At 49.1% G+C, this 136,798-nt stretch overlaps 3 protein-coding genes across 7 annotated transcripts; 2 read left to right on the top strand and 1 right to left on the bottom strand.

The window, feature by feature from the left end:
- The first annotated feature begins 1,991 nt into the window (after positions 1 to 1,991).
- ETV7 (ETS variant transcription factor 7) lies at positions 1,992 to 25,763 on the top strand. Of its 4 annotated transcripts, XM_045543610.1 has the most exons (8): positions 2,051 to 2,297; positions 3,771 to 3,906; positions 15,621 to 15,785; positions 17,323 to 17,454; positions 19,603 to 19,833; positions 21,485 to 21,627; positions 23,432 to 23,532; positions 23,629 to 25,763. In XM_045543610.1, the coding sequence occupies exons 1-8, from the start codon at positions 2,292 to 2,294 to the stop codon at positions 23,729 to 23,731; spliced, it is 1,017 nt and encodes a 338-aa protein (XP_045399566.1). In that variant the 5' UTR covers positions 2,051 to 2,291; the 3' UTR covers positions 23,732 to 25,763. The 4 variants fall into 4 exon arrangements, with proteins under 4 accessions (XP_045399564.1, XP_045399566.1, XP_045399565.1 ...); XM_045543608.1 differs by lacking the exon at positions 15,621 to 15,785 and having other exon boundaries at positions 1,992 to 2,297; positions 21,485 to 21,645; XM_045543609.1 differs by lacking the exon at positions 15,621 to 15,785.
- Positions 25,764 to 53,145: 27,382 nt separating this feature from the next.
- On the top strand, positions 53,146 to 66,299 carry BNIP5 (BCL2 interacting protein 5). Of its 2 annotated transcripts, XM_045543605.1 has the most exons (12): positions 53,146 to 53,337; positions 53,425 to 54,038; positions 54,950 to 55,069; positions 56,447 to 56,511; positions 56,765 to 57,002; positions 58,043 to 58,174; positions 59,249 to 59,310; positions 59,607 to 59,838; positions 60,611 to 60,742; positions 61,663 to 61,727; positions 63,262 to 63,516; positions 65,160 to 66,299. In XM_045543605.1, exons 1-12 carry the CDS (start codon positions 53,252 to 53,254, stop codon positions 65,193 to 65,195), a joined length of 2,037 nt encoding a protein of 678 aa, XP_045399561.1. In that variant the 5' UTR covers positions 53,146 to 53,251; the 3' UTR covers positions 65,196 to 66,299. The 2 variants fall into 2 exon arrangements, with proteins under 2 accessions (XP_045399561.1, XP_045399560.1); XM_045543604.1 differs by lacking the exons at positions 60,611 to 60,742; positions 61,663 to 61,727; positions 63,262 to 63,516; positions 65,160 to 66,299 and having other exon boundaries at positions 59,610 to 60,087.
- Positions 66,300 to 74,310: 8,011 nt separating this feature from the next.
- Positions 74,311 to 111,699, bottom strand: PNPLA1 (patatin like phospholipase domain containing 1). Its single transcript, XM_045542202.1, is given in 9 exon segments — positions 74,311 to 74,341; positions 74,343 to 74,438; positions 75,609 to 75,684; positions 78,366 to 78,950; positions 86,888 to 86,948; positions 87,867 to 88,076; positions 89,104 to 89,169; positions 90,573 to 90,805; positions 111,396 to 111,699. Coding segments are annotated over 9 exon segments (1,563 nt in total). The 5' UTR covers positions 111,601 to 111,699.
- Between the last annotated feature and the right edge of the window lie 25,099 nt (positions 111,700 to 136,798).

Raw genomic sequence — 136,798 nt, 5'->3', positions numbered from 1 at the left:
TTCACGCGTATACCCTAGCACTCTGGGAGGCCAAGGTGGGAGAATGGCTTGAGGTCAGGAGTTCAAGACCAGCCTGAGCAACATGGCAAGACCCCCATCTACCAAAAATAGAAAAGTTAGCCAGGCAAGTTAGTGTAGGCCTGTAGTCCCAGCTACTTGGGAGGCTGAGGCAGAAGGATCACTAGAGCCCAGGAGAGGTTGCAGTGAGCTATGATGATGCCACTACACTCTAGCTGGGGTGACAGAGTGAGACTCTCAAAAAAATAAAAACATAATAGGGTTTATAGTGAAAACCCTGTCTCTTATTTTCTACTCTGAATTCCAGTTATGTTTATGGTTTGTTATGTATCCTTCCAGAGTTTGTATAAATAATATACACACATATATATATATCATGTAATACTATTCTGTACCTTGATTTTTTTTTTTTTTTTTGCTTAGCATGGTGATCAGGCACTATTCTAGGTGCTTTACAAATGTTAACTCATTTACTCTATAACAATCTTAGGAGATAGGTGTTATTATTAGCTTTATTTTACCATTAAGAAAACTGAGGCAGCAGTACTGGCTCACACCTGTAATCCTAGCACTCTGGGAGGCGGAGGCAGGAGGATCGCTTGAGTCCAGGAGTTTGAGGTTGCTGTGAGCTAGGCTGACGCCATGGCACTGGCCCAGGCAATGGAGTGAGACTCTCTCACAAAACAAAAAAAAAACTGAAACAGTAGTTAATTTAGAGAGGCAGTAGAGAGGTTAACTAACTTGCTCAAGGGCACACAGGCAGTGAATGACGTGGTTCGGATTCCAACCCTGGCAGCTATCCTGAATCCGTATTCTTAGCTGCTATGCTGTACTGCCTCTTGGAGAACTTGCTATGGTCCACAGAGTGTCATCAGATTCTCCACAGTATCCATTTCTGTTAAAATGGATATACCACAATTTAGTTCATTAGCCCCCTTATATGAACACCTGAGTTATTTCTAATCATTTGCTGTTATAAACCATGATAAAATAAATTACCGTGTATATTGTGGATATTTGTTGAGTAAACATCTCATAGTAGAATTTCTAGGTCAAGGCTAAATGCATTTGTATTAATAACTTGGCTAGATCCTGCCATAATACCTTCCATGAGTACTTTGAACTCCCAGTGTAATGCCTGTTCCCTTCAGCCTCTCCAGCAGATTATGTTATTAAATTTCTAATTTGTTGCCAAATTTATGGGTAAAAAATGATAACTCAGAAAAACTTTAATTTGCAGATTTTAAATAATGAATTAGTCTGAGCATCTTCTTCTGTGTTCAGGGGCCATTTGGCATTTTGTTTTAAGTGGACTGTTTATTCATATCCTTTGCTCATTTTTCTGTTGAGTTGCTGGCCTCGTTCTTGTTCTTGTTGGTTTCTTATTGCTGGCCTCAAGCTTATGATATGCTAGTACTAAACCTTCTTTATAACAGCATCTACACCCTCATATTTTCAGCAGAACGTTTTGAAGGCTTTTTCCTTCCTTGTTTTTGGCGTGTGTTGGTTTGCTTTTGTGTTTACAACCTCTCTCGGCTTCCCCTCAAGGCATAGGGAGCTGAGGCAGGTGGACACAGTGATGGGTGAGCCGGCACCACCCTGGAGCAGCCAGAGGCCTGGGAGAGGTGTCAATAGGAACCTCAGCCAGGAGGAGAACCACAGCCTCTCACCGTGGCGTTACCGACGGGGGCTGTGGGGGTTCCCTAAGGGGAGAGGTACCTGGTGCACGAAAACCGCCTAAGCGGCCCCCTCCCATCCATCTGCGGAGACGCACAGGGGCGACCTGAAGTTGCCAGGACCAGCGGTTCCCTGGGCTTCTCAGATCCCGCAGAATCCCACCTCTGTCCCCACTGGAGCCACGATCAGTCTGCCCTAGGGGCTGTCCACCTGCGGGAAGTGGCCAGCAGGCTCCACACCTCCCGGGCGGGCGAGTGGGCGTCGCTCGGCGGCGTCGCTCCCGCAGGGGTAGCCCCTGCCCTCCCGCTAGCCCGCGTGGGCAGGAGTGGAAGCCGGATCCTGCTCTTTCGTTTTCGTTTCCGGGAAGGATAGCGATTACCCTAGCGCATCGCGCGCCTGCTCGCCTGGGGACCCGAGCGCACACGCTCTGGCGCTTCTCGAAAGAGATTTCCTCCCTCGCAACCTACCAGTTCTCGGGGCCAAGTTAGGGGTTTGAGGGAGGAGGTCTCAGGGAGCGCAAGCCTAGGGCCCCAGCAGCTTCAGCCAGGGGAGCGCTCACGACAGAAAGCCGGGTGGCTCCCTCCCCTCCACCTGGAATGCAGGTAAGAGCCTGGAGGCTGAACATGCAGCGCGCACGCGGAACCACCTGCACCCCATCCTTTCTCCACGACCTCAATTTCCAAATCCATTTTATCAGACTTTTTCCTGGCTGGAATCTCACTTTCCATCACATTCCTAAACCTCACCATCCATCCCTCACCAACCTCCCTGTCTATCTCTAGACACTGGTCACCACCCTCCCCCCGCCCCACGTTACATACGATTTGGAAGGCGTCATGCTCGTCACCTCTACACCAACCAGATGTGAGGTCCATGGAGGTTCCTGCACAAGTCAGGTCCTCACAGCTGGCAAACGCACTCGTGCTGTGACTCCCTCCCCCTTAGCGCTTTTCCCTAGGAGCCTCAGAACTGCCCCGTAGAGCTGGAACCAGTCCCAGCCCCAAGGCCTTTCTACACTCCCCTCTCTCCAAGGTCCGTACCGTGTATCAGACCCCTTCCTGGCAGAGGCATGACCCTCAGCAGCTCCCCGGCTGGCATTTCCCAGGCAGTTACAGCCCCGGAATTCCCCGTTCCTCTTACGTGGAGGACAGAGAAGTAGACAAGGAGCCTCCTGCAAGTCCTAGGGAAGTCCTTGGCCTTGAGCCCCTTCTCCAGCAAGGAAAAGCCCCCTTCCCCCACCAGGTGGCAACCTCTGAGGCTTGGTTACCTGGGGAACAGCACCAACTGGGGCAGGAGGGAGGGGCCAGCCAGAAATGAAGTGAGAACTACCCCAAAAGGTGTTGAATCCCCTTTTGGCAGCCAAGCCTTCTGGAGTTCACTTTGCTGGCTCTAGCTCCAAAAATCTTTCACTGCAGATTTCTGTCCTCAGACCCAGAGAGATGAATGTAAGCTCTTGAAGATACTAGAATGAAAAAACGACTCTTGCTAGAAGGGGTTTCACTTTTCCTTTCCTCCGTGTGGCAGCCTGTGGCCAGGTATGCGACCCAAGGAGCCTCCTGTTTCTACAAAATCCTGCCACTTTTTAAATTCTCTAACGAACCAAATCACTTTGGGGTCTATGCTGCTTGTAAAACTGTAAAGAGACAGACTTCCCTTGCCAAGACCTTGGGGTTCAGAAATTTATACTTTCTTTTTCTCTTTTGAAAATAGTATTTATTTGTTTGTTTCTGATTTAAGGCCTTTTTATCCTGAGTTCTCTTATCAAGTTTCCAGTGAGTAGTCAGTCCTAGGCCTTCAGATTTCAATCTTTTGAGTCAAGCCTTGGCAGGGGATCACTCTGGTAGAGTTAGGCACATGCATGGAAAGCTTGAATCAAAAGGATGAAATTTATCAAGTATCTACTCTGTACAAAATATTGATGGTACCACGTTGAAGACATACATGGTTCCTACTTTAAGATTGATGCAGTCTTTTGGTAGAGATGAACAAGACTCTTTCCCTTCCAAAAAAAATTCTTAATACATTTAAAGATGGCTGAGTTGCTCTTTCTTGACTGTCCTGGTTTTTTCTCCTAGGAGGGAGCATTGGCTGGTTCTCCTGTAAGCCCCATGGCAGCCATGCCACCCCGAGGCACCCAAGTCCAAGCCAGATGTGAAGCTCAATTGCACCTGCTGGATGAGGGGGGGATCTGCAAGCTGCCAGGACGACTCCGTAAGTAGATGGGAGGAGAAAAGCTGATTTTTTAAAATTAATTTTTAATTGAAAATTATACATTATAATTGTATATATTTATGGGGTACAAAGTAATATTATGATATGTGTATACAACGTGGAATGATTGCATCAAGCTAATTAACATAGCCATCACCTTAAATACATATCATTTATTCTTCCTAACTGCAACTCTGTACTCTTTGACCAACATCTCCCAGTCTCCCCACCCCTCAGTCTCTGATTACCACTATTCTACTCTCTGCTGCTATGAGTTCTGTTGTATTAGATTCCACTCATAAGTGAGAACATGTGGTATTTGTCCATTGGTGCCTGGCTTATTTCACTTAGCATAATATCCTCCAGATTCATCCATGTTGTTGCAAATAGAAAAGCTAATTTTATAAACATAAACATGATGTGCAGACTCCTGTTATCTAAGGAATTACTTTCTCTCTGTTTGCTATATCTTTGCTAGGTTTTCTTTAACTTTCCTTGGTGAGGAAGTCAGAGAAGGTGCACAGCTGACATGGCCAAGGGTGAGGGGCAGACAGTTTCCTCATTGGTAAGATGAGGGTTGGGATCAAATGAGCCACTGGGTCTCTTGCAGCCTAAAGACAAAGAGTTGGAGACATTGCCAGTGAGGAAACCAGATGAGACTAAACAGTGTGTGTTTATTATGTATGTAGTTGTCTGTATGTAGAACCCTCTTTTAAATAATTATGTTTAATTTTTATGGTTACAAAATTAGCATGTGCTTATTGTCAGCAATTTGGAAATGACAAAGAAGCATAAGAAAAATATATGGAATCGCCAAGTCTACCCAGAGATAACCATGGGAACATACGGGCCATCTCTTCATTTCCTTTTCCTAAGTAGAGCTCTTACCTGAGGAAACTCACAAGCATGGAGCAGGCTGATTAATGTATTTATGCCTGTGTTTCAAATGGCAAAGCTGAGAGGCAGAAAAGCTAAGTGACATGCTCAAGGTCACACAGGCTCTTGATGGATGCTAAAGCCAGACCTTGGTCCTGCTGGTCACTTCTAAGAGATTTATTAATAGAAGTGCACTTCCCGCGCCATGAAATCAGCAGATGGACAGCTGGCTGGCTGGGGTCTCTGATCTGGGTGGGAGTCTTGGGGCAGCTGGGGGCAGGCACATCTGAGCTGGATTGTGAAGCCTCCGGGACACTTCCTTCCCAGCTGGCCCAGTGGCTGGAACCCTGCTCTACTGATTTCACTCCCTTCTGACTTCCTGGCCACAACCTGCTTATTGAGCCACTGACAGGACTGAGCTGAGGGTTGAGCAGAAGGTGCTCAAAGGCCTACAACCTCTGCCGTCCACAGCCTGACGTCCTTTTAATGGGGAACATGCCCGTCTTTCCACAGTTGGAGGGAAGTTGGGACTGACACTTCAGCCTCGCCCAGGAGCAGGCTCTGGAGGGAGAGGAGCATAGAGGAGGCCCTGGTGCCACAGGGCAGTGGCGGAGGGAAGTGGCAACTCCACTTTGGGAGAGGTCTGGGGAGCTCTACAAGGACTGTCTGTTGCTTCAATCTGTCCCACTCACCAAGTCCTAGAATGTCCAGCTGGTGGAGGCCTTTATTGTTGCATCAAATAACTCTTTTGTATTCCATATTAGGAAAGCAAGGCCCAGGAGACTGTGTTCTGCCCAAGGTCATGTAACCTTCAGTTTCTTCCCTTCCACACGGGCTGGCTCAAGGTTACTGGGTGAGAGGGTACAGGAGAAGTGAGGATTTAGAAAGTTTAGTCGTCACCTTGGAAAATACAAATCTGCAAACCTTTTAATTTTTTGAAGAGTGCATTTTGTTTGTTTGTTTGTTTCTTTTTTTTTTTGAGACAGAGTCTCACTCTGTTGCCCGGGCTAGAGTGCCATGGTGTCAGCCTAGCTCACAGCAACCTCAAACTCTTGGGCTCAAGCCATCCTCCTGTCTCAGCTTCCCGAGTAGCTGGGACTACAGGCATGCGCCACCATGCCCAGCTAATTTTTTCTATATATATTTTTAGTTGGCCAGATAATTTCTATTTTTAGTAGAGATAGGGTCTTGCTCTTGCTCAGGCTGGTCTCGGACTCCTGAGCTCAAGTGATCCTCCCACCTCGGCCTCCCAGAGTGCTAGGATTACAGGTGTGAGCCACCCGGCCTGCATTTTCTTTTGTTTATGTGTTTGTCATGGGGACCCAGATGTGTGTTCACTGGGACCTGGCGGGGGGGAGTTTGAGGTTGAAGGTAAGCCTAGAAGGTGAGCGTGGTGTCAGATCTGGGACTAGGAGTGGGAAAGAATTGATAAGACTGTAGAAGGTGAAGATCAGGTACCCGCCATGATTGCACTTTCAGATACTTTGAGAAAAGACTTATGGAGTTCTTGTTTTCTCTGAACCTTGGTTATAAAACAAACAAACAAAAAAGTACCACCTAATATGATTTTACGATACACACCTATCTATTAACTAAAGACACAAGGATAGAAATTTTAGCACTTCTAAGAAACAATTCCTAAGAATGAAGTTCAAACACACGATCTATAACTCTCCTCGGAGCACTGCGAAGTCATATTTCCATAAGGCCAAACTTCTCAAGCTCAGAAGCTCACTAAATATTTGTTGAATGAGTGAATGGACCGCTAGAGGTCTTCATCAAGGACATGAGGACCTCCAACCAATGCAGGACCCGTCCAGTGGGCCCCTCTGAGATGGTCACCAGGTCTTCCTGCACACTTCTAGTGACAGGAATCCCTCCCTCTTAGGGCAGCCTGTTCCCTGGCTGTATGACTCGGGTACAAGTCGCGGTGGCCTATTTTCTCCCAGGTTAGAACCCCCGAGGTAGTAATCCTATTGCCTCGGATTACATTTCCCCAGAAGCAGACCCTGAAATACTGCGGAGGGGTGGGGAAGAAAAACGGAGAAGAAAAGGAATTCCAAAAAATGTTCTCTCGGGCCAGTCAGCACTGCAGGCGACTGGAGCTCAAGCCCAGTGAGGCTTTCTGGGGACAGTGTAGAGCGGAGCTGAGTCACCCCAACCCAGGGGTAAGGAGGCTGGGCTTTCTCCACTTACTTCCCATCCGTGATGGGGGAGTCTCCTTCCGGGGCTGTTGATTCTCCAGCATTTCCAAGTTACCCTCTATGCTGGCGGAGGGGTCCTGCAGCCAGAAAAACGCCCCAGGGCAGAGTCAGCTGCCGGCATTAAGTAGCCTTCAGAGTGTAGCCCTGAGAGCCAGGGGCTGGGGGTGGGGCCCCAAGAGCATCTTCTCTATCTCCCTTTAGACCCCATGACTCATGATTATTGGAACTTCTGGAAGTATTCAGACAACACAGTGCCCTTAGTAAATATCTAACAGTCTCAAAAGACAAAGTACACTAAATGACTCATTTTCCTGTCAACAACATCCCAAATAAGCAAACTGCTGATGCCAAATGAGGGTGTGACTTTTCAGTTGGCTCGGGTGGTACCAACCTCCTGTTCCCACAGTCCTGGAAATAGGATCTCCATCTCTGGGCATCTCTCTGGCATTTATTCCCAGTCGCCTACCCCATTCCCTCCTTCTCCTCCAGGCTCCATTCTAATAGTCAGGACCCATCGGCCTCAGCAGGAAGTGAACAAACAAAACAAATTCTGCCTAGCTCCTGTGGGTTGGCGCTACATGGAGCACACAACCTGTTTGCCTGTAGAGCTCTCTTTTCTGTGTTTATTTGCCTGACAAAGATGTGCTGTAGAGTAGTGGCAAGGCCACCCTGAGGACAATTGTGTTGTGGCCAGTGACAGGAGATGGGCTGGGGTGGAGGAGTGGGATCTGGGAGGCTCTGGCAGGGTGTCCACGAGATTCACAACTACACTTCCTGCAAGAAAGTGGGGACAGAAGGAGGATCTCACTCCCCATCCCTGGTCTGTGGCCAGGAGGGTCTGCCCAAGGCTGGGGTGGGTCAGGAGCTATGAAGGGACACAGCTGTAGGGCAGGGACAGCTGTCAGGGCAGGCCCTAGGACTGTGTGGTCCTGCGGAGGTCACAGAGAAGTGCGTCTGGGAAGTGATGAACCCTCCAGGGGCAACTTGGGGGAATTTTGAGAGGAGGCAGTTTAGAGATGGTCACCACCACTCAGTGACACCACCCCATTCAATGACAGAGAAATTGAGACTCAGTGAGGGCCAGAGAGTTATCTGTGACACTAATGACCAGACTGGGCCTCAAACCCAGTACTCTTAGTTTCTGGTCCTGAGTCTCTTGGTTGTTCCCTGGAGCTGGTTTCCCTGGGAAGAGGTTGTGAACTTCCCACTTCGGATGCTGAGGAATTGAGACATCTTGTGTTTGAAGTTAGTGCCTTTCAAAGCTCCTAGTTGTACATAAGCCTTGGGAAGAGACATACAGCACCACCTCCTGTATTCCGAGTCACAGGGAGAGGGGTGACACCTCTCTGCAACTCCCTGGAGTGTAACGCAAGAGGAAAGGGCCTCTGGGGAGCTCGAACAGATTTTAGATGCTGTGGCAAGTTCACATCCTTCGCTTGTAAGAGAATTCCCGGGCACTTAACTGAATGGAGCAGCTCTGATAGGTGTGGCTTCCTGGTATCCTAGACCAGGGCTTCTCAGATTTTAATGTGCACTTGAATCTCCTGGAGACCTTGTTGAAATGCAGATCTGACTCAGTAGGTCTGGAGCGGACTGAGAGTTGGCATTTCTGGTAAACTCAGGGTGATGCTGCTGCCGCTGGCTTGAGGACTACACTTTATTTTCAAAATGCTGGTCAAGAATCACCAAGGAAGTGAAATCAACTTAGTGGATCAAGGTAAATATTTTTAAAAAATGAAATAGAACATATCAGAGTCCATGGTAAATAGTAAAGGCAATTGTGATTTCATGAACCCTTGGTTTAGGCTATTTATATACATGTGGGTGGGGCGGGTTATACAATGTGCTTGTTTACCTTGGGCAGAGGTCAAGGTAGTGTGAGAAATGTTACCCTAGATCGTGGCACATTAGAAGCAGGAAATGAGATGGACGCACGCATATGAGAGAGGGGTGGGGTGGAGTGGGGAGGATGGGGATTTGAAGTGAATGTTCTGGAAGTTGTTAGTATTGACAGTGATGTCATCACCTGACAATGAACAGGAATATGGCAAACAGTGGACAGATGGGAAATTCCAAAAACTATTAATTTAGGGAAAGAGAACCTCCCTCTTCCCTAAACGCAGGGCCCAGGGCTAGACCATGTGCATTTTTGTGCAAATTGAAAAGACTCCTCATTTGGAAAGAAGGCAAGCAAAGCCCTGGCTGGATTTTCCCTCCACTCTCTCATTCCTCCCCTCAGTCGGTGCCTTTGTGCAGGACACGACACAGCTGTATGCACTGGCCCTGCCCCCACGGTCTGGGGATGCCCATAAAGCTCAGTGTGCTCACCAAGAAAGGACTGTAAGCTGGGACAACGGGGCCAAGCACTGGGGTGACAGATTGGAGGGGTCTCTGAAGACATGGTAACGCAATAAACTGAGAGCAGTGATGAGTGACAAGCCGTAGGCATCATGGCAGAGTAACAGGCTAGTCCCTCTGTTTTCAGGCTGGGCTTCACCAATGAGGATGCTGACAACCATATTAAAGGCCATTTGCTGAGCTTGCACTGTTGTATTGTGCATGTTGTATTTCTTGTCTGATTGAATATACTCAATAGGGCTCAGAAGTAGCTTCTTTTATTATCCCTGCCTTACAGATGTGAAAACTGGGCCTTGGAATGAGGTGAATGATCTTGTCCAGTCACCAACAGTAAAATGGTGGAGTTGAATCTTGAACCTGCATCCCTCAGACCCCACAGCTGTCGTTTATTCTGAGCAACAGCTTCCAGCACATCAGGTGACGATAGCTCCCAGTTTTAGGGTACTGGCCAAGCACTTTAACTGTTTCCTGCATTCTTCCTGCAAGGGGACCCTACAAGGTAGACAGAAGCCAGCTGTTTGTTCTGATTCGGTTGCTGAAGGCTAGTCCAGCTCTGTTGCTCCTGGAGGTCACCAGACCTAGTAAACCACAGGGGTGTCGTGGGAAATAGCTTGATCAGGTGGGGAGGGGCAGCTTGAGGGGTCTTGAAACCAGGACAGAGAGGTTTTGACTTGATGGGCTTGCTAATTTGATTTCTTGAGCAAGAGAGTGAAAGGGGTGCTGTGGGAAGAGAGGTCTGGTCGGGGTGGGGTGGGGAGCTGAAGAGGGGGCTGGCCAGGAGGCCTGGGGGAGCCCCACACTGATTTCCACAGCTCACTTATTTAGGCAATTCGTATTTATTGAGCATCTGTTCTGTGCCAGGCAGTGCTGTAGGTGCCAGAGAGACAACAGTGACGAGACAGGCAAAGTCTGCACCTCCTGGAGCTGACGTTTTAGTCGTTTTAGTCGGGAAGCAGTGACTATGTACAGGAGCACCACGGGCCCTGGAGGGCCATGCGGCTGAGCAGGCAGAGAAGAACCCCTGCAGTCAGCCCTGCTGGGGCGATGGGGGAGGCACCAAGCTCTCCAGCTGTGTCGGCAGCTCCTCTGGCCGACCAGCTGGGGGCTCTGTCTAGATCTGTCCCGGGAGCTGGAAATCCCTGGTGAGCAGGCCACCAAGCAGGGAGAGTAAGATGGTATCTGGCTGGAGTCTCGAGAGACAAAGACGGCTAATGGGAAGGAACTGCAAATGCAGTGGATTATGCTGAGAGAGGAAGAGGCCGTGGGCTGGTCTGCTGGCGAAGCCCCGGAATTTAACTTGGTTAGATTGTTAAGGGAGGTCAGTTAGGCTCATCCTGGCGACTAGGTCAGGGAGACTTCTTGGGAGTAATCGACACCTTAGGTAATACTTGCCGGCATGTGTGCTGGCCCCTGTGCATTTTGCACGTGTTGCCTCATCTGACACGCAGAGCTCCATTTATCTCGGAAAGCACGTACCACATGCCAGACACTTCTCTTTAAACTGGTTATCCCCAGCATCCGTGTGACAGCTCTGTGTGGCTGGTACAGTCTTGTCATCATCCCCATTTTATAGATGAGGAAACTTAGGCATAGTCTTAAGTCACAGTTTACAGCTGCTCCAGCACCATCATCTGTGCTTTTGATGCTGTCATTGTTTTTACTTTTACTTTTTTGGGGGGTATAACTTACATACAGTCAAGTGGACAGATATCAAGTGTGCAGCTCCGTGAGTTTTATGTGTACACCTGTGTAGCCACCACCCAGACCGAGGTGTAGAACATTTCCAACGCCCCAGAAGTGTCCCTTGTGCCTCTTCCCAGTCAATTCCTATCCAAAAGGTGACCACTATTCTGACTCTTATCCCCAGATTAGCATGTTTGTTCGTGATCATAGTTTTATGTCTGGCTTTTTCCTCCTCGACATAGTGTCTTTGAGCTTTATCCACCTGTCATGTCTAGCAGTGTGTGTACTTTCTGGCTTCCCTGAGCAGCAGCCTGTTGCATGGAAATACCACAGTGTGTCCATTCTCCAGCTGATGGACGTTTAGGATGTTTCTGGTTCTTTTCTTTTATGAACAAAGCCCCTGTGGACGTTCAGATGCACGTTGTGGGTGGAGGTGTTCACCAGCTCTTGGGTCTCTACCTGGGAGTGGCAGTGCTGGGTGGCATGTGGCCCAGGCTCCTGACCGCTGTTGCACACTGACCCTCAAACAGCAGGGGAGCCCACCAGAGAGGCGGTATTATTGCCCCATTTCACAGAGGGGAGATTGAGGCTTAGACAGGGTGGGTGGCTTATCTGAGGTGACTTGGTGCTATGGTTTGAATGTCCCCTTCAAAACTCATGTTGAAACTTAATCCCCAGTGTCACAGTATTGAGACGTGGAGCCTTTAAGAGGTGATTGGGTCAGGAGGGCTCCGCCCACATGAATGGGTTATTCAGAGATGAATGGATTAATGGGTCGATGGATTAGTGGGTTATCACTGGAGGGGAACTGGTGGCCTTATAAGAAGAGAAGAGACCTGAGCTAGCGCTTGAGCACGCTCAGCCCCTGGCGGTGAGATGCCCTGCACTGCCTTGGGACTCCGCAGAGTCCCCACCAGCAAGAAGGATCTCGCTAGATGCAGCCCCTCAACCTTGGACTTCTCAGTCCCCATAAGTGTGAGAAATAAATTCCTCTTCTTGATAAATTCTCCAGTTTCAGGTATTCTGTTATAAGCAACAGAAAATGGACTAAGACACTTGGTTAGCAAAGGGCTGAGCTGGAACCTGGACCTTGAGCTTGGGGATTTGGTCCAGCACTAGGTGGCTGATCTGTGAGTGGCAGTGCTACAGGTGTGAGGGCCTTTTAGCCACTGCTAGGTCTGACTGAGACCCTGGTGGCCGACCCACTGCTCGGGACCTGGTCATGTGGTGGGGACTCAAGTCCATTGGGAAGCCCTTGGACATGAGTATTCTTTGAAAACATGGTGAACAAAAAGGTCCCTCTTCCTTATTGTTGTACTGGAGGTGCTGATGGCAACGGGATGAAAGGTGAAGCTGGAGTGAGCACGGGGTAATCAAAGAGAGTGGTGACAGGCCTGAAGTTTCCAGGTGCTACTGCAGGCTGTGTGTGACCTCATGGTTCCTTGGAGACATCTTGGTAAGTCCCCTGCCCATGTCTCTGGACCTGGGGAGCAGGACTGTATCTGTGGTTGATGGTGTCTGCCAAGTGCAGGGTTTCCCCTCTCAGTGTAATTTTAATGTTTTCAGGAAGGTGTAACAGCCAGATGGGTGTGTAATCCACCTCCACCCTCCAGCCAAACCCAGGAAAACATACCCCTCTGACTCAGAAATCATAATTTTGAGTTTTTAGGCTGACAGCATCAAGTATAGTGGACCAGGGAACTGTGCAAAAAATGTGAATTCAGGTAACATGCAATTGGCAGTTGCCCCCCAGCCCCAGAAGCCCTGGCAGGCTGTGGAGGACTGACATTGACCATCATGCGATCTCTGCATTTTACACTTTTCAGCTTTTTATGCCTCATTTATGTATCACCAGACTGATACCCCCATGGAGACTCTAAATTCCTATTTTCAATAGCAAGGCATCTTTTTCCCAGCACTCCTGCTGTTAAAATGATAGCTCATTCTTTCCTGATTGTGTCTGTCCCTGACCATAGAGGTGACGCGTCCTGTCTCTTGTTTATTGATGAATTTGCTCTACCACAGGGTTCTCACCTGGCGGCAATTTTGCCCCCTGCCCCCAGGGACATTTGGCCGTGTCTGGAGACATTTTTGGTTGTTAGAACTGGGCTGGCATGGAGTGGGTAGAGACCAGGGGTGCTGCTAAACATCCCACGATGCACAGGACAGCCCCTACAGCAAAGAATGATCAGGCCCAGAGTGTCACTAGTGCCAAGGTTGAGAAATCCTGCTCCACTCTGAATGATTGGTAAGATTTTTTTGTCTTTAAAAAAAATCAATTTAAGATGCTCTTGCCCTATGATAGGCATTAGCCTTTTATCTCTCATCTGCATTGCAACTATTTCCCCGAAACCTATCCCTTTTAGTTTTGTTTATGGTATCTTTTGTCACACGCATAAAAAATTAGTGTAGTCAAATGTGTCTCTTTCATTTTGATTACAGCCTCTGAGTTTCCTGTCGTGGTTGAGGTGTTCCCTACCCTTGTTAATGCATATTATTTTCTGTTTCTACTGCTATTAAGACTTACATTGTTCTATTCTCTAATACAACATTTAATAGAACCCATAACAGAGGGTGGGGGTGTGGGGGTGGCATTTAATCTACCTGGAAGTGATTTTTGTGAATGGTGGGAGGGGAGGGTCTAAATATATTTTTTTCCAGGTGGAGGGCCAGTTGTGTTTTTACCATGTCTTAGCACTGAATTAAAATCCCACCTCTGTCCTGCATCAGCTGTGCACACACGCACGCGAGTTGGACATCACTTATTCCTGGGCTCCATCTTCTTGTCCAGGTCCTCCGTCCCTCCCTCCGGCCTGTTTTCCAGTCAGGCCTGAGCTTAAGACCAGTAGATCTGACTTACACGGCACTAAGGTCACTTCTCACCTCTGTTCTTTTTTTCCCCTCTAAATAATCTTTGGGGCAATTTCAGACATTTATTCTTCCCTCTTATTCATTCTTGAGTCCCCAAATAGAAGTAAGGGAAACCTCTCCTAACTTGTGCTCTGACTAGGATTGTCATTAGGCACTGGTTGTGGGGTCCCTCCCTGCTGCCACACGCGCCCCATGCCGTGTCCTGGCAGTGACATAGTGCCTGGCAAGTGGCTGGTGCTCATTAGGTATTGGCTGAGTGAATAAACAAGTGAATGATGCAGACCTTTTTTTAAAAAAACATTAATTTGGCCGGGCGCGGTGGCTCACGCCTGTAATCCTAGCACTCTGGGAGGCTGAGGAGGGAGGATTGCTTGAGGTCAGGAGTTCGAAACCAGCCTGAGCAAGAGCGAGACCCCGTCTCTACTAAAAATAGAAAGAAATTATATGGACAGCTAAAAACATATATAGAAAAATTAACTGGGCATGGTGGCGCATGCCTGTAGTCCCAGCTACTCGGGAGGCTGAGGCAGGAGGATTGTTTGAGCCCAGGAGTCTGAGGTTGCTGTGAGCTAGGCTGATGCCATGGCACTCTAGCCTGGGCAACAGAGTGAGATTCTGTCTAAAAAAACCAAAACACAAAAAAACATTAATTTTATTTCGTGTGTTGTTTTGAGTAGAGGGCAGTCAGAGGTTGGTTTAGCCTTTGTCATTGCCAGGGTGTGGCCTTGGACAGTTGCTTCTCTCCTCTGCTTCAGCTTTCTTACTTGTAAAACTGAACCCGGTGAGATCTGAGTCTTTATACCAATGCAGTCATAAAATTTAATTTTAAATATGTTTTTAAATTCAGGAAGGTGCCCACAAAGGCAAATATGCCAAGGGTCCATGAAAGTCATGATGTGGCCCCGTTAAACACAGCCCAAATCAGTGATGTAAATAACTGGCATTAGGAGCACAGTAGGCCCAGGCAGAGTGGAAATGTGGGGAGAATAAAGCAGCCACTTGCCCGGGGATTGCCAGAAATAAGGGTGCACAGACTGGAGACGGGTGCAGGAGACTGCCTGTCTTCTGGGATGTTCCAGAGGAAACCCAGCTCTGAGCTGGCACCATGGAGCAGAGAGACCTGGGCTCCAGGCCTGGCTGTACCTCCTGCTACCTGCGTGACTGTGGGCTAATCACTTAGCCTCCGGGAGCCTCACTTCCTCCTCTGGGAAACAGTAGCAATAACACCCCATTCATAGGACAGTCATCCAACACGTGTTGATTAGGCACCTGCTGTATTCCAGGCACTGTTCTAGGTGCTGAATACACACGACAGTGCACCCCAGCACACCCAGTCCAGTGCCTGGCACATAGTAGCTCCTAATTAAACATTTGTTGAACGAATGATTGGAAAACAGGTCGGAGGGAGGGAGTACCAACAATAAATAAGTGGATACATATTATGTATGTGTGCATGTACATATAATGATAAACATGAACATATATCAAATGTGAAATGTAATTACAAAGAAAGTAAGGTACCAGGAACGGAAAGAATGGGACACAGTGGTAGAGCAGATGATGGGGCTCGGGGAGCAGGACAGGAGAGCATCTGCTCAGAGAGCTCTCAGGGCAAGCAGGGCCTGACACAGGACTGATGACCGATGGACGGGGAGAGGTCCCGGTCCTACCGAGTGCCCTCTCCCTCCACCTCCCCCCAGCCCCTGTCCTTGCCGCTTGCAGGCATCCAGCCTGCGCTCTGGAGCAGGGAGGACGTGCTGCACTGGCTGCGCTGGGCGGAGCAGGAGTACTCCCTGCAGCGCACCCGGGAGCACAGCTTCCAGATGAACGGCCGCGCCCTCTGCATCCTCACCAAGGACGACTTCCGGCACCGCGCCCCGGGTTCAGGTCAGGGAAACTCACTGGCCTCCCTGGGAGGCCAGAGGGACCCAGGGAGGGAGACCGAGGGGGTCTTCCTTAGGGAACTGTGCTCACATCCCAGCACTGCAGGTGCCCCTCTGTCCTTAAATGTCTGCCTGGTGGTTCCCAGCGGGGCGGGCCTTGGCGAAGGAGGCGGTTTGGCCGCTTGTTTCGGAGCTGCAGGGGCCTGTCCTCTCTCCCTCTCCCCTCCCCTTGCCGCGGCCCTTGTCTCCTCTTCCATTTCCGCCCTCCTGCCTCCCTCGCCCCCTACATCTGTCGATATTAAAACAACCGCCACCACCAGGGAAAGGTCCAAAATTCATTCACACTGAGGTATAAGTGACTGATAACAGCAAAAGCCTTCACCCTCAACGTGAGTTTGTAACCAGAAACTAGGTCTGGTCTGAGGTCAAGGGAACGAATGTCCTGTGACGGTGTTTCCGCAGCACGGAGCTTGGCCGGGAGAGCAGTGGGGGGCGGGGGGCAGCACAGCCCTTCGGAGTCTCTGGAATCACCTCGGATGCTCTCTGCACCTGTATTCAGGAGGCGCTTCATGTCTGTGCGCGTCTGGTATCTTTTCCTTAAAAATACACTCATGTTTTGTTTGTAGCCCGTCTTTTGGCCAAGCAAGCCCATGGCATTTGTGGCAAAGAGATTTTCTCAAATATTCTGTTCACTCCTTTTCTCCTACCAAGCCCACAGCCAGTCTCATGTCACATCCCAAGTCCTGTCACCCACTTTCCCCCGTGAGCCTCTGCCAGTGGCTGTTGGGACTTTAGTCCCTTTAGTCCTCGGATTTAAGAGCTCTGGGGCATGGTGGGGGCGGGCAGGGACACACAGACAAGGCTTCAGGCTCCCAGCACAGCTGTGACAGTCCTACACCCAGGCGACCCTGGGGAGCAGGTGAGCTTGGGGCTGGTCCCCGTCACGCCTGTGTCTGTCTTTCCTGCTCCCCACAAGCACCTCTGGTCCTTGAGTGCCCACCACCTACACCTTACCCCGCTGGCTGCCCGGGACCCCCAGGCTGGCTCTGGGCCCATGGATCCCCCTCTTTCCTGCCCTACCGTCAGCACCTTAGCCCAAAGGTGCGACCATGGACAGGGCTCGATCCCGCCTTGTAGGAAGAGACTAGGACTGTTTTGCTCCTTAGAAAGCCGGGGCAGCCTTTTAATAAAGCTTGGGAATCCCACGAGCCTTAGAAGAACTGTTGCTGCCCCCAGGAACATGAGGTACAGTTGTACAGTTTGTGCACTGCACACAGGCCCTCAGCCAGGGGTGTGTGTGGGCTGCTTCTGCAAGCTGTGCCCTGGAGGCGGCTGCATCCGGGGCAGGAAGGGATGGCTTTCTAATATGCATCCACCAGGGGGCGACACGGGCCCAGCCGGTCCCCAGCCCCCGGCCTCCTGCAGCTGCAGCAGGAGCCTGACCTCCACCGGCACAGGCTTGAGAGGTAGGTGACCGCACAGAGCGGTGACCTCCCCTCCCGGCCTGCTCAGCGTCCGGCCCTCCCATCCGCCCACCCCAGGTGACGTCCTGTACGAGCTGCTCCAGTACATCCAGACCCAGCGGCGGGCCCTGGTGTGTGGGCCCTTTTTTGGAGGGGCCTTCAGGCAGAAGATGCTCACCCAGCACCCCGCCGGGCCCCTGGAAGGGGAAGGTGAGGAAGCTCTTCGTGGAGCTCTGAGCCCCTCAGATGAGCCTCACTGGGCGGGCAGGGCTTGCTCCGGGTGGAGGGAGGAAAGAGACCGGCGTGGGCTCTGCCCTCCCGGCCTGGGCACTCCTGGCAGCCCTGCCTGCCGCAGCCCTCCCATCTCCCCCCACTGCTCTGCTGTCCTCTCCAGCAAAGCGTTGTCTGTATCGGGCCTCAGTTTCCTCTCCTGATCTCTCCATGGAAACCGTTCCTGTCAGGGTCCCAGGGACCTGAACATGGGGATGTCCGTGTCCACGCTCAGTCGTTATTCACTGTGACCTCTCATAGCCTTTGACCCAGTGGGTCACCCCTTTCCCCCAAACTCTGTCTCCCCTTGGCTTCCAGGACACCCCACTCACCTGGGTCTCCTCTGCCCGCCTGGTCTTCCCTTCTCCATCTCCTTTTCTGGTTTCTCCTCTTCTCCCCACTGCTAAATGCCGAGGCACCCCAGGGTCAAGGGCCTCTCATGTTCTCTATCTGCACTCAGAGCCCGGGTGTTAGACACCATGAGGGGCCAATAATTCCCATACATGCCTCGACCTCCAAATTCCACACGTGCACGCTGCGCACTGCCTGTCTCACGCCTCCACTGGGATGGCCCCGACAGCCCTAACCCAAACGTCCCCTCCTCTCCCAGGCCCCCCACCCCAGCAAACCCCAGCTCCATTCTTCCAGTTGCTCAAACCAAGACACTAGACATCATCTTTTTTTTTTTTTTTTTTTTTGAGACAGTCTCACTCTGTTGCCCGGGCTAGAGTGCCATGGCGTCAGCCTAGCTCACAGCAACCTCAAACTCCTGGGCTCAAGCGATCCTCCTGCCTCAGCCTCCCGAGTAGCTGGGACTACAGGCATGCGCCACCATGCCCGGCTAATTTTTTCTATATATATTTTTAGCTGTCCAGCTAATTTCTTTCTATTTTTAGTAGAGATGGGGTCTCGCTCTTGCTCAGGCTGGTCTCGAACTCCTGAGCTCAAACGATCTGCCCACCTCAGCCTCCCAGAGTGCTAGGATTACAGGCATGAGCCACCCCACCTGGCCTAGACATCATCTTTGATTCCTCTCTTTCTCCCCACCCTCATCCCAACTGTCCACAAATCCTTGTCAGCTCTATCTTCAAATTCATCCAGAATCCAGCCTCTTCCAGTCCTCCACTGCGGCCCCCACTCCCGCCCCATCGCCTCTGCAGAACCTCCGCACTGGTCTGCTCACCTCTGCTCTTGACCTCCTGTGGTCTGTTCTCAACAGAGCGGCCAGGTCAAGTCACTCCGCTGCTCAGAGTCCTCCAGTGGCTCCCTTCTCACTCGGAGCCACAGCCACAGTCCTTACAATGACATCCTGCCCCTGCCCTCCTCTCCCACCTCTCTCCCCCTTGCTCATGCCGATCCAGCCAGCCAGGACTCCTGGTTCATGGAGCAAGCCTGAGACACTCCTGCCTCAGGGCCTTTGCACTTGCTGTTCCCGCTGCCTGGCATTCTCCCCTCTGCTCTAGATACCCACGTAGCTCACGCCTTGCCTCCTGCAGGTCCCTGTTCAAATGTGACCATGTGAGTGAGGCCGGACGGACCTCTCTAAAATTGCAGCCCTGCGCCTTTCACCATCTCTCTATCTGCCTTATGGCATTTTATTTTTTTCTCCCCATATTATATACTGTTTCTATTTCTTGTTTTATTTTAATCGTCTACCCACCCACTAGAATATAAGTTCCCCAAGGGCAGGGGTTTTTTTTGGGCTCAATGAACTGTCCTCAAGATTCTTAGAACAATGCCTGGTTCATAGAAGTTTCTCAATAAATATGTATTGGGCAAATACAGGAGACACTGGATACAGGGCACCTGGGTTCTAGACCCAGCTCTGTCACCTCTGGCTTTGCAACCAGTTTCACGGATGAGGAAACAGGCTTGGGAGGTTAAGTTACTTGTCTAGGGGCCACAGTTGGCACCTGGGCTGCTGGCCCTCACGCCCTGCCCTCCACTCCCTCCCTGACCTTCTAACCAGGGGCTGGGTGGAGGCAGAGCATTAGGGGTGCTGCCCCACGGGGCCCCAGGCTCGCCATTAAGGGGCTGGGGTGGGGGAGGCTTGGGGCCCACAGAATCAACGTGCTCATCCGCTTGCAGAGGGGACTGGGCCCTTTCGGGCGGGCCACCGAAGGGGCCTCCTACAGCAGCCACCACACCCAGGGCTTGCCAGCTCCTTCAGCCACCTGGATGCCCCGGGCCTGGCCAGGTTGCCCCTTGGCAGGGAGGAGTCCCTCAGCTTATCTCACTGTGCGGAGCTCGGCTGCAAGACCGAGGGGGTCTTCTCCTTCCCCACGATGCCACAGGCCCCCATGGACGGCAGGATCGCCAGTGAGTAGGAGGCTGTTTCTGGGGGAGGGGAAGGTGGGTGAGGCCAAGTCCCAGAGGGGTCATGGGTGATAAGGACCAGGGTTGTTTTGCCTGGATGACAGGGGGTTTGTACTGGGGGGCTGGGGGGTGAATGGGCTGCCCGTTTCACAGATAAGGAAACCAAGGCACAGAGAGGTTAAGTAACTTCCCCAAGATCACCCAGCACTGGTGGAGTTGGGTTGTGAACGAGGGCAGTCTGGCTCCAGAGCCTGAGCTCCAACCAAATAATACACTTCCACTTTGCATTCATTCTTGAAGGATTGATTAACAGATGGGCAACCAGACAGACTGACAGAACAGCTGCCCAACTTTCTGAAGCATGTTTTCTAGCCATGGTGGGGCCACCACAGAGGGGGCAGGAGCCTGGCATCCGGGTTGGAAATAACTGAAGGTCACTAAAAACACAGTTATTGGCCCAACACATAAGAATGATAAATACTTGAGGTGATGGATACCCTAAAAACCCTGACTTGACCATGACACATTCTGTGCATGTAACCAAATGTCACTTATACCCCATAAATATGTACAAGTAGGCCGGGCGCGGTGGCTCACGCTTTTAATCCTAGCACTCTGGGAGGCTGAGGTGGGAGGATCGCTCGAGGTCAGGAGTTCGAGACCAGCCTGAGCAAGAGCGAGACCCCGTCTCTACTAAAAATAGAAAGAAATGATTTGGACAGCTAAAAATATATATAGAAAAAAATTAGCCGGGCATGGTGGCGCATGCCTGTAGTCCCAGCTACTCGGGAGGCTGAGGCAGGAGGATCGCTTAAGCCCAGGAGTTTGAGGTTGCTGTGAGCTAGGCTGACGCCACGGCACTCACTGTAGCCTGGGCAACACAGCGAGACTGTCTCAAAAAATATATATATATGTACAAGTATTATGTATCAGTTAAAAACACAATTATTGGATCTGTTTAATTGTAATGCTGGCATTCTTGGAGCACTTACCGTACACCAGGCACTGCACTAAGGGTTTTGGCCTGCTGTGTTCTAATCCTCATACCACCCCGGCGAGGAAACTGTGGCTCAGAAGAGGCCAGGTGACTTGCCTGGGAGGGCCCAGGCGGCAGGCCCAGGCAGTGGCAGTTAAGACCACAGTTGCTCCCAGATCCCGCTGCCACCTGCCCTGCATGATGGCACGTTCACTGTTCCTGAGCCTCCCCTTTAGGGGCTCGGGAGGATGGGTGTTATAAGGATTAGACGTCAAGGGGCTGAGCGGCTGGGCGGGGGCAGAGAAGGACCTGGAGTCCGAGGCCCGGCCACCGACCCCGGGGCCCCCTGCCTGCTCTGTCACAAAGGAGCCTGGCTTTGCTGGGCTCGACTCCCCACCTGCCTCATACTTAGGGGCTTGGCCACTGCAGACACATCTGGACCTCTCCGACCCCATTTCCTCACCTCTTCCTGGGATAAAGGTAGCCACTTCCTAGAGTTGTGTCCACTGAATTAGACAGTGAAGGAGACCCCATAATTGGCTATTTCTGCTAGTACCATCATCTTCATCACCCTGCTGGTGCTCCCAGGGCCCTGGCCTCAAGGTTCCTGAGGCCACCTTTCTAACACCTGTCCTTATAGTTCCAATAAGGCTGCTGCACCCCTGTGCTAAATTGCAGACTGCCGGCTACTGTGGGATTACGTGTATCAGCTGCTCCTGGACACCAGGTATGAGCCCTACATCAGGTGGGAAGACAAGGACGCCAAGATCTTTCGAGTTGTGGATCCAAATGGGCTCGCCAGACTCTGGGGAAACCACAAGGTGAACCTCAGTCAGCAGGTGAAATGGCTGCAACATTTCCAGAAGAAAATAGAGGAGGGGGTCAGAGTGGACCCCTCAGTGCTAGAAGACAGTCCTCAACCGATGGGGCCTTCACCAGTAGCCCCAGAAGTGCCAGGATCATTTCATTTTGGGAGATACTCAGGGACAGGCAGTTACCTCCTATGGGTGGGGAATGTCCCTGAAACTCAACAATTGTGCCTTCTGATTGCTTAATCTTACCTTTGCTTAACATTTGAGGCTTTCAAAGCATGTTTACATGAATTGCACAGTGAATGCTGTGGGTGGTTGGGCCCGATGAGGAAGCTGGGACAGAAACCCGGGTCTCAGGCCCCACGGGAGCATCAGATGTCACAGCCAGAAAGGCCTGGGAGTGGCTGAGGCCGCATCCCATGATGGAGAATGACGACACCTACACAGGTGTCTGTGAGGTGATCTTAGGTGGTTGACCCCAAATTCTCATAATTAAGTATTTATTTTTGAATTAAGATTTAAAAATGTGACTACTATTCCTATTTCATGATTTATAGTAGTAATGTAAAGAATGTGTCCTTTTTAAAATATAAAGAAGTTTAACTAAAAAAAAAATGGATCTTTTAAAGAAAACTATTAACAATAATGGTAATCGGCAATTTATAGTGATTCCTAAAATGCAGTTGTGTCTGATTGCCAGGCACCGGTCTGAGCGCTTTAGCTGCGTTAACTCATTTAATGCTTGAACCACCTTGTGAGGTGAGTGTTATTGGATGCAGAAACTGAGGCACAGCGAGGGTTAACGACTTGCCCCGGAGTATACTCCCCTCCCCGGGCCAAGAGACTTGGACCCAGGCTGTGTGGCCCATGCTCCACTGTATTATGTTGCTCTTAGCATTGCTGGTGGCCAAAAGGATGCAAACAGCAGCAGTTCTGGTTACTTGTCTGGTCCAATCCCCATAGAACACAGGGAGGGAGATGCCCAGCGAGCAGCAATTCCATTTAATGAACTCATACTATGTGCCAAGCACTGTGCTAAGTGGCTTCATGGATTAGCTAATTCAATCCTCACAAGCAACATGTGAGACAGATGCTGTCCTTCTCCTTATATAGCCGGGAAAACAGACTCAGAGAGGTAAGGACAGTTGTCCAAGGTCACACAGCTGCCAAGTGGTGGAGCTGGGGCTTAATGCCGAACCCCAGGCTCTTTGCTCTGACCCTGCACTGCCTACACTCCACAGACAGGAAGAAAGACTAAAAGCTAAAAATATATATAGAAAAAAATTAGCTGGGCATGGTGGCACATGCCTGTAGTCCCAGCTACTCGGGAGGCTGAGGCAGGAGGATCGCTTAAGCCCAGGAGTTTGAGGTTGCTGTGAGCTAGGCTGACGCCACGGCACTCACTGTAGCCCGGGCAACACAGCGAGACTCTGTCTCAAAAAAGTCACACAGCTGGTGGCAAGGCCATCCGTGCCACTGCACCATGGTATCTCTCTGATTGCATTCCCCACAAATGTGTACACTTGTTTGTTACTGCTTGTGACATTTGCTATTTGAAAGTGACATACAGTTCACTCCCGCCCCACAGTCTCAGCTGGGTAGGTGAGAAAACATCCTGTTATTTCTTCCCCAATCTTCCCCTCCCTTTCCCCTTCCAAACTCTAGCAAGCGCTTATAAACCCTCACAGAACCCTGGGCAGAGGGGCGTAAGAAGCCACCTGGTCTGACCTGCTCCCTTCCAGGTGTGGAAAACGAGGCCTGGAAGAAGCAGGGTGTGGAGTGGGGGTCTGATGTGGGCCGCTTTGCGTTCCAGAACCGGGTGAACATGACCTACGAGAAGATGTCCCGTGCCCTGCGCCACTATTATAAGCTGAACATCATTAAGAAGGAGCCGGGGCAGAAACTCCTGTTCAGGTGAGCAGCCTAGGGGCTGAGGTGAAAAGGGGAAGCAGGGCTGGGGTTGGGTGGGCTGGGGCAGGGGCTGATTCTCAGTTACGCCCTGAATTCCAGATTTCTAAAGACTCCGGGAAGGATGGTCCAGGACAAGGACAGCTGCTTGGAACGGCTGGAGAGCCAGGAGTTCAAGGACGAGATGCCAGAAGTCTCTCTGTGAAGGGCAGGAGGACTCCCATGAAGACAGTCTCCTTCCTCCTACCCGGGCAGTAGGGATCCCCAGCGGGGCTTTGTACCCATGGGACCGCAGCTGTCGTCTTGGGCCTCAGAGCTGCCTGGGGACCTGGGAGGGCTGGGACGCCTCACATCCAGGACAGTGGAGGTAGAGGGTCATCCTTTGGGTAGAATGCCCTACCCCTTGGGACCTGCCCACCTCCGAGAGGAAGCCAGGCGTGGACAGGGCATCCAGCCCAACACCTTCAGTTTGCAGAAGAAGGGAGTGGAGTGGGAGTGGGAAGGGAGTGGGCCTCAGATTTCCTCATCTGTAAAAGGGGCTCCTAATAACCCACCCTCGGGGGCTGCTGCGTGAAGTGGGAGAAAGGTCAGTGCTCTGTCAGCCTTTGGAACAATAACAACATCTGTCGCTGATGTTGCTCAAGTGCTTGCTACATGCTGGGCCTTGTGCTGAGGGCCTCGCACATGTTTTATCGCACTTAGTTCACACACCAACCCCCTCAGGTTTAAAGACAAAGAAACTGAGGCAGAGGCTCGCAGAGCTGGCGTGTCCCTCCAAAACACAGCGCAGTGACCTGTTTTCCTTCAGCGCCTCTGAACGTATCCGGGCAATCCTCAGATGGAGGCGCTGGCCCGCGCTCTCAGGCTTCACTTCTGCGCTCCTGTCCCTGCATCTGCCGTGTGACCTTGGGCAAGATGCTCTTCCTCTCTGGAGCCTCAGGCTTCTCTTCTGTAAAATGGGGATGCTCCTCCTGACCTGGCCTCACAGGGTTGCCGGGAAGCCCCAGTAAGGCGGTATTCGCGCGGTGCATGTACACGCCTGCTCTGCGGTAGCCAAGAACACTGCAAACCAAAAGCACCTGCGTCCCGTGGGTTCAGCTCCCTCCCCTGCCCCCCAACCCCAGCACCAAGTGGGGCCTGTGCCCTTGCAATCCCCCAGGGAAGGACGGGGCAGAAAGAGCAGGGAGTGTTTTCACTGACTCGAAAACAGAACTTGGATGCACATCTTCTTCCTCGGAAGGAGGAAGCACCTCTGCCCCCACCCTCTGCAGGTCAGGAAACCCCCGTCTCCGTGGAGCCTGCGCTGGCCTGAGTCCCTGCACAGGAGAAGTTGACAAGGATTCTTGGACTTTGGGACGCAAAGCTGTGACAGCTTATGAGCAGGCAAACTCCTGGCTTGGTCCTGGCTGGGGCCACAGTACACACCCGAAGGGGCCAGGCAGGTGGCTTTGGAAACAAGGTTCGGTAGGAAAATGCCCGGCCCTTTCACTTTCCCTCTGAGACTCCCATCTCCTGACCTTGCTCCAGGGTGAATCTGTGCGCCAGAGCTTTTCCCATCACCTCCTCACCCCGGAACTGCACAGCTGGCCTGGGGGGACTGCTGAAATCCACTTGTCCAGGCCCTCATCCATAGATCCGGGCACTGCGGCCAGAGGAAGTGACTTGCCCAAGATCACACAGCCCAGCCCAGCCTGGCCTCCGGGCTGCTGATGTGCCCTCATTTCTTCTTGTCTCATCGTCCTCGTGGGTCCAAGATAAAGAGGTTTAACGACAGGTTGGATTCTTAGGCCACTTCTTCCAGTTACAACAGTGGCATTTACTTGCTAGTGTGTCAATGGCCGTCTACAGCTGCTCTCCCAGGGGCTATGCCTTACCCCCGGGTGATGGATCTCACCCAGCGCTGGGACCGTCAGGGCCAGGAGTGGGCGTCTGGGAGGGCAGGCGTGGGCAGGTCCACCAGGCACATCAGGGCCTTGTCTGGGGACGGCCCCCCGCATGCCAGGAATAGACGGATTCATTTGGGCCTTCCTTCCACAAGCACCAGTTGAGCACCTGCTCTGTACGTGGCACCAGGTGATGCTCCAAGTTTACATACATTTTTCACACTGAGTCCTGAAAAATGGAAGGTCCCTGAAAACTGCATATGTCAAAACAGACTTTCTCATAAAGAATTTTTTTTTGAGACAGTCTCGCTCTATCACCCTGAGTAGGGTGTGTCATCATAGCTCACAGTGACCTCAAACTCCTGGGTTCAGCAATCCTCCTGCCTCAGCTTCCCAAGTAGCTGGGACTACAGGTGCACACTACAACACCCAGCTAATTTTTAAATTTTTAGTAGACACGGGGTCTCATTCTTGCTCAGGCTGGTCTCCTGCCTCGGCCTCCCAGAGTGGTAGGATTACAGGTGTAAGCCATCATGCACAGCCAAGAATTTTATTTTATTTTTTTGAGACACGATCTCATTCTGTCACCCAGACTGAAGTAGCACCATCATAGCTCACTGCAGCCTCCAACTCCTAGGCTCAAGTGAGCCTCCCAACTTGGCCTCCCAAGTAGCTGGGACTACAGTTGCAGGCCACCATGCCCAGCTATTTTTTAAATATTTTGTAGAGAAAGAATCTCAATATATTGCCCAGGCTGGTCTTGAACTCCTGGCTTATGCAATCTTCCCACCTTGGCCTCTCAAAGCGCTAAGATTATGGCCAAGAGCCACTGCACCTGGCCACAAAGAATTTCAAAAAGCAGAAGATACATTCTAATGGTTTGAAAAAGTAGCCAGGCATGTCTTTTTTTATTTCCTTATTTTTTCCAGATTATATTAGTGTCAATAATAAATAGTTTATGAAACAACTGACTATATTAAGAGGTTCATTAATGAAACAAATGATACGAACCACTGTCTTGGTCCCACCAAGCCATTTACTGCATCAACCCATGAGCACGAGCTCTAGCCTCCACCATCTCTGTTGTGTTGATTCTTGCCAACAAAGCCTCCTTCCCTCTCAAGGAAGTTCCTGATCTAGCACTTTCTTTAATCCTGGTGGCTCTGCTGTGTCTTGGGCTTTTTCTGCAGGAAGCCTGGGCTGATGCAGGTGACGCATTGTCTTTCTCTCAGAGGACCCTAGTGGCGACAGCCTTCCTTGGCTTCTTCCTCTGGTCCTTCCCCATGACATGAATCCACATTTCTACTCAAGTGTTCTCACGAGAGTTCTATAGAGACACATCCCTTTACCGGGCCAGGTCCTGTGCCTCCGAAGTGCCCGGCATCTGGTGGCAAATGGGCAGGGCCGTGGGCCCAGGAGCCCTGTCGAAGGCTGGTGCTGGGGCCCCCTGTGGGCCTGGTCGCTCAGTGGGACCTCTGAACTGAGCCGCCGCTGGGACATCTCCAAGATTTGGGTGAGGAGTTTAAAGTGGGTTGTTCTGAAATTAGAATATGCAAATCAGAAATATTTAAGAAATATTTTCATCATGATCTTAATTTTTAAAATTCTGAAATCCTTGTGAGTTAATTGCTCATACATGGGGGGTGGGGGAGATGGCGGCAAGGGTACAAAGGGAATAAGGGCCTGGCCTTGGGAAGTTCGCACAGAAGAGGGGGAAGACGTGGGCAGACCATGGCAGTCCCCAGGGAGAGCTGCGGTGGGCAGTGTGCCTGCTGGGGACAGCGGGGGACCACGCGGTGCTGGAGGCGCCAGGGAGAGTGTCCCTCAGGAGAATCATGCAGGCTTCCGCTCTCTGTTGCCCTTCCCTTCTGGAGGGCTGCGGTGTGGAGGCGCACGGGGGCCGCGGGCCTTCTGACCCTTGAGGGCTCGGAGAACGCAGGGACAACCGGGCTCCGCAAGGCCCGGGCGTGGGCGTCTCTCCGCGGAGAGGCCTGCAGTTTAGAACCATGTCCACTAGGCGGCGCAAAGCCCCTTCGTGTTGGTGCTGGGGCCGTCGGCGCTCTGTCACCGGGATGCTGCGTACTTGACACCCAGCCTGCTCGGAGACCTCCGGCGACGCGGCGCTCACACTTCCCGGGGCCAGAGTGAGTAGCGGCGGTGAGGTGGAACTGAGGGGCACCAAGGAGCCACGTGCCCAATGGTAGCGTCACCCTTCCTCTCCCAACGTGCAGAACCTGGTTTCTGAAACTGCTGGCATCCCAGTCTCTAGGTCAGGAAAAACCTCTTATTGCCTTTTCTTACGATCACTTTATCCTTGAGTAGTTTACCGAACTTCTGAGCAGGGGCCTGGGTGAGACCTCTTACGGGTCTGGGACATATGCCCTCCCCCCACACGTGTAGCCCTGGTTGGGAACTGAGGGGACCAAGGCTTCCCTAACTTCCTAGTGGCTTTAGTGAAGCCTCAGTTTCTCCTTCTGTAAAATGAAAGACAGCATGGTCTGTCCTGCTTGCCCCTGAAGTTGTTGAGAAATTTCAAATGAAATGATATATTCACTTATTTAACAAATATTTCTTGAGTACCTACCATATGCTAGTCACTGTTCTAGAAACTGGGGAGTATAGTGGTGACCAAACAGGTAAGTAAACAAGTCAATGCAGAATGATGCATACTATGAAGGAAAATAAAATGGAGTCAGGGGAGGGAGACAACCTTAAATTGAGCTGTCAGGATGTAAAAAGCGTATGAAAGTAGGAGCAAGTCGTCTTCACCTACATCAGTTTCTCCCCTGTAGTCTGTCTGTCCCCTTTCTGTCTGGCCTGCAGGTCCCACCACGAAAGGTGGACATTGTAGTTAGATGCCACTGTGAGTGATCAAATGCAATCCTAACAGGTATGAATAACAGACAGAAAGGCTGGGAGGAGAAGACCAGCTTGGCCCAGAGCTGCCCCCTCTGTCCCTGCCCTTGCCTGTGGGGGAGCCATAAGCCAAGACCACCGGATCGCAAAGTCTCCGGAACACACTTCAGCTCCCGGGTCAGGCTTATCTAAACCTCCCAACCCAAGGACGCACCGTGTATTGGCAGAAGTGCTCTGGCTGGAAAGCCCTGGAGTTCTTAAATACGGCTCTTGAAATCCCAGGAATTCTGAGCAGGAAGAGATTTCCTCTCAGTACCATGATCACACTCCAGCCAGCGACAAGCTTAGGTCCTCAACCTGTGGTGCAGGGTTGGGGGCGCACATCAGATCCTCAGGCTATGGCTGATTGGGGGTGGCCAGACGTGGCATGCGAATCTCCAGAGAGCTTCGGAAGCACCTGACAAGGGCTCTTTCCTCCCCACCCGCCCCCACGCACATCAGTGAGCCAACCCAGTTCTGGGGAAGGGGGAACCGAAGGTCAGAGATTCCAAGGAGAGCTCGAGGGTCCAGGATCCCAGTTTTCATTCAGAGCCCCTTTCAAACTCTGGAATAGACCACGCCAACCTAGCCCTCTACAAACTCGAAAGTGATTGGCAGTGAAGAACATGTTTTGCTGCCTGACTAGTGACTAATTCACCAACTTATGTCTTGGTTGGACTCAAAAAGAGAAAAGGACCTTTGACAAAGCAAGAGACCTGAACTAGAGGCAGCAGCAGAAGATCCCTAGTGAACTAACAGAAGCAGAAGCTTGCCAGCTCAACCACATCTTTATTTTGAGCAAGATGAAATGCCTTTCTTTCTTTCTTTTTTTTTTTTGTTTTTGAGACAGAGTCTTGCTCAGTTGCCTGGGCTAGAGTGCTGTGGCATCAGCCTAGCTCACAGCAACCTCCAACTCCTGGGCTCAAGTGATCCTCCTGCCTCAGCCTCCTGAGTAACTGGGACTATAGGCATGTGCCACCATGCTCTGCTAATTTTTCTTCTATTTTTTATAGAGATGAGGTCCTGCTATGTTGCCCAGGCTGGTCTTGAACTCCTGGCCTCAAGTGATCCTCCTGCCTCAACGTCCCAAAGTGTTGGGATTATAGGGGTGAGCTACTGTGCCTGCCCACTTCTCTATGCTTTTTTTTTTTTTTTTTTTTTTTTGAGACAGAGTCTCACTTTGTTGCTCGGGCTAGAGTGAGTGCCGTGGCATCAGCCTAGCTCACAGCAACCTCAAACTCCTGGGCTTAAGCGATCCTACTGCCTCAGCCTCCTGAGTAGCTGGGACTACAGGCATGCGCCACCATGCCCGGCTAATTTTTTGCTATATATATTTTTAGTTGACCAGATAATTTCTTTCTATTTTTTTAGTAGAGACGGGGTCTCACTCAGGCTGGTCTCGAACTCCTGACCTCGAGCGATCCACCCGCCTCAGCCTCCCAGAGTGCTAGGATTACAGGCGTGAGCCACCGTGCCCGGCCTCTATGCTTTTTTTTTTTTTTTTTTTTGCTTTTCTGCATGTGCTGTTCGTTTGCGTGACCTTAGGCAATTCCTCTTCACTGGTGCCCAGTTTCCTCATCTGTAAAACAAATGGCTGGATACCAAGAAATCTGTTCAACTGACAGTCAGTAGCCCCTCCAGTAAATAGATAGTATCTTGGTTGCCCTGAGATACCTGCCTCCCTACGCATGGACTCAGACATAGGTTTCTCCTTCTCACTCCAAAAAAGAGGTGATCCATAATCCACTGCCTGCCACGTATCTTCCCCCAACTCCCCATCAGAACCTCTCCACCCTGGGTCCAGCCCTTTAAGGCCTCTCTGTGTTACGGCTCAGTATTTTGGCGTAATGTTGGTTTAATGGGTGGTAATGGGGTCCCTCAAATTTCCCTCGATAGCACATCTATACTCGAAACATGAATCTTCAAAGGACAATGCCTTAACCCCCAAGAGATATTGGCAATGAGGTAACACAGGTCTCTGCTCAGCAACCCTCATGCCATCCTCCTGGTAACAACATGATTTTGCCTCTGGGAGCGACTCCTCTGTCCTGCCCTTGACAGTGAGGATGAGTCCTGACACCCAGGCTGGGTCACTAAGAGAAGCTCATTCCCATGACCAGCAACTGGTCCATGGTACATTACCCAGGCCATCTGGAGTCCTTCCCTGGGATTTTTCTAACTGGCTCTGGCTGGGAAGTGAGCCCAAGCTGGTGGTGGCTGTGCCATCTGCCATAAGGGGACACCAGAGAGGCAGGAGGGTGACTTTAAGTCCCAGCAGGCTCTGGCCTGCACTTCCAATCCTGGGGCTCTGGGAGCTGTCCTGATCCCCGCGGATCTCCTTTCAATTCTGTAGCTTTTTAATAAATCTCCTTTTTTCTTAAGTTGGTTGGAGTTGGGATTTCTGTCCTGGACAATTAAGAAAGTTCTATTTTTTGAAGAGGAGGTGCGGTTTTTACCCAAAGGATCGTTTGGCACCCTTCAAGTTCACTCCGAGGGCTGGCACTTCTCTCCTTCCCAGGAGGTGAGTTCCTGTATCTAGGGGTCCTTTGTCAGGGTGGCTGCATGGGAACGAGGGAGATTTAACTGGGTGCTATCGAATATTCCTGGTAACAGTCACTGATCCTGTTGTGGGCAGTCTCCTCCTGCAGGGGTCAAAGGCCTGGTATTTGGATATGGTTCTATTTTTCTCTCAAACTCATATGTCAAGAGTTTATGAGCATCAGTGTAACATACCATACTAATAAGATGAAAGACAAAACCCACATGATCATCTCAATAGGCACAGAAAAAGCATTTGACAAAATCCAAATGCTCTTGTGATAAAAATAATCAGCAAACCAAGATAAGAAGAGAACTTCCTCAACATAATCAAGCCCATCTACGAAAACCCTACAGCTACCGTCTTACTTAATGGCGAAAGACTAGATGCTTCCTCCCTAATATCAGGAGGTCCTAGCCGGGGAAACGAGGCAATAAAAAGTAATATGCATCCAGGTTGGAAAGGAAGAAGTAAAACTATCTCTGTTTAGAGATGACTTGATATTGTATATTAAAAATTCTAAGGAATCCACAAAAGATTAGAATTAATAAACGAGTTCAGTAAGGTTGCAGGATACAAGATCACTCTACAAAAAAAAGTCAATTGTATTTCTATACATTAACAACGAACAATCTGAAAATGAAATTTAAAAATATTCTATTACATAGCATCAACAAGAATAAAATACTTAAGAATAAACTTAAAGAAGGTATAACACATATATTCTGAAAACTGTAATGCATTGTTGAAAGAAATCAAAGAAGACCTAAATAAATGGGCAGACATCCCATGTTCTTGGATTGTGAGACTTAATATTGTTCAGATAGCAACACTCCCTAAATTGATCTGCATATTCAGTGCAATCCCTCTAAAAATTCCAACTGCTTTTGCAAAAATGGACAAGCCCATCCTAATATTCATATAAAATTGAAGTGACCCCGAATAGCCAAAACAACCTTGAAAAGAAAAGCAAAGTGGAGAATCCACATTTCCTGATTTCAAAACTTACTACAAAGCTATAGTAAAAACAGTATGATACTAACAAAAGGATACAGATCAATGGTATAGAATTGAGATTCCTGAAATAAACACAAACATCTATGGCAATTGATTTTTGACAAGTGCCAAGACCATTCAATAGGGAAAGAATAGTTTCTTCAACAAATGGTGTTGGGAAAACAGGGTATCCATACTGAAAAGAATAAAATTGTACCCTTACCTCACACCATATATAAAAATTAATTCAAAATATAACAAAGACATAAATGTAAGAGCTAAAACTATAAAACTCTTAGAAGAAAACATAGTAGTAAATGTTTATGACCTTGGATTAGGCAACCATTTCTTAAATATAACCCCAAAAGCACAAACAAAAAAAGAAAAAATAGGTGAATTTTACCAAAATTAAAAACTTGTGGCTAGGCGCGGTGGCTCACGCCTGTAATCCTAGTACTCTAGGAGGCCGAGGTGGGTGGATTGCTCGAGGTCAGGAGTTCGAGACCAGCCTCAGCAAGAGCGAGACCCTGTCTCTACTAAAAAAAAAAAAAATAGAAATTATCTGGCTAACTAAAATATATATATAGAAAAAAAAATTAGCTGGGCATGGTGGCGCATGACTGTAGTCCCAGCTACTGGGGAGGCTGAAGCAGTAGGATCGCTTAAGCCCAGGAGTTTGAGGTTGCTGTGAGCTAGGCTGACGCCATGGCACTCACTCTAGCCCGGGCAACAGAGCGAGACTCTGTCTCAAAAAAAAACAAAACAAACAAACAAAAAAAATTAAAAACTTGTGTGCCTCAGAGGACACCATCAAGAAAGTGAAAAGATAACCCACAGAATGGGCGAAAGTATCTCCAAATCATATATCTCATAAGGGACTTGTATCTAGGACTTATAAAGAACTCTTATAACTCAACGCTAAAGACACAAATAACCCAATTTAAAAATGGGCAAGGACACAAATGGGCATTCCTCCAAAAATAGCCAATAAGCACATGAAAAGATGCTAACATCATAAATCATTAGGGAAATGTGGCTCAAACTACAATGAGATACTACTTCACACCCACTAGGATGGCTAGAATAAAAAAAGATGGACAATAACAAGTATTGGAGAGGATGTGGAGAGATTGGAACCCTCACACATTGCTGGTGGGAATGTAAACTGGTCCGGCTGCTGTAGAAAACAGTTTCACAGCTTCTCAAAAAGCTAAAATAGAGTTAGCATATGAACTAGCAATCCTACTCCTAAGTATATATACCCAAGAAAATTGAAAATATACATCCACACAAAAATTTGTACACAAATGTTCATAGCAGCATTATTCATAATAGGCAAAAGTAAACAAAAACCCAAAAACCCAAATGGCCATCAACTGCTGAATGGATAAACAAAACGTGATATAGCCACACAATGGAATATCATTCAGTCATACAAAGGAATAAGGCCAGGCACAGTGACTCATACCTGTAATCCCAGCATTTTGGGAGGCCAAAGCTGGAGGATCACTTAAGGCCAGGAGTTTGAGACTAGCCTGGGCAACATAGTGAGACCCCATCTCTACAAAAACAAAATAAAATAAGAAAAATGATCTGGGAGTGGTAGCATGTGCCTGTAGTTCTAGCTACTCAGGAGGCTGAGGCAGGAACATTGTTTGAGCCCAGGAGTTCAAGGCTGCAGTGAGCTATGATTGGGTCACTGAACTCCAGCCTGGGCGACAGATGGAAAAAAAAAGGAATAAAGTTTTAATACATGCTGTAACATGGAACATGGATGAACTTTGAAAACATTTTGCTGAGTGTAAGAATCCAGACACAAAACACAAAAGGCCACATTCTGTATGATTCCATTTGTATGAAATGTCCAGAATAGACAGACACAGGATTAATGGCTGCCTGGGGTTGGGGGAGGAGGGAATGGGGAGCGACTGCTAATGGGTATGGGATTTCCTTCCAGGGTGATGAAAATGTTGTGGAGTAGACAGTGGGGATTGATACACAGCTCTGTGAATAGACTAAAACCCACTGAACTGTACACTTTTAAAGAGTGAATTTTATGGCTTGTGAATTAGTCTCAATAAAGCTCTTATTTTTAAAACAAAACAAAACAAAACAAATCTCTGAGCAAACAGAGCCTCTATATGGAATGGCAGCTTCTCCAGAGAGGGCAGCAGGTCAGGGGCACTTCCCTAGACCTGGAAGAATGGGATGTAGCCTAAGGACTAAGAACCCAGGCTTTGAATCCTGAATGGTTGTGGGTTTGAATTCTGCATCCATGTCTTACGAGCTGTGGAATGTTGGAAAATTGACTCAATCTCTCTGAGCCTCTCATCTGTAAAATGAGAATAATTCCGACTTTTTGGGGTTCTTATGAGGATCAACTGCTTGATAGCTTGCACTATTCACTAAATGATAGGTATTTTAATTATTATTTTATTATTACCAAGGAAAGAGGTCTTCAGAAGGCAACTTTGACCTTGAACTAAGGGTGGAAAGAACAGGCCCAGCTTAAATAAGTAGACAAATAGATTTTAGGTGCTAGCTTGGGCCAGAAGGATTGGGAGGACCCTCTCCAGGCACGGCAGGTGGTCCCTGTGGTTCAGGGAGGTGACTGGTGGCAGGTAGAGTACAGACACTCAGGCTCCCACTCGTGTTGCCAGGTCTGTGATTAGGACTAGACACTGTGGCATTCGGGTTTTCTGCCGGGAGACAAATGGGGTAAGTTATCATCACACTTTGTTGCCACAACTCTCTCCCTCACTCCCGGGAATTCTGCACTCGGGTGGACCGCGGCTGCCGACCGGGGCGACATCTCAGTGGGGCTGAATGTTTTCTGCTCGTCAATATTTGATTCTTGTGGAATAACAAATGATTTTTATTTCATTCTTTGTGTACGTCTCAAACTGTCTACAGGTACAAGGTACCTGATTAAAGTGCTACTAGGAAAACCATAGTCAGCACGATTCACGACCGTGTTGACCTTTGTCTAGGCTTCTTTCCCTCCTACCTCGCATGGCTCGGGCAAGATAAAGAGTGTTTGCGGGCCGTTCAGCTGGAGGAAACGAAACCACGCCTGCTATTTTTAGCAGACAAGGAATCAGACCCTTGCAAAGTCATCGGAAGGGTCGGAGGAGCGAGTTCCAGCTGGGGCTCCAGGAAAGAGCCGGAACACGCCCGTGTGGCTTGTGGCAGACAGCGGGGAGCCAGGCCGCCCACGGGGCCGGCACAGGCTGAAAGGACGCGGCTTCTCCCTGACCTTGCTTGTTCCAGCCGCAGCCGGACCCACAGGGAAATGCCCCCATCCCCCTCCTCCCCGATGCTCGGCGGGGCAGACAGACAGCTGTCAGATCCAGCCCCCACTGAAACTCGGGCGCCGAGCTGGGACATGTCTTCTCGCTTGGCGGCCTCGGAGGGGCGGGAAGGGGCCCTCGAAGGAGGCTGGGCCGGAGGCGAATGGCCGATCCACCGGGCCGCCTGCTTCCGTCGAGATTGAACACTCACTCTGGTTCAACACTTCCTGGAGATAACTGACAATCCTTTTATTTATGTCTGTGTAAAAATCATATTTGCGGCGTGAAATGGCTTTTTCCTGTGTGTGGCGTGTGGACGCCGGCGCCCTGGAGGGCTGGAGAAGTGGCTTCCCGGGGCCTCGAACCCGGGCCGGCGCCGTCCGGCGATGCTGGCGCGAGCGGCCCCCGGTCCTGCGGGAGGCGAGAACGGCCCGTGCGCGGCGGGAACAAAGCGCTTCCAGCACTCGCTTGGGCGTAATGAGCACTTCCGGGAGGAAACAATAGAACTTGTAACGGGAATTTTTTTTCAGTAAAGAATTAGCTGCGCAGGAACAAACTCAGAGGCCAAGAAGCATTTGAGAAGATGTTTCACTTCACTAATAAATAAAGGCAAATTAAAACAAGAGTGGCTCGCCCGGGGGACAGCAGTTAGGCTCAACAGCGCCCCCAGGAGGCGAGAGTGGGAGGGAGCAGTCCCGCTGTTGCCGTAGCTGCAGGTAGAGAGGTCAAACTTTTGGAAGGAAACTTAGCAGGGCCACCAAGATTTTCCGTGTGTCTCCCCGGTGACCCAGACATTCTATTTATGAGAACACACCTCTCAGAAATGTTCTCACATGCACACAAAGATTTATTGATAGGGATGTTCTTTGAAGCACTGGTTATGGCTACAGAACGTGGGGGGAAACCAAATGGCTAGCAATGGAGTTTGGGTAATAAACACACTGGAACACTCTGCAGCTAGTGTGAGGAGATCTGTGAGAACTGGCGGGGAAGGGACCAGGGAGGCTCCTGCAGGTGCAGGGCTTGGGTCTCTGGGCCATTCGCCAAGTGGCGATGCCACCCTTGTCTGTGAACATTTGGAATTGGTAAAACCATCATGTAGAGACCATGCACAGCAAGGCGTAGTCAGTTTTGTTTCGTAAGATAAGTTCTATAAATTATTTCAAGAAATTAGACTAAAAGCATGGAATATTCTCTAGCCTTCATGTCTTCCATACGTCACGAGATTTTTATTTACCTCTCGGTGCCCCAAGCGAGGAAGGAGACGTCGGACTTGGACGTCTTAATTGTCAACTGTCTGGGGTTTATAGAGGGAGGGCGTCGCCTCGGGGAGGGAGGTGGTGACCTCACTGGGGACAAGCTGATTTGGGTCCACCTCCTCATCCTCTTCCCCCATCCCTGCCAGCCTAGGTGGGAGTGGGAGCAGGGGCTGCAGTTTCCACTCCTGCTTTGGAAGTTTCCAGGAGAAATGGCATCAGGTGCAGGCCAAGAAGCCCGTGTGGGTAAAATGCAGCCATTCCTTGCTGTTACCTCGTGTGGCAGGTGCAAGGACTTGGCTGACACCACCCTCCTGAGTACTGATGACCTCTTGGCGTTCTGAACCTTTTTGCCCACTAAGGTTAAAAAAAGAAACTATTCAGATTTGGGAGGGAGAAGGGAGTCTCCCCTGCTCTGTGGCCAAAAGCTCCCTTAAGACAACGTTTACTGGGGGAGCCACCAGCCACCATCACCACCCCAAAAACAACAACAACAAAACCCAAAAACCAAAATAAAAAAAGGAAAAATAAAAAAGAGCGAGTTATGAAACCGTATCTATTGAATGTTTCCAACTATCCACATAATGCATGATGCTACGTGCCTGGACCAGCTTATTCAAAGGTCGCCTGCGGGCACCTGCTGCCTCCACCCTCACACGGCTGCTTCCCCGTGTGTCTCTGTGAATTGCAAACCTCCTCCTGCCTTTCTTATATAAGGACACCTGTCATTGGATTTAAGACTCACTGCAAATCCAGGACAATCTCATCTTGAGATCCTTAACTTAATTACATCTGCAAAGACCCTTTTCCCAAATGCAGTCACATTCACAAGCTCTGGGCACTAGGACTTGCCCATACCCTTTTGAGGCCATTGTTTAGCCCACTACAGAGGGGGACCCGACATAGCCGAGGACAGTTGCTGCTGTCCTTGCCCTTCAAGCTACCGCAGTTAGTCATGGTGGCTGTGGAGTGGTGGTTGCTAATCTCTCCTGGACTAATCATTCGCATAACTTCATATCTGTAAAAGAGGCCCCAGCTCCTGAGGCCTAAATTGCATCCTTTCAGCCAGTTCGTACCTGGCTGGAGGGTGGCGCAGTGGGGCCATTTGCAGAAGAAACTGAGGTGCTCAATGGAAGGAGACACAGACAGGCATTTGGGGCGGATGGTTGGCTCGTGAAGACAAGGGCCTTCTGGAGCACCTCCCCTCCTCTCTGCTTGTAGTCACCCCCAGGCCTGTGCTGGCTGGGAGACCACCCCACTCCCCAAGGGGGAGGGCTTGATTTGGATTTGTTCAGTGTCCGGAGAGCTGGAACCACTGCTTGGCACCCGCTTTATGACAGGGAAGGCCTGGCCGTGCAGCTGGGGCTTCTCCGTGAAACTACAGAGGCCGGGGCAGCATCTGAAGCCCTCTGAGGACGGGAAGAAGCTCTCCATGGGGCACAGTGGCCTGGCAGCTGTCACTATGGGACATACTCCAAAAACCCTCCCCTCAAATCCCCTTTGACAAAATGCCTGTCTGTGTAATTTACCTGGTTGGGGGCCAAGCCAGGGAAACTCTGTTAACTAATTTTCAAAAACTGGGTATAGAAATAATATACATTGGCCATGGAACATTTGGAACACTTGGCAAAGAATACAAAATATAATAAATAAAAATCACCTGCAATTCTATTCCAAATAAAAATCATTTAAAATATTTAGGTGATTATATTCAATTTTAAAGAACATGTGTATATGTTTTAATATCATTCATATGATGTTATTTAGTAACACATACAATTTTATATCCTGATGTATCTATTTAACATCATGTCACAGCATATATCCATGGAAGTAAACTGTGTATGTGAGGTGCAATTATACATTAACAGTGAAGTTAAACATTTTTTATGTGTTTGTTATTTTCAAAATTTAAATTTATTTTTGAGTCCTTTGTAAAATAAGAAGAGTAACCTTTGGCCCATACTATTTGTTGCAAATAATTGTTCCTAGCTTAGTTGTTTGTCTTTTAACTTTTTATAGTGTTTTTGTATGAGCAAGTTTATAATTTTGACTTGGTCAAATCTATCATTCTTTCCTTATGTGATTCCTCTCATTATTGCTTTTATTTTTAGAAAGTCTTTCACTCAAATTTAATTATTTGCTCATTTTTTTACAGTTTTTAAAAACTGTGACAACATTACTTTTACATGTAATGCTTTAATTCATCAGGAAATTGTTCTCTGGGCACGGTATAAAGTGTGGATCTAAACTGATCCTCTCCCACCCTCTAGCCAATTTCTCTGATACCATTTGATGCCTGATGTACCTCTTCTTATTGGTTTGTGAGCTTGTTTTCTCATGCATGAAATTCTTGTATTATTTGAAATGGTTTCAGAGCTATCTATTTTTTTCCCCATTGATTTTCCCATTAACTGTTGTTCATACAGCATTTTTACTTCCTTAGCTTTATAATACATTTAATATATAGCAGAGAAAGTGGTGTCCCTTCCTCAGCCCAATTACTTATTTTCCAAAATTCTTTTAGTAATCTTACTTGTTAATTTTCCAGATGAAATACAGCCAGGGAAATTTCATCCATTTCTAAATTCTAATTGTGTTAAATTCTACTAGAATTTCAATTGGAAGAGTGGTAAGCTATGAATTAACCAGGAAGGAATTGAAATTTTTTTTCATAAGTTTTCCATTTCCATTTTTCAATGTGGATTTTTAAAATATTTACTCAAATATTCTTTTACATCTCTTGTAGATGTCACACATTTGTTTTTAGGGGTATTTGGTATGTTTTTAAATTGCTATGGTGGATGGACTATTTTCTGCTGCTACACTTTCTAGCTGGTTACATATTAAAAGAAATAAATAGAAAATATTAGTAAATAATAGTAAGTGGAAACTTTTGAATTTTTAATGTATATTTCTTTTGCAGGCAGGCTCTTTTGTGTTATTAATTCTAAAAGTTTTAAGTTGATCCCAATTTTCTGGATGTGCAATTGTATTTTTGCAAGTGATGGTAATTTTTCCTTTATCTTTATTTCTACTTCTACCTCTGTCTAGCTATGTATATTTTTTAATTGTGGTAAGAACAGATAACATGAGATCTACCCCCTTAGCAAACTTCTAACTGTACAGGACAGTATTGTTAATGATGAGCACAATTTTGTACAGCAGATCTCTAGAACTTACTCATCTTGCACAGCTGAAACTGTGTATCTATTTTTATTTATTTATTATTTATTTATTTAATTATTTTTTTGAGACAGAGTCTTGCTCTGTTGCCAGGGCTAGAGTGCTGTGGCGTCAGCCTAGCTCACAGCAACCTCAAACTCCTGGGTTCAAGCAATCCTTCTGCCTCAGCCTCTTGAGTAGCTGGGACTACAGGCATGCACTACCATGCCCAGCTATTTTTTTCTATATATTTTTAGTTGTCCAGCTAATTTCTTTCTATTTTTTAGTAGAGACGGGGTCTCGCTCTTGCTCAGGCTAGTCTTGAACTCCTGAGCTCAAACGATCCTCCTGCCTCAGCCTCCCAGAGTGTTAGGATTACAGACGTGAGCCACCACACCCGGCCAAAACTGTGTATCTGTTGAAGAGCACCTTCCTATTTCCCCCTCTCGTATCCCCTGGCAGCCACCATTGTACTTTCTGTTTCTATGAGCCTATTTTACCTACCTCATGAAAGTGAAATCACTAAGTATTTGTCCTTCTGTGTCTTGCTTATTTCATCTAGTTCTCAAGGTTTACCTATGTTGTCACACGTGGCAGGATTTCCTTCTTTTTCATGGATGAATAACATTACATTGTGTGTATACAAGACATTTTCTTTATCTATCTGTCTATCAATGGACATTTAGGTTGTTTCTACATCTTGGCTGTTGTGAATAATCCTGCAATGAATATGGCAGTGCAGTTATCTCTTTGAGATCCTGATTTTGATTTTTTCTGCTAAATATCCAGAAATAGGATTGCTAATCCATGTAATAATTCTATTTTTAATTTTTTGAGAAACTTCCATACTGTTTTCCATGTGACTGCACCATTTTACATGCCCATCTACCTAGGAATCTTTTATTTCTGTTTCATGTCTTACTGTGTTGGTCAGCAATTCCAAAAACAATATTAACTAATTATGAGATAATTGACTTTCTCTTTTCCATAGGAATGCCTCTGGTGTTTCACTGTTGGGTATGATGTTTGTAAATTTAAAAGATTTATTGTTTTCTTATTTGCTTTTGTTTTGTTTTTGAGTTTTTTCGGAACCTCTGGTGCAGTTCATTATGCAACATCATTGGCCTAAGCAAGGCCCCCTCTTGTATGTGCCATGTGTGTTTATCCCATGTCTTCCTCTCCCAAAGTAACCCTTCTTATGCATTTAATGTGTATCTTTCTGTGTGTGTTCTTACAATCAGGGCATCGTTGTTTTGCATGTTTGTATGTTTAGTTTACACAAATGTTACTGGGTGCATCTCATTCTGTTTCTTACCTTTTTTTCACTAAACACGCTATTTTTAGGATACTTCCAAATTGCTATATGTTCGCCCAATTGGATGCCTCCAACATGTACATAATTCTCCAGGGTGCACATCCACTACATTTTCTCTATCCTTCTCCTAGGATCTTTCAACTCCCTGCAACCGCAGACTGTGCTGCTGTGGACACACTTGTACAAGTGCCCTTCAGAAGCTGGATAAGAATTTCTTTGGAACATGTATCTAGGAGTGGCATTGCTGGATCCTGAAAATACATACACCAATTTTGACTAATATGACTAATAGTGCCTGACTGTTTTCCAGAATGGCTGCACTGCTTTTTATACCCACCCTCCAAAACCAGTGCATGGAAGGTCCTATGTCCCCATGGATGACCTGGCCAACATGTTATAGCCATACATGAAACCTAGTTTTTTAAAAAACTGGCATTACAGGAAATCCACCCTCACTCCCACTCCCTAGGGGCAGCCAGTCTCAGTTAATTTGTTTTCAGTCTTTCCAGTGATTACTTTCATTAATCTAAATAATATTTTGCATATTATTTAAGATAAATCATTTTATCATGGAAAAGAAATGTTCTTCTATGCCTAGTTTTTAGAATTTCCATCAAGATTGCATATAGAAATTGTCAAGCATTTTTGTTTGAACCTATTGATGTGGGTCTAGGTAGTGATAGTTTCCTAATCTTAAATTAATGTTCATTTAGATTTCCTAAAATATAGTCTTTTGGATTGTGGATGGCTAAATCATTTAATGCGCTTTCAAGTTTACTGCTTGCTCTTAAGAAATACTGTGTAGTGCTGCTTTAAGTGATCCTGCTGCATCCCTGAGAATGACCTGGAAAACTCAAAGCATTTGACTCTCAGTATTAATCAGGGTCAGCAAACTGGCCTGTCACCTGTTTTTGTATGTCCCCAAAGCCTTTAAGAATGTTTTTTCATTTTTAGATGGTTGAAAAAAAAATTTTTTTTTTTGAGACAAGGTCTTGCTCTGCCACCCAGGCTGGAGTACAGTGGCACTGACACGGGAAAGTGCCTTTCAGGGCTGGGAGCCTCTCGAGGTCCAGGTGGGTCATTAGCTTCACGCAAGAAAGAATTCAGGAGCGAGCTAACAGCATAAAGTGAAAGTGAGAGTTATGCAGAAACTATAGAAAGCCTACTCCACAGAGCAGAGGCTGTTCTCCCTGCAGAAGAGAACCAGCCTCCTGGTTCCTGTTGCCTTTCTATTTGAGCTGCGGCTTAATTATAGGCTAAGCAAGGGGAGGAATATTCATGGCAGGGTTGGTGTTTCACCATCTGGGTTCTAACGGGTTGGAACTTGCCCTGCGTCCATCCTGGTTTTTTGTTTGTTTGTTTGGTTGGTTTTTTTTTTTTTTACTCTGATTTAAAGTCACAAAATCCATTGTGTTTTGATCAGGGTAATGTGAAACTTTGATTTGAGACTTCCTGACTCAGTCAGGCAATGCCCAGAGCAATGCCCAACGCAGTGCCCAAAGCAGTACCTGCCAGTTCCTTATCTCAGCATGATCACAGCTCACAGCTCACTGCAGCCTCAAACTCCTGGGCTCAAGTGATTCTCCTGCCTCAGCCTCCTGAGTAGCTGACACTATGGGTGTGTGCTACCTCGCCCAGCTAATTTTTATCTTATTTTATTTTATTTTTTGTAGAGATGGGGTCTTGCTATATTGCCCAGGCTGGTCTTGAATGAACTCCTGGCCTCAAGTGATCCTCCTGCCTCATCCTCCCAAAGTGCTGGGATTACAAGCATGAGCCACAGCACCCTGACCCATTTTTTTTTTAAAGAATAATATTTCATGACATGTAAAATTTATATGAAACTCAAATTTCAGTGCCCATAAATAGAGTTTTATTGGAACACAGCCATACTCACTTGTTTAAGTATTATCTATGGCTGCTTTCTTGCTCTAACCACAGAGTTGAGTAGTTGCAACAGAGATCAGATTGTCTGCAAAGCTGAAAATGCTGTCTGGTTGCAGAAGAGCTTGGCCAACCCCTGTTACCAATAATTCAGTCGACAAAAGTTTATGGAGAACCTACTGGTGGAGAACAAGCTGTTCTGGTCGCCATGAACATTTACTATTCTGCTAGGGGGACAGTCACAGCACAGGGTGACAAGTGCTAGGATGGAGCAGCACAGGGGACTCTGAGCCACACTGGGGAGGGGAGGGACGGCTCCTCGGAGACAGTGGTGTCTGAGCTGAGACCTAGAAAGTGAGAAGGAGCTGGCCAGATGGAGAGGGGTTGGGGGAGGTTGGAGGTGGCAGGAAAAACGTTCTGGGCAAGTAGAACATCATGTCCCATGGCCAGAGGGATCAGGGATTGCTGGAAAAAATGGGAAATGTTGCACTATCATTTGGGACATAGGCTTATTTGTAGTTAGATAAGTTAATTTGCATATGAATAAATAATTGGCTATTTACAGCTCAGGGATATCAGCAAGGAAAGCGGAAGGTTAAATTATTCATTTCCTCATTCATTCTTTCAATGAGCATTGACTGAGCACCTTCTTTTTTTTGAGGCAGGCTAGAGTGCCGTGGCGTCAGCTGAGCTCACAGCAACCTCAAACTCCTGGGCTCAAGCAATCCTCCTGCCTCAGCCTCCCGAGTAGCTGGGCCTATAGGCATGCACCACCATTGCCTGGCTAATTTTTCTATTTTTAGTAGATACAGGGTCTCGCTCTTGCTCAGGCTGGTCTCGAACTCCTGAGCTCAGGTCATCCTTCCTCCTCAGCTTCCCAGAGTATTAGGATTACAGCCATGAGCCACCGTGCCCAGCCAGGTTGAGCACCTTCTGAGCGCTGAGCACAAGACTAGGTTCTGAGGATACAGAGGAAAACAGGAGGATGCCTGTCCCGAAGCTGCTCACAGTCTAGTGAGAAAAGCAGACAGATAGAAAAATAATTCTGCAAGTACGAAGAGCGTCCGCTCTGCCATGTTTGAGGAAGGCTACTCCATTCCCAGCCCTCCTCCCCCGTGGCACCTGGTCATTTTCCCAGCTCCCTTGCGGCTGGGACTGGACCCACAGCTCCGTGTTGGCCAATGAGACATAGCAGAGATCTGCTGAGCAATGTCTGGTAAAACTCTTCAGATTAAAGGCGATGCCACAAATGACACCATCACTTTCCCCCTCTTGCCTGCTCTTGAATGGGATTGCGGTGGTGGCACAGTGGGGTCTGTGGCAGCCGTCTTGGGATTGTGAGGCGGTGAGCATCTGCACAAACTGGTCCTCGATGGCACCGCTGAGCTGCTGCGTCAAGCCTGGAACTACCCTCCTTCGGGGACTCCAAATTACGATGTCATTACAAGTTGTTATTGCCTAAGCCAGTCATTCTCAGTTGGGGGTGATTCTGCCCTCCTGGGGACATTTGGTGGGAGGGGTACTACTGTCATCAGGTGAATAGGTCGGGGATGATGCTAAGCGTTCCACCATACACAGGATGTGCCCCTGTGTCATGGTTTGAAGACTGACTGGCAGGTTTTAATCTGCCATTCACTAGCAGTATCATTTAAACATTTTATTTTATCGTTTTGAACCTCAATTTACTGATCTGTAAGGTAACAATATATTCTTTATAAACATCACTGTGGGGGTAAACACCAATAATGTATTGTCCAAGTTCTTAGTGTGGGCCACTTTGTCGCTGTGAGGATGCCCACGGCAGGGGGCAGCTGGCTTGCCCTGCAGCTCTGTCCAGTGCCAAAGCCGTGGCTTTTCCCCTCCATCAGGAAGGTCACCTGAGTTGCCCACTTGCAGCGGGGACCCAGGAACAACTGAGAGAGGGGAGATTCTGGGGGCCGCTGGAAGCCATTGGAGGGACAGGAAGAGTCACGAAGCCGGGCAGCCTGGAGGCGATTCAGGCACGAGACTTGAATCGATTGTTTTAGACGGCAACCGAAACAATATTCTGAGACTACTTTCGAGCCAGGGACTTTGGTCCTCGGTCCTGACAGGGATTGGCAGAGGGTAACGTCACAGTTTTCTGATACCACTCGCTGGGGGGAGGAGGAAGTGCCAGGAGGCTCCGTGGGTTGGATCCCAAAACCCCGGTGGGGGCTGGACCTCGAGCTGGCAGGTGCCAGGCAGAGGCGGGCCCTGCAGGGAAGGTGAGTTCGCCAGTGCCAGCCTGCTCTTTGCTCTGGAATTTCCATCTGTAAACGGTTTTGCCAGGATGGGGACAGGTTTCTGGGAAGCAGGTTCCACACGCAGAGAGGTTTGAATGTCCCTAGTGAAAAGTCTTCTCTTAGATTTGTCACTCAGAACTGCACACCCAGGGCTCCTGGGACAGGGGCCCTCTCTTCACCCCTCTCCACCTGATACCTTCCTTTTCACTCCAGGCCAAGCTTATCTTCTGTGTCCCGTGTTGTGTACCCGGGCCACACAGGAGGGCAAATAGTCTTTCCAAACAAATACACAGACTCTCAGGGAAAACAGTTCTCACCATTTTGTGAATGTGCCACTCTTTATTCATTTTCCTGTTACTGAATTTGAGTAGTTTTAAGTTTTTGAGTGTTTGCCTCTTACAAACAGCACGGAGATAAACACTCGTAAGCATTGTGTGAGCAGAACCCGTGTTTGCCTTTCTGCTGTGCGTGGGACTAGGAGTGGGACCGCCGGGTAGTGGGTAGGGATGTGTCGGCAGAGAGCGCCACCCAATTTTTCAAAGCACTTGTACCACTTTCCACTCCTACCAGCAGCATGTGAGAGTTCCGGTTGCCTTGTACCCTCTGACGCTTGGCATTGTCCATCTGAGAAGCAAAACTCCAGCGACACACGGCAGTGTGGCTGCATCTCGCAAACACGGAGTGAAAACGGACGGACATGCAGGAAAGCACGCGATCGGATTCCCGTCTACATGCAGCCCAGACACGGGCAAAACCAGTCCATTGTTGTCAGCTGTCAGGTGGTGGCAGTTGTGAGGGGACCAAGGAGGCCTCTGGGGCACCAGGAATGTTCTGTTTCCTGATCTGGGTGCTGGTTACATGGATTTGTTCCCTTTGTGGAAATTCATCAGGCTGTATACTTAATGATCGGTGCACTTTTCTATACATTATACTTAAAAATTTCAGAAAGTGTTCTCTCTCCATCTCCCACTCTCCCTCCCTCTGCCATCTTCCCTCCCGGCACTTGGCTGGGAACTGTCCTCATCAGAGGCCCCTTCGTGGCTGTGTGACTGGGACAGTTGCACAGGGCCTGCACTCAGAAAGGCCCAGCACTTGGTTTAACGCTCTGCTGTCTTGAGATTCTTAATACTTTTTGAACAAGGGACCTCTGTTTTCATTTCGCACAGGTGCCGATACACGACGCAGCCGGCCCAGCCATCGGGACAGGCAGCTGCCAGAGTCTCTCCCCAGATCCGGCCCAGGATGGGGTCTTTGGCGGGCCCCGAGGACAGGGCGAGGCTGCCCCTGCGGCCCCCTGACAGGACAAGGTGTGGAACGGCCACAGCAGCGTGAGGGTTCTCCCTCCTGGAAGCGCACGGCCTGAGGACGGGAGCGCTGGGTCCTGGGCCGCAGCCCCTCAGTGTCCCGCCTGCTCCTGCCCCTGCCCTTCCCTCTGCTGTGTGTGCGTGAGACAAAATATGCATGACATAAATTCACTGTTTTAACCATTTTTAAGTATACACTCATTCATAGTGCTGTACAGCCACCTCCGCCATTCAGCCATCTCCAGAACTGTTTCATCCTCCAGGACGGAAGCTCTGTGCCCACTAAACACCAACTTCCCGTCCCCTCCACTTGCTTTTATAATTGTTTCTGTGTGTTTCTCTCTTCCCAACTCCTCTGTGGACCCCACGAGGGCCAGGCTGGGCTGGGCCTACTCCCCTCTGGGTGAGAGAGAACATGTGCAGCACACACAGGGCCTGGAGGAAGCGCTTAGCCAGACCCGGTTTCAAGAAGTAAGTGAAAAACTCTTGCTTGGAGGATGGGTTACCTCTTGGGCTAATAAGTTCTCTAAATTTAGTGCTGAGACAGTGCCTAGCACACAGCTGGGTCTAAAACCTGTCTGTTGACTACATGAATGAAGCATTAATAACTCTGCTACCAATACTAAAACACTGGCCCTTTATCAAACACTCACCGAGGGCCAGGCACTGTGAATACACAGAAGGAACTTAGGAAAGTGTCTGGCACTCAACACATTTTCTTCCTGACTTTCTAAGGATTACCCCACTTGGTCCTACAGTTGCCCTCTGAGGTGACTGTTCCTTTCTAAGTGAGAAGCAAGCTCAGGGACATCGCATCCCCTGCCCGGAGTCCCACAGCTGGTGACAGCTCCAGCAGGGGCAACCCCAGCTGCTTCCGTAGTTGTTGTTCAATGTCTCTCTACCTTAATGAACCAAAATGGGATTTCTAACATTGCTTGCTTGCATTTAAACAAAACTAGTTTTTCTTTTCTGATTATAAACACGTATGTACTCTCTGTAACAAAAAATCAGGCACTATAGAAAGCGGAAGTCTGGTTTTTTGAAGACTTCTTAGAATGTTCTCCCCAGATCTACGGCAACTCTGCTCAGGGGCAGCAGGACCTGGAAAACACGGCCCATTTCGGCTCTTCCTTCCAGGTCAGGAAGTGCGTGTGTTCCATCGGGAGCTTCTTTCTAGATCCTTCCGTCCACATGGGTCTGTCAGGGAGAACTGAGGGAGGGTGTGGGGCTGATAAAACTCCTTCCCCCAACCTGCTTTTCCCATAAAGGCTTGTTTTCAATTCCACAGACTGGCCTCCCCCAGCCAGGCCTGAGGTTTTTTCTGAGCTTGGTTTCTTGTTGGGGTTTGGGTGCAATAAGGAAGTTGTCAGGTGAAACTGTGTTTTTCCAGGGTTGCTGAGCTGAGCGTCCTATCAGCGGCAGAGGTGAAGCGTAGCAGGTGAAGGCCAGGGGGCCGGCCCTTGGCAGCCGGATTGGCTGTTTGTGAGCTCAGCTCTGGGAGATACAGTATATATGACCATATATATATGTGACCAAAGCATCTTCTGAGACAATCTGAAAATTGCCAGCAGCAAATAGCAGCATCTGCTCCCTGGGAGAGCTGGACCTAAGCCCTCATCAGACACAACTTCCAGCCCACAGGGAGCTGTGCCCAACACAGAGCCCCCTGCTCTGGGGGTCCCAGCCCAGTGTGGCCCAGGACAGCAGCGACTTCTGCGGTCTGAGGTTGGTTGAACAATACCCTCTCCCTTGGGCTCTGGGGTAGTGGGTAAGGTATCTTGGGGTCCTAAGAGGAGAATAGTCCTAGGAGTCAGATCCTGAGTCCAGTCCCAATTCCTGCTGGGCCCACCCTGGGCCTCAGTTTCCTTATTTCTAAAAAGATGGAGCCGGGTTCAATGACATGATCTCAACTATGTGTTACTCGAAGAGCTCTGCACTAACTTGGTCTTAAAAGCTCTGTACTCAAGTCCCGATTCTGCTTATTAGCTGCCACCCTGAGCAAGGAACTTCACTTCCTTGGGCCTCAGTTTCCTCATCTGTAGAAGGGGGGCAGCGTTACATACCTCACCTGCTAGTTTCCCTAAGGATGTTGTGGAGGTTGAGTTATAGACTTTAAGTGAAGGTACATAGTAGAGGGACCCTCCAGGAAAACAGGAGGTGTTATTATTACCGTATTTGGGTGAAAGTTCTGTGATTTTCCAGGTCTTTGGAAGTTAGTCCACAGACAGGGAGATCTTATGAAAAGAACTCTGGTGGCCTACTGCTCTCTCTGATGAGGATTTAAGGGGTGGGGGGAGTACAAGCCATTGCCCTGCCCCACTCCGCCTGCAGTGTTGCACTGCCCGTGGTCCTGCGTGGAGGACAGGATGCGGTGGGGGTGGGGCACAGGTGTCTATATCTGGGTGCACGTGGACGAGGGACTCTGAGCACAGGTCACAGCAAGGATGTGTGCGAATGTGAAATAGCATTCTCCGTCAGCGTGCAACAGCAGATTTGCTCCCCGCTAAGTCCTGGTGTGCACGCGTGTGTGTATCGGTGTGTATCGGTGCTTACATGAGGCCATTTGGTGTAGGAGAGAGAAGATAGGATTTAGAATCTGGAGACGTGGGTTAGAATCTCCACCCTCTGCTTCTGGCCATGGGCCTTGGGCAAGTCTCTTAATGGTTCAGAGCCTCAGTCCCCCACTGCTGGCCCACGGCCAAGAGTAAATGGCAAAATGTAAACGAAAGGGCTCTCCGGGTGCCCTGTGGCAGCATAAAGGTGAGCTGGTTTGTGTTTGCACATATCTGTGCACGAGTGTGCTCCTGTGACCCATGGGTGTCTGTGGTGTCGACTGTGGGTCCACACGTGTGTGCCACACGCACACTGTCCCTCTGAGCACTGGCGTGGGTGTGTAGCACGTGGCTCTTTGCTAAACACCTGTTGTGTGAAGTGCAGGGGTGCAGAAGGGGAGTGCAAAATACCTTTATGAAATGGCACCAGAGCAGTGACAGAATAACTGGCCAGATGACTAAATTTGAGAACAGTATGTAGACGAGGTTAGTGTGCAATTTAGAAAATAAGCCAAACACAATTAGCTGGGTGTGGTGGCATGTGCCATGTGCCTGTAGTCCCAGCTACTCAGGAGGCTGAGGCGGGAGGATCGCTTGAGGTCAGGAGTTGGCGGTTCCAATGAGATGACGCCACTGCACTCTAGCCTGAGTGACAGAGCGAAACTCTGTCTCAAAAGAAAAAAAAAAAGTGAGTAAATAAAAGAGAAAATAAACCAAACTCAGCAGTAGCATGCTTGGGAAAAATAGGCAAACTTCCTGCTCCAGGGTCAGCTGTGTGCTTTCTCTGGGCGGCTGTTGTTGTTAGACACGTCACTGGTGTATGTCATGACTTACCAGAAGTCCTGTGATCTTCAGATCACTCAAGTATTTCTGAGCTCATTTGGACTTTGCTCTGAAATCCACTCTCCGCCAAGGCAATAAACAAGTTTACAAGAGCAGCTGGATTTCCATGCAATGACCCCATGGCTGTCTTGGGGTTACTGGCCTGGGAGCATGACCTGGGCAGGGTGGGGTTCCCCCACAATCCGGCCAAATGTAGGTGAACACCTTGGGCACAAAACAAGAAAAAAGGAGGAAAGGAAAAGAAAGACTTGCTTTGATGAATTTTAGATAAACAGAATTTTATGCTTGGAAAAAGTCTTGAGCGATTCAGTTTTGGCACCTATAGAGTGAGGGAGGTTGTTAATATTAAAACACAATCTTCTAGCCGGGCGTGGTGGCTCATGCCTGTAATCCTAGCACTCTGGGAGGCCGAGGTGGGTGGATCGCTCGAGGTCAGGAGTTCGAGACGAGACCAGCCTGAACAAGAGCTAGACCCCGTCTCTACTAAAAATAGAAACAAATTAGCTGGCCAACTAAAATATATACAGAAAAAATTAGCCGGGCATGGTGGCGCATGCCTGTAGTCCCAGCTACTCGGGAGGCTGAGGCAGGAGGATCACTTAAGCCCAGGAGGTTGAGGTTGCTGTGAGCTAGGCTGACGCCACGGCACTCACTCTAGCCGGGCAACAGAGTGAGACTCTGTCTCAAAAAAAAAAACAAAAAAAAAGCAAAAAACCCCCACAATCTTCTCAGGGTGTAGCGACTCTAAGAATCTGAGGACACAACATCCAGAGGTTCTTCAGGTGTCTCCCTTGGGGTGGGTGGGGTTGCCCACCCTGGCCAGCAGCTAGCTCCACCTTTGGAGCATTAAGGAGGAGGAGCAGTCAGAGAGGGAGGGGAGAGATGGGCCGCCCAGAGAGGACACACTTACAGAAGAAGGAAGTGGATACAGTCTCAAACACTACAGCACTTTAGGGAGGACGAGGAATGGAAAGAGATCACTGGATTTGGAATTGGGCGCCTTGGGAGATCCTGGAATCCTCTTCACTGGGGACCCTTTAGGACAGCTAAGGCTGCCCGTCCCCCAGCCCCTGCCTGCCCCCGCACCGCAGCAGCGGCTGTGCGGCTCTGTCCTGAGTGTGTCCCACCTCCCTGTGGGCTAGGGCAGTGGTTATTCCAGGCAGGGGGTGGCCAAATCAAGCCCACTTTTTTGAGAAAACATCAAGAAGGAAAACATTTTGCTGGTGGAATTGTGTTTGTGTTCTGATTAGAAGTAGCAGTGCATCCTCTGAATGCAGTGAGAGGATACTGCAACTGTCAGCATGGCGAGAACCGTTTCCATGGCAATGACAGCTTCTTAAAAGATCACTCTGCCTCTCTTCCCACCAGCTGGGTAAGGATGCTCTGGTCCTCTGCGCTCGGTCTCCTGGAGCTACGTTAGTGCAGGAGGAAGAGGGGCTGAGCTGAACAGGAGTGTCTTGTGTGTTCGGCTGGTTTTGTGGTTTTGTTATTGAGCAGCTTCTCTGCCAACCACATCCAATTTGCCCTGACCTAGGAACATAAGAAAAAAGTAGAGAGAACCCTGAAGCTGTTTATGTTTCTGGCTCAGCTTACTTTGATCTTAAAATCAGAGAGACCTTCCACTTAAGTTTATCTTCTCCTAAGACCGTGTGGTACTAGAGAGAGAGCAGACGCAGCGGAGCGGGGCATTCCTGTCCTCACCACCTACGTACGTCCCCACTTCTGCCATTCGAAGGGGACCAGAATGTTCTCTTTGGGAACACACACTGAGTCTTGTTCACGATTACATCCCTAGCACCAAGCGTGATTTCTGGGGCATAGTGCGTGCTTATTAAATGTTTGTTGAAAGAAATAAATGAGAACAAACGCAAATATTTCCCTCTATGGTTTGTTCTCCTTAGCCTACCCCCTACCCTATTTCAGAAGCACAACCAGCCTCTGAGGCTTCAGGAACATTAGTGAATTTCCATATGAGGCACATGCACCTATTGCTAAGAGTTTCTGTGTAGCCCAGATGTTCCTTTTAAGGAACATTAAACAACAAACAAAGCCTTTCAAATTGCCTGCCTCCTCCCTGGTCCGATCCCTCATTTCCTCCAAGGTCGTCTGTGTGTGGACGCCCAGCTGTGCTGGTGGTACGCAGCGGCCTTTGGTCTTGGCGACCTGGGGCTGCAACATCGCCCAGTCCTTCCTCCCCCCATGGGTGCCGAGGGAGGGAAGGCGCCCTGAATGTCACTGTCACCTTCAAGTCTTTCTTTGTGTCCCTGTGTCTTTTCTTCTATGTATCTTCTTCACATTGCCATAGATTTCAGACATATGAAATGGTAATTATAGATTCTTATTTCTGCCTCTAAGCTGAACACAGCAATAGATACATTTTAGAGTAACTGAATTGGTTGGTGAAGGCAGGAGATAAGATGGAAATATATAATTAACATCCCATGCCTCTACATAACACGTAGTCAATGCGTGCTAAACCTATAATGACAAATTGGAGTAGGCAACCCATGGTCCCAAGCTTGGTAAGAATCTCTGGGAACGCAGGGTTGGGATTCAAAGCCACCTTTTATTTTTCTTTTACCATCCACCAACGGGCAAAGGGTTTCTGACAATTTCGGCAAAACTGGAAAGCCCCGAGAGTTTCTGATTAAAGACACACAGATTGAGTGCCCTGCCCGCACCCAGGCCTGCTTACCATGCTGCCCGGGGAGGCGGTTCCTTCCTTCCCACGAGCAGCCGCTCCACTCGGGCTGGAGAACGCAAGGGCCGACTCACTGCGAGTTAACTACACATCCAAACGTACCTTAGGTACTGTACAGTGTATCTGTGCTATGCATCTATTCGTTGATTTAATAAGTACTTAGTGCCAGCGACGTGCCAGACACTGTTCTGGGCACTGAGGACACCAGGCCTAGCAAAATAGACAAAGGGGACTTTTAATAAAATTTTTGTTGTAAAAGCCCCCACTGCTGCTGAGGGGGAGAGTAAGGAGAGCACGAGGAGAGCAGGGAGACCGCTAAGGACGCGGTGGGAAGGGTCCTGGTGAAGGAGGGAGGGGCGGAGCTGCGGCCAGCAGGGGAGAGGAAGGGGTCAGGCGCGACTCCATGGTTGTGGCCTGAGCAGCCGGAAGAAGAGAGCTGCCGTTTACAGAGCTGCCTCGTAAAATATTCGTGACAGCCTGCCACAGAGACAGGGCAGGTCTCAGGCATGTTTCAGGTGGGGACGAGGGTCCTGAAAAGGTGTGTGAGCTGCCCCAAGTCCCCAGGCCAGGGAGGGGCAGGATTGGCCTCTGGCTCCAGCCGCATTCGTTTCCCGTTGCTGCTGAAACAAAATGCCACAAGTCAGTGGCTCTGGAGCAACACGAATTGATTATCTTACAGTTCTGGAGGTCAGAAGTCCAAAATCAGTCTCAGTGGACTAAACCAAGGTGCGGGCAGGGCTGTGTCCCTTCCAGAGGCTCTAGAGGTGCCACTGACCGGCTGTGAGATCTGGGCACCATCCCCCTGGGGTTCAGTGGTGCTCTCTGTAAAACGGGGACCATGACACCTCCGTACCCTGGGGTGGTTGAGGAACTTAGACAACAGCTCAGCACAAGAGGTTGCCCTGATTCACGTGAACGGGCAGGGTGAGCGGCCCACTGGTCAGCACTGTTGGCCAATGCTGGCAGTTTCCGGCAGGCCTGTCCTAAGGGAACCGTTTGTTTTCATTATAGCCCAATGGAGAATCCGAGGCGCCCCAGGAAGCCGGCGGCAGACAGGAGAACCAAGTCTCTGGACAGGCCGCAAGCCCCCCGGAAAGACTCAGAGGCACGGGACTGCCAGCGACGTTCCCCGCCTGCTGTCTCCTCCAGGAAGGCGCTTCGCCAGACGGCCGGTGATGGGGCCAGAGGTCCCGAGAGCCTGGCTCCGTCTGCGGAGGCGCAGGGCACTGGGGCTGCAGCCCTCACTTTGGAGGAGGCCAGCGAGTTTCTCTCCCCGCAGCAGAGGCCCCCGCAAGACGCCAAGAAGGACAAGGGCCAGAGGCGGGCCCAGCAGGGGTGGCTGAAGACGGTGCTGAACTTGCTCCTGGGGACGGGCCCTGAGGAGCCCCGGGAAGGGACCAGCAGGAGGTCGAAGGGGAGGGAGGGCCTCCCGCAGCCCACGGAGCCCCCGCAGGCCCCGGGGGAACCAGCCCTCAGGAAGAGAGCCCAGGACAGGAAGGCCACCCGCAGGAAGCATGGTCGGAAGAGACAGGTTGCTGAGGAAACCGAGGAGGCTGACGCTGAGGCGGCCGGAGGCCCAGAGGCAGGGCTGTCCCCGGAGGCGGACCCGGGCCCAGCCCTCGGGGGTGAGCAGACCTGCCTGTTCCTGCGGGAACCCCACTGCCCCACCCCAAGGGCCAGAGTGTGCTAAGCTTGCTCCACACACCTCTCAGCTGCGGGGACAGTGTCACGGCGTCACTGTGACCCTTCTCTGAGGTAGAACAGCCCCATAGCTGACAGCTCCAGGCTAAACTGCCTGAGGTTCCAGCATCACTAGCTGTGTGGCCTGGGGCTGGCAGCGTCCCTCTCTGAGCCTCCATCTTCTTCCTGGATAAAATGAAGATTAAACAGTTTCTCGTGGGAAGGCCGTGGCCCACAGGGAAGTGCTCAGCGCCTGGTCGCTGCTGTGAAGCCCTCTGGCATGAGCAGCACAGACCCAGGAGACGTGGAAGGCAGGGAGCAGGTTGGGGGGAGTCCTACCCGCCCCCACCGGCCCACACGTGCTGCTAGGGTGCTGGATCTAGGCCTTGGTTCTAGACTTGGCTCCATCGGAAATAAACTTGCCTTGTGAACTTGAGCTTGAGCTGTCCCTGCTGGAACGTTGGGCTCCTCGTTCGTAAATGAGGGAACTCCTCCCCAGGGGCCTTCCTATTCGGCCCCGGGACCCTGGAGCTGGGCGCCACCTGGCCCCTGCAGGGAGGTGGAGCTCTGTGCTGAGCACTCAAAACCCACTGTGCTTTGGAGGGGGAGAAGGGACCTGAGAAAACCCAGGATGAGGGATCGGGGACCGAGAGGGGCACCTGGGTTGATGCAGCCTCTTTTCAAATAAAAGCCTTGGTGGGTTCCTCATTTTTTGGTAAGCCTAGAGCTGGCTATAGCAGAGCCTGTTGTGCTGTGAATTGTGTTGTTTTCTCATGTTGATTAACAAAGTTAGAAGAATGTCGCTGACACCCCCACGCACACACCCACACACCCACTACTTTCCTCTGCTTTCCAGGAGGCGAGGGTTCTGGTCCCCACCAGTCCTTGCTCGCTGAGGAGGGTGGTGCTGCTGCCTCGGACATTTCTCCCCAAGCCGCCGGTCACCAGCAAGAAGAGGAGGTCAAAAAGCCTGACCGTGAGTGAGAATCTCTAGTGTCTTTTTGTCCCTGGCCGGGGTGGCTGTCACCAGATGAGATGGAGCGCTCTGAATGATGACTGAGACCTTGGCTGGTGGCTCTCAAAATATGTGCACTGATCTTTCTTCTGGTACTTCTGGCCACGTTTGCTTATTTTAGTGTCTCCCAGAAGGGAGTCTGAGGAATTGGGAAGGCTGCCGGCAAATGCTCCTGCCTTGTGTGTTAATGGGGATGGGACTGTTTTTTAGTCTTTTAAAATTTATTTTAGCTGGGTGCGGTGGCACATGCCTATAGTCCTGGCTACTCTGGAGGCTGAGGCGGGAGGATTGCTTGAGCCCAGGAGTTCAAGGCCAGCCTGGGCAACATAGCAAGACCCTATCTCTAAAAAACAAAGAGAGAGAGAGACAGAGAGAGAGAGAGAATAATACCATATTCATCTAATTCCCTGTAAAAAAAAAGATGGGTAGATTTTAAAAGATATGAAATGGAGGAGCTATGCATCTGTCAAAGAATAACTAAAAGGTATTTAGTTAGTTATTCTGCAGGCTGTTCAGTTATTTTACAGCTACTCATTTTCCCACATGAGAGGGAATCAGCTGGTAGACCAAGCCCGGGAGCACAAGCAGACAGTGTATACGTGAGAGGGAGGAAGGGAGGGGACCGTGCAGACAGCCTGGGAGCGGGGTCTGTCTGCATTTCTTTGCACGTAGACGGATCAGCGGGCAACAGGCAGAGGACAGTCTGAGCACGTTGTCCTTGAGTAGGTCAAAGGAAACCGTTTCTGCTGTTTGTGGCTTCTCTGTGACGACTGGGGAGTGTGGCAGGCTCTCTCCTTGTCACGCCTGCTGATGTCCTTCTGTCCTCCACCTTAGCTCGGCCGCGTATCCACCCTTTTCCCCAGTGGAATTTTGCAGGTTGAAAGATCAGCACTGGCCTTGCAAAGTGTCTCCAAGCCCAGTCCCTTATCTGATGTCCTGACAGCTTTCTGAGGGAGGGAGGACAAGGATTATGATCCACATTTCACAGGGAAAGGGATGAAGGCCCAGAGAGGTTAAGAGACTTACCCAAGTTCACACAGCTTACTGAACACAAAGTGGACGTTCACGGATCTGTGAAGTTCAAAGGAAAGAGTGGAGCACAAGTTGAATGCCTGAAGGGCTGACCTGAAGTTTCCTACATGAAATGGCATGCTTTGACTTAGTGCCCTTCCCGTGCGGACCTTCTGACCCTTCTGCAGAAGGGCCTGCCCCTGGGATGTGGTGCTTCCCCCCCTTGCCTGGCCTAAGGAGCTGTTTTAAGAGGAGCCCAAGACAGTCGTTTAAAAGCGTTATCAGGGCATTTAGAAAGAGTAACTGGGTACATCTGCTTTCTTCCAGAGGATGCCATCATCAAGATGATAGTGGAATTGCTCAAAAGAGCGGGAGACCAGTGGCAAGAAGAGGTGAGGAGCAAACTGCCTGTGCAGATCCCCAGGGCTCATGCCTTTTCCTCCCCTGCCAAGCCCCCCCTGTCCTTGCGGTCCTGGCTCCTGTCCCGCCCCTCCCTGAAGCCTCCTGCTGCTGCTCCCAGAGCTCAGCCCTCCCCTTGCCGGGGGCTGCCCTGCAGCTTGGCGGCCTCTTCGGTCGCTGCCAGGGGAGCTTTCCCCTCTCCTCAAGGTCAGGGGCCTGACTCAGCTTCTCTCCTCTCCCCCACAGCACTTTCAAGAGATGGCCCTGCACAGCCCAGCGCCAGCCCCTAGGAAGAAATCCCAAGAGAAAAAGTCCAGCCCCAAGAGAGCCTTTTGTCTTAAGAAACACAGCTCTGAAGAGCCCAAGAAGGCAGGGGCTGCAGATGTTCCCAGCCCGGAGGCCCGGCCACCCAAGAGACCCAGCTTTCTGCCCCTGGCCCTGTGTGTCGGTGGTGGCCATCGGCCTTCCATCTCCAGCAGCCTTGGTGAGCCGGCCCCACAGTTGCTATAGCAACCCTGCAGCTGCCTCCTGCTCTGGAACCTTCCCCGGGGCTGGAATTGGCCGCTTTAAAGGCTGCAGCCCAGTCTGACTTTTGCACCCGGCCCTGGGTGGTGAGAGGAGGGCCCGGGAGGAGAGGAGGCAAGCCGGCAGGTCCCTCCACACACAGCCTCACTGAGATCCGGGCAGCCCAGCTACGCCCGTGACGGAGATCGTGTTCAGGGCTCCCCCAGCCGTCCTCATCTCTCGGCACCTTCTGCCACACGCTGGCGAGGATGGTAGCGTGTGTGGGAAGGAACAGGAACCAGGAGGCAGGAGCCCTGGGTTCTGAGCTGATTTCCGTGTCATTCCCCATCTCTGCGCCTCAGTTTCCTCACCGACAAGATAAGATACTTCCCTACTGTGTACCTGTATCTCAGTCAGTCCTCAGAGCTATCTTATGAAATACAGTTATTATCCCCACTTTACAGATGAGGGAACGGAGGCTTCGGGAGGTGAAACAATATGCTCAAGGTCACACGGCCCATCGGTGATGGAGCCGGGGCTGGAGGGAGAAAGGATCAGATAGTTTCCTCCTGGGTGTCAGGGAGGAGCAGCCTAATCGGGCGTCCTGGCCAGGGGCATTTACATTTTGATGCTTAACACTAAAGAGTGGGTCTCCAGTGGTGGAATTTGAGGCCACACGGGGAGATATTTTCATGTAGGGGGATTCTGACCATGATCCGTTACTTCATGCAGGGCATCCGGCATCTGCCGTTCAACCTGTGGATCAAGCCAGAATGTTGCAGGGTGGGGGCACCAAGGGAGGGAGGAGAGGACAGCAAAGCCCAGGAAAGCCGGTTCTATGGAAATAGGAAGGGATAAGGGAGCTTGGTCTGGACCAGTAAGTCGGAGACACGGCCTGGCCTAGCCGCTCACTTCCAGCCCGCCGCGGCCTTAGCGTGATCCAGCCACGGGGCCCATGTTAGAGCCTGTGCCAGCTTCTCAGACTGACATAGCCCCCCCACCGTTTCATTTGCTTCTCAGGCTTGGAAGAACCTGAAGCCCAAGGGGCCCTGCCTACAGACGGCGGGGGTCCCAGTCCCTTTGAACTTTCCACCCACCCAGGAAGCCAGGGACCCGAAGAGGAGTCGCAGCTGGACAGAGCCTCGGAATACAGTCAGTGTCCCTCTCCTCTCCTCAGAGACCCCTGGGAAAACGTCGGGTGTGACTCTCCAGTTGCAGAAGAGAAACTGAGCCAGAGACAGGCAGTGACCTGCCCAGACCCCATTCTGAGTCCAGCAGGCTGGGGAGGCCACGCCAGGCTGCCTGTTACACGCGCTGTCTGAGTCTCAGTACATGTCAACAGTGACAGCACTGGCCTCCTTGGGGCAGCGTGAGGCTGTGAGGAACACGCTGGCCCACGGCAAGAGCTGGTGTGATCTTTAGGACCTGGGCTTGAATCTGGGCTCTGACCCCATCAAGCTGTGTGAACTTGGGCAAGTTACTTCATCTCTGGTCTCAGTTTCCTCATCTGCAAAATGGGGATAATAATAGTACCCACTTCCTAGAATTGTTGGTGGTTCTAAATGAATGAATGGCTATACAGCGTTTAGAGCAGGACCTGTTAGCAGCTAATAACATGTTAGCTGACACTTGTCATTATTCTTGTTGTTAGGTGGCCCAGCTTGGGGACAGAGCTTCAGGAGAAGTAAAGAGGGTAGGAAGAGGGGCGGGGGCCACAGGAGAGAAGCTCAGCACATGGTAGCTGCCACCACTATTATTATTATTTTACCATAGGCAGAGCCAGGCCTAGAATCAATCATGTAATCTTGTCAGTTCTTCGTGTCTGAAAATACTTTTAACGATTGTTGCTTCCCCGCCCCTATTCTGCCCCATTTGCTTTTTATCGACAACGTGCCTTGAAAGGGAAGCGGGAAGGGCCCTGCTCTACCTGGAGGGAGAGAGGTGCCGCAGGAGGGACCTAGGGGCGCAGGCCTCCGCTGGAGCCTGGGGCCCCGCGTCTGTGTGTGGGCCCTGGTAGGTGAACAGATAAGTGAACACGTGTCCCAGGAAACCAGCTCTGCCCTCAGGACCCCCTGACAGCGCATCGGCACCCTCGAGGGGCCGGGGTGTGTAGCCCTGGTCAGGACCTGTGAGAATCTCCCAGAGAGCCGCCTTAGGAAATGAAGATTGACCACAGGAGGGCTTTTCTAAGCACCGGAGTGTAAGCAGGCACTTTGATCTTTTTAGGAGAATTCATCCAGAAGATCACTGCCCTACTCCAGGATGCAGAGGAACAAGGGGGAGAGAAGGTAAGGAAGATGTTGCCTGTGTAACCTTGACCTCACTATGGAACCCCCAACCCTGCCTGGCAGGATAACTTCCCGCCCCTCCCCCGATTCTGTGTCTTGCCAAACCCGGCCCAGGCCCTCGTCCTCCCTGGAGCCGCCCAGCCAGCTCCAGACCACGCTCCTTTCCCCTGCTTGGCATCCATCGCTCTCCGCCCTGGGCCACACCCGCCAGCCCACAGCGGGTCTCTTTGCCCAGCTCACCTGCAGTGTCCTCAAGGTCAGGAGTCCTGACTCAGTTTCTCTCATCTCCTCCACAGCAGCCTCAAGTCCAGGAGGTGGACGTGGCTGTAGAAAACCCAGCCCCACTCTGCAGGAGGAAATTCCAGGAGAAAAAGTCCAGCCTCAAGAGAGGCTTTTCCCACAGAAAACACAACTCCAAGGAGCCCAAGAAAGCAGGGGCTGCCAGCCCGGAGGCCCAGCGGCACAAGAGGCCCAGCTATCTGCCCCTGTGTGTGGGTGGCCATCGGCCCTCCGTCTCTAGCAGCCTTGGTACGCAGGCCTGGTGTTGCCGTGGTAACGGAGGCTTCTTCCAGGGCAGGGGTGGCTGCTGTGTGGCGTGTCCCTGTTGCTTTCTGCTCTGAGCAGAGTGGGGAGGCATGGGGAGGCAGGCAGATGTGAGGGGCCGGTTGCCAGTAGGACCCCCCACTCATAACACATGCCCCCCCCAACATGCACTTAAAAACAACTGTGGCGTGAGATCAGAGCATCCGAGCGTCAGAATCACCTGGAACCCTAAGAGAAAACAGTAGACTGGAGTGTGAAGTAGGCTCTGGCCCGGGCCTGTTTTTTCACTCCACCAAAGCTGAGGCCCCTGCTATACAGTAACTGCCCTGACATTCACCGAGTGCCTACTGCACGCCACTGTCAACTGTTGTCTCATTTAGCCAGCTCACAGCCCTGTGAGGGCAGTCTCATCACTCCCATCTGACAGATGGGAAAAGTGAGGTTCAGACAGGCTAAGTGGCTTGGAAAGCCTCGAAGAGTTAAACGGGAAGGGCGTTCCCTTGGCGAGGCCCGTGGGCGTACTTGTGCCCACTCCCAGACGGTGAGGAGGCAGAGGAGCTGGTGGAGAAGGCCATGACAGCACCGTAGCACTGTGCCCGCCTCTGAGGCAGAGCTGGGCGGGAGCTCACCGAGGAGCCTGGAAGCCAGGAGCCCTCTCGTGCTCGTGCGTGAACAGCGTCTTCTCAGGACCTGGGATCGGCTTGTGCATGTGGATTTGCACCTGGTGCAAAACACACCAACTCTTTTCTGCCCTCAGATGCAGAAGGTCTCGAGTTGCAGGAGCCCTCACCTGCAGAAGGGGGGCCAGCTGGGCTCTCAGAAGCACCTTCCCAGGCCAGAAGCCACAAGCCAGAAGGGGGACCTCAGCCGGACAGAGCATGCGAATCCAGTTAGTACTGCCCCTGCTCTCACTGGGACAGCTTCTTGGGGCTTCTCTTCTGCGTGGATTTCACAGGCTGAGCAGGGAATGGTTCTGGGGAGGGAATTGGGAAGGGCAAATACCCCAGGAGACTCTAGAGCAGGGCAGAGGGCAGAGGCTTGGCCTTTAACCTGGGGCTGCTGGGGCAGAGCTGCAGTGGAGCCTCCTCCAGAGGACGCCTGTCTATCCCGCATTCTGTGGGAGGTAGCTGACACCCCCATTAGTTTGCCTGGATATTCCGTATAAAATTCCTGGCCTGCACTGGGTCTGTAGCCAGCGGTGTGCTGGCAAACAGGCTCTCTGTGGGGAAGCCCTGCTGTGTAGCATCTGCACGTTTCCATGCTATAAATATTTCTACCTTGGCCAATTTCAAGCTGCCAAGAGTTCATAACAACTGGTTCACAAATTTCATGAATATTACAACGAACGTAGTAGGAGCCAGTCCCAGCACATCACTGCTTATAACCCAGGCCGATGGGTGCGTTCCCGCTGCATCGGCAGCCTTGGGTTTTCCCCTCCTGGCATTTTGATTAGCTGCTTCTAGTCCAAACTCCCATTTCTGACCACAGGACCCCACGGTAGCCTGGGTAAGGGACGCTGGGGCGGCCTCGGTTTCCCACCTGTCAAATGGAACTGAATATGGTTACAGGAGAGGCTCGCAAGCCTGAGTCCTTCTAGTTCTATAAAGCAAATGCAAACCAAGCTCTCACGCTCCCACTTTAGTTCAAGGGAAGATTTTTTTTGGTCCTGTCATAACTAATCTGTGTGCTGAGGTTTAGAGATAAAAGACTGTCTTTCACTGATAGATGTGTTGTCGCGGCACTTTGTTGTTGAAAGGGGACTAGGCGTCACCTGGTCACCATTGCTCCGTCCTTCTTTATCTCCCTTAGAGGAGCTCATCATCCAGGAGCTGGTGGCGCTTCTCCAGGAGGTGGACGGCCAGCTGGGGCGGCAGGTGAGCACCACGCAGTCCCCCGGGCCAACTGCAGGGCCTCGCTGCCCCCAGCTGAGACCTGGGTTCAGTCCCCAGTCTGCATCTCTGGGCACCTTTGGCCGTGTCCCTTAACCTCTCTGAGCCTCGGTTTCCTCTTTTGCAAAAAAGAGGGATGATTATCTACTTGACCAAGCTTCGTGCATATGTAGAAAGTTCCAGCCACGTAGCAGATGGGGTAACAGATAGTTTAAAATAACGTAGTGCTCATGGCGGTCCCTCTGCCAGCCAGGACCCCCCCCTATCCAGATCCACCATTGAAGTTCAGCTCTTGCCCCCTTCCCTGGAGGCCTCCTCAGCCCACGCCTGGCCACCAGCCTGGCTGACCCGTCCTTGGCTGTCTCGCTGTCGACTCTCCGTCTTGGGCACACACTTCAGCATTTCTATGGTCTCCAATTCTTCCAAGCTTGTTGATTTTCCTCCCCTGCTAGATAGCCTGTAACAAAAGATTCCCTGCCCTTGAAAACCAGTCTCCTTGGAGAGGCAAACACAGATCACATGTGAAGGGCAGGTTGTAGATGAGTCATCAGGGTGGCTGACGCTGTTGGCACCTCACCTTACCGCCAGAGTGCACACCGGCCCGCTCCCAACTGCCAGCACCTGCATCCTTTTGCCTGTGGACCCAGAGCCGCTTCCTGTCCATGTGGTAGGCAGAACTAACACCCACACTGCCCCAAGCGCAGCCTTCCACCTGCGGCTGAAGGGAGCTGGTGTACGAAGACCCCCCGCTCCCTCGCCCTTGGGAGACATAACTGAGCAGCGTGTGCTGTGCTGGGTCCCGGCTTGCTCTGTGGGTTAAGCTCCAATTGCTGCACTGAATGGGCTGCTGTGTCACCCGTGTCCCAGCTCTCCAGTCCTCCCTCAGTGCTCCCCGGGCTCACCTAACAAATAAACTAGCCACGCCCAGCTCCTTGTGTCCAGGTCTGCCCTGGGGTAAAACAACCCAACACATTTAGGTGTTAAGAGGACAGAGCTTACTGCAGGAACCCTAGAGTGGGAACCAAAATTTATCTCACATCTGCTCTGCACTAAAGATTTTACACCAACTATCTCACTTAATTCCCCCCAACAATCTGGGGGTGGGGGGATATTATTACTCCATTTTACAGATGACCAAACAGAGGCTCAGAGAGGCCACACAGCTAGTAAATGATACTTAAGCACCCAGATTCGCCACTGTCATAAAATTTAAATAAAGTAAGGTTATATATGAAATAGGGGCTGGCTGAGGGAGAAGAGAAGGCTCTGGGGCTGTTTGGTTCCGAATTACCTGAGTCTAAAGGCCTGCACTTTCTCCCTCCGCACCCCGACTTTGTCCTGCTGCTCTGAGCGGGACCTTGAAGGGCAGATTCTGGGAGGCTGGGGTGGGGGGCAGATGGTAGAGGAACTTAACAAGGGGCGCTCATCCCAGGGACACGGAGGTGCCAGCCTGGCTGCGTGGAGCTGGGGGAGGGGTACTGCCTGCAGCACTAACGGCCTGCCTTCTTTCTGCTTCCAGATCAGACGACACCCCAGCTTTAAGAGATTTTTTTACGAGTTCTCAGAATCCTCCCTCAGCAAGCTGGTAGCCACCCTGCGCAGCCGGGTGGCCCACTCCTCTGAGCTGGACAGGAGCCTCGCCAAGAGACCCTACCAGTTTGGCTTTGGCTTGACTAACAAATTTGCCGGCCACAAGAGCCACGCCATGTCTATCCTCATGGGCTTAAGAAGCCACTACAGTTGCACCGAGTTCCCATACAGGGAGTCCCAGCCGGTGAGAGAGGGCGGGAAGGGCAGTGGCAGTGTGGCACCAGTGACCACGGGCTCACAGTCGGCCTCCAGGGGGATCTACTTACTGTCCTCTCCCCTCCCCTGCTTAGTTCAGAACTTTCCAAGTTCTGCTCAAATGCCACTTCCTCCTCGATGAGACCTTCTGAGACAATTTTATACCACAATGACTTTTTTCTTTTCCCAAACCTCACTGATTTTACCCCATTATTACCATCATTTTATCTGGCTCTGGTCTCCAATCATGTGTACATCCTCACACTTTTTGAGATCAGTGTGGTACATTGGGCCGGCCACTATCTTAGCTTGCCTTGTTATTATTTCACGGGTTCTGCTGCTCGGCTTCCCAATTCTAGGCTGTCATAAAATTTAACTAACAAAGTAAGGTTCTATATCCAGTAGGGGGTGGCTGAGGTAGACCAGAAGGCTCCAGGGGGTGTGGTCCTGGAAGGCCGCCAGGAGGCCACCACTCCCTGACCTTGCCTTGCTGATTGAGAACAGCCTCCCCCCTGCCAGCACCGCACTGCTCTGATCGGTTCCGTGCTATTCCTGATCATCCTCCCTCCCCTAAGGCTTTGAGATACTCTATTTAGAGATGATATCTGCCACTAATTTTTTAAAAATTCTGAGCTTTGATGTTTTCTGATGGACTCTGATGAACAGATTTCCCCATCCTTCTCTAACTCACTTAAGATAACCTGCTTACAAACATGTGGCCCAGATCTATAGTGTAGAAGCTACTGAGTGGAGGTGTGGCTTTACAGGAAGGAAATATCCTGTTTGCTGGTGTTGGATAAACAGGACCAGGACTCTGCATCTGAGTGGTCCCCTGGGAAACCAGACCCTTTTTGCAGTGAAGTTACTATCACCAAAGTACTTCTGTCTTCCTCTCCTGCAGTTACCTTTAGAAGCCTCTCGAGACTTCTTTGAGAAGTCTCGCAAGAAAATTGGTCTATCTCAGGACAGTTTTGCCTTGTCACTCAAATGCGCTGCTCTGCCGTGGCTTGTTTTCCTGGCGGGAGCTTCTCATGACCACAGACCTCTCTTTTCACCTCCTCACTGTCTTTTCCCCAAGAATGGGGATGTTCCGGGTAATTTGCCCTCCCGGGTGGGGTAGGTAATAGCTTCCAGAGTGATCTGACTTCTTTGTGAAAGGCATTATACAAACAGTTGCCCTGACTGCATGTCTGGTTTTACTAACCATTCATTCATGCATTTATTCACCCAGTCAGTAGATACTGACAGCCTCCTTAGCTATGCAAAGTGCAGTGAGGGCTTGTGCAACCTTCTGCTTTCAAAGACTTCATCTGTTAATGGGAAAGACAACTGTTTACTGATGACAAAATTAAACAGCAATCAAATGCCAAAAGACTGGTAGCTGAGGCCAAAAAAGCGAGTTGGTCCTGGGAGCCTTCTGGGAGGTGACAGGCACTGATTTTGACCTTTGAGGCGAGGAGGCCATCTGGGGAGGAGGGATTGGGAGAGCGATGTCAGCAGGAGGCGCTGCAGGAACAGAGGTGCGGGCTACTGTGGGGTGTTGAGGGGATAATGGGACGTCTGTTGTTACCAGAGTGGGACCCACAAATAACTGGGCTGTGGCTAACACCTATGTTCTTTTTCTCCTCCCAGAACATCACAAGTCCTGAGAGTCAAAGTCCAGATTGAAAGCTGTGCCTCGTGCTAGATTTCCCTTGGACTGGCCAGACAATTGGCAGTCTTAGCCAGGAGACCCTGAAGATGCTCCGTGATGTCCCAATCCCATGCTTCACAAAGATGACTGAAGACAAGAGCAGACAGCTACTCTGTGTCCACACACCATCGTCTGAGAAAGCACAAGCACTTTCCCACGGGGCGAGATGCAGAGGCCGTGGTGGGGGAAATCTTGCACCAGACTGGGAGTCCCCCTGCCTCAAACCTCCTGCAGGACCCTGAACATGTCCCCTCTCCTCTCTAGACCCTGGATTCTAGACTGTCATTCAGAAGGCCTACTGACAGTTTTCCAGATGTTTTAAAAATAATTTTTTGTTTAATCTCTAACCAGAACATCCACACACTAACAGTTGTGCATCTATGTGCAACACATCATTTATTCAGTTGGTCAACAGTGTTTAATGCTCATATGGATTTATAGATGCCTCCCAGGAGCTCTGCAGGCCCCAGTTAGGAAAGACCTATAAATTGAGGACTCCTGGTCTCTCAGAATCCTTCTAACTCTGTGTGCTATAATTCTATGACCAGAGAAATGAAGCTGATACCTTTTACCTCTCCCAGCTCGTGGAGTTTGCTGAGTCAGTGAGAAAATGGATGTGAAGAATTCCAAAAATTACAGCGTGCCATGTCCATGTATGTTATTATTCTTATTATAGCTAGATCTAGATGGTTTTCAGGAAGTAGAGGATGGCTTCAAGCTGGACTGCCATGGATGGCTGCATAGATGTGCACTGCTCAAGAGCATCATACCCCAGGGGTTGCTATTCACATCCTAGGCATTGTAGATTTCTAGATGTATGATGACAATGTTCCAGCTGATGGCAGTAAAGTGTCTTGAGAAAAGGGCCCTTTTTTGTATTTGCACAAAGGTGAGATGTAGGGTGCTAGAGGCTCTGCCTTCTACGCAGCTGAACAGTTTCAACAGCTTGATTCAGGTGGGCAATTTGCCACATTCCATATCTACAAGCAGGCCCAACTGCAAACAGACGTCCAGCTCCCTTGGACTTTGCCTGGAACATGTGGTCATAGGGGAGAGGATGTCACAACCTGAGTGGCAAACTAAATCATGTTACCCACGGTGGATACGGTGTTGCCGTGTGGACCCTGTGGTAGGTGTTGTGGGGTAGCACTGAGGGGGAGAAGCCAAGGGTAGAGAGGCCACTTAGATGGGACTGGCCTCAAACATGAGACAAAGTTTTAGGAAGCTCAACTAAGCATATGCTGAAAGTCATTTAGGTTTTATTGCTGCTTCTGAGGAGTAGGGGAGAGGTGAGTTATTTATGGGTTTATTTTAGGCGGTGTTCAGGAACACAGCACCAAAATCTGAAGAATTGGAATAAGTTTGGAAATGAAGGTCAGGAACCTTTTATACAGTTTTCTTATTTGGAATGATGTTCTTTAAGCCGTGTGAGTATTTGCTATGAGTTCCCGATGCTGGCATCTGACTCTCATTTTTGTACTTGTATTATTTGAGCAAATAAAGAAATTGACTCGCACAAAGCTGTGATCTGGATTATTCACCATGGAGGCAAGACAGATATCCACCTGACACATGTCTGGCACTCTGGTGCCTGCAAGGCTGTGGGGGTCAGCCTCCTTGTCCCTGCCTGGGGCTCTCTCTGGATCCTCTCCAGGACGGGACACCTGGAGCTGGGACCCAGAGAGTGCCACCTCACCAAGGCAGTGAAGGAAAGTGTCCTGAGCTGGCTATCAAGAGACCTGGGTTTTAGTCCAGCTGCCCCTAGGCTGGGTGACCTGGGGGACAAGATACTCTCCAGAATTGACATTTTACAATGCTGTGACTGTCAAGGTGACAGTTCATTATACGTCTGGGAAAATCTGGACCAGTCCTGATTCTGTATCATCTCTTACTAGTCCCTAAACTCTGGTGACCAAATTCTGTCACTTCGAACCAGGGTAAAAATTGTCAGAATGCAGCACTGGGTTTTTGGTCCATGAAATGTGTTCTCCATGGAAAGACATCAAAGGCATCCTTCCCCTCTCTCGCATAACACATGAATGCCCATTCCCCAACCCTGGCAGGCTCACTGTGCTGCTCGGAGGGGAGCAGAAGAAGGTGGCATTATCATCCTCCTCTACAGACAAGGAAACCCAGGCTCAGAGTAGTGAAGTGCCTTTTTCAAGATCACACAGCCAGCTTCAGAAAGAACCAGGCCAGGACTCAGCTCTGTGAACTCCAGTTTTAGCACCCTCTCCCTTATTGTCTAATTCAGTGGTCCCCAACCTTGTTGGCACCAGGGACCATTTTCATGGAAGACAATTTTTCCATGGACGAGGAAGAGAGGAGATGGTTTCAGTATGATTCAAGTACATTACATTTACTGTGTACTTTATTTCTATTATTATTACATTGTAACCTTATACAATTCACCGTAGGTTGGGCAGCCCTGGCCTAATCCATTAGTTCATTTATTCAACCAATATTTATTGAGCACTCACTATGTACCAGCAGGATGCGAACTCTATGGAATATACAAATGCAAAAGACACGGCCCCTGCCCTCAGGACACTCACGGACCCCACTGGTTATGGAGCTTTTGCCCCAATAGGAGTATGGGGAGTGGGACACCGTGTGAGGGGGCTGTGTAAGGTGGGCCCCCTCAACTCCCACCACAGATGTTTTTATGAGAATACTGAAGTGCATAGGAGATCCCGTGGCTTTGTAAGGTTTTTAAAAGGTGGGCAAGTGACATCAGGGCATAATTAACCTAAATGTCCTCCCTCTGGGAAGTCAGGAGCCAAAGTGGGTGAGTCAGAGCTAATGGGGTCAGAACCGGTTGAGCCGGAGGTGTTAGGAGGTGTTAGCCCGGTTCCAGGGAGGGCTGGGCCCCGGCCGGCTATTCAGATATGCTTGTTTGGAAGGCGAGATGGCACCATGGCCTTGCCCTTGGCACTCGGAGACCCTCCAGTTTCAAAGCACAGCGGCTGGCACGTTCAAAACGACCCATTAGTGTTGATTAAAAAGAGAGAGAGAGAAAGAAAGGAGAAAGGAACTAATTTAGGGTTGCCGGATTTAGCAAATACAAATACCAGAGACCCAGTTAAATTTGAATTTCAGATAAACAATAAATAATTGCAACATTGGCAGCCTACTTCTACTAAATAATTATTCATTGTTTATCTGAAATTCAAATTTAACAAGATGTCCTGTATTTTATCTGGCAACTCTGAAACTAATGTAAAAATTCTTTTATTAATAATTACCTCAAAAGGAGAAAAAGAGAAAGTGACTGAAGTGAGGGAGAATATGCAATGGCATTTACTGATAGTGTAGCAGAACTGACATTGAGGGGCCTGGGCTTTGAGTTGTAACAATAATTGTTATTAAGCTGGAGTCCGCCCTGGGTACCAGGAAGTGGGCAAGGGAGAGACCCTCCTTCCCGCTGTCCCGCGCCTCAGGCCTCTGCGAACGCGGACACCAGTCCTGGACGAGGGGTGGCGGCCAGCTGGGCCACTCGGTCAACCCTGTCCCGCCACACAGACCTCGGGCGGCTTCCCTGCTTCCCTCCCGTGGCTGGTCCGGGCCGGGGTGGGCAAAGGATGCCAGACGCCCGGGACTTGGCTCCTTCTCGGCCGTGCAGAGGTGCATTTTGTTCCCTGAACCAGCCCCGTCTGCTGACCACCCCCACCCCAGGGGTCACATCTGCAGGGGCGTCCCCCACCCATCCTCCCGGGCTTGGGTTCCTGAGGCCCAAGGGCAGCCCAGGCTTCCTCACTGGCCAGGCTGGGGCGGGAGGTTGTTTGCTCTTGGGGGTGGGGGGCAGTCATTTTTTTCTGGACAGTCTGGAAAATGTGAGTCTGAAGGAATGTTTCTCACGGAACGTTTTCAGGGAGCCACAAACAGCAGACTCTGCCCTCAGGTGTGTGGGCGGGGAGAAGGGACATGTGGCCTGCATTTCCTCTATGTCCCTCTGCAACCACACCTGGTGCAAGAAGTCGGGGCAGCCTGTCCCAGCGCAGCGCACCACAGAATCCCAGGCGGGCTGTTAACGCTCCCGCTGTCCCTGCTGCCAGACGGGCTCCATCAGGCGAGTCCAGTGGCCAGCTGAGGGGGTCCGGTGCTTCCAAGTCAACCTTTACTTCACTGGGGGACTTCAAAACAAAGCAGGGCCGGGCGCTGCGGCTCACGCCTGTAATCCTGGCACTCTGGGAGGCCGAGGCGGGAGAATTGCTTGAGGTCAGGAGTTCGAGACCAGCCTGAGCAAGAGTGAGACCCCGTCTCTAGTAAAAATAAAAAAAAAATTAGCCGAGCATGGTGACTCGAGACTGTAGTCCCAGCTACTCGGGAGGCTGAGGCAGGAGGATCGTTTGAGCCCAGGAGTCTGAGGTTGCTGTGAGCTAGGCTGACGCCACTGCACTCTAGCCCAGGTGACAGAGCGAGACTCTTTCTCAAAAACAAGAACAACAAGAACAAAAACAAAGCAGAAGTAGAAGAGCTTGGTTTCCTGACACCACAGGAAACAGGGAAACTGTGTCCTTGGCTCCGTCCTGCTGGACCCCCAAGAGTTTCGCGCTGTGGGCTGGGTCCTGGGCAGACTAGGAAGGATCTGGCCCATCTGCAAGAAGCAAACTCAGGCCGAGGTTGGGAGCAAGGCCCATCAGCACCGGTCAGCGTTGACGTCCATCAGTCTGTCCAGAGCAGGGCAGTGGAAGGGTGGGAAGGATCACAGGGAAGTAGAGGCTGTTTGCAAGGAGACCCTCTGCACCATCAGGACTGGCAGTGGGTGTCGCCCCGGCCCCCGAAAGGCCTGGGGTCGGGGGAGGGTATCTGAGAGCAGTAGGGAGCAGGCTCAGCCTCGGGGTGCTCAGCTTCTCTCCTGGGCCAGCTCGGCTTTCCCCGTTTGGCTCACAGCTTCCTAGGAAAAGGACATAGATTCATCATTTCTGAGGCCCTTAACCTAGGACTTCCCTCACCTTAGTTCCACTGAGGACACCCCTTACAGCTTCAAAAGAGTGGCCATAAATTTTTGTTAGTTCAGAGCTTCTTCAGTTTCAGAATTGCAGATAAGGGATGATGGGCCTGTGACGCTCCAGCTTGGTGAGCAAGTGGTGGGGACAGCCACCTCCGGTTCGTTTGCTGGTGAAAGTGTTGCCATGTTAAGCACTATAATCCCCTTGAGGACAATTTGGCAGCATGCATCAAAACTTTTCTCTCACATACCTTGTGACTGAGAAATCCCAGTTCTAGAAATATATGCCAAGGGGACCACTGGCTGTGTGTACAAGGATGTGTTTATGGGAATATTTATTTATTTATTCTAATGCAGTGACGAGGTCTCGCGATGTTGCCCAGGCTGGAGGGCAGTGGCTATTCACAGACAGGAATTGTGCACTGCAGCCTCGAACTCCTGGCCCCAAGTGATCCTCCTGCTTTAGCCTCTAGAGTAGCTGGGACTACAGGCACATGCCATCACACCCCGCGATGGGATATTTGTCATAGCAATATTGATAATAGCAAAAAATTGGAAGCAACCTAAATGTCCATGAGTAGAGGACAGATGAAATCAATACGTTAATAGTATATCTACAGCAATGGAATATGGATCCGTTACAAACTTAATACATCTATATGTGCCATGGAAAGAAGTTATGATATACTATTTAGTTAAAAAGCAGGCTACAAAACAGCATGTAGTATATGATACCATTTTCATAAAAAAGTTTTTAAAACAGATGTCTGCGTAAGTTTGGAAAATATGGATGGGTATTCACCAAAATATTAATATCTGAGTGTTGGGGTTTCTGGCAATTTTTGTTTTCTATTTATGCCTTCTAGATTTTAGGACTTTTTTTTTTGTAATGAGCACGTGTTGGTTTTAAATCCAGAAAAAGCAATAAAATTGTTCATCCTATTAAAAGTGCATGTATAAAACAAAAATATATGGAGAACGTCTCTTTTTAGTGATACTTATACTGGGCTAATGTAGGAATTACACTGTCCAGAATCACAAGCAGGTGACTTCCTTGTGTCCTTCCTCCATGCATTCAAAGACCCTGTCTCTCTGCTCCTTTCTCTCAGTGCCCCAGGCTTGCGAGCTGCCCCAGAACCCCCCAGATGTCCCACACAGGCCTGGACACTAGTCTTTGTCACCCAGGATTACACCGTATGCTTGCACATTCAGCTTCTCGTTTAAGCCCCGAATAGCCATGGCATGAGGGCAGGGTAGATGTCATGGAGAGAAATTGAGACTCCTATTACGTGAGTTGCCCGAATGGAAAAACCAGGGCTGACCCTGTGACTTCTGACTCCTGCTCCAGTGCTCCTACCACCCTGGGAGGCTGTGTCACTTAGTGATAACATTATGCACCGGTGACAGACAACCTGGATTGGGATCCTGGCTCTGCAACCTACTAACTGTGTAACTTTGGGCATGTTTCTTAACCTCTCTGTGCCACAGTGCTGGGAATGTAACAAGTACTATGTAAGTTTTAGCTGTCATTATTACATCCACATTTCAATGAGGGAAATTCCATAGAAATTCAAAGGAGGAGCTCTCTCAGGGTGGAAATTTGGGGAGTCTGAAAGACTTGGTAGCAATTAGGAGAATTTAGGGGCAGGATGGGCCTCCTCCTTTCCCACTTGTAGCCTGTAGGTAGTCTCTTAACTTCTCAGTCTGTCTCTCTACTTTGAGAGCAGTGACACAGTGCAGAGTCAGATGGCCACTGAGCTTTCGTTGCAGGGGAGACAAGGCCAGCAGAGGAACGCTGGGCTGATATGTCCAGCCATGCTCCCGGACAAGAGCAAGTCTGGCATCGCTACTGGTCCTGGCATGAAAGGGGCTGGAGCAGACCTGCCCTCACCCTGCAGCCCGAGCAGAGCCATCCCAGCCAACTCAAACTCATGATTTCATGAGAGAAATAGATGTTTTGTTGTTGTAACCTGCTGGGATTTGGCGGGTTGTCTGTTATGCAGTGTTATTATAGCAGCAATAACTGACTAATACAACCTGCATCAAAGTATGAATTTGAAACTCTGACTTAAAAACACCACTGCTTCATCTATGGAACATCTACCCTTTAGCTTTTATTCTAGCCTCTCTCCTCTTGTTGGCAGGGATATCAGCTGGGGACCGGGAGTTCGCATGGGACCAGCCTGTGGATGTGACAGTGTCTCTTGTGATTGTAGTTTGGGAGGAAATGAGCAGATTTCTCCTCTTTCTGGATCACTCTCCCTTCTATGTCCCTAATATCTTTCAGATTCTCCTTTCTACCCCTTGCCCTGGCCTTTGAAGCTCAAAGCCGGGACTTGCTTAAGATCATCAATTGGTGATGGAGGAGTCTCATCACCTGTTCTATAAAGGAGCAGGCAGACGACCACCTGCGTGGTGCAAGGGGTGTGACCCACTGGCAACAGTGCTTCCCGTAGCTTACGAATGCTGTCTTGTTTGTCTTCCCCACAGCCTGCTTCTTTATAAAGCACCTTTATTCCTAGACGGGTCATCAGTGAAGGTAGCTCTGGCTGCATCGCACAGTTCCCACTGCCCTGCCGTGGTGGGAAGAGAACTGGCCCTGGAATCAAGGGACCCGAGTCGGGGCCTGGCTCCCAGATAGCGCTCCTAGCCCCATGGAGGCTCCCCACACCTGCCGCAGGCTGCCTAACTTCCCAAGGACGAACTTGACCCTGAGCTCCCAGAGACAGACATAGGGAGACTCAAAGGTCAAGGGAAGTCCTGGGGCTGGAGACCAAGGAACGGAGTGAGAATAATCCCAGGCTGGGATTACTGATCCCATGACCTCTGGGACTCCCAGCTGCCCACCTGCACCCTCCCTGCCCACCTTCAGTCCAGAAAGGTCGCGTGGGTTTGCCCCACTTCCGGCAGCAGCTCTGGGAAGCTCTCCCCACCATATGCTTCCCCCCCACCATGTACACACTTGCCCAGATTCAGGGTGGGCCTTTGGCCACCAGGCTGAGCCTCTGACCCTCATATATCTGATAAATCCCTGTGTCTACCAAGAACCCTCACTGGGGACAAGAGTAACCAGGAGGGATGTTGCTTAGAATGATCAGAGATTTCTCTGACCAACAAAGACTTGAAGCAAATTAAAAAGCAGTGTGGGCCTGTTCCTTTCAGGGAACACTTTCATAACCCAGTGAAATAACTATGGATGGCACCCAGCCTGGTTTGTGTCTGACATGGCATTTTGAATATACAGACACATGTGCCTTTAATGAAAATACTATGGTTCAGTAAAAAAATAAAATGTGTGGTGGCCCACGCCTGTAATCCTGGCACTTTGGGAGGCCGACATAGGAAGATCACCTGAGACTATGAGTTCAAGGCTGCAGTGAGCTATGATCGTGCCACTGCACTACAGTCTGGGTGACAGGAGACTCTGTCTCCAAAAAATAAAAAAATTAAAAATAAATAAATAAGACTTGGTTTAGATAGGGTTCAAAGTCCAGCAAATTAGTAGGTTTTATTCTTCCCTTTTGTCTAAAATAAAGATTTGGGGTCAAATGTTGAAAGTATCATCTTTGATATTGCCAGAGCCCAGGAGAGTGTTTGGCACTTAGTAGGTGCTCAATAAATGTTGACTAATCAATGACAATGTAATATAGTCTAAAGGCTATAAGAAGCAGGCCTGCATCGATTAGAGCTCTTAGCTGTACGTTGGCACCAGCTGGGAGGTGTACATGTGGAGGGTCACGTAGGCACTCACACGTCTAGTTTGGCTTTTAACAGAGACTATTCAGAAGCCAAGCAGGAGCTAGTTAACCTCTGGGAGTTGTGTAACCACAACATCTGCTTATTACTGAGTGCTATCACACATTCTGTGCTCTGGGAGGCAATGGACGCAGTTGATCGCGTTAGACTCTCACCTTATGAGCTGGCATCATCTCCACTTTACAGATCTGGAAATCAAGTCTCAGAGAGACCAAGTGTCCTAACCATGATCACTAAAACAAGACCGGCAGAGCAGGGACGTTGTGTTGGGCGTGTCTGACTCCAAAGCCCAAGCTCCCCTCCCCCTCTGCTCCTTGCAATCTCCTGGCACATAGTTCCCGAAACCGCTCCTCCCTGTGGGATGTAAGAAACATTAGTCATGCTCACTGCACTCTGCTGCTTGGCTTTTTGGATCTCAGGTCTTGGGAAGCCTTTTCTGGTGCCACTTGTCTTTTGCATGTTCTTCCTGAAGAGCTTATTCACCCAGTTTGAGTCTTCAGCTGGGCTCTCCCTGGGCAAAGAGAAGAAGAAGATGGTTTGTTATTGGCCTGTCCTGGGAGCTCCAATACCAGGCCCTGCTCAGCTCAGAAGGTACACACACCCAAGCGTGGCTCTCAACTCTGAGCATCACAGTTCCTGGCAAACTTTTTTTTTTTTTTTAATAATCAATGAATATTTATCTAAGTATTATGACATCACCCCAACCAGTCAACTGAAACTCAAGCTTTTATACAGTTATATATAAATACAAAAAAGTTTAAATCATAGGAACAAAATGCATAGTTTATGCCTAAGCTCTAAGTTATTAAATTTATACAAGCTCTTTCAAAAAGTTTTATAGTTAAAATTATACTTAATGCGGGAAGCAGGTAAATTTTAATATGTTTGACTTGCTAAGTGCCAATGTCAAAAGTAAGAATGCCTCAGGCCCTGCCCTCCAGAGACACCCAGCCACTGCCAGAGCAGCCCGAGGGCAGGGAGGGGTGAGGTTCAGGGTGGGGTTGGGGTGAGAAACCCCCTTGACCCGCCCTCTGATCTGCAGGGCCTTCCTCCGGCTGATCCAACTGGCCTTCGGCCAGCAGGGGAGCTTGGGAAATGCGGCCCCCAAATACAGATCCTCAGGCCCTCTAGGACTTATTGCAAAGGTGACAACAGAGTATATGTTACACAGCCCAGACAACTGACATGCATTATAAACAAGATTTTCTGGGGACAATCTACAACATAGGACTATTATAAGGTCCTCATCATGCTGACAGAAAATAATTTGGACCAAGGGGGGCTTTTGATAGAGTCCCTCAATTCACACCATCAGGAGCTACCTAAGGCTGGGGTGTGGGATGCCTGCCAGCCCTCTTGGACTGTGGCATCACTAGAGAGTGAAATATAAATTGGGGGTGTTTGCACATTCACTCCCTGCACTCAAAGGAGCGTCCCGGTGTGCACAGGAGGGAGCTGCAGAGAGCAACACTGCAGACGCGGACAGGCTCTGTCATTCCCCACGCATCGCCCTCACTGGGCAAGAGGAAGGGGGTGGTTTGTGAGACGTAAAGGGGTGCACCGTACTAGGAAAGGATCCCAGGGTTCCCGGGGCAGCTAAAGAGATGGAAAACATTCCCTAGCCTGGCCCCGATCCCCTGCCCAAAGGAAAGAACATGTTTCCAATGAAGGAGAAACTCACATGGAAGACTCGCTGGTGGCTCCCCTCGCGTGACGTGGAGGTGCGGGGCCACTCTGACTTGCAGAGGCAAGGGGAGCTAGAGCCGAAAGTGACATGCGGGAGCCGTGAGTGAAATGAGGGCAAACTTGGTCATTTTGAAACAACAATAGTTAGTAAGCTAGCACGTTTCAAAACAGTCAAGAACTCTCCTGCTCTCAGATTCTCATACTTCCAGCCATAATCATGTTACTGGGTTTGACAAAGGCGCAGCCCAGAGCATCTGGGAAGGGCTGATGGTGACCCTGGATGCCCAGTGACAGACGACTCCCTCACAAGGCAGCGTGCTAGGGATGCTGTCGGGAAGATCCCCTAAAGGGATCCGAACTTCCCATCACACGCTTTATGTCATGCTTTTTTCCTTTCTCTTGGAATAAAGAATATGAATAATTTTATGACCGTGGTTCTTAACTAAGCTCTTTGCATGTTTTCAATGAGTATGGGGGTACATGATATATGAATGTTACTATGTAATGATGTCATGTATGTAAATAAAGTAATATAAAATATATTTAGATTTTTCCACCTGGAATTCTTGTTAGGAACCTGCTTGGTGTCCCTAGTTCTCCCAAATCTGTTTGTAGTGAGGCTTGTCTCCTTGTTTATGGATTTTCCTAGGGCTTTTTACAATTCTCCTGTCCCCCACTAAGTCTGGGCAGACTCTGCTCTGCCCAGCTCCCACAGATGGAGGTCGCTGCTGAGGCTCAGCTGGGTCCCATAAGAGGGTTTCTCAACCTTAGTGCATACTACTGACGTTAAGGGTTAGATAACTCTTCACTGTGGGGCTGTTCTGCGCATTATAGGATATTTAGCAGTATCCCTGGCCTCTGTCCACTAGGTGACAACCAAAAATGTCTACAGGTATCACTAAATGTGTCCTGGGTGGGTGTGTGTGCAAATCACTCCAAGGTGAGAACCACTGGGGATATGCACCCTCTGCCCACCCCTGGCATGAAGAATATCAACTCAGGTCCAGGATTGCCCAGGCACCTGAAGATGCCCACCTTTATGCACAGGTGTAAATAACTTTAAACAAATGCATTGCATTTAACAGGACATAAGAAAGCATATAAAACATTTTGACCAATTTTCTGACTCTTAATATCCTGATATTTTTGTCTCACTGTAATTAAAAGAACCAAAGTAAATCAATTCCAGAGGAAGGGGGTCACCCCTGACTTGGGGCAGATGCCCGGAGGAGGAGACCTTGCTGTGATGTTTATCATAATAACAATGGAAGTTTGGCTGATGGGCTGTGAGGACTCTGCAACCTGGCTTCAGTCCATCGTTTGGCTCCGTCTCCTCTGTCCCCATCCGTGGTGGTCACACACATGTCCTCTTCACACACATGAGTGTACCTTGTGCTTTCCTACCCTGCACCTGAGCCTCGTGAATGAACAAACTCGGGAATGCTCTTTCTACTCCATCCCATCCAATCCCACAAATCACGATTGTCTAGATCCTGCCCATTTTAACTCACCTGTCACCTCCAAGAAGCCTTTCATATTCCCCCAGAAAGAAGTGATCTTATTCTCTACAAATGCTCTCCAACACCATGTTTTTATTAATTATATATAATAGTACTTAATACTTCTTATATTTTTGAGGTTAATATCCATGTCATCTCCTCTGCTAGAGGTTTCCTGAGAGTAAGGACAGTTGAAATGTGTCCATCTCTGCAACCTCTATAGAAGCCCTTCTCAAACTATCTGTAGTGAGGAACCCGTTTTCTTGAAAAAATTTATTTGCAATTCTTAACAGACTAGCACTTTTGTGAAATACAGTGCAAAAAATGATTAGTAAAAACATGGTCAAACTCTTGGATGTCGTGGCTGTATCTTAGTGCCGTAAACGTTTCTAAATGCTTACTCTCAGTCTCTGCTCTCATTCCATCCTGAGCTGGGCACAAGCAGTTCCGGGGCTGACTGGTCTGCAGACGGCTCTTTGAGCAGCACTGCCCGGCGCAGCGGCTTTCACAGTAAGACTCTACTGCAACAGTGGTTCCCAAATGTGAGCAGGCAAAAAATCCCCCGGAGGGCTTGTAAAAAGACAGCTGGGCCAAGCCCCCAAAGTTTGTGATTTAGTAAACAGGGCCTCAGAATTGTCATTTCTAACAAGTTCCCAGGTGATGCTTTTGTTGCATAGGAGGGACCACACTTTGAGAAACATGACGCCAAGGGAATGAACACTTGTCAACTACACTGCTCCCTTGTGGTGGCAGCCTGTCCTCTACCAGGCAGAGCCGCTGAAACTAACCTCAGTCTGCCCCCTACAGCAGTGATTATCAACCACGGTGGGTTTTTTGTTTGTTTGTTTGTTTGTTTTTATTTTTATTATTTTTTTGAGACAGAGTCTTGCTCTGTTGCCCAGGCTAGAGTGCTGTGGTGTCAGCCTAGCTCACAGCAACCTCAAACTCCTGGGCTTAAGCGATCCTCCTGCCTCAGCCTCCCCAGTAGCTGGGATGACAGGCATGTGCCACCATGCCCAGCTAATTTTTTTTCTATATATATCTTTTTAGTTGTCCAGATAATTTCTTTCTATTTTTTAGTAGAGACGGGGTCTCGCTCTTGTTCAGGCTGGTCTCGAACTCCTGACCTCAGCCTCCCAGAATGCTAGGATTACAGGCATGAGCCAACGCGCCTGGCCCAGCCACAGTGTTGTTGCACACTTGCCAGGGGGCTCCAGACATGAAGACAGCCTGAGAAGACAGAATGTTCTTACCTTGGGGCTGTTCTGGGCCCGGTTCCTCCACAGGTGGCTGTGCAGGTGACGCTGGAGGTGCCCTCACAGCTGAAGGCCCCAGGGATGGCCTGGGTGATGTGGCCGCCTGGGAGGGTGGGGGTCTGGGTGTTGATCCAGATGATTGTACCCACTGCTCAGGTGACACAGGTGACAACCCAGGTGGTGTGATGGGCCGTGGTGAGCCAGGAGGTGAGTGCGTAGCTGGGAGTGATCCCGGCTGCCAGTCAGCTGGAGAATGTGGCAGGGATGAGGCCAGAGGCCATGCAGGTGACTGCTCAGATGAAGAGACAGGTGGTGAAACAGGTGACTCCACAGGCCACTCACATGTGGGTGCAGGTGCCTGCACAGGTGGGGACACAGGTGGAACATGGCCACCCCTTCCATCCCCTTTGGGAGCCCACTGCTTGTGAAGTTGTGCAGATCCTTCCAGACAGGCCTGCTTCGTTTGGAGGCTCGGTTGACTGTGTTCGGGGCACTCATTGCCAAGGGCGAGTTCTATCTGGCAGTACACTTCCACCCGGGGAAAAATCACTCTCTTGGAGGGAGAATTAAGGTAGGCAGCATCTAGGAGAAACAACACATGGGGTCACAGGTGGCATTATTGACCCCTGTATCAGCATGGCGTTGCAAAAACTGCTTTCCCAAGTTGTTTTCTGAAACAGGATTAGTGCTTTGCAATGGCTTTTCTTTACTTGAATTTGTAGTGAGTAAAAACAACTGTGATGGTTCCTGGGCCCTTGGAGCTAGTGTGGGGAAGCAGGCATTGCCCCCCCAAATAATCTAAAGTCTCAACTGAGGCAAGTGCTAGGAAAGAGAGGAATGTGGTATAGGAGGGAGGGAAGCTTCCCTGAGGGAGTGACAGTGAGCTCTGAAGGGCAAGTGGTCCGGGATGGCCCGGGCAGGACAGGGAGGAGGACTTCAGCAGCGGGAACAAAACCCACAATGGTCATAGGGCTTGAGGATGAACTAGGAGGCGGGGCCTAAGAGGTCAGAGGTCATTGTGGCTGGAGCAAGAGTGGGGGCCGGGGTCTGCGGTGGAACAGGGAGCTGAGGAGGCTGCAGGGGCCAGGCTGCATAAGGGCTGGTAGGCAGCAGTAAGGATCCTTGATTTCCATGGACAGCATTTCGTGGCATGACCTTTAGGCAGGGGAGGTGATGAGCTGACTGGTCTTGAGAAGGACACTGTGGCTGTGCAGACTGACTGAGAGGGGCAAGAGGGGATCCAGGCAAACCTGCCAGGGTGCTGCTGGGTGGTGTTTGGGGCTCGCGCCTGGAAGAACATAGAAAGAAGTAGTAGATTCTGTTTAGGAGATAAAATAAATGAAAATTGATGATGGACTGACTGGGGAGTGGGAGGGGAAGGTCGTGACTTGCATGACGCATGGATGCTGGTGCCGTTTGCTGAGGGGGTAACCGTGGAAGGGGCCTGGGTCTGGGAGGAGTGGGAGAGCACAGACTACCAGTTTGTTTTGGGACACGTTGAGTTTAAGGGACCTGTGAGATGTTCGAGGAGAGAGGACAGTGGGAAGTTGGGTTCGGATCTCAGGAGAGAGACCATCAGGGTTAGAGATGTGTAGCTGGGAGCACCGCACATGGGTGCTGACGGTAGCCAGGCTGGCGGCTGCGGAGGAGCTTGCCTAGGGAGGAAATGCAGAGCGAGGAGGGAAGGAGCCAGGATTGAGTCAGGAGAGGGTGAGAGCAGAAGGCAGGGCAAGTTTTCTAAAATAGGCAAGAATTGGGCAGGTTTAAAAGTTGCTGGTAAGGATGGGGAGGAGTTGAGAGGGGGAGGTTGGATATGTGAGAGGAAGAGAACTGTGTCTCAGGGTTAGGGTCTGAAGGGAGGGGTGGGCTTTGGGCAGGGAGAGGGATGCTTCCTCAGTGTGCTGGGAGGGAGGGGACAGGAAGAGGTGAGTCTGTGTACATGGTAGCAGGGAACTTCCCTCTGACGGTTTTGATTTTTTCTGTGAAGCAGGAGTTTGTACTACTGCCCCTTTCAAGGAGAACCATAACTGATCAGCAGCATGAATTAGCCTTAAATTTAACAGAACAACTCATGAATACTCCAAAAAGAAAATATATTACTATATTACTCAATTGCTTTGAATGAATCAATGATGCTACTGACTTGGTGCAGGTTTAATACTTCATTTGAGTCATAACAGAAGATTTTCTTTGCTATGAAGAGTTACTCACTTTGGGCACTCTTGCAAACAGAACACAGGGAATAGATATAACAACTTTCAAGATAAGTGTCATGAAGTTGGATTGAATTTGGTAAATTTAGTGAGTGTACATACAGGCGGTGCACCTTCCATGACAGGAAAACATGGAGGATTTATTGCACAGATTAAAAAAAAGCATTAACAGATCCAGATGCTCTCATTCCTTTTCATTGTATCTTGCATCAGCAAAATCTCTGTGCTAAAGCTACTATTTTAAGTGACACTTGGCAACAAGTTATAAGTATTGTTAACTATATTCATGCAAACGCAACACTGCATCTTCAGTTTCATAACATGCTAAAGTTGAGGGATAAGGTATTCAGTGTGGATTTGCTGTATCATTCTAAAGTACATTGGCTATTGCAGGGACAGGTGTTAGCCAAAGTTTTATCTCTGCAAGAACAGACAGTTAAATTTTATGAAGAACAGAATCAGCAATGTGAATTATTTAAAGAAGATTTCTATAGGAATGCAGAATATCTGTATGATATCTTGTAAAATCAAAACAACGTGCATATTTCTTTGCAAGGTAAAACAAAGTCTATATATGATATGTGGCAAAAATCTAAGAATTTCATAAAAAGCTATCTTTTTTCATTTTTTAATTTTTTTTATTTTTTATTATTATTTATTTTTTGAGACAGAGTCTTACTCTGTTGCCCAGGCTAGAGTGCTGTGGCATCAGCCTAGCTCACAGCAACCTCAAACTCCTGGGCTTAAGCGATCCTCCTGCCTCAGCCTCCCAAGTAGCTGGGACTACAGGCATGTGTCACCATGCCCAGCTATTTTTTTCTGTAGATATTTTTAGTTGTCCATATAATTTCTTTCTATTTTTAGTAGAGACAGGGTCTCACTCTTGCTCAGGCTGGTCTCGAACTCCTGAGCTCAAACGATCCACCACCTACCTTGGCCTCCCAGAGTGCTAGGATTACAGGTGTGAGCCACCGCACCCAGCCTGTAAAAAGCTATCTTTTTTTAAAACACTTCTTTGAAAGGAAATTTCAGATGAACATTTTCCCCAGTTAGCAAAGGTCATTGATGAGCAGGATGATATATGTGAATCATTTGAAGAATACGTAGCTGTTATAGACCTATTAATTGGAGAATGCAATAAAAGGTTCACTGACTTTGAGATCATGACATCACACTCAAATTAGCATTTCAGCCTCACCTCGCTGATATCACCAAGGCACCTAAAGAACTACAGGTGGAATTGAATGAGCTCTCAGTAGGTGACATTTTAAAGTCATTGTTTGGTGCTAAGAAAGATTCAATTGCAATATGGAAAAATGCAGTAGAATACACAAGCCTTCAGCAACATGCCTGAAAAATGCTTTCTTGCTTTTCAACCACTTATTGCTGTGAATCTACATTCTCCTACCTAACCCAAATCAAGATGTCCTTACGGTCACAAATGACTGATACCCATCTAGAAGATCAGCTGAAACTGCGGACCTCCATGATAAATATTCAAATGCGTCGACAAAAAGCAGACACAACAAAGTCATTAAAAGGTTAGTTACCTTTAAAATTAACAAATAGTTTTCACTTTTTTAAATTATTAAGTACACAGTAGTTAGATTTTTACAAAATAATATACATTTTTAAGCATATCTAATTGAAGTTTCTTGAATGCAGCCTTATTTGATTATAGCTGAATTAATGAGGCCTTCCAACATGAAAAGGTTCCCCGTCCCTGATCTAGACTATATAAAATCTTTTACATAAGAAAACAAGCAATTCAATTTTTAAAAGGGATAAAAGAGCCAGCTGAAAGGGCTTTCAGTGCCTACAGCTGGAACAATTTGAGAAACAAAGTAAATAAAGTAGTACTGAATAATAACCCAAAGTATAAAATAACTATCTGGCCAGGTGCAGTGGCTCACGCCTGTAATCCTAACACTTTGGGAGGCTGAGGCAGGAGGATTACTTGAGGTCAATAGTTTGCCACCAGCATGGGCAACATCGTGAGACCTCATTTCTACAAAATTTTTTTAAAAAATTAGCCAAATGCAGTGTTGCACACCTGTAGTTCCAGCTACTCAGGAGGCTGAGGAAGAAGGATCACTTGAACCCAGGAGTTTGAGGTTGCAGTGAGCTATGATTGTGCCACTGCACTCCAGCCTGGGTGACAGAGTGAGATCCTGTCTTAAAAAAAAAAAAAAAACTATCCAGGAGTCCATACTGATATAAACAAATGATATAATAGGTAAACAAATCAGGGAGAAGAGAGAAACCTCCCGTGCAGAAGAATTCCAAAGAATTTATGTAGATAGTTGGCCCCTAAGGAAGTGAAGCGTAACTCCCTACTCCTTAAGTGTGGACTGCATGTAGTGACTTCCTCCCCAAGACTATGGTAGGGATGGAGGGAGAAGAGAGTAACTTCGCAATGGAGAAACCTGACAAATGCCCTCAGTCAGGTGATCAAGGTCCTCATCAACAGGGATAAGTCATGTTGATGGCATGTGCCCTTGATATGATGTGATGAGAATGGCACTTTATCCCTGTGACCTTCCTCCCAGACACCCATAACCCCAGGCTAATCATGAGAAAAACATCAGACAAACCCCAATTGAGGGATGTTCTACAAAATACCTGACCAGGAGTCAAATCTGTCAGGGTCATCAAAAACAAGAAAAGTCTGAGAAACTGTCATGACCAGTGTCTTCTGAGGAGACAGGACAACTAAGTGTAATGTGGTTTGACTTGACCATGTGTGGCTTAATAAATAAATAAATAAATAAATAAATAAATAAATAAATAAATAAAATGTAATGTGTCTGGATGAGATCTTGGACAGGAAAAGGACATTAGGTAAAAACTAAGAAAAGCTGAATAAACCATGGCCTTTTATTAATAATAATATATCAATATTGGTTCATTAATTGTAACAAATGTACCATACTATGTACCATATTATATATGTACCATACTATAACATCTAACAAATGTGAGACATTAATAATAGGGGAAACTGAGTGTGGAGTACATGGAAATGCCCTGACCTGAACTGTTTTTGTAATTTTTCCATAAATCTAAAACTGTTCTAAAAAACTAACCTTATTAAAGGTCTGGGGGGACATGGGCAAAAAAGTGGAAAGACACTTCACCAAAGAAGATATATGGATGGCAAATATGCAAATGAAAACATGGTCACCATCATTAGTCCTTAGGGAAATGCAGATTAAAACCTCTAAAGATACTACCACACACCTATTAGAATGGCTAAAATTAAAAAGACTGAGCATACTAAGTGTTGGTGAGAATTTGGAGAAACTGGAACTCTCATCCACTGCTGATGGGAATGTAAAATGGTGCAACCACTTTGGAAAACAATTTGGCAGTTTCTTAAAAATTCAAATATATATTCTGGTTATATATTCAAAAGAATTGAAAATAGGATCTCAAAGAGATATGTACACGCCCATGTTTATTGCAGCATTATTCACAATAGCCAAGGGTGGAAGCCACACAAGTGTCCTTCGATGGATGGGTGGATGGATAAAGAAACTGTAACCTGTACATACAGTGGAACATTATTCAGACTTAAAAAGGAAGAAAATACTTTCAAATGCTATAACATGGATGAACCTTGAGGACATTATGCTAAGTGAAATAAGCTAGTCACAAAAAATACTATGTAATTCTACTTATATTAGGTATCTAAAGTAATCAAACATAGAAATAGAAAGTAGAATGAGGGTTGCCAGGGCTGGGGGTGGGGGGGAAGAAAAGCTTGTTGACCAATGGGTCTAGAGTTTCAGTTTTGCAAGATGAAAAAGTTCTAGAGATCTGTTGCACAACAATATGAATATAGTTAACACTACTGAACTGTGCACTTAAAAATGGTTAAGATGGTAAATTTTACGGTATGTGTTTTTTAAATATTTATGTACATATGTTAAACATACACATACCATACAATCCACTCATTCCACCTCTGGGTGTTTACCAAGAGAAATGACAGCATGTGTCCATACAAACACTTACGCATGAGTGTTCCTAGCAGCTTTATTCCAAATCTGGAAACAACAGGTGAGTGGGTAAACGAGCTATGGTATATTCCTACAATGCCATGGAATGAAAAAAGGAATGAACTATGTATACATGCAATAACATGAATGAGTCTTAGACTAATTATGCAGAGTGCAAAAGTTCAGACAAAAAAGAGTTCACACTGTAAGTTTCTATTTATCAAAAACTTCAGAAAATGCTGCCTAATCTATGATGACAGAAAGCAGATCAGGGATTGCTTGGGAATAGGGGTGAAGGAAGGTGGGAGGGATCATAAAAAGGCATGATGGAATTTGGGGATGATGGAGGCTTACTGTCTTGATTATCATAATGGTGTCACACGGGTGAGAGCGAGAGAGGGAGAGAGGGAGAGAAAGAGAGAGAGAAAATTTATCAAATTGTGAGGAGGAGGAAAGGAAGGAGGGAAGAGACAAAGGAGGGAAGGAGGAGGGAGGGAGGAAGGTCTGGCCGGGTATGCCTGGATTGGATGCCCGGTGGATGTTTTAGACACAGCATCTTCTGAGCTCCAACCTCAGTGGACACCCCCGTTCACACACTGTGGGGAACGGGGGTTTCCAAGCATGCCAACTTGCAGCGCCCTTCCCTTTGGCAGAAGGCTGCTGCCAGGGGAGGCCAAGTGTGGAGAGGGTGGCTTGCCTGGCCGCAGGAATAATTAGGTGAATGCGAGGCCTCGGGAGGGAGGAGGAAGAGGATGTGAGAATGTGAGTTGAGGAGGTGAGAGTGACACCTTTTGGGGGTGCAGCTTCCTGCTGGAGATGCCCCCCATCCAAAAGGCAGACAGGTGCCGATGGACTCCCGTTTCTGTTCCCTGATGGCAGGTGGGGACCAGTGTGGCTCTGGGCACCACCCACAGTTTCTGGGTATGTGTCAGTAGTTCCTGTGCACATGTGATGCAGGAGGAAAATCCAGCCTATCAAATCCAAGAGGATTTAGGTGGTAGAAGTGGAACCTGCGCTTTACGCGCATAACAAAACTCTGCGGTGGGTTCCACGGTTAGCCCCCTTTTACAGATGAGGAAACTGAGGCCCCAGGCTACCGATTACCAGCTGTAGTGGGTAGATGTTAGGAACTAAGATCTAAACCCTTTTTTGTAGATTAGGAAACCAAGACTCAGAAAGAAGGAATTTTCCTAAGGTTGCAGCACCGGGGGCGGGTGGGGTCCAGGGCCTCTTGCTCCGGAGCCCACGTTCTCCCCACGTTCGCCCCACCCCGCTGCCTGGCTCTCCTCCCCCAGCCCACTCTCCGGGAGAAGGACAGGGAGAAAGTAAAGGGACAGGATAAGGGGAGTTTGGGAAAGCAAGAAGCAACTTTGCAGAAGAAAAGAAAGTAAACATATCCTAGGAAGAACGATCTCATTCAACCCCTTCATCTCACCACGAAAGTATTGTTTAAACCTATGCACACAAAAAAGGTCACCACAGCCTTGCCTCTAATAGGGAACATCTGGAAACTCAGAGAACAATTGAGCCAAGCCTGCCGCACGCTGCGGCGGAACGTCGCACGACTGCGGACGGGCCCGTCCCGTGGACCACGTGGCCGCGTGGAGAAAGCTTCAGGTAGAGCATTAGGAAAGCACTCTTTGATCCAATAATCCCCTGTTCTGAAAATGCGTTCGAAGGAATTAATTCTCAATATGGCAAATTGAGAATTTGTTCATTTCTCTTAGCGAAGATGCTTGCCACGGCCTAACGCAGCGGGCGCATCCAGCGCCGCCACCCGCACCTTCCCTCCCGCCGGTAACGCGCAGGGACGCACCTTTCCAACCCGCGCAGGGCCGGGGCTCTGCTCTCTGATTGGTTGATCAATGTCACTCAACGTCTTACACGATATAAACTAGGCACAGCTAGTTCTACGTGAGCAGTATGGTTTTATTGGAAAGAGAATAAAGTAGAAGAGAGTGACATAACATGAAAATGGAATTCTCCAGGAAGATTTGAACTATATACTTCCCAAACATAGTTTTTAAATCCATAAATACATGTGCACGAATACGCTAGACACTGTGCGGTTAGCTGACCCCGAAGCCCCCTTTCCACGGAGATCCTGATTTCTGGCCCCAGTGGCGTGTCCTGGACAATGTGGGCTGTCGGGTCCCCACCCCCGTTTCCAGCCCTCCCGGGTGAAGGGTGTCTCCACGTCACAGGCCGGGGCGGGGGGGGGGGTGCCCCTCTACTCAGACCTTCTGCTTCCTGTCCTGCCCTACCCCCCAACACTTCCCGTCCCGGGGCCCTCCTGGGTACTTACTCAGCCGCCTCAAGTACAGGACCGTGTCGTCGTAGCCTCGGTAGTAGTAATTGTGCAGGATCTGAGGGTGGGGCGCCAGGAAAATACGGCTGCAGCTACTTTCACTGCTCTTGAACTTTATTTGATGGGTTTTGCAAAACGTCCCATCCAGTCAGTGTCCCCTCCCTCACTATCTGCTAAGAAGAACTGGGCAGCAATTCCTGGTCCCATGTCCCAGGAGAGCTGCATTAATGAGTCACACCATCCCCAGCTGGTCCGCAGCCGCCCCTGGGCGGGAGAGGGTGAGATGTTACGGCGGAACCAGAGAAGGCGCATTCAGGCCATGGGAAGAGCCCGTTTTGGAGTCTGTGCTCAGATCTGGGCTCTGCGGATGTAACCTCTCCCAGCCTCAATTTCTTCACCTGTAGAATGGGGGCAGTAATAGCACCTATCGCAGAGGATGCGAGAGGATTACATGAGATATTGCCTAGGATGCCTTTTCTGTAAAGGGTCAGACACAAAGTATTTGGGACTTTGCTGGCCACATACAGTCTCTGACGTATGTTCTTCTATTTCTTCTTCTTCTTCTTTTTTTTTTTTACAACTCTTTAAAAATGGAAAACCCATCCTTAGCTCACAGGCTGCACAAAAACAAGCCATAGGCTCGATGTGGCCCGTGGCTACAGTATGCTGACCCTTGCTTTGGTACATTGACTGTCAGGGTAGAAGGCTTCAGTTAACATCTATCAGTGGTTCTGACACCAACACATTTAACAGGGGAGGAAATTGAGGCTGGGAGAGCATAGGGGACTTACTGAAGGCCATACAGCTAGCTAGCAGCACGGCCAAGATGCTGGTCTAGGAGGAGGTGTAAGGGATTGTTTGAGGGGAGGAGACACAGATGGAACTTGAGTGGGGCCAACTGGCTCCCTGATCCCAGCCCCAGGCCCTGTCACCTTCCCCCGATTCCCCTGTCTCCTAGGCCCCTCCTGCCTCTCACCACCAGGTCCGGTGGGAACAGTGCTTGGGTCATCCTGGCCACGTTCTCCAGGGAGAACTGGAAGGAGCAGTTGAACATGCGGAAGTCGTTGAAGATGGCGGGACAGTCCCGGGGGCAGATGTCCTGCTGCCCGCTAAAGGTGGAGATGGTGATGGAGTCGGTCCAGAAGGAGCAGGGCTGCATGCCCGTGAAGCCCCCATCGATGTACCTCTGTGAGGGGTGGAGTGCAAAATGCTCATTTGGGGTCAGAGATCTCATCCCCACTTAGGGAGCACATCAAGGGGCAGCAGGGACAGAAGACCCTTCAGCATGAGCCTTGAGACTGGGGTTCTGGTGGGTGAGTGGTGTGCCCAAGGCCACTTGGTGAGTCCACACTGGCCTCTGGACTCCCAGCCCAGTGCTCTGTTCCTGCACTGCGCCCCCCCCCCCAGCATCTTAATGGTGTTGAGAGTGGGGCTCCTGGGCTCTGTGAGGGGGACCACGCTTCCCTGCCACAGCCTCACTGCGTGTCCACCCTCAGGGCCCTTCCCTTCCTGGGGCCTCCACATCCTCACCTAAAAACGAAGGACAACAAACACCAAGGCTCTAACTCTTGGGGTGCCTGAGGATTGTCCACATGCAATGTGGGCTCCATCTACTACGTGAATGCTAGTCTCTGGGCCATATTCTCTCTGTGTATGAAAGGAGGAGAGGCCTGGATTAGACCCTCACTACTCTGAGTGTGGCCCGTGGGCCCGCAGCACTGGCGTGACCTGATGCTGGTTAGAGGTGCACAATCTCAGCCCCTCCCCAGACCGGCTGGGTCAGCATCTGGATTATTTCACAGCCCCCCGAGAGATTCCTGGGCCATGAAAGTCTGTGAGGCACTGGCCTAGAAGGTCTCAGACATCCTCATCCTTTGAGACTCCGGGTCCCAGCGCTCAGGGCCAGTGTTCTACACTGTCTATCAAGTCTGGGAGCATCAGACAAGCGTGGGGAGCCTTGATGTGCCGAGCTCGGTGATGGGTTGGTGGGGCTAGAGAGAAGCCCAACCAGCTGGGGAAGTTCATCTTAAAGCCTCCCAAATCCAGCCACATTGGGAATTCTGAATTTAAAAAAAAAAAGAAGAACTTTCTAACTCTGGGGCCTCCCACTGCATTCTGAGACCACCCCTCAGCCCTCCCCCAGATGTGGGTTACAGGGACCCCGAGGTGCCCCAGGATCCCAACTCCCCCCCTCACCACGAGGGAGCACTCACCACGCCGCGGTAGGTGGGGGGGATGAGGCCACAGTACACCGGGATGAAGCAGCTGCAGTACAGCGCCTGTGGGAGGGGACAGGCCTGAGAGGTGGAGGCCGCTGGGCGGGGACAACTCACCTGTCCGCCCCAGACCACCCACCAGCAGCCTGGACCTCCTGAAACCCATGGTGAAGGCACCGCCCTGAGGAGCAGAGCCCTGAGTTCAATTCCCTACTTGGTCAGTCTGGGCCTGACGCCAGAACTTGAAAGGGGGAAGGTGGTCCCAATGTCTCCGGGGTCACTTTTGATGGCAAATTTTTATGAAACCAATGGGACTCAACGGCCATTAGTGTGTGTTGGTCCCAGGCCAGGCCTGGGAATGTCAAAGAGGGGGAGGAAGCAAGGAGGCGACAGTATAGTGGGGTGACAGGTGCTTTGATGGAGGTGACATGGGCACTGTGGCCCCAGGGTGGGGTGGGGCAGGAGTGCCCATTCTGCAGAGGAGAAGCAGGGGAGAGGGAGGGAGGGGATGCAGGCAGAGGGTGCCCCGAGGCCCGGTGTGTATGAGGTGTGCTATGGTGGCCTGGTGGCAGTGGGCTGTGCGGGGGGAGAGGGCTGGGGAGAGAAAACTGCCACAGTCAGAGATGACATCAGAAGGCGGGAGGGTGTGAGGAGGCGGATCTGAATATCAGGGTGCTAATGAACTTCAGGGGCCATGAGCCATGTGGAGGGGGTCCGTGCCCACCGCCTGTTCGTCTTCCGCCCCCAGGACCATGGCCAGGCCAGTGTGGGATGTGGGAATGGGTGGCAAAGGGCCTGTATTTGGAGGAGAGGAGGAGAGTGGAAATATGGGATGGAGGTCGATGCAGTTTAACCTCTTTGTCCTGAAAGGAAATTGGGCCTGTCCATGGCACTCTCCAGCAACGGTATTATGATGCATAGATAAAACTTATAGAATGAGCTTAGAACAAGAACAGTGTACTGTTGGGTTGGTATGCACTTTTCTAAACAATAACTGATTTAGTGATAGATAATTCAATCCTTTAACAAGGGCCACTGAAAGAGAGGGGGCAGAAGGGCCCATGTCGCCTGACTGTCCCCCCAAACTGGGAGTAATTCAGGGAGGACTCACTGCAACCCAGGCTGGGAGGCCCTAAAGGAGGCATGGTCCTCTCTGGGTCGCACCCGGGCCTCTGAGAAGCTTCAGGATTAGCACAGAGGGCCGGGCAGGACACAGGCAAAAGCAGGGGCTGAGCTCTGGGGACTCTGGGTGTTGAGGTGCTGAGGACAGTGACCAAGCCTGCTTTGTCCTGGGCTTCTCTGTGCCCGTCTCATCTAACTGCGCCCTGCACAGAGAGATGCGGAGCACGAAGGAAGGGGAGGACTAGGGAACGACGGCAGACAGACGGCGCACCCCGCGCTGTCTTGAGAGAGCAGGTGCAGCCCCCAGCCGCCCCCAGCCTCCCTCCCCAGGCCCAGCGCCTCACCTCGATGAGCTCTTCCTTGGACGTGTACTCTGAAACCACAACATTCTCTCCATCCGTGAAGCGGGTGAGGGTCACGTGGAGCTTCCCCGTGGTGGCCTTGTAGGAGTCATCCGGCAGGACCTGGTACAGAAACTTCCTCATCATCTTCACCATATTGCAGGACGGAGAAAAGGGCCCCAGGAAGGATTTCCTCACCTCGGACACGCCCAGGTTGAGGACCCTGAGGTACTCATCTGCGGAGGAAGCAGAGAGGAGCGGGTGGTCGGTGGCATCCGGGGGCCAGTGGGCCTAGGGTGATTTTGCCATCTCATCCTGCACCCGACAAATGGGAAAACCTAGAATTCTGAGGCCTGCAAGGTCCCAGCAGTCAGCCTGCCATTTTGCAGAGGGGGAAAGCGCAGGGCTGAAGAATGAAGTCAGTGGCCCCAGAGAGCCCACAGCCGGGTGTGGCAGAGCTGGACACCCTGACTCTCTGTCCAGGAGTGGCTGCATGACAGAAATTTTCACATCAACGGCTAAAGGAACACTTTCCCACCCCGAGATAGCTTTCCTTCCTGGAAGCCCGCCGCCAGACCACACTTTCGTGGGCCCTCTCTGAGATTCCTATTAAAACACTGAGACAGTTGAAAGTCTTTACCAAATGACACCCTGGGACACTTGCTTAGCACTGAGTCTGTGGGCAGGGAGGGGGTGTTGGCCTTGAGGCAGGTGAATTGCCAGGAGGGCGTGAACTTTGAAGCCATTATGTCATCTTTCCTTCATGGCCCCTGGCACAAGGCTGAGAGGGGGATGGCCCTGAAGGAGCACACGCAGGCTCGCACATGCCAGGCGCTCCGTGGGCAGATGTGCTGTTCCAGGGTGGCAGAGAGGGCGTAACCTTCCCCACCCCAAGTCCCCAGAATGCCACCAGGGAAGTCTGGGTTGCAAGCTTAATGAAAAGTGCTAACTTGCTTAATTCTTACAACAATACTGTGAGGTAGGTATTTCGATCTTCATTTTACTGATAGGGAAACTGAGGCTCAGAGAGGTAATATAACTTGCCCAGGGTCAGCCAGTGAGTAAGCGGACAAAGTAGGATTTTAACCGAGGATGTGAGACCCCAGAACCCAGGCTCCTTTGACTACACTAAGCCTAAGCTGCTTCCAGAGCCGAGCCTGCCTCTGCTTTTTGCTGACCACTGCTCATTCCTACCCTGTGCAAGCCCCCTGGGAAATCTGGAGTGGAAATAGCTCTGTAAAGGAATGCTACATTTTTAAACCAAATATCTAATTGTAAAACATCCTATATGGAAGAACTTTCTTACAGTGAGTGCCAGGTAGCACCGGCTACCTGGGAAGTTGTGCAGTTGTGAGCTCTCTGCTGCGGGAGGTAACCAAGCAGAGGCTGCACAGGTATCTCTGTTGGAGAGCTTATCAAAGGGATTCCCATGTGGGTGGTAAGGGCTAAGATTCCTTCCTGCTTTGAGATTTTGGGATTCTCACCGGCGCCTCACAGTTTACCTCGGAGTCATCACCATGTACCTTCCTCTCTTATTTATAAAGAGAGCAGCCGAGGCACCGAGAGGTTAAGCGATTTATCCAAAATCACACACAGAAATCTGGAGACAAATCAAAACTAGGGATGCTCTACTCCTCTTGTGCTTTACAGTTCACAGATTAGTGCACACCAGTCTTAGAGGTGCACAAGATAAGGAGCTTCAGCACCATTTTACAGATGTGGACACTGAGGCAGAGAAAAAGCTAAGTGTCTTGCCTGAGGTCACACAGCCAGGCAGTGATCTTTCTGACTCCAAATCCCACCTTTTCTCCCTGGGTGTTGGACTCATCCCAGGGATGAAGAGGCTGAGTGAGCCAGGCTGCCATGGTGACAGCCTTTTCTTGCCAACATTCAGAATCACCCTGGGTGTGTGTAGTATGTAGTAGGACAGACCTGAGCAACACAGCATCTTCTCTGTCACCCTCTTAGAGGGCAGGGTGCTCCTGGCAGGGGGGAAGGCCCTGCAGTTTTAGCGCAGTTGGCTTTACCATGTGCTGACATGGACACACATGTCATGTTTTCCTTCAGGTTATGAAGCATTTGGATGCCAAGGTGTTGGGTCACTGAGGTCTCACCCATAAGACCAACTGGGCTGGGGAGTCTAACCAGGGTGGGGACACACTGCTTTTGGAATTCTTAATGAGCAGCTTAATGCTCCATGTGGGTCAGTGGCTTTTCCCACAATGCCTTGCAGCCAGGGGCACATGATCCAGCTTGCCCGAGCACTCCTGGACTCCCAGCAGGAGGCACCACTGGATAGATGCAAGGAAATTTGTTCTTACCACATAGATCACACATGCTCATTGTGGGGAAAAAATTTCTTTAATGTAGATAAGCAAAAAGGAAAAAAAAAATAAAGTGTCTTATAATCCCACCACCCAGAAACTAACACTGGTCTATCTTCCTAGATTATATATTTCATTTTTATTCTTACTTATAGGGAATCATACTATATACACTATTTATAACTTGCTTTTTTCACCTAATGTATCATGAGTGTCTTTCCAGTTCAATAAATATCCATTTATACCCCAATTTTAAAAGCAGCATGGAAAGCTATTGTGAAGTTATACCATTATTATTGATCAGGTCCCCAGTAGGGGTTGGCTATTTAGTTTGTTTCCTTTTTTGTTTGTTCTTTTGCTTTTCTAAATAACGGTGCCATGAACAGTCTCATGCTATATTCTTTGCCCATGTCCTTAATTATTTTCCTTAGGATAAATTCCTAGAAGTGAGAATGCTAGGTCAAAGGTATGCATATTAAAGCCTTGTAATGCTTATTTTAACTGCGGCTTTGGTATAGCATTCATTTACAGTCAATTCTCAGTTATTCAGGAGTGGGGGTGGGTGACAGAGACAAAGCAGTGGACAAGATAATGGAAACAGTATTGACATTTCCAGTGTACTCACATCTGAAAATGGTGCTATCTGGGAATTAGCAATGCTCTCGCCAGTCATGTAGCCGGGGAGGGAGGGAGCAAGAGGTTGTCTGATTTCTCCCAGTCTGGTGCTCAGTATAAAATTTTTTCCTGCTGCTCACTGGAGCCACAAACCAAAGGCTGCCTTTATCTCTGCATCTTCCTGCTTCTCTCCAGGTCTCTGTCTACGTGTGGGTCTGTCTCCCTCTGTGTCTCTCTTTGTCTCTCTCTGTCTGTCTCTCTCTTACACTCTCTCTTCTCACTCTTTCTTTTCCCACTTGGGGGAGAAGCAACTAACCTTCTGGTTAAACAAGTCTATGTTGGTAGAAAGTCAAGTGTTAAGCGCAGCGATTGCTGGGTGCTGGGAGAAGGAATAAATTTAGCTTCCTTCTTTATACATCTCCATACTTTCCAGCACCTTCTCCAATTTAAAGGCCTCCTTCCTCCACGCTGCAGGCTGCCAGTGTCCCACACAGACCACAGCAAGGTGGGATTTAGAAGCGGCACTGCAGGCCCAAGGCATCCTGATCGGAGAACTCCAGGGTGCCCATGCCCACCCCTAGCTCACACTACCACACCCGCTTCCGCTCAGAGAATGAAAGTCTTTGAGGGCTGGTCTTTGTGGTCTTCCTCGTCCCTCTCAATGGTCTATCACTGTGCTTTGCCCATAGAAGACCCTTCAGAAACCTCCCCTGTAGGCTGGAAACTCCTCCAGGGTAGAGATGGGCCATACTCATTTCACCCACCAAGCCTCCCACAACACTTGGTGGGTGCTTAGTGTTTGTTCAACGTGTGAACAAAGGAAAAGAAAATCTGAGAATTATGGAGATGCTCCCAGGAGAGAACTACTTAAGTTAATTACCCAATAAAAGTTCAAAGGCAAGGTTGTCCCAGATAGATGGGTAGATAACAGAGTTAACCATGCTGATTAGTGTGGTCAGCTCACCAGGTTTTAAGAGTCTATTGGGCCAAGAACTTCAGTAGAAAAATAATAAGACACTGGGACTGGGAGATTTTGAAGGGCACTTCAAGCCATATTTCCAAGTTTTAGCCACTCAGAGAGTCTTTACTCTTTTTTGTGAACACATCCATTTCTTGGAAAGAGCTCAGGATTTGGAGTCAGGCAGGTTTGGTTCAAATCCTAGCTTCACCACATACTATCTGGGTCATCACTGGCCAGTTAAATAACTTCTTTTAGCCTCAATTTTGCCACCTGTAAAATGGGTATAAGAATACCTACCTTACTGGGTTGTTATGAAGCACTTTTTTTTTTCAAAGTGCCTGCACACAGTAAGTGCTCAGTATGGTTATTCCAGCAATCGCCTATGTGATCATGGACAAGGATTCTTGATGTTTCTGACTCTCAGCTTACTCATCTGAACAGGGAACAATGCCCCTGACCCACGTCCTCATCCAGTTGTGGTCAGGCTCACATGTGGAATCAAAGGACCAAACTAAAAGTGTGGTATGAGGGGGGCATTGCCCTGCTTCAGAATAGTTAGGCATGGTTGGCAGTGCACTCGCTCTCCTGTCAACTTGGGGGACCCTGGAGGTTTAGGGGAAAGGAGGGCTAGCAAAATTATTGCAGGGGAAGAAAAGGGATACTTGGATATGTGCTTATCTTATTTAAGTGGATAATATTCCCCCCTTCAGGAGGGCAAGGATGGTCTCTGCCTTATTCATTCCTTTTCCCCTAGAACATGGTAAGCACTTAATAAGCATGCATGTACGCATGAAGAATGAATAAATAAACGAACTCCAGAAATCAAAGGGGGACACTGAGGCCAAGAGAGAAAAGTAGCTATTCAAGATGACCCAGAGGGTAAAAATAGAGGGTTTCTCTTCCCCTCCTCCACACAGCCTCTTTTAAGTGGAAAATCCTAGAAAGACTGGCTCTTGGGCTGACAATTGAAGCTGCTGGGGATCCCCTTTGCAGGGTGCGGGAATTAGGTCTGCTCTGCTGGATGATCTGCGTGGAGGATGAGGATGGGACTGTGGGACTGGTAGCCTAGCAACAGCCTCCAGCTCGACCAATCACCGCGAGGCGCAGCCGCCGGCGGCCGTGCTCCCGGGCAGCTGGGGCGGGGAGGCGGGGGCACCAGAGCAGCGAGCCGAGCCGGGAGGGGAGCGCACAGCCCCTGGGGAGGCACCGGCGAGCGGCGCTTTCGCAGGAAAGCCCTGGCAAGTCTCGGAATCCCTGCATGGAGCACCTGGGAGTCTGCTGCTCCTATCTGGTCCCTAATTGCAGGATGAATTGAGGCTGCATTTTCCTGTGGGTATATCCTGACTGCCCGACTCCACCATAAAAATAATTCATGCCTTAACAACAGCCGTTTACCCAAGCAGGCTTTCGCATCTGTGATCTCAGTTTATCCTCACAGTGACAGCGACCCCCTGAGGAGCAGTGACCCTGGTTTATTCACCATTTTATTTCTCTACCCTGCACCGCAGGGGCATTGACTGAAAAACAATGTGGCTTGAAGCTACTGTGTCCCTACTGGAAGGCCCATAGAGACACTCTGGGTCAGCAAATTTTCAGTCAGAAAGCCTTTGTTCAAAACAAACCTTAAATGGAAACTCAATATATGAAACAGCTAAAAACAGAGCTGTTCTGGGTTGAAGCTAGATGGGGTCCTAAACTCTGTCCCATCGCCCCTCCTCACCTTAGGAAGGAAGCCCCTCCAAGTGCCACCCTGAAACTCTTCAGATTCTATGAGCCGGAATCAAAAATAGTCTCAACTAATTCTCTCATTGTAGAGGCAAGACGTCTCACCCAGGATGAAGGTTAAGATCATTAAATATTGGCTAGACGGGTGGATAAATGACAAGGGGTGGGTATACCCTAGGGCACACAGTTTTTGTTAGCAGACTAGAGCATATGAGAAAACTCGCGTTTTTCTGCTCTGTTCTGAATGCATTATAGGCTTTAGCCAAAAGCAAAGCAACTCTGACCTACTTAGCACTTAAAACCAAACCAAATCAAAACAAACAATATTTTTTTTATGGATAATAACAATCCTCCACACAGACCTTTCTCTAAGAGTTTGCTAAAGAATTGGGTTTAAAAGTTCAGATTGTCTTATATCTGGTTGCTATGGAAACAGAAGTGTCTCGGGCTGGTTCATCACTTGGGCTCCTAGCAAGGCGTCCCCAGCCTCTTTCCCAGTCCTCAGGTACAGGGCCTGGGGCCTCATCTGGCTCCCATGGTCCTCTCCCCGAGAACCCAGGCACCACCTCCCAACGTTGCACTGCAGGGTCTTACTCAGCACCCTGGGGTGAAGCAGGTGGAGAGGTGCTGTGTCTAGAAAGTTCTCTGGAAACTATAATGTACTCAGGGCCATTGCCCCCATCCTTTTCTCTCTGTTTTCTTTGGTGGACCTAGAAGTCCCCTTGGGATCCTGCTCCAACGTGGAAACCAGTATTGCCTCCATCTAGGCTGTGGCCCATCTTGCCCTACAGATGCTGCTTGTACCTCCCAGGGGACACCAGGATGATGTGACTGCTGTGAAGTAGTCACCACTTAGTCTTAGGAGTTGTTTCACCTTGTGTGTGTGGTCAGGGGACTTCCAGAGGAGGTGATCTCAGAGCGTGTCCTCACTTGGGATTCTCTCTAATTAGGGCGCTACTGCAGAGGAACGCCCGGGCCTCCCTGCCAACCGGGTTCCCTCCCTCTTTCGAAACCATAGTGAGTAAGGCTAATTTCCGCCACCTGGAGTTATTCATGCCCCAGATGTCTGAGGCTCCAGTTGTTGGGGCTGTCACCTGAGTCTCTCTCCATCTATGTTACGTGCACCTTGAAGTCCTCGTGCAACCACAGGACTGACTGCTCTTAATAGCTACTACTTTTCGGTACCTCCTTGTTTCCAGCCTCTGTGCCAGGTTCTGAGGCCTCACTGTCTCATTTAATTTTCACGACACTCTTTGCAGTTAAGTGCTATGGTTATCTCCTCTTTACAGATGAGGAAACTGAGGCTGAAGGGTAACTTGCCCAAAGTCACCCAGCTAGAAACCAGCAGCGCTGGCCTCCAAGTCCTGAGGGCCTGAAGCCAGTGCTGTTTCTACCACAGCTCGCTGCCTCCACCAGGGACACGCACGTCACCCCTCAGAGCCTCCGTGTCCCACTGTGGCATGAGAAGGTGGGACCATATAGCTCCACGAAGGCCCTTGGGGACCTGCCTCTCCAGGATCCAGCTTAGGCACCACCTCCTAAGGGCTCAGATGTCCCCGGGAGACAGGAAGACTCTCTTCAGAGAAACTGAACCCAAATCACACATTCAAATGTAGGCCCCCAGCCTGAAGCCGCTTTTCAGGCCAGTGATAAACACATCCTGAAAACTCCTGCTACTCTCCAGCCACCCACCGCCACTTTTATTTTTTGCCATCTCTCTGCCTCCTCCATAAAGCCTTCCCCGGTCACCTGCGCTGAGCCCTCTCCGTGCCCTGAACAACTGCCTCTGGCATGTACTGTCTACACCACTGATCTCAGGCTGCCCAGCCGCTGCCCTGTCTCTCTGGCTGGCGGCATCCCTTGAGGACAGGGCCTAAATCAAGAGTACCCTTCTCGGGCTGGGTGCGGTGACTAACGCCTGTAATCCTAGCACTCTGTGAGGCTGAGGCAGGTGGATTGTTTGAGCTCAGGAGTTCGAGACCAGCCTGAGCAAGAGCAAGACCCCGTCTCCACTAAAAACAGAAAGAAATTATATGGACAGCTAAAAATATATATAGAAAAAAACTTAGCCGGGCATGGTGGCGCATGCCAGCTACTCGGGAGGGTGAGGCAGGAGGATTGCTTGAGCCCAGGAGTTTGAGGTTGCTGTGAGCTAGGCTGATGCCTGGGCAACAGAGTGAGACACTGTCTCAAAAAAAAAAAAAAGAGTACCCTTCTCCCCCACCATTGCCTAGCTCAGTGTTGAATTCAAGGTAAGTAGATACTCAAGAATGAGTAAATGAACTATTTAATGCTAAGGGCAGGGACTATTTTTGTTTGCTCCCCAGCACTTATTAATAATTTAGTACCTGGGACACGGTAGGAAATGTTTGCTGAATAAACTCATGATAAATGAGTGAAAGATGAGTGAATGAATGAACAAACTGAAGGAGGAGCCTGAAGAGGGTTTCCACTCTGCCGGGCTGACAAGGATCTTTCCGAGTGGTCTGAGGACAGGGGAATTCTTTGGTGACGCGGCCAGACTTGAGGTCTGATAGAGCAAAGGGCAGAGCCCTCTGCTCCGCCCAGCGTCCTTCCCACTCGCGCTCCCACGTGGAGGGACACAAGACTAAGCCCAGCGGAGAAGAAGATTCTTCCTTACGTGGTGGTTTCAGGAGGACAGAGTTGGGTTACCCTCGGGATCGACGGGTCAACTCCCAACTCACCGGAGCCAAAAAAGTCTGGAGGTTTGTGCACCGTGTGTTTGCATATTGTCCCCCTAAAACTGGAAATGAAGCTCAACTGTCTTTCCTGAATTTGAGCCCAAAGTGAAGCAAAGAAAACAATGTTATTTTAGTACAGTCTAAGTGAGCTGGTTTAAAAATGGATCCACCAAATGCAGTGTGGGATCCTGGATTGGATCCCGGGACAAAGAAAAGACATTAGTGGGAAAACCGGTGAAATTCTGATAAAGCCTGCAGTGTGGTTAATAGTAATGCACCGGTATTGATGTCTCAGTGTTAACAAGTGTAAGGTGTTAACATTGGGGGAAACCAGGTGAAGGATATCGGGAACTATCTGTACTATTTTAGCAACTTTTCTATAAATCTAACATTATTCCAAAACAAAAAGGTTGTTATTATTAAATTAAAAAACCCCACAGATCAAGCAAGGCTGTTAGGCACCCCCAGGGCTCAGCTAGTGCTGCTGTGAGGGGAGGGATTAATTAATGTACGTCGCCTACGTGAGTCGCTTTCCAAATAGATGTTTCCACTGTGTAACCCACACGTTCAGAGCTTCACCAGATTTTCTACCCTATGTTCTACTTAAAAGTCCAAGGAATTGTTTGGGGAAGATAAATCTTTGTCCATTTGGCTGGAGAGGTTTAAACATGTGAGACACAAGTTCCTTTAAATGAGTTGAAAGATGCTGATTCCCAAACAGTAGTGGGAGTTTCAACAACCACCCCATAATAACATCATTTCTATAGTATTTATTAAAAGTCCTTCTTGTATTTGTCATGCCATTCGATTTCACTTTCTTAACCAATGTGGAAATAATTACTTGGCCCTGGAGTTTAGCAAGACAGTTGTCGTGTTGTTTGCAAAGCACCTTCTGAAATCATGAGTAGAGAGGGTGTAGAATGTAGAAATAGAGAGAAATCCATCTTGGCTGTGTTGTATAAACCTGGGAAAATTATCTCATCTCTCTAAATCCCTGTTTCCTCATTTGTAACTGAGTATAATATATTATCTGCTTGATAGGGTTTTAAGGGATTAAAGTAAATGAGGCATACAAAGCACTCAGCACAGTCCTTGGCACATTCTAAGTGCTTGGCAAATAGCTATCATTAGCATGACACTAGGATGGAATCTGAGCAGTCTACCTTTCTACAGAAAACACTGCCATCTCAGGCGGCTGATTCTGCGAATGATTTTTAATAAAGACATTTTGATTCTGAAATTGCACCCAGCAGTTGGGACCGAAATCCAAGTTACATCTGGGCAACACACACACGCACATACACACACATACCTGTAACAGGAAAATATGGAGGTTCTCGTTCATGTCTTGAAGAACATTGGAGAAACTTCCAACTCCAGTGATATTGTGAGCTGAGCTAAAGAGGAACCACTTCAGCTTCAGGAACAAGAACAATAACAACAAAAAGTCCAATTTAAAATAAAATAAAATAAAATAAAATAAAATATAAAACAAAATTGTAAGACATGGTTGAACTCACGAGAAAGAAAGGGAAAAAATGCAGAGGGAACAAAAACCAGTGGCACCAGAAGGAAAGCTAATGATGTGGTGGCTGGAGGGACTGTTACCAGACCAGAAACTGGCAGGAACAGGGACTATGGTCTTGAGCTGGGTGAACTGAGACCTCTGCTTAAAGCCAGGACCCTCCAAAGGCCGCCTGACCATTGAGAGGTGCCAGTGGCTTGTGCCTGCCAGGGCTCTGGGTAAAAAAAAAACCGAATGTCCCACAAAAAGATCAAACCCCTTAGCCTGCATTACATGCAGTTTAGAGCTTGAATTGGTACAACCTGCAGAGTAATTAACATGAAAATTGGTCCCAACTTGGCCATAACCATGGGGTGCCTGGCCAGGGCCAAAGCAAACCAGCTGAAATGGGTCCTTCCACGGCCCAGGCCACACAGAAGTCCCACAGAAAAACCAAGTCCTTGCTGGGTATAGTGATGAGCATCTGCAGTTTCAGCTACTCGGCAGGCTGAGGCACGAGAATCGCTTGAGCCCAAGAGTTCGAGATCAGCCTGAGCAACATAGCAAGACTCCATTTCTATAAAAAAAATTTTTTTTAATAAAAAGAAAAAAGGCTCACACTTATAATCCTAGCACTCTGGGAGGTCGAGGTAAGAGGATTGGTTGAGGCCAGGAGTTTGAGACCACCCTGAGCAAGAGTGAGATCCCCATCTCCATAAAAAATAGAAAAATTAGCCAGGTGTTGGGGCTTATGCCTATAGTCCCAGCTACTTGGTAGGCTGAGGCAGGAGGATCACTTGAGCCCAGGAGTTCAAGGTTGCAGTGAGCTATCATGATGCCACTGCACTCCAGCTTGGGTGAAAAAGGGAGACTCTGTCTCAAAAACAAAACAAAACAATAATAAATAAAAAGAAAAACCAAGTCCTTGTGCAGATGAGCTCACAATTACAACAGTAAAAACATTAATTGGACCAGGTTGGATTCCAGTCACCTTTGTTTATTTATTTTAATAAAGTTTAATCAGTTCTCTAGGATATCCATGAGTTTGGAAAATACTGCTTTACCTATGCTTTTGTATTTCGAGATAATTTTCTTTCCACTTATTCATCCATTCATCCAACATTCATTCATCAAAGACTTATTTCGTGATGAATATCTGCCAGGCACTGTGCCTAGAACACATTCATGACTTCTTTTGTCCCTCATCGTTATGTCCAAGGGGTGTTTTCCCAACCCCAAGTTACAGATGGGAAAACCAAGGCTGAGGCAGGTTACAGGCCAGCCAAGAACCCACAGCGCTCAGTGGCAGAGCTAGAATCCAGCTCAGCCCTCTTCCTTCCTGGGAACTGTGTTCTCCCCCACTCCTGGCAGCGTCTCATTCCTCAACTGAGTGACAAAGACAGGCGCACGAGTGACTAAGGAAGGGAATTACCAAAGTCAGGTTCTCACAGAGGTAGCCTTGTACCCCTCGTGCCAGGCCCAGAGTCCCCAGTGGGCCTGGAATACACCTTGAGCCACCTACCAGTGATAATAACTTCAGCCACCCTGGCTCCAGGGCCCCAAGAGGCCTTTAGTCACTGGGATGGCAGGAGCTGCCTGAGATGGCACTGGACCCAGGTGGAGGGCAGAGCAGAACACCGCTGGCTCCTCTTGTAACAGAGGTAAAGGTCTGAAAAAGGGCACATGTATTATGAGTTGTCTCTTTAAAACCCCAACCTTTTTGGGAATTAAGGTTGCATTTCTGCCTGAGGCCAGTGATCCAAGGGGCAGGAAATTGTTCTTTGCTGTTGGGTTTCTAGCATCTTAAACCACAGGAGCTGGCTCTACAAAGGCAGGATGGTGGTCTCTTGAGACGCTAGTCTGCCGCCCTCCTCATTTGTGGGCAAATTAGTAAACTTTCTTTCCTTTTCCTCAAACCACTTGTCCTCATCTTAGTTCTCACTGATTCGGCCTCTGGGACAAGGGCCGAACTTTAGTAACACTGTCTGCACCAGAGGAGTGGTTCTGCGAGCTGCGGGGCCCACACATGTGAACCAGGGGCTCCCACCACCCCTCTGGACCCTGCATTGCTGTGCAAGGTGGTTTTGAAGCCTGTTTCCTGTGGGAAGGACAAGCCACCTTCCTTTCTGAGAGTGCAAGCACGTTTCTGCTGCAGGGCAGTCGCGCCTCCCTCAGAGCGAGCAGCTTAGTCCCCGAGCTTCATCCACCTCAGAGAGGACTTCCCTGACCGGCCCACCTAAAACTGCACCCTCCCATCATCCTCCCACCCTTCCCCTGCTTATTTCCTCCTTGGAGCCACATGCTGGCATTTTCTATGTGCTTAGTTATCTGTGGTCTGATGCCATCAAGAGCGAGCCGGCTTCTGGAGGGCCTGCATCCAACTGCCTGTTCGCTGCCGGCTCCCCAGGACCCAGAATGAGGAAATTCACAAGTGGGCTATTTCAGCATTGGAACCCAGCCAGACTTGGTCCTCAACCTCTTTGTCTGCACCTTGAGGGAATTAGGCTCAAAGAGTGATTTTCAAACTTAAAAATAAAAGACTTCTTTAAATAAAGTTTCGAAAGACCCCCACGTATGAGATGGACAACAGTGGGGCTGCACTAGTGACGCCGGGGCTCCAGGTATGCCCTCGCCCTGCTCTCCCGCCCCTTCCACAGAACCCCGGGGCTCCTTGGAACACAGTTTGGAAACCACTGGCCTAAGTGAGGTCCACCTCCAACGAGGCACTTCCTAAAATGAGGGAGTTGGACTTACTGATCTTTTGCTATGACATTCTAGTGCTATATATCACATCCATAACTACAGAAAACTATCCAAGAGCCAGGCAAACCCCAAAATACAAATTGCAAAGACACATTCAGTGTCACGCCTGCCAGCAGCCAGCAGCTATCAGGAGTTTATCCAGCAGCTCTTGTTTTATGAGCAATTTGTGGGAGTTAGGGGACCCACACACCTCAGATTTCTCAAACAACCTAGTTGGTGAAATGAGACACCGCATCTGAACAGTTAAGACTATACAACGTCAAGTGCTAGAAGAGGTGGACAGGTACTACGGGTGTACTAGACGTCTCGGAAAGGAGACTCGAGGGGGTAAAATCGATGGTGTCTTGGCAGGAGGTGATCTCCCTGGAGGGCAGAAGGTCACTCTAGGCAGGGGACACGGTGGGTGCTGTGGTGTACTGCCCAGGTCCCCTGCAGGACTGAGGCCCTCGTGCCCCTGCTACCAGGAGGGCAGCTGCTGGTGGCTCAGAGCAGAGCCACCCACACATGACAGACGGCACCTGACCCTGTGGTTATGGAGTCGTGGTCTTGGTCTCAGGCAGCAGACAGGTTTTCTCCACCATCCTCGTGTCACCATCACCAATATGGTTATGATGGCAAAGACCGCTAGTTGTCCCCTGTGTCCGTTCTCTGCTTCCTCCTAAGTAATGGAATCTCCAACTCTTAGCTGGACACATGGCCTCCCAAAATAAAGTCTTCATTTTCCAGCCTCCCGTGCAGCCAAGTACGGCCATATGACTAAATTCTGATCCACAGAATGTAGCGAACAGGATGTGTGTCACCTCCAAGCCCTGCCCTTAAAGGGAAGCGGTATGCCCTCCCCTTTTTGCTTTCTGGCTAGCCGGGGTGCAGATATGGCGGGGGCCCTCTTGAACCACAGGAAAAGGCAATGCCTGTCGACTCCCAGCATCAGTAGACCTGCAATATTCACCACCCTCTGGCGGCACCACATTTCTCCACTGCATGGCTTTGTCATATTGTCATGCCCTGTCCTTGCTACAAGCCTCGGTTCCTGCCTAACCTGTCTCTACCTGTCCCACTTCCACTCGCCTTTCAAGCACTAGCTCAACTGTCACGTCCATGAGGCCTTCCGTGATTGGAGGTGTTTCCTCTCTCCCCCTGCACTCCTGTGCCTTTTCGTTCTCTAAGGGTCAACTGGACTTTTCTCGCATTATAACTATTCAGTGGCTGCCTTCAGGTAAGCTCCTTGTGGACAAGACCACAGTTTCATTTGGTATATCTTTGTATCCTCTGCAGGGCCTAGTATATGCTCAGCTAACACTTGGGGAAACAAGGAAGGAAGGAAGGAAGGAAGGGAGGGAGGGAGGGAGGGAGGGAGAGATGGAGGAAGGAATGGAAGGAGGGAGGGAAGGAACTGGCTTGCCATGCAGTTTTTATGGGGAGAAATATACCAAATGATAGCTTAAGTGAGGATACGGTTTTAAGTCTGCTAAATTTCCATTCTCTGATAAGAAAAAATTTTATTTTTCAAAGTTATGTAAATGCAGCTTTGAGGCAAGTTTCCAACCCCACTTCCTACCAGATTGGAAATTCTAGATCCTGCACTGGTTGTCATGGAGACCACCTTTCCTAGGTGAATGAATGAATGAATGAAGGTTTACTGCATCTCTAAGGAAAATCAGACCATGTGTTAAGTGCTTTCACAAACATTTTCATGTCCCCCAAATTGGCCCTCTCACAGAACTAAGCACACATGCCAGAGGATGGACCTTCTGTGGCCTCAGGCTTCCCAGGAATAAAACACACAATCTCAGGACAGAGAAGAACCAGGCCAGGAAAAAAGAGGGGGTGTGGCCTTGAGGAGAGAGGCCCTGAGGCCATGTGTTTAGGAATTTTTTTTTTTTGAGAAAAAGAGACAAGACTCTCATCATATGAAGATAGTGTGACTGTTTACACAAAACATGAGATAATCTACTGACAAGCTTTTACAACTATTAAGAATGTTGGCTGGGCATTCATGCCTGTAATCCCAGCACTTTGGGAGGCTGAGGTGGAAGGATCACTTGAGGCCAGGAGTTTGAGGCCATCCTGGGCAACATTGCAAGACCCCATCTCTACAAAAAATTTTTTTTAAAAATTAGCCAGGCATGGTGGCGCATGCCTGTAGTCCCAGCTATTCAGGAGGCTGAGGCAGTAGGATCGCTTGAGCCCAGGAGTTTGAGGTTGCTGTGAGCTAGGCTGATGTCACAGCACTCTAGCTGGAGCAACAGAGTGAGACCCTGTCTTGCTAAATAAATAAATAAATACAAAGATTGTTCAACAAGGTTGCTCAAAACAAGATCAATATGCAAAAACCATCAGCATTCCTTTACATCAGTGATAATCAATTAGATTAGAAAATGCCATAGATAAAAAAGACCCCATTTCCCATAGCAACAAAAACTATAAGGTTCTAAGAAATAAATCTAATAAAAGACACAAAATCTTTATTGAAGGACAAAAAAAGACCAGAATAGAAAGATAAACTATATTTATAAATGTGATTTCAGTCAAAATCCCAACAGAGCTTTTCATATGGGGGAAAAAAGAGCCCAAAATAATAGAGGCAATATATGAAGAAGACAAGAGGGAGGGAAGGAGAGGGCTTGCCATATACAGCGACCCCCTTATTATGAGGCTATTGTGAGGCCGGTGGCGGGCACCCCTCCCCTCCCTAATGAAAAAAAAGAAGAAGCCCATGAGACTTACCTAAAACAATGCCTGCAAGGCCCAGCTAAGTTAAAGAATAGCCACACCTGGATGGTTACCCTGATAAGGGTCTCGGTTCCTGGAATCCATACATACCACCAACCCCTCCTAGTTCTCAATACCCACCCTAAAACCGTTACAGAAAATTCCTAACTCTTCGCGCCAACAATCTTCCCACCAAAGAAACCCCCATCCCCCAGCTGTAAAACATATATAAGCCCACACAAAACTTCTGGGCAGCGTGACTTCTCGGGCCCCTCTCTCCCAGAACCCATGAACCTTGACCAGGCCCCTCTCTTGGGACCCGTTACCCTTGCCTGGGAGCGCTCCAATAAAGCCTCGTTGCTTACCCCTTTCTGCTCTGCTCCTCTTTCTTTCTCTGGCTCTGACCATCCAAAAACCTTACAGCTATCATGATTAAAATAGTGGAATTTGGTATAGAAAGACAAATTAGCCAATGCAAGAGAAGAGAGACTCTAAGAAAGGCTCATGGAAATTCAGGAACTTGAATATACCTGTAAATTAAAATGGAATCCTAAGCCCCTCAGCCAACTAAATGGACCCCCTCTTGGCCAAAGGGACCCCAGAAAAACCTTCAAGTTGAGTAGTCGGCCATGAGGAGAAGGGAGGTTAGACATGCCTCCTTATGCCCTCTCCCTTTCAGAGTTACTCTTTGTAACAAGATACTAAATCCTTAACAGGCCTAAGGCCACACAAGACAAAGCTTAAACCACACCTACAGGCCATCAGTTTATTTAACAGATCACTTAAGTTTCAGTAAAGGTCAAGTGGCTTGTCTCTGATTAACAGACATCCTTATCTTAAATTAAAATATTCCAAGCCTTTAGACAAAGCTTCATTTCTTTAACCAATTACAAATTAAAGAATCTTTAAACCCACCGTTACCTGTAATCCTGCCCCACCATGTGCTTAGAGATGTCCGGCCTTTTCAGGCCAAAGCACTGTACACCTTCCACGTATTGGCTTAGATCTTACGTGTAATTCCTGTCTCCATGAATGTGTAAAACCAAACCCAGCTACTGTGGACATATTTTCTCAGGATCTGTTGAGGCCATGTACTCCAGACCAGTCACACACATTGGGCTCAGAATAAGCCTCTCTAAATTATTTTACAGAGTTTCGGTTTTTTTTTCTGTTAATATACCAGAGACAGCATTTCAAACAAGTGTGGAGAGAGCTGCTTCTCACTGGTTACCATATGCCAAAACAACTTAAAAATTAGATCTCTACTTCAACCATCAACAAAATAAATTCCAGATGCATTGCCCTACATATGAAAACTTTAAAACTTTTGAAAGACAATGTAGAATAAATCATTGTAATAAAGAAAGATATTTAAAAATACAAATATGGCCAGGCATAGTAGCTCATGCCTATAGTCCCAACACTTTGGAGGGCCAAAGTGGAAGGATTGCTTGAGGTCAGGAGTTTGAGACCACCCTGAGCAACATAGTGAGACCCTGTCTCTACAACAAAATAGAATAGCTGGGTGTGGTGCTGTGCCTGTAGTCCTAGCCACCTGGGAGGCTGGCAGGGATCGCTTGAGCCCAGGAGTTCAAGGCTGCAGTGATCTATGATTACACTACTGCATTCTAGCCTGGGAAACAGAGCAAGACCATGTCTCAAAAAAAAAAAGCAACAAGAAAAAACCTGAAAAACAAACCAAAAAATCCACAAATTGTAAGAGGAAAAGGTAGATACATTTGACTGCAGTAAAATTAAAATTTTCTGAATGTCAAAAGACATCAAAGCAAAATAAAAAGACAAGCCACAGAGTGGGAAAAGATAGGTGCAGTTGCTACCACAGACAAATGATAAGTGTGTAGAATATATAAAGAATATCTACAAGTTAAAGAAAAAAGATAACTCAGTAGGAAAAAACTGGAAAAGTATTGAGCAGGTAAGTTACAGAAGAGGAAACAAATGATCGATAAATACATAGAGATGATTAGCATCACTAGCAATCAGGATATTCAGATTAAGCAAAATAAATGAGATATAATTTACCATTCATTAGACTGGCATAAAACTTTTGGGTCTGACATTGTGGGGAAATTAGAACTTGTAAATGCTGTTAGTACTTAAATAGTTACAACCACTTTAGAGAGCAATTTATCAAAGTCCAGCAAAGTCAGTGACATGCACACTCTAGACTGATATACATTCCACGTGGGCATGACAGACACAAATGAGGATGTTCATTGCAGTGTTCTTTATAACAACAAAACATTGGCCCTGTCTTTAAATAAAATGGCTAACTGAACTGTGGCATAGTCTTAACGGGAGACTTAGAAAGTCAAGAGATCTAGTCCTGGTACTTTTTCTGCTTCTAACTGGTGATGGGACTTGCGTGAAGTCATTTTTCCTTCTGCATGGAACGCTCTCCCCAAGATATTCCTGGGCTCATTCGCTCACATTCTGGGTCACATCCTCAGGTGTGCACACTTTACCTGCTCAGAGAGACTTCCCTGAACCTGCCATCCAGACAACCAGCGTCCCCTCCCCCAACATTGCTTTGTCAAGCAGAGTAGTTTCAAGAGTAAGAGTGTAGTCTCTGGCCAGACGGGGTTCAAATTCTAGCTTTACCAAGTACTGCTTGTGTGACCTTGGGCAAGTTATTTAAGATTTCCATGACTCAGTTGCCTCCTCTGTAAAATGGGGATAATAACAGTTTTCACCTGGAAGGGTTGGTGTGAGGTGTGAATGAGTTAATGTGCCAAAGAGGGAGAGCAGTGCCTGACATACGGGACATGCTAGTTAATGGTAAATTGCTTGGCAGTTCAAATCAATGAGCTAGACAGGGGGTGACGCGGCTAAGTCTCATAAACATGTTGTCGCGTGGACAGAGCAAGTCCCACACCCCTCACCCTTCCCTGACCTTCTGCCCGCAGTTACAAGCAGCGCACAGCCTAGTCCTTGATGACACTCTACAATTAAGTATCCTTTTGACAGGTGTTAGTTCCCCTGCCTGCTGTCCGTGACCATCACAGCCTGGCCAAGTGGGTTTTCGGCAGTATTTATGGAATCGAGTGAATTGAATAAATTCTGAAAAGTCTTTGAATGCCAGAGTGTGAAGACTCCAATGACTTGCTCAGAGGTGTATTTTAAGAAGCTGATACAAAGACAGGAGGAGGGTGAGGGCGATGGGGCAAGTGAGCAACGAAGTTACCCGGAAAGGGAGAGAGAATCCCGGAGCCAGGTGTCTGGGGCAGGAGTTCTGTGACTCCAGGACAGGGAGTGGGGGGGGTGCTCACCCCAGGCCTCTTTCTGAAGGCTTGTCCTAGAGTCTACTGGGTGATGAGGCATTAACTGCTACATTCACAGAGGCCTCTGTGCATTAAAAAAACTCTGGAAGGGCCGGGCGCGGTGGCTCATGCCTGTAATCGTAGCACTCTGGGAGACCGAGGCAGGCGGATCATTTGAGCTCAGGAGTTCGAGACCAGCCTGAGCAAGAGCAAGACCCTGTCTCTACTAAAATTAGAAAGAAATTAGCTGAACAACTAAAAATATATATAGAAAAAATTAGCCAGGCATGGTGGCGCATGCCTGTAGTCCCAGCTGCTTGGGAGGCTGAGGCAGAAGGATTGCTTGAGCCCAGGAGTTTGAGGTTGCTGTGAGCTAGGCTGATGCCACGGCATTCTAGCCCGGGCAACAGAGTGAGACTTTGTCTCAAAAAAAAAAAAAGCTCTGGAAGGATCGGTGTGGAGCCCTTAGCACTGGCTACCAGAGGGAGAGTGGGATCGGAGACAGCGGAGAGTAGAGACTTTCCTTCTACTCCGTATACTGCTACTCTACACTTTCGTACTGTTTGAATCTTGTCCAGCGAGAAAGAATTTGTTTTTTACTTGTGTATTTCACAAGTAAAATTATTATTAAAAAGAAAAAATTACCCTGCACATAGGAGATACTCAGTAAATGAGCATTACTGTTATTCTTTAAAACAGACCCGCCACCCAGCGTGGGGACCCCCAGGCAGGAAGGTGCCCTGCTTGTGCCGGGATAAGGCTGCGGCCACGGCCTCCTACCCTGCAGCTGGCAAGAGAGCAAGTCTCATTGGCTCTACCTCCAGAGTACGTCCTGAATCCAATCTTCCCTCACCTAGTTTCTCCCCTGCCTCCTCCAGCATGCCCTCCTTGACCAACCAACAGGGATCTGAAAACACAGATCAGATCATTGACTCACTCGAGTGATTGCCACGTGCCAGGCCCTGGTCCAAGGAGGTCACTCATATTAGCTCAGTCAATCCCTTAACAAGCTGGGAATCAGGCTCCACTAGGATCGCCCTTTCACAGATGGAGAAACTGAGGCACAGAAAGTTCAATAACTTGCCTCCGGGCCGCACTGTGAAATGGCAGAGCCGGGATCAGATGTGAGCAGCAGGTGCTCTCTCCTGCCTCCGCCTCCGTGTGTGTGCGCGTCCTGCCCCCGCCCGCTCCCTTCTCCGCTCTGCCGCCCATGGGCGCCCAGGCTGCCCCCCCACCAGGCAGGTCCTTTTTCAGGATCTTCAGGTGACCTGCTCTCCCACTTTATTCAGCTTGACTGTCACTTCCTCCGAAAGGCTTCCCCCCCACCTTTCTAAAATAGTACCCACTTTATTCTCTGTCCCTTTCCTGCTGTAATCTCATGCGTAGATCTTATTTTACTCACAGATCTTAGACATTACATTAGGAGGTTCCTCGTTTGAAGGTTTATTATCTTTTTTCTCTAGGATTTCTGCTCCACAGGGCAGGAGCTTTGTCCCCGGTGCCTGGAACAGAGCCTGGCACAGAACAGGAGCTCAGTAGGTGGATAAAGGCCTCCCCGATCACCTCCAGGCAGCCCATGCGGCTGCTGGATGGGCCTGCTCCCAGCCGGCAAGGACACTTCCCCCTCTGGGTCCGCAGTGTGGCCCCATCCCCCTCTCTGGGGTCCCTGGACCGGGAGGGCAGAGGGTGAGGGGACATCTTCCACGTTGTCTCCCCACCCGTCCTTCCCAGTGTCTCCCCCTCAGGGCCCCTCCTGCCCACCCCCCCAGCGCTTTCATCTTTCCAGCCACCTGAAAGCTGGTTGACAAACCCATCCCCACCAAGGGGACAGAGGTTTGAAGTGCTGCCCCCGCAAGGGTATTGGCATGTTAGAAGAGGCCGGGCCGGAGCAACAGTTGGCCCCAGTGTGTGGCTGTGCTGTGGTGTAACTTCTCACTGCGGGATGTTTCAGGGAGACGCTGCCCTTCCCTCCCCGATGCCCGGGGGACGGCGCATCTCACCGGGAAGGGCACCGAGGGACAGGGAGAGACAGGTCCAAGCTCACCCCGTGGGTCAGAGACTGGGACTGGGCGGACCTCAACCTTCAGATGCCACAGCTGCCACTGTCCTCCTCCGCCTCCCCTTCCTTTCCTGCCACCCAGGCCTGGCTTTGCTCCCCAAAGCACCCCCAAGCCTCCCGCAGGCTCCGCTTTGTGGAATCCTTCCAGAGACCTCCAGGAAGCCAGGACGAAGGCCTTACCCATTTCAATGCCGCAGATGGCCAGGGCCGCGATCACGGCGCCTGCCGACGTCCCGGCGAAGCGATGGGCCGTCTCCAGCATCCGCGGGGCCAGGTCCCGCAGGGCATCCACGGCCCCCGCCTGGTAGAAGGAGAGGAATCCGCTGCCCGAGAAGGAGATGGAGTGCGGGGTGTCCGGGTCCCCCTTGAACACCTGCTCTTCCATCTCCCCAGCCTCCAGCCTCCCCCGGGGGGAGGCACCGCCCTTCCGCGCTTGCCTGGCCCGGCTGGGGCTGCCGCTCCCCGTGGAACTCGCTGCCCGGCTTCCCTGCCAGCCCGGAGCCTGGAATGCGGCCGCCTCTGCCCGGCCGGCTGGGGCAAAGCAGGAGCTTCGGGCGGCCGCCGCCTGGGCCTGCTAAGCTCCGCCGGGAGGCGGCCCCAAAGGTCGGGACGGGGCCCGGGGCCCGGGATGGGGTACAGGAGGCCCCTCGGGTGCGAGAGCAGGGTCTTGGTCCTGAGGGGCCCCTGCCGGCTTCATTGCTTGGCTAGATTCGTCTCGGGCACGGGCTCGGCGGCGCTCTGCCCATCCTCGGTACAGCTAGGCGCGCTCAGGCTCCGGCAGGGCATGCCCAAGGAGGCGGCGCTGCCCAGCCCTCAGCCTCATGCACCCAGTTGCAAAACCTCTGTGATGGTTATCGGCGGGGCCTCCCTCCCCACGGCCACATCAGTGAAGGACTTATAAGCCAGCCTCCTCCCGGAGGAGGGTGTCCCCTCCCCCAGAGTGCGGCTCTGGTTTTCCAAAGCGACACGCGCACGCCATCCACAGCCCCCCACAGTGCCGCCCGCCCCCCCCCCCCCAGTTCCTCCAGGCTGTGTGCTAAGGGTGACATATTACCCAATTATTTTTATTTGCTCTTCTTACAGAAGGACTCCTTTGTTTATTCACTTGCTTGCTTATTTACAGGTTAGGAATGGCCACGGGCAAAATTGTAAAGGGGCACGTCCTGTCCACCTCTTCCTGTCTCTTCTCGGGGCCCTTCACTGACCCTTTGACCTGTGGTCAGTGCCCCTCACCAAGCCCTGTGCCCTCGTGCTGGCTCCCAAGTGTCTGGAAAGAAATCAATCTGAAATCTAGATCATTCTAAGTGTTTGGGGCTTCATATTGTACACTCCTCTTCTGACTTTGAAACGAGAAGTTTGAGATGGTGGCATTTAACCCCAAGGATGAACAGCTTGGGAGGTCACAGGTGGAGACGGGGTCAGAGAGAGCTGTTTTGGTAAGGGAGGTGGGGCAACGAGACCAGGGCTGACTCAGTTGCCACTGTTACACACCCCCCCTGGCTGCGCAATGTGGCCCTGGTGAGGACCAAGTGTCACCCTGTGGGGATATTGCAAAGTCTGATGTGGCAAGATCACGTCTCCCCACTTCCCCACTGAGACCACAGTGACAGGACCAGAAGTACAATCAAGACACCAAGGCCCCACCTAATGACTGATCCAGCTCCAGTCTCTCTGTCAGGATGTGACATCTATGGCTCTCCCGGCCCTGGGGAGCTCCCAGCAACTCTGGCAGCCTCTCGAGGCCACATCGAAATTCCACAATAAGGACAACGCCTAGGATTCAATGAGGAGTTTTCTGTCTTGGGTGGACAGTTCCAGGCATGTCATCACCTCAGTGTGGGAAGAGAGCTTTTGATTAGATGTGCGTGTAACAGAGAAAATGTGTGTGTGTGTGTGTGTGTGTGTGTGTGTGCCCACGCAGAGATCTGGGGCAGACCACGGGTGTGGAGGGAGCGGGTGTGTCAGGGTGGAATCCAGTCAGCTTTTGGAACAGCAGAGACCCCATCCCCTTCCTGGGGAGTCAGGTCAGCTCCCCGGAGGACAGTGTGCCCTGCCATGTGTCGGGCCCTGCAGATGGGAGGAAGTGGAAGCTCCATCCCCAGCTCAGACACTTGCAGGCTTCTTGGGAACAAGACAGGCAAATGTGGAAGAACCAGAGAACTGCACAATGCAATCTATAATTAAGCACCAAATTGTGCAAGGCTGAGATTCCTGCCAGAAAGTTAAGAAGCGAGGATGAGCAGTGTGGGCTGGAGCCGTCTGAGGAGCGCAGTGGAGCTGTGGGCTGAGACTTGAGGAAGCTGGGAGGAGGGGGAGGGCAAGGAATAGGCGGAGCTCCTTACAGAGCGGGGAGGGTCAGTGTCACGGGACCAAGGGCTCTGGATCCCAGCTCTGCCATTTAAGGGAGTGTGACCCATGTGGTCTCTCCAGGCCCCAGTTTCCTCATGTGTGAAAAGGACGATGCTACGATTCCTACGCGGCACAGCAGCTGTAAAGGCTAAAGTCATTGCTGCAAAACGCCAGCACGTGGCACATCTGTCATTATCGACGGCAGTAAGAGGCGAGGCTTCTGGAACAGACGGGGCCCCAGAGACAAGGTGGGATAGGTGGGAGGAGGTTCGGAAGAGGAAGGCTCAACCCCAGAGCGACAGCAGGAGGAGCTCGGGGAGTTCCCAGGCAGGAGAGCCTTGGCAGGGAGATGACAGCAGGCTGGAGGACAGGGAGGGAAGGTGGTGGCCCACCTCCTGGGGATGACAAGCTGGGCAGGCTGACAGCTGAAGGAAGACAAGTTAATGAAGTTATTGCCACAGAAGGCTCTGAGGACCGGGACTGGTTGGATGGGCTGGCTGAGTCACAGCTGCTGCTTTTAGCCTGGGGGCAGGGAGGAGTGGGGCTGCCTTTGGCAGAGCTGGGAAACCAGGAAACCAGGTGGAGGATGACTTTACATTAGGACGCATCCGAGATGGCAGCAAGACGTTGGTGCTGTCCACAAGGAGCAGGGATGGCTCCAGAGAGGGACACAGAGACCCCTGCCATTGAGGCAGCAGGAGGTGGGCATGGGGTATGGAGAAGGGAAGACAGCTGTGGACAAGTTTCTCCTCCAGTCGTCTCCATATGCCCAGCGAAATAGGAAGCGAGGCCTTCTGCTGTCCACGGGCTGCAGGGGTCCCAGGAGGCGGGGGCCCACCACCCCTTCCAAGATAGCTCCTCATCCCTGCACAGCCCCTCGCATGCCAGCCCTCAGGCCTGCCTGTCCTCTATGAATGTGCATATGCTTCGGTTTCCTGGAGATGCACAGACAGCCTCTATGCAAACAAGCCAACTAGAAATTCACGATTGTACATGAGAAGGCCCCAGAACAGCCGTTCACAGGGACCCCAAGTACTGGCCCTGGCGCTGACAAGGGCTGGTGAGCCGCAGGCCTCAGCTTGGCCTGTGTCTCGGGGTTAAACCATAGGGAAGGCTAGTTTCATCTCCCTTCGTTCCAGCCATTCAGCTTAAAGCCCTGAGAACTTCCAGTGAATGACCTCAAGGAAGAATCACTTTCTAACATTTCTGCATTTGATTTTAAAAGTCATCTCATAGTCTTTGCAGGTGTTTTTCTAAGTAAGTTAACAGGCTTGTTGGCTCATCAGTCCCTGAGGAAATCACATGCAAGAAACAGATTGCTTATCACACAGTTCCAACGAGACCACCCAAAATCGATCGATGGGGGAAACTGGACTTCCCCCAGTGTAAGAGATGTGAAGGCACCCGGGACAATATTGGGGAGAAAGACGTATATAGATCCTGGGTGGGCTTTTTGTTGACAGTGTACCATCCATTGCTTACGTCTTGAAAATTTTATTTTTATTTTTTTTATAGAGACGGGGTCTCAATGTTGCTCAAGCTGATCTCGAACTCCTGAGCTCAAGTGATCCACCTCAGGCTCCCAGAGTGCTAGGATTACAGGCATGAGCCACCGCACCCAGCTTGAAAATTTTAATTTAGTGAAAAAACTGGTTGTTTCTTGATGTGATATAATATGAAGTTCACAAAACCACCTATAAATATTCTTGCCAGAAATACTTAACATGAATCTAACTGAGGCCTAACTTCCAGTTTTCAGTAAAATGCAGAGTATGAGGGAACAAGTTAAATGATGCCAGGTGGATAACTCCATACTGTGTTCCATAAAAAAGAAAAAAGAAAAAAGAAATAAATAAAAAATGATGCCAGGTGGAAACAATCAGACAGACTGAGGCCATGGGCGGGTGGAGATGTTGCTGGCTACCAGGAGACACTCCCCAGCCCCCGTTCCCTGCCACCTCCCTATAAAGCAGCTGAAAATGCCTGAGATTTCCCAGCCTCCCTTGCAGCTAAAGGTGACCACGAGACCCACTTCTGGACAATGAGAAGTAGGGGGAAATCTGCTGGGGGCTCCTAAGAAAGATTTTCCTCCTTGATAAAAGGTGAAAGGCACATAGGAGGCCCCTTTTCCATCCCCCTTTCTTCCTGCCTGAGGCACTGCCCTGTTAGAACATGGTGTTTGGTCCTATGGTAGCCATCTTAACCCATTCTGGGAAACTGGGCAGGCACATTGAGTGTATTAGTTATCTATTGCTACGTAACAAATAACCCCCAAATGTAGCACTTTCAAGAGACAAACATATTATCTCACACAATTTCTGAGGGTCAGGAACCTGAAAATGGCTTAACTGGGTGGTTCTGGCTTCTCTTGTGAGGTTGCATTCAAGCTCACAGCCAGGGCTGCAATCTCCTTAAGGCTCATTGGAGCTGCAAATCCACTTGCATCTCACTGTCATGGTTGTGGGCATCTGTTCTTAGTTGGCTATTAGCAGAAATCCTCACCTCAGTGCCTCACCACACGGGCCTCTCCACTGGGCTGCTCATGGGTTGGCAGCTTGCTTTTCCCACAGTGTAGGACGCAAGAGAGTTAGTGAGAGAAAGAAAGAGATAGAATGAGAGAGAGAGTGTGTGACCACAAGATGGAAGCTGCAGTCTTTTTATAACTTAATCTCAGAAGTGATGCCAACATCTCTGCCACATCCTATTGGTCACATAGACCAACCCTGGTAAAATGTAGGAATGAGAGAATGGTGAGAATGTAGGAATGGTGAGAATACCAGAAGGTGGGGATTACTGAGGGCCAATTTGTAGGCTGGCTTAGGCACTAGGGACAGCATATGAGAAAGCAAGAAAGAGCCTGTGTCCTTAAGGAGACTGTTGAGTGACTGTACCGACCCCCAAATCATTTGTCTGCACCTTCCGGTTATGTCAGATAACAAAATTGTTACTGTTTAAGCCACTGTTCACTTGATATTTGTTGCTGAAAACCTCATGACCCATGCAAGGGCTATTAAATATTTCTAGTAAAATGCAGCCTGTATTTTGAGAAGAACAAATAATTAATTGAACAACCCTCTAATATAGCACTTGCTGTTTGAGGTGTGTGACTTAATTGTTGAATATTTGATCACTAAACATGTAGGTTTATCCTCTGTAGGGGGTGCAAGTGTTTAAAGCTCTTCTGAAAAGTCAGGAATTTTAAAAGATACAACTTAAGGAGAGAGAAGAAATTTCGACACAGTTGAGATAGGTACAGGGCTTGTTGGCGTCCCGTCCTCTTGTCCTTTTGTGTGACCTTGAGATCACTCAGGCATCCTAAGTAGTATCTTTCACTCATAACGAAATAGCTCTAACAGACTAAAGTCCCAAAACTAGTACAGCAAACCGCTGCGTACCCACCAGCCAGATGGAACAAATCTTAACATTTTAGTACATTTCACTCAAATATTTCTTTGGTTTTATAGAAATGAAACATCACAGATAGAGGTAAAACCTCCTTTGAACTCCTTCCTAATCTCACTCTTCTCTCTCCCCACTCCCATGGAAAACTATGTCCCAGATCGACGAGAATTTTTCCCTTCCATGTTTTTATGCTTTTTTTTATGTGAATACATTTTATAAACGATATATAATATTATTTTATAAATCTTTTTAAATTTCACGTAAACACATTGCATTTATTTTGCAATTTGCTATTTTTACTCAACATTAGGATACATAGCTCTAGCCTTTTTCATTTTACTGCTTTCTGGTGACCCACTATGAGACATGGGACAACACATTTATCATTCTACTGATGGACGGTTCCAGTGTTTTGCTGCAGTGACCACTTTTGCATACATCTCCCTTTGCGTTGTACAGCAATTTCTCAGCTCACAGTGTGGGTGTCTCTACTGTACCCATGGGATTTCCATTTACGGAGGTGACTGATTTGTGACACGAAGAGGCCAATGCCATTGACAGGACATTTCTGCTTCAGATACTTACATTCCTTGCCACAGAGGGCCACCTCTGCCCCAGGTTTGTTCAGGTGGCAGAAGCAGTGAGGAAAGGGCAGAGCCACAGCCTTTGTTGTGTTTGCCGTGGGAGAGGCGGGGAAACATCTTGGGGTTGGCTAGTTTGAGTAACATTGGCAGGCTCTAGGCTATCAGGTGGTCCCTAGCTGACTGGTACCACTTAGGGCAGAGGAGTATTGCCTCCCGGAGTGTGAGAGCCAGACAGAAGAGGTGCTTCAGAGTAGGGCTCCGGATCGGCTAGTTTACACATGGGAGGCGTGTGCCCTTTTCTAAGAATTGGCTAGCCCTGGGAGAGGCAGTCTGACCACACACACACACACACACACACACACACACACACACACACACACACACACGCAGTTAGGCCACAAATGCCGCATCAAGAACACGCAAAATAAAACAATCTAGTTAATGCGTTGTGCACTTCAATTCTATGGGGTGTTGCCTAATTGTTCTCTAGAGTGTCCTGCCAGTTCATACTCCCACGGAGCGTTTATAAGAGATCTAATTGCCTCACTTCTCTGCTATGACCAGATCAAAAGAATTTTGCCAGTCTGAGGGATGTGAAGTGCTATCTCACTGCTGTTTAATGTGCATTTTCATGATTAGCTGTGAAGCTACGCATCATTTCTGTGTTCATTGGTTATTCCAGTTTCCTGTTCTCTGAGTCGCTTGTTCTTAGCCTTTTCCTATTTGGGGTGGGAGAGTATTTGTCTTTTTGTTAATAATGTGTAGACTTTGGTACTAATATTAGCTCCACTGAATGCATTGTAAATATCCTTGCGCGGTTTGCGGCTTTTCTTTTAACTTTGTAATGATGTCTTCTGTGGTACTAAAGCTTTAAATTTTAATGTAATAAAATGTATGATTCTTTTCCTTTTATGATTTATATTTCTGTGTTTTAAATGCATTAAGATGCTCTCTCATATAAAATAGAATCTTGGTTATTTTATTTATTTATGTATTTATTTTGAGACAAAGTCTCACTCTATTGCCCGGGCTAGAGTGCCATGGCATCAGCCTAGCTCACAGCAACCTCAAACTCCTGGGCTCAAGCGATCCTCCTGCCTCAGCCTCCCGAGTAGCTGGGGCTACGGGCATGAGCCAACACACCCAGCTAATCTTTTTTTTTTTCTTTTTCTATTTTTAGTTGCCCAGCTAATTTCTTTCTTTTTTATTTTTTTTTTGTAGTAGAAATGGGTCTCACACTTGCTCGGGGTGGTCTCAAACTCCTGAGCTGAAGCGCTCTTCCCGCCTTGGCCTCCCAGAGTGCTAGGATTACGGGTATGAGCCACCGTGCCTGGCCAAGTCTTGGTTATTTTAAATGATTTACCCATCTAGTCTAAGCTATTTATTCAGTCTCCATTGAAAAACTGCAGTTTGGGGAACAGCATCTATTTAAAAATCACTGCTTGCAGGAATTTATCCTGCAGAAATACTCACAGGAACCCTCCAAAAAAGTATATGCACAGGGTTGTTAAATACAGCATCAACTGTAACAGCAAAGATCTAGAAGTAACCTCGATATCTATTGGTGGCAAGCTAGTTCACTGACTTATGGTCTAGTCACAGAATGCAATTCTTTGCAGCTATTGAAAAGAATAATGTCAATCTGGACGTACTCACAGGGAACGTTCTCCAAGATAGATTGGTAAGTAAGAAAAATAAAAATTAAAAAAACAAGGATCCAAACAGTAAGTATAGTATGCTACCATTTATGTCTAAAAGGAAAAAAAATAGATTCTCTGTGTGTATGTATGTAAAATTTCAGAAATAAAACTGCTGAGGATAGTTCCCTGTGAGGAGGGGGACTGGGATTTGAGGGTGGAGGGAAACCCACTTTCCACTGCCAATCGCCTGCGCTGCTTCCATTGCTACTTCCCTTATGGTAAACAAAGAAGAATCGCTGTGGATGGCCACATTGTGCCATCCTGTTTGCTGCTGCTGTTTGTTTTGGCATTCAGAATACTCTGAGGTGAAGAGGGCCTTTTGTTCCAGCAGCTAAGAAGAAATTGAGTTATCACAAGTGAGCAGGAGGTTGCATCACATGCTGTAGAGCCAGCGGAGAGCCAGGCCCGCTGCTGCCTGTGGACCGAGGATGGGTGGGAGAGGTGGGGCCATGAGGCTGGCCTGTGCAATGGGGTGGGGGACGAGATGAGGTGGGGGGACAGAGGAGAGCGGATTGAAGGTGGGATGGGTGGGAGCCAAGAGGATCCAACCAAGTGTAAGTCTGGAGGTCTGTCTGGGCCGCCCCGAGGCTCCCAGGCTGCTGGGTCAGAGGACGCTCTGCACCCCTGCCCCAGTGCAGGAGGGGGCCCCAACCTCAAAGGTTCTGGCAGGTAATTCCTCCAGAGGGAGAGAAGCTGGGAAAGTTCAACCTGGGAAAATGCTCACCCAATGAGTGAGAATTAAAGGAACCCAAGGGTACCCTTGTCGAAATTTAAGAAAAGGAAGGGACGGGTCAGCATCCACAGAGCAAAGACAGAATCTGTCGCCAGGGGTAGGTCCAGCTGCCTTTCTCAGGGCAGTGCAGTGTGGCGGTTAGGGAGCAGGGCTGTCTGGCTCAAGTCACATCGATGTTAGCTGCACCCCTGGCAAGTTATCTAGTATCTCTGTTCCTTAGTTTTCTCATCTAGAAAACGGAAAAAATAATACCTCGTAGGGGGCTGCCCTGGCACATGGTAAGTGCTTGCACAGTGCTAACCGTTATTATTCTTTATTGATTTATTGAACCTTTGTAAGTTCAGCACGGCTGGGGCCTTGGACAGTGATGTCGTCAGTGCACGGAGACTGAGTCTACACGGGAGGTGGATGCGCGATAGCCAGGATCACGAGCCTGACCAATAAGCATAGCCAAGTCATTAATTTACACAGCTAGCGCAGGCAGGTAAATCCTTCCTCGGTTTTCTTTCTTTCCCCCCGTGGGAGCCCAGCCTGTACTCAGAGCCTCCCTGGGGTGATGGGAACACTGCTGTGCCTTATTTATTTCCAGGGCTGTCCCCACTGCTGACTCTAAGCCCCTTAGGGGAAGACACTTTGGCGCATAGGAGGATCTCAGTTTATGGTTGTCAAATAAATATCTGTTGAATGAGTAAGTGGTCATCGCCGTGTTCTTGGTGATGGCAAAACGCTGGGAAAGACCTAAATGTTCAACTGGGAGTTGTTATTAAATGGTAGTCCAGTCACCTCACAAAATCAGTCATTGAAAAGGACAATGAAAACAATTGTACAGAAAGATAGAGAAATGCTTGTGATGGAATCTTAGAAAAACAAACAAAAAAAATCAGAATGGTCAGGTTATGATGTGGATCCATCTCTGTATTTTAAGTGAAAAAGCAAGGTTCAGAAGCGGGTGTGTAACGTGCTGCCACCTATGTAAAAAGGAGCGGCCAAGAATATGCCTTCATGTGCAGACAGGAGCAAAACCACCGCCGGACCCACACAAGAGGCCGAAACAGGGGTGGCCTCCAGGGAGGGGCTGGGCAGCAGGGACCATGTCACTGACAATACTTTTGTGCCTTCTGAATGTTGAACCACACGAATGTGTTTCTGATTCAAATTAAATAATTTTGAATTTAAAAAATTTAATTTTAAGAAATTAAATAACTTTCTGGTACATAGCAAAGTAAAATTTGTTTTTTCAAAATATTTCTCAATCCCAAGGCACATATCTTTTTTCACCCCCATTATAAAGTTTCTGATATTGGGCTGCACCTCATAGTCAATGGTCATTCTTAATGGTGTTTTTTTTTTTTTCTCTTTAAAAGCTTTTTACCAAATTAATGCCAAGTCTTAAAACTGATAGTGTTTTACAATCAAGGAAATACAGCACGCAAAATTGTGGGCATGTAGGGAGGGACTGTACAATGAAAACCATTGTGTGTTGGGATTGTGGAGATCTTTCTTTTTCAAAATAGTCTTTCCTGGTATATTTACATCATCTTTTTGACAGTTTAATTTTAATTTTTTTTTTTTTAAGACAGGGTCTCACTATGTTGCCCAGGCTGGTCTCGAACTCCTGGGTTCAAGGGATCTTCCCACCTCAGCATCCCAAGTAGCTGGGACTATAGGCATGCCACTGTGCCTGGCAATAGTTTTTCTTTAAACATAGTTGTAACTGTTTTCAGGGGATAATCAATGGTTTTGGAGGAGTTCCCTAGGACTAGGTTATAGATAACCTACAAAACAATAACTCCATGAAAGTCACCACTTCCTCACCTTAATTTAGCTTAAAAAATTGACAGAGAAAAGCCCCCAGTCCTAAGTTTAGTTGTAGTCACAAGGAAAGACCTGTTGTTCTTGGATTTTTCATGAGATACCCACCTTCTGGGAACAGATTGTCAAAAACTGAGATAATATTCACTTGGCCACCAGGGGTATCTGTTCTAGCAATTGTTTCAGACCTCAAGTTTTGATCCAAACCATTGCTGTAGTTCACAAAACAATTGTTGAGTTGGAAACACTGACAAAACCCAGAGTCTGCCGACCAGACTGCCACAGTGGTGAAGCACACTGAGTGTTGTGACCAGAAGGTGGCCTTGAAACCTTGCTGCTTCCAGAAGTTCAGACCAGTCCTGACACAGGCTTTATGGGTAAAGGACTTCTTAATCAAATAAATACATTTAAGAAATAGTGCCTGTGAGATTGGAACGAGCACTTGGAGAGTCACAAAGCAAACCCTCATATGAAAGGCACTGAAAAGTCCTGTGTGGCAAGTTCCATTGGTTTCTGGCCCCATAGCCCTTTCCCCTTCTTCCTTAAACCCTAATTCTGTTTACCTTCTTCAGGGCAACCAAGTCCCTCAGGTCAAGAACACCCCAGAACAAAGGAGATTATGAAAGAACAGATGAAAACAATTCTGGCCAATAAAGCAAAGACGAAATCTGCTGAGGCATTCCAGGAAAGACGTCTTTGCTTTTGAAAAAAGGACTAACAAAAACTTTGCATCCAGTAATGGCTGAGTGTCTTTCATCTGACCACAAACCTCCAAAATGACAAAATTATAAAAAGCAACCATGAAAATACTGGATAGTGATCAAAAGACATGAATATTGGAGGACAGTGACTACTTGGAAGAAGGCAATAGCACTTCACTTCATTTTTCGTAGGTTTTGCCTAAAGGAAGCCCGTGTGAGGTGGTTAAAACTAGGATATAAGCCCACAGTTGTACTCGCTGAAAAACCAGAGGACAGAGTTCTGGTGACCATGCAGCTGGAAAGTGAGCAGGGAAATTCTGGAAAGGAGAAGGAACCATAGATGAGTAGGAAAGGAGAAGGACCCCAGATTTTGTGTATAGACTCTGCTCAAACCTCCAGACCCCGTAGGTGTGGGACTGACTCCAAGCAGCACAGCTAAGGCAGAAAGATCTAAACTGAGATTTCAGCTCCCATCCAGCAGAGGGATTAACTGACTGCTAGAACAAATAAAAAGCAATACTTTTGAGAAGAACAAAAAGAATCCAGAGTCTCTGCACTACACATTCACAATGTTCAGGATACGGTCCAAAGGTACTTGATATTAGAAGAAACAGGAAAATGTGACCCATACAAAAGAGAAAAAGGAATCAGTGGAGACCAGTCTCAAGATAGTCTAGATGTAAAAATTAACAGACAAGGATTTTAAAGCAGCTATTATAACCATGTTCAAGAACATAAATGAAAACAAGCTCACAATGAAAGAAAAGATGGGATAGAGAAACAGAAACTATAAAAAGACCACAATGGAAATTCTAACACTGAAAAATACAACATCTGAAAGAAAAAGATGTTAGACAAGAAGAAATAGTCCATTTTTGCCTTTGGCCATCGTCAGGATGTGATGCTTACGAGGCCACAGTCATCTTCCACTCCTAAGGAAAGCCAGCCGGGGGCAGGGCCCATGTGCTGTGCCTCGTATAGCACAGTGGAAGACAGAAAGGATCCATGTCTTTCATGATGTCTTTCAGCCACTGGATTAACCTAGGAACTTCCTTAGCTGCCAGACTTCTTGTATTGGGAGAAAAATAAAATGTCCCTACTGAAGCAATTTCTGCTTGGATCTTACGTTACTTAGATGAGAAAGAAACCATTCTTAGGCCTCAGAAAACGATGCCCCAAAATATGCCACTTTGCACTTCAAACTGAGAGAGCACCCCGGGGAGCAGCAAATGGGGGGAAAGGTTTTCTCTGAAGTTTCCCCATCTACCTAAAGCCTGCATCCTCCAGCAGATATTCAGTTGTGAATTCCTTCCCCAAGTATCTCATCTACTAGGGAAACCATCGATGCATGTCGCAGGAAGGAAGAGGAGAGTAGACACCATACTCAGAGCCCAGATGAGCTTTGTCCCAGGCTATTATCTGTTCTTTGGGCCCATTCATCTCCCCTAAACATCATTTGCTCTTCCTCTAAGACTGCATCCGCCACTTCCCCTCCCCTGTGGAGAGGGTGTCTCAGCTCTAACCATCTGGCCCTTCTTTGAGTTTTGTACTTTGTGTGACTCTCGGGCACTTGCCTGTTAATAAATTTGTGTGCTTGTCTCCTATTCACCTATCTAATGTCTGTTTATTTAAGACTAATTACCAAAACCCAGAGACATGAGGGGAATGTTTTAAAACTTCTCTATAGCATCATAAGTGATAACACTCTGAAGTAAACAGCTTGGCTTAATTTTGTTTAATTTATGTGACCACATCTTTTTTACATAACAGCTATGGACATACGAAGCACACTTAGGAACATCTTGGGTAGACCCTAGTTTCTGCCTTGTGAGTTTTCACCATTCAAGTATGTGGGCTGTAGGATATTAAAGGCCACAGGCTATTTTGACATATAACAAGTGAGATACACAAACAACTGTCTAAATTGATGACTTGAAGTCTGCTAGGAGTCTACTATTAAATATTGGGAATTTTCATGTCTGCAAATTGCTGTAAACCCTCATTATTCAAGGTGTGGTGTGTGAACAGCAGCATTGGCATCTCAGCCCAACCCCAGACCTCCTGAACCTAAGACCTCCATCTGACCCAAGTGATTCATATGCACATGAGTTTGAGAAGAACTCCTATGAACTGTAAACTGCAATATGGATGTTAGCCACATTATTAATGAAAACACTAATAATTTCTTAACCTGCTTTCAGAGACTTTCTACAGAATCATCTCATTTGGTTTTCACAGCAATACTGACAGATTTTTAAAATATGTTTACAGAAGAAGAAATAAGCTTCAGAGAAGTGACACATTATATTGAGTTATGCTTGGTCCCATAGTTGGGAATGAAGTTGCAACTCATTGTTCAGGTACCAGGTCATGGTTTTCAATGATCAAGACATTTGATATCCAATTAAACTGGGAGGGAAGGCCCTGCCATCACTTTGAACGTCATTTTGCAGTCTCTGCTAGGACTGCACTGCTCTCTCATGCCCAGGGCTGTCCTATGCCTTAGGAGGAGAGAAGGGACAGTCCGGTTCACACAGCCAGCCCCTTCTGTCTGCTTTCTAATTGTCCAGAGAGATCTCAGCCCCTGTGCAGGGCCTGAGTCCAAGACTCAGAGTTAAGTAGACCCAGTGGCCAGGATCACAGATTTCTGAAGAGGAAGGCCAGGCCGGTCCTTCCACCAGTGGGCAGGGGCTTTCTAATGCCAATCCAACCAGAACGGCCTGTTCTAATCAATTCGGGGACCGAGACAGGGTGAAAGTAGGCTGTGATCAAAAAGAATTCAGGTCTAGTGAGAAAAGAACAGAAGCACTTGTTTCTCAAGAAGTATTGTTTAAACCTAAGAGTCTATTTTTAAAATAATTCATGATGTTGGATTATTTATTTGGCTATTTAATGGTTGTTTTGTTTAGCCATTTTATAAAGGGTTGTGATTTTGGTTTTTAAAAGAGTGAAGAAACATATTGCTCTCTAGCTCAGCTAATGGTATCGACAACTTAAGCCCCATCCGTATTCAGACGGTGTGACCTCAGCATGGGAGCAGCCACCTGACTGCAGGAACCTAAGATGAGGACAGTCTGGGGGCTGAGCTGGAAGGTGGAAGCAGCCACAGGCACGCTGCCTCCCCCTGGGCCAGGTGATCCAGTCTTCCACGTGAAACGCTAAATAACAGTCTCATGTGCAGTGATGGGACCATTCTGGAAAACAATTTGGCTCTTTATCAAGAATCATAACAGTTGTGTCTTAGGTAAGACTTGCTGCTTTCAATACTTGTTTGACTTAGGCACCCCAAGTCAATGTGTAGCTACCTTTCTGGCAATGTGCCCTAAAGAAATAACCCACAGCATAGGAACGTTTAGACAAAAGAGCTCACCACTGCATTATTTTAAATACTCAGGCACTGGAAACCCACATCGTCTGAGAGAAAGGGAATAGTTAAATGACGTGCAGTACATCCACCTAGTGGTATGTTGAGTAGCCGTATTTTAAATGATGTCGACGTTGAAGTATATGTGGCATTGAACTGGGTTATCCTTCCATTGCCTTTCCATCCAACAGGTGAACATAGCTGAAACAGAGTTAAAATTGGAAGGCAAAGATTATTTGTACTTTACTTCTATAACATTTGGCCTCAGACATATGACGAAGGCCCTGCCTAGCCTGTCATCTGTCTACCCACCCAAGCCCGGGCCCAGCCATTCTCCAAGTCCCGCCTTCCCACGCGGCCTCCCCTGACTGCCCGGGCCTCCCTTCCCCTCACAGCTCCTACAGCACACTTTGCCCCTGGTGGGTGGAGCTGGTGTTTTCATTAAGTGCCTGTTTCTTCTGCTGGGCTCCCTGACTTCACTGATTGGGGTGGGTTTTTTGCTGGGTATTTTTTTTTTTAACCTCTGTTGTTGCGCAGCGCACACAGCCCAGCCCCGGAACCCACTCGCTCCCCGTGTCCTGTGGCTTCTGCTTTCCAGCTCTCCTCAGTTCTGTCCCTGCCTCTCTGTCCCTTCAATTCAGGCTGTGTTCGCTCTCTCACAGGGACGGCCGTGTCACCAACACTGTCAGTGCTGTCAGCTGGGCTGCTTCTTGCTGCAAGTTACAGAAAACTCCACGTGCAGTGGCTTACACCGTGAGGAAAGTCCGTTCTTTTTACGTGGAAGAAAAATCCTTTCCAGAAAGCCCTGCAGAAGACTTTCCTGCAGGATCTGCTGGCTCAGATTGGGCCAGTCCGCACCTCAGCTGCAGGGGAGGCTGGGAAGCGTCATTTGGCATTTTCAATCCCTGTGGTGGGCTGCAGGCTCGGCCAGGAGGAAGGAGAGAAGGTGAAGGCGCAGTTTCCACTAGGGCGTTAGGGCAGGGAGCCAGCAGTGTCTGCCCCCAAACTTGTCCGCCTTGGATGGGTCTGTCCACACCTTTGACTCATTCCTAATACTACCATCATTCATTCATTCATTCATTCATTCATTGTATTAGTCAGATTCAGCCAGGTTATGTTGCAGTCACGAACAACCTTCAACTACCAGTGGCTTGGAATAACAAAAGCTTATTTATTTGGCCATGGTGTCAACTGAACCTTCACCGGCCATGGCTCGGGGGGAGGGGAGAGCACAGGGATCCGCACCAGCCGTGAAATGCTTCCACCTGCAACTGACATGTAGGTACTGACGATGAACTGCTCACGTCTCACTGGCTAAAGCAAGTCACATGGCCACACCTAACTTCAAAAGGCATAGAAAAGCAACCATCCTTTGTGCAGGGTGAGCAGCCGGAACAGTTACCACATTCAACAAATATTTATTGAGCATATACTCTATGCTAGTCTGGGTCCTAGAGATGCACTAGTGACCGAAACAAAGTGTCTGCTCTGAAAGCCTTTACAGCCTAGAAGCAACAGTCCACCCCTCCTTTACACCCGCATGCTAATCTACAGAGACTTCAATTGTGCCACCTCTTACATTTTTATTGCATTAAAACAAAAACAACTTGGCTGTCTCCTTGAATAGACTGTAAAACCTTAAAGAAGTCTTATCCCTTCTTGTAAACTTAATACCTAGAATGGTACCTAGCATTAGCAGAAACTTGATAAATGTTTGTTGAATGATGTATGAGATAGGATGAACTCAGCTATTAGGAACAAGAAGCTTAACTGACATTGGCTTAAACAAGCATGGTTTGTATTTTCACGTGATGAAAAGTCAAACAGCCATTAGCTGCCAGGGTTGGTTTCTCTGCTCAGCAGCTCTAACCAGGACCCAGGCTCTTTCCAGCCTTCCACTAACATTTTCTCAGTTTTAGGGGCTTTCCTTCTTATGATTGTGCCTCATGGTCATAAGACTGCTGCTACAGCTCCAAATAACACACAGTATTCATGTTTAAAGCTAGAAGCAGCAGAAGGGCTGCAGGGGGCTCTTCTCTTGTGACCATCATTTTAGCAGGGAACAAAAGCCTTCCCAGAAGCCATCTAGTAGCTCACATCTTACAACCAAAGCGTGGATCACGTAGCAGAGAAAGGCTGGGGGAGAAAATATCTGGATTTCCAATCTCTGTGGTTGGAGACGGCAAAGAAGAGGCTGGGAATGATCTGTGTAGCCGACCGAATGCGTGCACCATGAATAAGGAGTCTGTACTCAATAAATACTTAGTGGTGGAGGCTCAGGGGTTTGTAATCTGGTTCTTTATTTTTAATAGCATATTAAGAACTCTCGTCATCGCAATGACTAAGCACTGTCGAGCACATCTTCTGTTGGCGCTGGGCTCTGTCAGCAAGTTACATGAATTTTCTCATTCTATCTCTGCAACCCTCTGACAGAGGTATTTGTCAATCTCTGCTTTACATATGAAGAAACTGAATCCCAGAGTAGTTAAGCAACCTGCCTGGCTTGTTCATTTACCAGCTAGTGCTGATGGAACAGGGATTGGAACCCCAGTGGTCTGAGTGCAGAGTCCGCACTCCTATCCTCGAACATTAGGTCTAAAGGGGAATGAGCGCTCCTCAGACTCGAGCCCTTTATATCCACGGTGATGAACAGAGGCCCAGAGGTGGGATGTGACCTGCTCAAAGTCACAGCATAAGCCTAAGTCAGAGCCAGGCCGGGAACCCAGGAGTCCTGACTCCCCGGCCACGGTTCCCTCTGTCACACTGAGCGGCCTCTGTTTAGAAACCTCGTATTAGTTCACTGATCTTTAAAAAGACAAAATGCCAAACTTGGGGTCTTGTGAACGATTTGATTAAAAAGAGAATTGTATTTGACTTAAGGCAAATTAGAACAGGTTGTTTCCCTTTTTGGAGTCAAAACTTGGTGATAAGTTGTTTCAAACTCTTTTACCCACCTGAAGGGAAACTGTAGTCTGTATAATATTTCTCAGTTCTCAAGTAACAAGAGAAAGAGCGTAATGGTCAGAGCCTCAGCTGGGACATACCGAGATTGCTTCAAACCCCAGAAATGCCTTATTTGTAGTGTTGCATCACATCCCATATAACACAAGCCTTGGGAAGGCTCTTGATGGAGAGGAGAGTGTGTGGGTTCGAATCCCACCTCTTCCACCTGCTGGCTGTGGGACCCCTGACCCAGGCCCTAGGTGGAAACTAACAGAGGTGATGGGCAGAAGCTCCTGGTGCTAAACGGGCTCAGTGGGCGTTAGTTCCCGGCCCCCCGCCTCAGCTCCTTCCCCCGGGCTTCCCTAGGGCAGACGTGCGCCAGCGCCCAAGGCACAGCGGTGCCCACCTGCCCGCACCTCGTGCTTCCTGAGCCAGAGCATCTAGTTCTCAACAAGACTCAAACCTTTTGAGGGAAAAGTTTGCTGAAATGGAAAAGCCATTTTGGTGAGGCATGTAAGATGCCTGGAGAGCGAAGTTTATAAGCAGGGGCTCTTGAGTCGAACGGGCTTTCAGTTCAGGCTCTGTCACTTCCTAGCAATGTGTGTGGTTACGTAACCTCCTTGGGTCTCAACACAACGGAAGCAATGATAACAGTACCTGCCTCACGGGGTTGCGGAGACTAGAGAGGTGTCGCATGCAGGGCCCCCAGAGCTGTGCTGCACACCGGGGAAGCAATTCCTATCTGGGTTCGCAGGAGCCTCGCCAGAGCCTTCAATCTCCTCCACAGCGTTTCTTGGCTGAGTGCTCAGTGTGGGGTAAGCTAAACATTTTCTCTGCTTCTCTTAAGGCTGAGGACAATTGGGCAAATGACTGCACGTGGCAGCAGAGTGAGGGGCAGAGCAGATGCGCGTGGGACGGCAGGCAGCAGAGCGGGCTCCAGTCCTGGCTCTACCACCAGTTCTGTGTGTCCTGCTGTTCTCTGGGCCTCGATTCCTGCTTGCACGATTCAGGATTGAAAGAGGTGATCAGGTACGTCATTCCTGGCTTTCGATATCCGGGGTAATCACAGCCGTCCAAACGTCTGCTCGGAAGCCTTGAATAACCAAGACTGCAGGAAGCAACAGTTCAGTGAAGGTTCAGAATCCTGGAAATAGGGTTCGGGAATGAAGACCTCTTCCAAGATCTTCTCCCAGAGCAAGAAGAGCTAATGAGGAAGGAATGACGGTGCTCTCCTTGGGCAAACCAGAGGAGCCCCTGGGCTTGTCCTCCTCCTCCTCACCTCCCCTGCCTTCCTCCAGCCCCTTGGACTCAGTGAGACTCCCACCCTCCACTTTCTTTCCATATACTACTGGAAACCTCCACACCCAGAAGGAAATTCATTCATCAAATACACACATTCAACAAATGTGCACCTACTGTGCACCAGGCACTCTTCTGGATGCTAGGACGGAGCTGTGGAGAGGGCCACAGTCCCTGTCCTTGAGGGGCGACACTCTAGTGCAGGCAGAGAGAAATAAGAAAATAAGCAAGCAAAGCAGACAGTAGAGCAGGTGGAGTTGGCAGAGACTTGGATTTTACTGGGTTGAAGTTTTTTGCTGTGAGCAAGCCAGCAAGCTCGAGGGGTGTGGGGAGAGTGTAGACAAGACAGGGGCTGAAATAACCCTGGAATTGAGGCTAGGAAGGGGGAGTGAGAATTGGAAGGGGCTGTGACCAGGTGGTGAGGTCAGCGTACTGTGGGGCCTCGTGGGGGTGGAGGCTTGAAGGAATGAGCTGGAAAGAGGGTTGTTTGTTTGTTTGGTTTTTGCTTCTCTTTTCTTCTTTTTAAGACAAATGCAGTCGTGAGAAAGGAGGAAAGAGTAGAACAAGTTCACTGTAAGCCATCCATCGATACAACTCACTACCTTTGGGTGAGCATGGAAAGAGGTTTGCTTGACGGTGGGACTGAGTGGCCACACCAGGGAAGACAGATCGCTGGGGGAGAGGGGTTCAAAGAACTGGGAGCCAGGGGCACCATCGGCCAGCTGGATAAGTGCAGGGTGAGACCACCGTGCGTTGCGTCGAGACAGGAGGAGTTGGAGAGAGGACAGCGAGGTGGCAGCTGAAATCCTCAGGAAACGCAGACAGCAGCGATAGCAGTGGGTGCGGCACAGCTGGCCGAGTCGGTGCAGGTGCCAGACTCACATATACAGACATATTTGAGAGTACAACTTCATTTCACATTTGGGAAAAATTCCTTTTGTTTTCACAATTAGAACTGCCGGAGGAAACGAGCTGGTTATGCCATGAGGAGGTCTGAGCGTTTAAAGATTGAGAAATGCCTGGGATGATCTGATTTCAATGGGGATCAAAGCTGGGAGCCAAAGGGAGAGAACTCTGATTGTGCAATTGCAGCGACCCTGGGCTGGTGGGCAGGTAACTAGCTTTTCATAAGTGAAAGACCCTCCTGTCATCTCTGAAATCATACCAAGTAGATAGCCACCACTTCAACAGAGTCTTGAAATCGCACCGATGAGAATAACTTACCAGTGTCTTGCATTGAATGCCATCATGGGAGGCAATGGAACAGAGTAGCTAAGAATGGGGCATCTGCCCGGTGTGAGTCCCCGCTCTGCTCCCTACATTCAGTCAACCTCATCCGCGCCCCAGGGTAGCAATAGCACCAACCCTCTGTTGCTGGGAAGCCGATGAGCTCATGTGTGCACAGAGGGTTGTCTGCCACGTTATGAGGACTCAAAAAATATTGGCTAGGTATTCTAGTCTTTATAACATTTTTTTGGCAAACAAACAAAAACTGGCTTTGATGGCCTTGTGCCATTAGTATTTCTGTGTGGGGGTAACAAAATTGAAAGGCCACTCCTTCCTTGGCTAATTGCATTTGCAGCACCACTGGGAGGCAGTGTGGCTTGGGGTGGAGCAAGACAGTGTCGGGAGACAGGAGCCCTGGGTTCCCTCCTCAGCCTGTGAGGCCAAGCGCAAGATGGCCAAGGGCTAACCACGAAGTCCCTGAGCCTCAGCTTGCCCACCTGTGAAGTGCGGATGATCGTCCTGCCAGGCCCCCACAAGGCTGTTTCAAGGACAAATAAGGAAATGTCCCCTGAAGGTAAGTGGTAACTCACCAGAAGAGTGTACGCAGCTCATCTGTGCTGAGTGCCCACCTACTATGCTGGGCACGGGCGATGCCACCTGCCCCTCCCTGGAGCAGTGACCAGGAGGCAGGACTGGGACCCAGATAGCCAGCGTCTGTGGAAGAAAGTGCTGTCAGAGGAACATGCTAGAGGAGTCAGATGACAGGAGAAAGCAGGGTTTTTATGTTAAAGCTATGAGCAGACTTGAGGAGCATGTAACAAAGAGCACTGCGTGTTCCCTTCCAGAGTATCATCTGACAGATGTACCTGCCCGTGCACAGTGACCTGAGGTCAAGGCTGTTCACATGGAGTGGTTTGTAACTGCACAAGGTCCGAAACCCCTGAACATCCACCAAACAGGGGACGAGCTGAATATGCAGGGGTGTAGCAGAATAAGGAAAAGCTCTTTGTGAACTGACACGGAAAGACTGCCAAGAAACACTAAGTGAAGAAAAAAAAAAAAACAAACTAGGTGCAAAACAGTACATATAGCATGCCACCATTTTTTTTGTCCAAAATAGCGGGGAAGAATATCTCTGGAATATACTTATTTATATATACGTAGAATATTCTAAAACTAGTTATAAGAAACCAGTACCCTTAGTTGTCTCTAGGAAGGAAAACTGGGAAAGAGGGGTAGGAAGAGGAATATCACTGTATATCCTTTTGTACCTTTGATTTGGTGACCCTGTAAATGCAATGTCAGAAAGAGAGAGAGAAGAAGGAGAAGGAAGAGGAGGAGGAGGAGGAGGAGGAGGAGGAGGAGGAAGAGGGAAGGAGAGAGAAACACTGTGTGGGCTCTAAATCAGATAGCCTGTGAATTCCGGCTCTACCACTTCCCAGCTGTGTGACTGTGCCCAAACTACCCAACCCCTCAGAGGCTCAATGTGTACAGGAAAGGGGTGTGATAATTACGTAATGCCTCCAATCTACCTGAACTGTGGGGAGATGGGACTAATGAGTTTAAAGCATTTAGCTGGAAATGGTTGCTGTAGCTGTTTACCCAGCCCTGGCTTTCCATTCGCCAGACGGGCTTCCTGGAGGGCACACGCAATGCTTCCTGCCCTTTCACATGCAACACCCAGGCACCTGGCCCATGGCAGTCCCTATGCCTGTCCCTGCAGGACACCAGGTCAAAGCAGAGTTGAGGGAGGGAAGTATCAAATGCAATGCCACTTCCATGCCCTCTCCCAGAACAATGCCCCCAAGATTAGCTGCTTGGGCTCTCTGGTAATGGGGTCCTGCTCTACTGAACCCCCATCCATTCACCCTGGGCTGCATCCCCTCACTCAGAAGAAAACAGCAATTCTCAAACACGAGTGTGCATCTGAATTGCTGGTACAGTACAGGTTCCTGGGCCCACCCGCGGACCTCATTTGCCCACTGAGTTCTCTAAGGTGGAGTTCTAGCCACATCTTGGGCTCTAAGTCCCGCACCCTTTGTACTCCATGTCTCTCCCCAGTTACTGGTTCCAAAGCACTTCCAAACCTCTCCACCTTCACCCTCCACTCTTCGGATTTTGTGGATCTCTCCTTCAAGAATTTCCGCCCCCACCACCACACATTCGTGCACATCTTTCCACTTGTCTAAATGATGCCTGTTTGGACAGAAGCAGCTCAAACATTTTCTCCCCAAGGAAGCCCTCCAATTTGGGCACCCCTGCCCCTCCTCCAGGTGCTCTGGGACCCTGATTTTGCATCTATCATAGCACCTTAGGCTTCCTTGAATTAGAATTATCCTTGATAACAATGAAAGCTTTCACCAGCAAGTGCATGAACGTGAATGGTTTGTTAACATTGGCCCTCGCCCTCCCGAAAACTCAGAGAAATAAGTGTTATTGTCCCTGTTCACAGAGGAAGAAGCTGAGGCTCAGGGGTAGCAAAGGATTGCCCAAGGTGGCACAGCAAGTAGGTGGTGGGCTGGGCTCATCCTACCTTTGCATGGTTGTTTTTGTGTCTGTGCTGCCCTCCTGCCTCTGAGACTGTGCATTCTCCAGGGTGCTGGTCAGTTTCTTTTCCTCTCCTTCAGGGCCAGGCCAAGGCCAGTCCCTCGGTGAATACTAACTCAGATTCTTGAGACGGAGACGTTCATAAGAGAGAGATGCCAGGGTAGAGACCATCCCTGAGGAGTCTATGTGGGGGCGGGAGAGGGGGTGGAGGGGCCCACAGGTTGGTTCGGGCTGGTTCATTGGGAAGGGGGGTGCAGATGCACATCATAATCGGGGAGAAAAGACGGTGCCGCACGACCAGGACAGGGTAGCCCGTCTGAGGACCAGACGGATACGGTTCTGACCCTGGGGCACAAGGGAATTAAGGGAATTTGCTGAAATCAGGCAGACACAGGGCCAGAGAGGCACAAACACCATCTTCCATTTTCATCTGAACATGAAACCCTAGGAAGTTCCTGTGTAAAAGCCTACATACACCCACATTACAGAGAGAAGACTATCGTATTCAAAATCCAAAACAGTGAAGAAGTATGCAAAATTTATATTATTTATTATATACAATATTTATTATGTATGCTATATCTTTATTATATTTATTTTATTTATAATAAATGTCATTTATTATAATATATTATAAACAAGTGGGAGGACCATAAAGAACAAAAAGGGCACGATAAGCATAAAACTCAGGGTAGTGTTCAGGGGAAGGGGGAGTTGGGTAGGGCACACAGAGCTTTAAAAAGCCGGCTAGGATAGGTTTGTAGGTACCCATGGTAGTCTATTGTATTGTAGGTGTTTTTTAAAATTTGCATATACTCTGTAACATCTATTTTTGTATCTATTCAATATGAAATTTAAAAAGTTTTAAAAATGAGGCCTAGAAGAGTGTGAGCAGAGTGCTACCATGTGTACAGAAAAGGGGGAATATGCGCACATATTCTTACGCTTACATTAAAGTGCTTCTGGAAAGTTACATGTGCAACTGGCAACGCTGGTTGGCTCTGACAAGGGGAACTAGGAGGCTGGGGACAAGGAGGGAGGCTTTCCTGAATTTGAGTGACCTAAACCAACTGAAATTAAAAATCATAAAATTTAAAAAGAGAGAGAGGGGGGCACAGAGAAAGGAGGGTTGAAGGGAGGAACCAAGTCCTCGCCCTGGGAGGGACAGGAGCGGGAAGAGGGGACTGCCAGGCTCTGGCTGCTCAAACCTAGGAGCGCCCAGAGGCACAAGTGGAGCCAGGAGCCCTCCGGCCAGCCCGGAAAGCCTGTTCCTCCCCGACAGCTCTGGACCAGACCCAGGTCAGGCTCTTGCACCTAAGGACAGCGCCAGCTTCAAACAGTTGCCCCAGCCAACCCTGGCTCTGCAAGCTCTGGTTTCCAGAGCTCTGCTTTCCAACGAGTCTCCCTTGGGCCTCTTTCCCTGACCCTGCCCTCTCATCTCCAACCTTCACCCCCTTGTGATCTGATCGATTTCTTTGAAGTCGTGTCAGAGTCTTCTGAGCCTTCATCCTCCGCGACTCTGAAATGTGTGTCTGTGGCGCCAAGGTCAGACAACAGCACGTGGGCCCTTTCATACCTTTTTTGATCCTCCCCTCGAGGACCCAGTGTCCTTACGTGTTGCCTCATCAAAATCTGCTCACACATCCTTTGTGCACACTGGATTCGGCCACTCAAAGGGAAGCAGGCTCACTCTGACCAGGGTCACTGGTGTGTCCTAAGGATCACGGTCTTGAGGGGTAAAAGCATGAAGCACTAATGGAATTTCAGGCACCAGCCAGTGGGCAAGGAAAGGTTTGGACACAAGGTGCAGGGGTGCTTCTGCTCTGCTTGTAACTGCGATACCTGAGGACAAAGGCTGGTGTTTGTATTCAAAAGCGGGTGCCTCAGAGCCCAATGGGCAGAGGTGAGGAAGAGGAGATGAGGAGGATGAAGGGGATGGTTGTGTTACTCTGAACTAAGAGGGACTGCCCACGGTGACCTTGTTTCCCAGAGCCCACATAGGGATATGGGTGGCACTGTAGTACACTGTAGTACAGAAGTGGGTGCTAAGAGAAGAGCAGGCTGCATGTGGGGAGTGCACACGCCCAGGCCTCCAGGACAGTGAATCCCACTCAGGGCAGCCCTCCCTCCCTATCCCCCTCCTTCATCAGAGGTTCCCCAGTCGAAAAGCACCTTGGCAGTTGGTAACTCTCCCTGCAGAGCAAGGCAGTGTTGTGAAGGAAGAGAGTGGAGCTCAGTGGAGCAAGCGGGTCTAGAGCAAACGCCGTGGGCGTGCATGTGGGAGTGTAAACCGGACAATCAATGGAACACCGGCAGAATCTACTAAAGCTAAACATTTACCTGCCCCATGACCTAGCAATTCCACTGATGGGCATCCACCGAAGAGAAATGAGTACTTATGTCTACGAAATGACAAGTACAAGAAAGTTCACGGCAGTATTATTCATGACAGCCCAAACCGGAAACAACTCAGTGGCCATGAGCAGGAGAATGGCTGCGGACTGTGGTGCGTTTGTACAATACTACTCAGCAATTCCAAAAAGCAAACTATAGCTACACGCAAAACAGCACAGAGCTCAGAGACATACTGTTGAATGACAGCCAGACAAAGAAGAGCACAAGCTGCAGGACTCCATTTACATGATGTTCAAGGACAGGCAACACTAATCTACGCAATAGACGTCTGGACACGGTTGCCTGGGCAGGCACTGGCTAGGACGGGCCGGAGGAACCTCTTGGGGCACTGGAAACATTTTGTATTTTGATCTGGGCAGTGGTTTTGTGGATGGATACACATGTAAACCTTCACAGAGATTAAACTTAAGGTTTGTGTACCTTAGTTTGTATGTACACAAACTACATATGTATGTAGAGTTACATGCAAAAAACACAAATGTTCAAAGTTTAGAGCCGCGTTCCTCC

This window comes from Lemur catta, chromosome 2 (assembly GCF_020740605.2).
Source record: "Lemur catta isolate mLemCat1 chromosome 2, mLemCat1.pri, whole genome shotgun sequence".
NCBI lineage: Eukaryota > Metazoa > Chordata > Mammalia > Primates > Lemuridae > Lemur > Lemur catta.
This window is presented reverse-complemented; position numbering and strand designations above follow the sequence as displayed.

Coding starts and splice junctions, on each gene's coding strand:
- ETV7 (XM_045543610.1), top strand. Junction 17,455..19,602: donor CGGGCCCCTGGAAGGGGAAG/GTGAGGAAGCTC, acceptor ATCCGCTTGCAG/AGGGGACTGGGCCCTTTCGG. Junction 21,628..23,431: donor GACTCTGGGGAAACCACAAG/GTGAACCTCAGT, acceptor TTTGCGTTCCAG/AACCGGGTGAACATGACCTA.
- BNIP5 (XM_045543605.1), top strand. CDS start 53,252: ATGACACCTCCGTACCCTGGGGTGGTTGAGGAACTTAGACAACAGCTC. Junction 58,175..59,248: donor GGACAGAGCCTCGGAATACA/GTCAGTGTCCCT, acceptor TGATCTTTTTAG/GAGAATTCATCCAGAAGATC. Junction 59,311..59,606: donor AGGAACAAGGGGGAGAGAAG/GTAAGGAAGATG, acceptor TCTCCTCCACAG/CAGCCTCAAGTCCAGGAGGT.